This window comes from Bos grunniens, chromosome 4 (genome assembly GCF_055505025.1).
Source record: "Bos grunniens cultivar Pamir isolate PY7600 chromosome 4, Bosgru_T2T1.0, whole genome shotgun sequence".
Taxonomy (NCBI): Eukaryota; Metazoa; Chordata; class Mammalia; order Artiodactyla; family Bovidae; genus Bos; species Bos grunniens.
The window spans coordinates 13,384,723-13,504,958 of NC_141168.1; the positions used below are offsets into that span (position 1 = coordinate 13,384,723).

At 47.7% G+C, this 120,236-nt stretch overlaps 5 protein-coding genes and 2 long non-coding RNA genes across 25 annotated transcripts; 2 read left to right on the top strand and 5 right to left on the bottom strand.

Annotated features, from left to right (window-relative positions):
- The first annotated feature begins 9,926 nt into the window (after positions 1–9,926).
- Positions 9,927–18,273, top strand: FAM131B (family with sequence similarity 131 member B). 2 transcript variants are annotated; one of them, XM_086398316.1, is made up of 7 exons: positions 9,927–10,185; positions 12,623–12,732; positions 13,045–13,080; positions 13,354–13,447; positions 14,323–14,520; positions 16,560–16,703; positions 16,884–18,273. In XM_086398316.1, exons 1-7 carry the CDS (start codon positions 10,158–10,160, stop codon positions 17,354–17,356), a joined length of 1,083 nt encoding a protein of 360 aa, XP_086254442.1. In that variant the 5' UTR covers positions 9,927–10,157; the 3' UTR covers positions 17,357–18,273. The 2 variants fall into 2 exon arrangements, with proteins under 2 accessions (XP_086254442.1, XP_086254441.1); XM_086398315.1 differs by lacking the exon at positions 9,927–10,185 and adding an exon at positions 12,068–12,172.
- A 1,464-nt stretch (positions 18,274–19,737) lies between these two features.
- On the bottom strand, positions 19,738–58,329 carry CLCN1 (chloride voltage-gated channel 1). Of its 2 annotated transcripts, XM_086398313.1 has the most exons (23): positions 58,054–58,329; positions 54,664–54,784; positions 54,141–54,272; positions 53,436–53,564; positions 53,009–53,142; positions 51,289–51,366; positions 50,172–50,250; positions 43,035–43,160; positions 42,514–42,598; positions 42,187–42,288; positions 41,790–41,874; positions 41,363–41,512; positions 34,946–35,015; positions 34,647–34,757; positions 32,368–32,581; positions 31,985–32,118; positions 27,959–28,200; positions 27,558–27,669; positions 27,134–27,213; positions 26,853–26,891; positions 22,849–22,953; positions 22,665–22,751; positions 19,738–22,150 (listed from the first exon to the last, which is right to left on the bottom strand). In XM_086398313.1, exons 1-23 carry the CDS (start codon positions 58,231–58,233, stop codon positions 21,779–21,781), a joined length of 2,967 nt encoding a protein of 988 aa, XP_086254439.1. In that variant the 5' UTR covers positions 58,234–58,329; the 3' UTR covers positions 19,738–21,778. The 2 variants fall into 2 exon arrangements, with proteins under 2 accessions (XP_086254439.1, XP_086254440.1); XM_086398314.1 differs by lacking the exons at positions 31,985–32,118; positions 32,368–32,581 and having other exon boundaries at positions 58,054–58,328.
- A 4,791-nt stretch (positions 58,330–63,120) lies between these two features.
- Positions 63,121–81,443, bottom strand: CASP2 (caspase 2). Of its 5 annotated transcripts, XR_015163108.1 has the most exons (12): positions 81,261–81,443; positions 77,708–77,858; positions 77,246–77,413; positions 77,004–77,085; positions 76,337–76,431; positions 75,878–76,054; positions 69,929–70,057; positions 69,689–69,779; positions 69,545–69,605; positions 65,774–65,923; positions 65,521–65,630; positions 63,121–65,374 (listed from the first exon to the last, which is right to left on the bottom strand). XR_015163108.1 is itself a non-coding variant. In XM_086398317.1 (11 exons), exons 1-11 carry the CDS (start codon positions 81,332–81,334, stop codon positions 65,243–65,245), a joined length of 1,359 nt encoding a protein of 452 aa, XP_086254443.1. In that variant the 5' UTR covers positions 81,335–81,443; the 3' UTR covers positions 63,121–65,242. The 5 variants fall into 5 exon arrangements, 3 of the variants coding, with proteins under 3 accessions (XP_086254443.1, XP_086254444.1, XP_086254445.1); XR_015163109.1 differs by lacking the exon at positions 65,521–65,630; XM_086398317.1 differs by lacking the exon at positions 69,545–69,605.
- A 2,447-nt stretch (positions 81,444–83,890) lies between these two features.
- Positions 83,891–86,263, bottom strand: TMEM139 (transmembrane protein 139). 2 transcript variants are annotated; one of them, XM_086398320.1, is made up of 2 exons: positions 84,978–85,210; positions 83,891–84,764 (listed from the first exon to the last, which is right to left on the bottom strand). In XM_086398320.1, exons 1-2 carry the CDS (start codon positions 85,208–85,210, stop codon positions 84,371–84,373), a joined length of 627 nt encoding a protein of 208 aa, XP_086254446.1. In that variant the 3' UTR covers positions 83,891–84,370. The 2 variants fall into 2 exon arrangements, 1 of the variants encoding a protein (XP_086254446.1); XR_015163111.1 differs by lacking the exon at positions 84,978–85,210 and adding an exon at positions 86,186–86,263 and having other exon boundaries at positions 84,627–84,764.
- Positions 84,012–89,387, top strand: LOC147373589 (uncharacterized). The gene is made up of 4 exons (XR_015163112.1): positions 84,012–84,137; positions 84,850–85,295; positions 87,428–87,538; positions 88,406–89,387. It is a non-coding gene; the product is annotated as an uncharacterized LOC147373589 (long non-coding RNA).
- Positions 89,388–93,690: 4,303 nt separating this feature from the next.
- Positions 93,691–95,620, bottom strand: LOC147373590 (uncharacterized). The gene is made up of 2 exons (XR_015163118.1): positions 94,121–95,620; positions 93,691–94,014 (listed from the first exon to the last, which is right to left on the bottom strand). It is a non-coding gene; the product is annotated as an uncharacterized LOC147373590 (long non-coding RNA).
- Positions 95,621–100,402: 4,782 nt separating this feature from the next.
- GSTK1 (glutathione S-transferase kappa 1) lies at positions 100,403–108,024 on the bottom strand. Of its 12 annotated transcripts, none has more exons than XR_015163116.1 (8): positions 107,923–108,024; positions 107,342–107,423; positions 107,013–107,141; positions 106,588–106,688; positions 106,378–106,413; positions 103,888–104,004; positions 103,480–103,624; positions 100,403–101,219 (listed from the first exon to the last, which is right to left on the bottom strand). XR_015163116.1 is itself a non-coding variant. In XM_086398325.1 (8 exons), the coding sequence occupies exons 1-8, from the start codon at positions 107,992–107,994 to the stop codon at positions 101,206–101,208; spliced, it is 645 nt and encodes a 214-aa protein (XP_086254451.1). In that variant the 5' UTR covers positions 107,995–108,024; the 3' UTR covers positions 100,403–101,205. The 12 variants fall into 12 exon arrangements, 8 of the variants coding, with proteins under 8 accessions (XP_086254451.1, XP_086254454.1, XP_086254448.1 ...); XM_086398325.1 differs by having other exon boundaries at positions 103,480–103,573; XR_015163114.1 differs by lacking the exon at positions 100,403–101,219 and adding an exon at positions 102,904–103,202.
- Between the last annotated feature and the right edge of the window lie 12,212 nt (positions 108,025–120,236).

Sequence of the window (120,236 nt, forward strand, 5' to 3'; positions counted from 1 at the left end):
ATTGAAGTTTTGTACCAGCTTACTTTTAAAGTTCATTTACTCAGTTAAACTTATTTTAAACTTATCACTTAATTAGCCCAATTTTAACTTTCAATTTGTTGAATATCTGGAGAGATTCTAAAATATAATTATTTCTAAAAGTTCACCTAAAGCTCTTATTTGTATTTTCTTTCCTTAAAGCTTCCTTATCTTAAAAAAAATTTATTTCATTTACATTTCTTTATCTAAAAGTTTCTTTACATTGAATTGTGCCACCACCTACTTGGAGTCACTTAGTCTGCTGATGTGTTACAAAGAGCGTATACTGAGGCTCAAGGTCTAGTGGAAGTCGACTAGGCCACCTATTTTGCTTCTAATCAGCCTATGTAATGTCCTTGGGTTATGTCATACTTACAAAGGTTGCCCCGTTTCCTCCTTAAAGGCAAAGAAACTCATATAATCTGTTATCAAAAATGGCATTCCAAGAAAACTTTTCTCTGAACAGAAAGAAAAAACTAAATCTAAGTCTCAGCTTACTCTCAACAAGATTCATTTACCCCTATGGAGAACAGAATGGAGGTTCCTTAAAAAACTAAAAATACAGCTACTATATAACCCTACAATCCCACTCCTGGACATGTATCTGAAGAAAAACATGATCCGAAACGACATGTGCACCCCAGTGTTCATTGCAGCACTGTTTCCAATACCCAAGACATGGAAGCAGCCTAAATGTCTATCAACAGAAGAATGGATAAAGACGGGGCACATATATGCATGTGTGTGTGCTCAGTCCCTCCAGTCATGTCTGACTCTTTGCAACCCTGTGGACTGTAGCCCCCCAGGCTCCTCTGTCTATGGGATTCTCCAGGCAAGAATACTGGAGTGGGTTGCCACACCCTCCTCCAGGGGATCTTCCTGACCCAGGGATTGAACTTGCGCCTCCTGTGGCTCCTGCATTGCAGGCAGATTCTTTACCACTGAGCCACTGGGAAATCCCTATGGTACATATATGGAATGGAATATTGGTTGGCCATGAAAAAGAATGAAATAATGCCATTTGCAGCAACATGGACAGACCTAGAAAATGTCATCAGAGAAAAGAAATATCACATGATATCCTTTATATGTGGAATCTAAAAGAAATGATACGAATGAATACAAATTACTTATAAAACGATAGAGACTCATAGTCTTAGTGAGAACCACAAACTTACAGTTGCCAGGGAGAAGGGATAGTTAGTGGCTTTGGGAAGGTCATGTACACACTGCTATAGGTAAAATGGATAGCCAACAGGATATATTGTATAGCACATGGAACTCTGCGGAATGTTATGTGGCAACCTGGATAGGACAGGGGCGTTGAGAGAGAAAGGATACATGTATATGCATGGCTGAGTCCACTTGCTGTTCACCTGAAAGTTCCACAACATTGTGAATCAGTCATACCCCAATATAAAATCAAAAGCTTAAGGTTTTTAAAAAAATAAAAAAAATCATATCGGGGGAAAAAAGTTCATTTATCCAACTGAATTCAATCCAGTCTCAGGAAATCCTGATATGCATAACTCTTTTCAGTATATATATGTATATTCTTTACCCAGTGTCTCACTGGGTATATATATTCTTCATATCTTCTTTTACTGAAAACACATATCTTAGGTTCCTTAAAGCTTTTTCCACATTGAATTACTTTTTTGTTGACAAATTTGTAACAGAATGAGGTCTTATTTGACCTCTTGTAAACTTATGTACAACAGAAATGTTATACTTAGTATGGATAACTCTAGACATGTCTATATTATCAAACCAACACCCTTAAGCCACCTTCAATAGCAGATATCAATTCAGTACTGAATATTTCCCATATGATGGGTCCTAAAATTTATCTTGGCCAATTTTCTATATATTTAGATTTAATTTGTAAGCATGTACTTTCAAGTCCATTAAATCTCAACCAATTTTCCACCACAGGCAGAGCCTGAGGCAATAAGGAAGCATTCTCTGGTGTCACATGTGAGCTCTGTCCTGTTAGTTACCAAAGACATCTCCACTGTCAGTGTGAGTACCGACACATATACATCAACAAACATTAATACCAAGTGTCAATTTGATACTCAATATTTCCCAGTTCACATGAACCTGAAATCCAAATTTAGCTTAATTTCTCTTGCACTTAGAATTATTTGCTTTTAAGCACCGACTTTTCTTTAAGCCAGTTAAATAGAACTCATTTACGAATTAACCTAAGTAACAATATCCAAAATACAGACACATACTGAGACATGTTGTTCAGTCACCAAGTCGCATCCAACTTTTCAAGACCCCATGGACTGTAGCACACCTGGCTTCTCTGACCCTCACCATCTCCCAGAGTTTGCCCAAGTTCATGTCCAGTGAATTGGTGATGCCATCCAACTATCTCATCCTCTGTTGCCCTCTTCTCCTTCTGCCTTCAAATTTTCCCAGCATCAGGATCTTTTCCAACAAGTCAGCTATTCACATCAGGTGGCCAAAGTATTGAATCTTCAGCTTCAATATCAGTTTTTCCAGTGAATATTCAGAGTTGATTTCCTTTAAGATTGGTTTGATCTCCTTGCTTTCCAAGGGACTCTCAAGAGACTTCTCCAGCATCTCAGTTCAAAAGCATCAGTTCTTTGGCATTCTGCCTTCTTTACTGTCCAGCTCTCTTACATGACTACTGGAAAGACCAGAGTCTCAACTATACAGACGTTTGTTGGCAAAGTGACGTCTTTGCTTTTTAATACACTGTCTAGGTTTGTCATTGTCTTCTAATTTCATGGCTGCAGTCACCATCCACAATGATTTTAGAGCCCAAGGAGAGGAAATGTGTCACTGCTTCCACCTTAATTCCTTCTATTTGTCATGAAGTGATAGGACCAGATACCATGATCTTAGTTTTTTTTAATATTGAGTTTTAAGCTAGCTTTTTCACTCTCCTCCTTCACCCTCATCAAGAGGCTTTTTAGTTCCTCTGCGTTTTCTGCCATTAGAGTGGTATCAAAAGCATATCTGAGGTTGTTGATATTTCTCCCACCATACATATATCCAAACAGAAACAACAAGAGCTCTCATAGCTTTGTTTTCTAAACTTAGCCATGAATTAGATATCACAATACAAAGCTCACTAGTTTACAACAGTTGGAATAAGACAAATTTTTAAAGACTTCTTTTCCTTCTTTTTTCCCCTTCAGATTCAGGAATTAGAGATGGTCTAGATAAGTGTCCCTGAAAGTCAAGGTCTCAAGGCACAGGGAGAGAAAACCATCTTCTCCTAGTAGGACAACATCAAAAAAGTTTTAATCAACTTTCTCTGGAGCCTAAAGAATATTGTGACCACACTGTAAAAATTATCTTTATTTTTCTGTGGTCATAGTTTCATAGCCAAAATTTTAGACCAGATAGTGCTCAATAGGCCTTGATAACAAAGGCAGAGTGGTTCCAGCAGGGATTGTCCCTCTGGGGAGGTGGGAGTGTTAGTTTGATTAGCCCCAGACTTTTGATTACAGGAGAAGAGTCCTGGACATAAGGGAACTTCAGTCTATTTTCCCATACTGTGGCAATAGAGATCTAATATTTTCAAGCTATTTTTCTTTATCATTGGATCATAGCTATAGGTTGACCAGTCATTTAGAATTTTTCCCAAGAGGCTTCCAGGTGGGGTGTAGAATTTTAGAGGAAGCGCTTCCCATTTTTAACTCATATAGTTTGGACCAGATGTCTGTGTGCGCAAACCAATCTGTGTGCTCAAATCAAAGTAACCAAACCAAACCAACCAAGCCAGATCCTTACCAGCTGGAAGTCTCACTCCAAATAAAACAAATGGCAAAGAGATGCCCAGAAATCAAAAGCCAAATGGCAAAAATCCCCCAAACACGACTTCCCAGTAAGTCCTCCTAGACCTGTGACCTGGCAGAGTCAGTGCTAGTGGCCATTTTTAGTTCTGATATATTTTCAAGCAACTTCTTGTTGGTTTCCTGCAAAGAAGTTACTCTATCATTTTCTCCTTTAGGATCTTCTAGATATCAAAGTAAGCATTCCATTCAGTCGATCTTACCACCGGCTTTTTGTAACTGCATGCAAAAATATCCATTTTGGAATATCAAAAGGACCCCAAATTTGGATCCTTTAGGTTGCGATCTCCTTTAGTATAATTTCCTCAATGAAATAGGTACTTGCAAGTACTAATTTTGTACATACATAGCCCTGGCTGGAGTTAGTGGCTGCTTGCTAATGCCTCTTGCTTCTGTGTTTGCGGGCCGAACTGAGGAAAAGCATCCAATCAGCCTCTTACCTAACTACTCAGCACAGCCCACTCAGTCTCCTGCAACTGAGCACCGTGATATCTTTCAACCAAGCCCCACTCAGTATCTAGATCATAAGTAGGTATGCCCCAGTATCTTTCAACTGGAAGGTGGCACGTAACCTGCCCCACTGCCAAGTAAAACTCAGGATCATCAACCAAAACAGGAGATCTGAGAACCGGGAGACACTTATCCAAATTCATCTGGTCTCCCTCCCTGAGCAGGCAGATGGATGCAAGGGGCTGCTGCTCTGGGTCACTTCATCAGTCACCATAACTCTTGACCAAAAAAAGATATACAATGTGAGAGTTCTGAGTTAAGTTTTATCTAGGGCAAAATGGGGACTGCAGTCTGGGAGATAGCACCTCAAATAGTTCTAAGAAACTGTTTCAAAGAGGTACTGGGGGAAGGTCAATATATGTGATTTTGGGGAAGGGGGAGTTGACACAATCAAGCACATATGTTACAAAAGGTTTTCTACTAGTCACAAGAAGCTGATGTCACCATGAATGGATTTAGTGTTTTTCTAGATATAAGGAGATGTGAAGATTGGGATTATGAAATCAGTTCCTAAAATATCTAACTATCCAAAGACCTATTCCACCAGTTTCCCTAGAGCACAGAGTGCTTCTTTCTCCACCCTGAACTCCCTTCAGGGCTGCAGCAGCATAGGACTCAGTCTCCACAGAGGCAGACAGCAAATGTCCTTGGCAAGCACCAATTTGTAGTTGACAATCTCTTCAAGAAAACTGGAGACACCAAGGGAACATTTCATGCAAAGGCGGGCATAATAAAGAGCAGAAATAGCAAGTACGTAACAGAAGTAGAAGAGATTAAGAAGAGGTGGGAAGAATACACAGAAGAACAATACAAAGATGATCTTAATGACCTGGATAACCGTGATGTGTGGTCGCCCACCTACAGCCAGACATCCTGGAGTATGATGTCAAGTGGGCTTTAGGAAGCATTACTACAAACAGAGCTAGTGGAGGTATTGGAATTCCAGCTGAGTTATTTAAAATCCTAAAAGGTGATGCTGTGAAAGTGCTGCACTCAATATGCCAGCAAATTTGGAAAACTCAGCCATAGCCACAGGACTGGAAAAAAATCAGTTTTCATTCCATCTCAAAGAAAGGCAGTGCCAAAAAATGTTCAGATTATGGTACAATTGTGCTCATCTCACATGCTAGCAAAGTAATCCTCAAAATCCTTCAAGCTAGGCTTCTACAGTATATGAACCAAGAACTTCTATATGTGCAAGCTGGATTTAGAAAAGGCAGAGGATCCAGAGATCAAATTGACAACATTCGTTGGATCACAGAAAAAGCAAGGAAATTCCAGAAAAACATATACTTCTGCTTCATTAACTAAGCTAAAGCCTTTGATTGTGTGGATCACAACAAACTATGGAAAATTCTTAAAGAGATGGGAATACTAGACCACCTTGCCTATCTCCTGAGAAACCTGTATGCAGGTTAAGAAGCAACAGTTAAAACCGGAAATGGAACAACAAACTGGTTCAAAATTGGGAAAGGAGTGAGTCAAGGCTGTATACTGTCACCCTGCTTATTTAACTTACATGCAGAGTACATCATGCAAAATGCTGGGCTGGATGAATCACAAGCTGGAATCAAGATTGCCAGGAGAAACATCAACAACCTCAGTTATGCAGATGATACCACTCTAATGGCAGAAAGTGAGGAGAAAGTAAAAAGCCTCTTAATAGAGGTGAAAGAAGAGAGTGAAAAAGCTGGCTTAAAACTCAACATGCAAAAAAACTAAGATCATGGCATCTGGTCCCATCACTTCAAGGCAAATAGATAGGGAAAGAGTAGAAGCAGGGACAAATTTTATTTTCTTGAATGCCAAAATCACTGCAGAAGGTGACTGCAGCCACAGAATTAAAAGATGCTTGCTTCTTGGAAGAAAAACTATGACAAACCTAGATACAGTATTAAAAAGCAGAGGTATCACTTTGCTAACATTTAGTCAAAGGTCTCTAAAGTCAAAGCTATGATTTTTCCAGTAGTCATATATGGATGTGAGAGTTAGACCATAAAGAAGGCTGAGCACTGATGAACTGATGCTTTTAAATTATGGTGGTAGAAAAGACCCTTAAGAGTCCCTTGGACTGCAAGGAGATCAAACCAGTCAATCCTAAAGGAAATCAACCTTGAATATTCATTGGAAGGACTGATGCTGAAGCTGAAGCTCCAATACTTTGGCCACCTTTGGCCAGCTGACTCATTGGAATAGACTCTGATGCTGGGAAAGATTGAAGGCAGGAGGAGAAGGGGGCAACAGAGGATTGAGATGGTTGGATGGCATTACCAATGCCATCCAATGGACATGAGTTTGAGCAAACTCCAGGAGACAGTGAAGGATGGGGAAGGTTGGTGTGCTGCAGTCCATGGGGTCACAAAAAAGTCAGACAGGACTCAGCGACTGTGCCACAACATAGACACATCTGCACTTTTCACGGCTGATACAGACACAGTGCAGCACTTCTAATACTACCACGATTTGCTGCCTACAACCCTAACAAGCACAGAGAATTTCTATGACAAGTTAGTAAACATAACACCTTTTTTTCCCATCCAAGGTTATGGACTGTGGATTCTGCCCATGGATCCTGGGGCGAGAGTCCCCATTTTCAGCAGTACTGTCTCTAAAATTGGTTTGTTCCTTCCGTCCAAGTTCTGTCCACAAGAGATTAGGAGCACAAAGCAGCAACCACAGTGAAGACAGAAACATAACTTCACCTTGGGGTTGTGCCCCAAAGGGAACCAATAAGGATGTGCCAGCGCCTTACTGGGGCATTCTGCCAAAGTCCTATATTTTTAGACTTTGGAAATGGACTGATTAATATTGTAATTTCATTGAGAGTCAAACTGTAACTGATGAGTAGAATCGGACATTTGTAAAACATAGGCTTTCTTCAAGGAATCCCATAAATTATTCGGGATGGAAATCCTGACAAAAGGCAGGAGAAGAATCTGTGTGTGTATGTGTATGTGTGTGTGTGTGTGTGTGATTTTCAAACAAAAATTGATATCCTGTCATTATTATAGCCTGCTTTTTTATAACATCACAATAGATCATGAGGAATTTTCAACAAATACAGTTATAAGATAGTATTAATGGCTGCATAATATTCTATTATAGGCATATAGCATGATTTATTTAATTCATCCCTACATTTCAACATGTGTGCTGTGTACAGTGTTTATAATTATTATGAAATTGTGCTCTGATGGGTGCTGTAAATCTTTGTCCACATTCTATTTTTATTTTCTTAGACTATTTCTATAAATGAAATTGCTGTGTCACAATTTAGTAAGAATAGTAATGCATATTTTAAAGATTTTTTTGATCTGCACTGTCAAATTGTCCTCCAGAAAGGTTGTTCCTGTTCATAACAGAACTAGAGTCTTTGACCTTGGCTCAGAAGATGGCAAAGAGACTGGGAAAATGTCTTTAAATGGTGAGAAGTAAGATGATTCAGTACAAGAAGAAGGAAGGAAGCGTATTAGTGTTGTGCCTCTGATAGATTCCTTTTCTCTGATGCTGGAAACACCTTTAAGACAGAATATAGGATGGGACTAAATCATCAAGACTTAGAGTTGACTTGATTTAAATAATCAACCCTGAATATTCATCGGAAGGACTGATGCTCAAGCTGAAGCTCCAGTACTTTGGCCACCTGCTGCAAAGAGCCAACTCATTGGAAAAGACCTTGATGCTGGGAAACATTGGAGGCAAAAAGAGAAGGGAGTGGCAGAGGACAAGATGGTTAGATAGCATCACCAACTCAATGCGCATGAGTTTGAGCAAACTCCAGGAGATAGTGAAGGACAGGGAAACCTGGCATGCTGCAGTCCATGAGGTTGGGAAGGGTCAAACACGACTTAGTGACTGAACAACAGCAACCTTATGCAACTGTGCTAAGGGCACCCAGGCTTGTATCCATGTTTGGACCAGAGGACTGATGAGAATAGTAGAATCAGAAAGCACTCCAAGGGAAGGACAGCTTCAGGTGAGAAGGCGAAAGCAGAGCTGGCCACCTGGTTCATGACTTCTGACCTGGAGAGTCAGTGCTTTCTTTGCTCAAACAACAGGGGTTTGCGAGCATTACTACAGTAATGGAGGCTGTTTCTTCATCTTTTTTTTTTTTTTAAACCATCTTTCTATTTTCTTTCCTTTGCAGCTAGACATTATACTTCCGGAGAGCAAAATCCACTTTGTCCTTCTTGTGTATAACCAACAAAAGCTGACCGGGGGGAAATACTTTCTAATTCCCTCCACTGTCAAACTAAGATAGCAAATCTTGCCACAAAACACCCAAGGCGATTAAAATCTAAGCCTACTGACCACTGTTCTGTCTTCTCTTTTGTGGTTCTAGAGATGTAGATCTGGTTTATTTCTTCATGCACAGAGACCAAAGATCAGTTCCGTCTCCATCATCCTATCTCCCAGATCTGCAGTTATTAGTATCTTTCCCCCTCTCTCTCATCTGGGATTCCACAGAACATAGTGGTTATCACACTAACGGTTCGCTTCTGATTCACAGTTAAAGCTTAAAAGGTTGTCCCCATGAGCCTTGGTCTCTCTCCCTGTCCCGTGCCCACACCAGAGTCCCCTGGTCCACTGCCCTGCTCCCTGTTCAACCTCAGGAGGCACATGAAAGCCGAGCCTGGGTTAGCATTTGCTTCTGACATTTGTGCTCGTGCTCGCCGAGCTGGGCTTACATAAACGGGTCTCTCCTTCCTTTCTCCTGTGACTTTTCTGGACTCCACTTCTTCCCTGCTGTAACTATAGTGCCCACTGACCCTTGTCACCCAGGAAGCCCTCAGTACCTACTTCACCCGACCCCACCAGCCAGACCTCAATCCTCCGGGCTCTTGACCGCCTCTGACACGGTTGTGCTCATCTGTCAGAGAAGACCATGGCTCAGAAAAGTTACATTGGATATAAAACTGTCTTCTAGCTAGCCTCGAGTCCTGACATTTTTATTTCCCTGGAGATGGGACTGAAGGATCTTCTATTTCCCCCTCCCCAATCAGACCTGGAGTTAGGTCATCTGCACCGTCCCCGCATGCCCGACTTTTCCCGCGAGCGCCGAGCCCTGGGAAGTCTAACACGCGATCCGCTTGCAAAGACTTCGCGATCTGTTCGGGCGCATAAAGCAGCGAACAGGAAGCTCCAACCGCGTCCAACCACGCTCCCATTTGTCCCCGAGGCCACCCCGGGAAGAAAACAAGTGTTTGCGGAATTTGGCGGCCAAGGCCCAATAAATCCAGGCTTTATTCTCATTCCACTTTCTCTCTAGGCATCCCCAAGCTCGACCCTCAAAATCAATCCCCCAGATTCGAAGGGTGGGCCCGGGGCTCTCCACCCGGCTCGTGAGACCCCGGGCGGGTATCCTCCGGGTTTCCACCAGCCTCCCCTCTCCACCCCGCCCCGAGCCCAGCGGGAACCCGGCGAGCAGTCCCTCGCGCGGGGCTGGAGAAGGGCGAGGGAGGGAAGCGGCGGCGAGGCTCCCCCAGGGAGCGCGGCTGGGAGTGCAGCGGCGGGGTCGGGGGAAGGGCCGGGAGGCGCCGGCGCAGCCAATCCCCGGGCCGCCCCCTCCCCGCCGCCGCGAGCCGAGCCGGGGCGGGGGAGCCAGGCGGCGGCGGCGGCGGCGGCGGCGGCGACGGAGGCTGCCGCGGGGAGGGATGGAGAGGGGAGGGGGGAGCGGAGCCGAGCGGAGACGGCCGCGGCGCTGCAGAGCGGCTGGGGCGGCGGCGCGGCTCCCGGTGCTCCCCCCGGCGCCCGCCCCGCGTCGGTGAGGGCCCGGCCTGGAGGCCCGGAGCCATGGGCTGCATCGGCTCCCGGACCGTGGGTGGGTACCGCGGCGGCGCGGGCGCGGGCGGAGGCAGGTCTCGGCCCGGCCCGGTCCTCCGGCCCCCTCCCCCACCGCGCCCCGCGCCCCTCCCCGGGATCCCTCTCTCCGCACCCGCCCGGTCCGGCCTCGCTTCCTCACTTTCCCTCCGAGCCCTCGCGGTCCTTGCCTTCATCTCTCCTCGCTCTCCTCGCGCGCGCCTCCTGGGCTTGCATCCCTCAGGGCTCTTTGCATCCGTCTCCCTCTAGCTTCCTTCCGTCGCCCTCCTCCAGGCGCGGTCCCTCTCCATCATACCCCCACCGGCATCCTCTCCGTGGCTCTCCCCTACTCTCCCGTCCCCGCAACCTCCACCTCCAGGCCCTGCCTTCCCCAGCGCCTCCTCGCCCCACTCCGTGTCCGGAGCAGCCCCCCCTTGGAAGGACCCCCCAGCCTCAGTCTCAGCCCCGAGTCTCCTTCGCACTCGCCCCCCAACCCATCCACCCACCGCACCCCGCCTCCATCCGGCTTGGATGTTTTGCCCCCATCTCTTTCCTTCTCCGTTGCCTTTTTCTGTCGTCCCTGCCTCCCCCGATTTGCTTTGTTCACGTGCATTTTCCCTCCGGGGCGGGGGCGGGATGAGCCTGGTGCCTCCGGGAGGGCGACGGGTTCCACGCCCGGAGGGAATGGGGCCGCGCTGGGCTGGGGTAGAGGGGACGAGCCGGGGACATCGGAGGAGGCGGGGGGCTGTTAGAGGGCCGGAGAAGGGTCGGAAGCCGGCTCCCCGGAGGGTGGGGCCGGCGGCGGAGGGAACCGGGGACCCGACTGCACCTGTCGGCGGGGCTGGCGGGGCGGGGCCGGCTCTTTATTTACCTTTGGCTTGAGGAAGGAAGCGAGGCGCCTCCTAAGACTTCTCCCCTCTGCCTTGCTACCACCCCTTCTCCCCTACCCCGTGCACCCACTCCACTCTCACAGCTCAACAGATTGATCCAACCCTGTCCCCAACCCCCTAATTTTTGCAACTCCCAATTTCTCCCGCCTGCATGCCCCAGTGATCTTAGGCTGAGAGAATAATTCGTATTATTATTGCAAACGAACTCACTCTCCAAAAGCCTGATTTCTCTGAGACCGGATATATTCCCATGGATTACCACCACCCCCCCGCCCCCCGCCCCGCTCTGCTTTCACCTCTGCTCGGGGTTCTTTCCCTCCCCCTCCCTGCCCCCCGCGGCTCTGACTCAGCTCTCCCTCTCTTGCAAAGGCCACCTCCCCTCAACCCCTCTCTCCCACTCTGTCCTCCCCATCTCCCTTCCCCTCAGAGGTGGTTCCCTGCCTGCCCCATTCCCGCTCTGTTCGCCCAGACGTCCGTCTTTCCCGTTCCCTCCCAGCCACCTCCTGTGCTCTGACCCGTGGCACCATTCGCCTGTAGCCCCAGGGAGAAAATGCCCGCTTTGTAGGGGTCCTTCCTCTCTCAGACCTGTCAACCACAGTGCTTCCGCTTGCAGCATCTATGTCATCCTTACACGCCCAGTACCTCCTGCTGCCGCCCAAGATCACATTCAATTCCCCTCTTCTCAAGAGTGGACCCCTAATCCTAAACTCCGAATCAGAAAACTTTATGCTTGAATGCCCAGCATCTACCACCCAAGTGATTCTTCCCCAAGCCTTCCAGGAGGCACACCCTGCCCTCACACCAGCAGCCTCCATGTACTAAGAGTCCTCAAACCCCATCCACTCCCTCCCATTGTCTTTTGTCTTCACTCGGACCTGAATTCCTGTTCCCTTAGTTTCTGTTTTTCAAAGTCCCCTGCTCTCTCTCCTCTTTCATTTAGCCTGTGTCTCCCACAGTCAGGTAGAATGATCCCATCTCTTTGCTTCTCTGCTCTCATTGCTTCTAGGTGAACACACCCAGCTCTCACCTCTATCCCCACCAAATCTCCTTCCTCTCATACAAATCCACCAGCTCCCATTGAGGGTCCACCAGGGAAGATGCAGTCCTTCCACCTCACATGTAATAAAGCCAACACGGAGGGAAGCTTGGCCTCGGAAAAGTTCTGCCATTGTTTGTAGAGACCTAATAGAGGAAAAGTACAGAACCCAGGCACTCCCATAAAGAAACCCTCAGAGATCCCTTGGGACAGAATGGAGGACTGTTTTCCGGCTAAAACCTAGCCACTGGCCCTTCCATTTAAACAAGAGCAACAAATAAGCTCATGGGACACTTTTCCTAAGTGTGCTGTTCTTGACTGAGCTCAGCGTTGTTATCTCTCGTGCCAAAAACTGGGGGTGAGGGGAGGTGTAGAGGGGACTAGGCAATCGGAAGAGAGAGTGGTTGTGGGAGGGGAGGGGGGGCTGGCCCCCCACTTGTGGCATCAGAATTCTGCAGGAAGAGAATAATGAGGGGCCATAGGGGTGGGCACAGGGGGTAAAAGGGACGCAAGTCACCATCTGGCCATCGCAGGAAATGAGGTGATTGCCGTGGATTGGAAGGGCCTGAAGGATGTGGACCAAATCAACATGGACAGCACCAGCTCGCTGCACGGTAGCAGCCTTCACCGGCCATCCACCGAGGTGAGCCTCCCCCAACTCCTGTGCTCAGCTGCCTTCCCGAAAGAGCTCACAAAGACCCCGGAACCACCACGCATAAACCCGGTCCTTCAGCCATCTTCCTGAATTCCAGGATAACATCCCAGACCCACTCCCAGACTGACCCTTTCACAGAATGTTCCTCCTCTGTTCCTCAAGTACAAGCCCAATGCTCCATACTGAGACCCCAAGTTCCCGGTGTGACTCTCAGAAAAGCCCTGCCTACTTCACACACTTCCGGAAGGCCCTCTGAGGAAGTGCCCTGGGTACCCACCCCCTCTCCTCTTCTCCTTGCAGCAAACCCGGACAGACTTCTCCTGGGATGGCATCAATGTGAGTGCAGCTCCCTCCACCCCCGACATCCTCCTCCCCCATAACTCCTCTCCCATAGGCCTGCCATAGAACACAGAGCTCCCTGGTTCCAATGGGCCCTGGAAGCCCTCACGTTCTTTACGAACCCCCAAACTTCCAAGAGCAGTTTGGAGGTGGGCTTCCTGGGTATCAGGGTTTCCTATCACCCGTCCTAGCTCAGATCCTTCCTCCTGAACATACAAGCATCCCATACTTTCTTATCCCTCTGCCCCATCTCCCACGTCCCCCTCCCAGCTCTCCATGGAGGACACCACTTCCATCCTTCCGAAGCTTAAGCGAAACTCGAACGCCTATGGCATTGGGGCCCTGGCCAAGTCATCGTTCTCAGGTGAGACTCCCCACCTGGGGATGCTTTCAGACAGAACACTACCTGTGGGCTCCTGGCCTCAGACTCCCTGCCGCTTCAGGCCTGGAAAACACACCCTTATCCCCATATTCCGGGCCTGTTTGCCTTTTCTGTCAAGCCCCTCCAACCCTCCAGACCCCCCCTCATATACGGTGTCCTAGGGCATAACCTCGGAGAAGGCAATGGCACTCCACTCCAGTACTCTTGCCTGGAAAATCCCATGGATGGAGGAGCCTGATAGGCGGCAGTCCATGGGGTCGCACAGAGTCGGACACGACTGAGCAACTTCACTTTCACTTTTCACTTTCATGCATTGGAGAAGGAAATGGCAACCCACTCCAGTGTTCTTGCCTGGAGACTCCCAGGGACGGGGGAGCCTGGTGGGCTGCTGTCTATGGGGTCGCACAGAGTCAGACACGACTGAAGTGACTTAGCAGTAGCAGGGCATAACCTGAGAAGGCAATGGCAACCCACTCCAATACTCTTGCCTGGAAAATCCCATGGATGGAGGAGCCTGGTAGGCTGCAGTCCATGGGGTCATGAAGAGTCGAACATGACTGAGTGACTTCACTTTCACTTTTCACTTTCATGCATTGGAGAAGGAAATGGCAACCTACTCCAGTGTTCTTGCCTGGAGAATCCCAGGGACGGGGGAGCCTGGTGGGCTGCCGTCTATGGGGTCACACAGAGTCGGACACGACTGAAGTGACTTAGCAGCAGTAGCAGCAGGGCATCACCTGCCCTTTTCATGAGACAGCATCCCATGGGGCTAGGGTGGGGATAACGGGGTTCGGAGGGAACCTGGTATGGCTATTGTGTGATGTTCTGGAGGACGTGGGGAATGTCTGGCCCCTCAGGGATTTCGAGAAGCATGAAGGACCACGTGACAAAGCCCACAGCCATGGGGCAGGGCCGGGTGGCCCACATGATTGAGTGGCAAGGCTGGGGGAAGACACCAGCCATCCAGCCGCAGCACAGCCACGAGGCCGTCCGCAGAGACACAGATGCCTACTCCGACCTCAGTGACGGCGAGAAGGAGGCCCGTTTCCTCGCAGGTACTTATTCTCCAGCCCCTCGAGAGACACATTTTCAGGATGGCCAAGGCCCACTCTTCAACCTGGTCCCCTGTGGTAGGACTGACTCTGTCCATATGATGACCATCAGACTTCATTTCCCAGCTAGCTCGAATTTCAAGGACTCTGACTTGTTCGTTCTGATAAGGGCTCTCAAACTTTTTCTTTAATATTTGTTTATTTATTTGGCTGCACTGGGTCTTAGATTGTGGCATGTGGGATTTTAGTTCCCAGAGATTGAACCCCAGACCCTTGCATTGGGAGTGCGGAGTCTTAGCCACTGGACTACCAGGGAAGTCCCTCAAACTTATTTTTTATTATCATCTCAGAAGTTGAGGAAAATTAACATGAGATTGTGGGTCCACCTGATGCCATCTCTCCCACATGGTAGGACTGTCCAATCTCTGGATTCCCTCTTACAGGGGAAAAATAAAGCAGGGGCCTTAGACTTCAATAGTCTCTGTGTCTACTTATGTTTTATGATGAAAAAGAAAGAAAAGCCTTGGGGTTCTCTTCTAGCCTTTGCCCATCAGCACTTTGCTGTCATGGATTCACTTACAGACAACTTACTTGTTCAACAACCAGAAGATCAAGGGACCTAGGTGAGGAGAGGGTGTGTACAGAAGAGCTTTTATTCAGGAGAGGTAGGAGGCAGGCATATGATGTACTTACAACACTCAGCAGGGGCATCCCTGGTGGCTCAGAGGTAAAGAATCCTGCCTTTGCAGGAGACATGGGTTCGATCGCTAGATGGGGAAGAGCCCCCCTAGAGGAGGAAATGGCAATCCACTCCAGTGTTTTTACCTGGGAAATCCCATGGACAGAGGAGCCTGGTGGGCTATAGTCCATGGGATCGCAAAAGAGTTGGACACAACTTAGCAACTAAATAACATCAATATTGGCCAAGCCTTGGTGGCAGATCTCAATGAGATACTTCAGGAAAAGCTCTGGTGGTGTTCATGGCAGATGAAATACCAGTGGGGAGGGGACATGAACAGGTAGAGGGTAATGCAGGGCAGCTAGCAAAGTAAGCTTCAACTTACTCATGGCTTTGACTAGCATGGGAACCCCAAGTCTATGCACCTTCATTACTCTGTTCCCGCTCCCTTGCCGTCCCAGACCTTAAACTTTCAGCCTGATACCACTGTAGACCTACAATCCCTCCCATTTAGATTCCTCTGGCCTTGACTACCTAGCACTAGCTACCATTCCTAAAAAATTCTGAAGATAAACTTCTGGAAATCCTCAATTTTAATCCCTTATGATACCTCACCAGAAGACCCCCCAACTCTTTCCCCTAGGAATTCTAAGTCTGACCTGGGAAGTCACCCATGATTTTGCCTTGTTTTAGGGCATATACAAAAACTGCTGTCCGATACAGTAGCTGCTGGCCATATGTGGCTGAGAATTGAAATGCGGCTAGTCCAAACGGAGACGTGCCATAAGTGCAGAATATCGACTGGATTTCAAAGACTTTGTGTGAATAAAAGAACGTAAAATATCTCAATAATTTGTATACGGATTATACATTGAAATGACAGTTTTATATAGATTAGGTTAAAGATGTATTATTAAAATTCATTTTACCTGTTTCATTTTAACATGACTACTAGACAGTTTTAAGGGAGAAGGCAATGGCAACCCACTCCAGTACTCTTGCCTGGAAAATCCCTGGACAGAGGAGCCTGGTAGGCTGCAGTCCATGGGGTCACTAAGAGTTGGACACGACTGAGCATCTTTACTTTCACTTTTTACTTTCATGCATTGGAGAAGGAAATGGCAACCCACTCCAGTGTTCTTGCCTGGAGACTCCCAGGGACGGGGGAGCCTGGTGGGCTGCCGTCTATGGGGTCACATAGAGACGGACACAACTGAAGCGACTTAGTAGCAGCAGCAATTTTAAATTGCACAAATGACTCGTGTTATATTCCTGTTGAACAGCACCGCACTGATGCTCCCTCCCCAGGCATGTGTCTAAGCTTCCTGGAGGTGTCTTGTGCCAACTACCTTTCTTCTCCCAGGTGTCATGGAACAGTTTGCTATCTCGGAGGCCACTCTCATGGCCTGGTCTTCCATGGATGGTGAGGACATGAGTGTCAACTCCACCCAGGAAACACTGGGCTGCAACTACAGTGACAACTACCAGGAGCTGATGGAGAGTCAGGGTGAGGACCGGTTCCAGAATCCAACCCCAGAGGCCACCTCCATTCATCTCTAAGGCTTTGTGTTCACATCAGCTTTCCTATTGCCTGCCACATCCCACCCCCATCTCAATTCTCTGTGCTGCTGTCGCTGCCTTTGATGATGTTCTGGGACCCCACCAACCTTCCTGATTCTCTTTCCAGATGCGCTCGCTCAAGCCCCGATGGATGGCTGGCCTCATTCCTATGTGTCCCAGGGCATGTACTGTCTGGGGTCATCGGATGCCTGGGAAGCCAGCGACCAGTCCCTCATTGCCTCTCCGGCCACAGGATCCTATCTCGGGCCTGCATTTGGTGACTCACAGCCTAGCCTGCATGAAATGGGACCTTCCCAACCTGCTTCGGGATACTCTGCTCAGGAGCCGTCCTCTTTGCTGGGGGGAGACACTGACTGGGCTCCAGGGGTGGGCGGGGTGGACCTGGCCAGGGGCCCCGCCGAGGAGGAGAAGAGGCCGCTGGCCCCTGAAGAGGAAGAAGATGCGGGGTGCCGGGACCTGGAGTCCCTCTCCCCACGCGAGGACCCCGAGATGTCCACCGCTCTCAGCCGGAAGGTGTCTGACGTCACATCCTCAGGCGTGCAGTCCTTTGATGAGGAGGAAGGCGAGGCCAACAACTAGCTTCCTCCCACTTCTCACCCAGCCGTCCACTCCCGCCTGAGGGGTCTGGCTGCAACCACACCTTCCTCCTTCCCCCAGCAGCGCGCCTGAAACCTGGGCAAGAAGACGCTGATGAGCCCAGGCGTCCTCGCCAGCAAAACGGAGGGCCGGGGTGGAATTTTATCCGGGCTTATGCTGTAGAGACCACAGGTCCAGGAATTGAGGCCCGGGCAACCGAGATGGCCCGGAACTTCGCTTGCCTGCGGGCTTCTGGGTCTGCGGCAGCGGAGCCCCCGTGTGCATCCCGAGCACAGGAGCGCCGTGCCCTGGATCGCCGTTCTCTGCTCTCTGATCTCGTCTTCCAGAAGCCTCCACTGTGGCTGTCTGAAGGCCTCCTTTCTCCACGTCACTCTCGCTCTTCCCGACTCTTTTCTCTGGCTGTGGCCCAGGCTCAGCCCTCCTATGAGGCACGGACCTGCGGGGCTGTTGGATGTGGTTCGATGGACCCGGGGCGGGGGGGAAGCAATGTACAGACCACGTCTCCTTGGAGAGTGGAGAGTCTACCCTCAGAGGTAACTTGGCTTCAGAGATGAGGGGTCGCAGAGGCGGTGGACATGGCAGCTGGGACGCACAGGGGCCCGGTGGTCATTGGTGAGACCAGGGACAAACACGGGCCACGTGCTTTCAGATCTTGAGTATATCCAGTAGGTGAACAGAGGACCCCACGGACCTGGGAAAGGACCCCCACCAAGGCTGGCTGCTCCAGCTCTTTTTCCCTTTTTCTGCCTTCTTCCATCCCCTGCTCTGGGAGCCCCGGCCCGCCCCCCACCCAAGGGGAGACGCGGAATGCTGGTGTCCTGGCCAGACAGGAAGCATGAAGCTGCCTCCCTCCATCCAGCCCTAATTCTCTGGAGCTGTTTACACTTTTCTCTTTGCCTTTTCTACATTTTTATAACTTCTTGGGGACTCAGGGTTGAGTGCGGGTGGAGGGAGGGGTCTGGTGCTGTCAGGCACCCCCCTGATTGGGGCGGGGGAGGGGGGTTGGTGTTAGCTGAGGAGCAGTGAGGGTGCTTGGCTCCCTTTGCCCCTCCTCACCTCCTCCCAGGAGGACTTCACAGGTGTCCCCCCTCCCTCCCCAGACCTGCGGAGGAAGAGAGGAGGACCAGGTATTCTTCCTTCCAGTATGGTTTACAATGAGGCATAAGCCCCTGAAACTGCTTGCCCTCCCACACTGACTCGCCATTCTGGGGTGGGGGTGGGGGTTGGGGGGGAACCTCTGGGCAGCCGGTGAAGCCCCAGGACTAATGTCACAGAGCCTGATGACAGGGGTTGGGTTGAAGGGTAGAGTGGAGAGTCCACCCCCGCCCCGGCTGCAGAATGAGGCAGCTGAGCGCTGGGGTGGCTCCGTCCATGTATGACCCTGCCTCCCATCAAGCCCCTACTGTCATACACACGTGCCCCTGAAATGCAACCGAGGCCACGTCCCACATCTTCTGGGGGAGGGGAGGATGGCCACCCTCCGAGGGCGTGGTTCCTGGAGGAAACGGGTGAGCAGGGTGAGCCCAGGTAGGTGATCACACCTCATCCAAAGCGGTTACGGGTTGTGTGTGATCATGTGACCGGACATTGCTGGCCCCACCCTGCACCCACTGTTGCAGGTCCTTGGGGTTTTGAGGGTCACGGTTTCCTCCTCTCAAGGGGTCCCTGTTTCCTCACCTTGTGCACCCTGCCCTCTCTCTAAGGCATCATCCTTTTCTCTTTACTCTGACCCGCTTCGTGCCCCATCTTCCACCCCCAGACCGCAGGGGACATCCAGTCCAGGGAGCGGGTTCATTCATCAACAGTTCCTTTTCCGCTCAGGGCCCTGTGGAGTCAGGAAAGGTCATCTAAAGCAGCGTTCTCTCCTTCCTCCTTCCCTGAGGAAGCCCAGCGGTCCCTGCCAGTCCTGCCAAAAGATGGCTAAAACTCTGAAGGACTCTAGTAGAGTTCAGATGTGAGCGTGAGCGGGGGTGGGGCTCAGCCTCTGCGGGGCGTTGGCAACACTGCAGACCAGAGGTCTCGTGGGGCGGGGTCTGCACTTTGCAAGCAGCTCCCCCTCTGCTCTGAAGAGGGAGAAAACCCGAGGAGCCGGCCTGGGACCCTCTTAAGATTCTTCCAAGGGAGGGACTGCCTCTCTGGTGCTGGGGGCCAGGGTGCATGGGGTTTGCTTGTAGCCTATTTTAGGGGGAGGGGAGGGGCATGTGCCGGAAGAGGCTGCTGGGGGTGGGGGAGGGTTGCTTTTTCTTTGGGGTTAAAGGCTGTGCAGCACGTTTTAGGACAGCCCCCAGAATGGGGCTGTCTTTATATCATTGTGAATGAAACTGCTCTTGCTAAATTATTTTCTTCTGGTGGGGAGGGTGCACTTTCATTTTCAATTCACTTTATTAAAGGAAAATCGCAATCTTCCATTCCTCCCCTCCCCCCATCGCCCCCCACCCCACCCCCACACCTTCCTCTTAAGGAGGGAATCTTGGTGAATGAGTTATTACCTCTCCTCGCGCCCCCCACCTGTACATCCCATACTCCGTCTTCCAGGTCTGGGAAATATCCATTTTTATGGCCAGTCTTAGCATGTTTTCTTAATGTGACATTTCCACCCCAGGCCCAAGAGAGATTCTATGACATATATTACAGAGAGAATTATATATAAATATATATATAAATACTATAGATTATACACACAGGAGCAGGGGCTCCAGGGCCCACGGCTAGGCCCCTCCCCAGCTGCAGCCTCTCTCTCTCGGCCCTGGGGAGGCGGAAGGGGTGTCCTGCTGGAGATGGTTCCAGGCTGTGTTCAATGGCACTAAACACTGTGGTGGCACCTTCGGCTATGAGTGTCTTATTTGGGGGGCGGTGGAGGCTGGGCATGGGGCGGGAAGGAGGAGGATGCCAGGGATGGGCACAACTAAAGAATTAAAGGAGGCATAACGGTAGGCTCCGGGAGTTGGTGATGGACAGGGAAGCCTGGCATGCTGCATGCAGTCCATGGGGTCGCAGAGTCTGACGCGACTGAGCAGCTGAACTGAACTGAAAAGAAGGGAGCAACGAAAGCCTTGGGGGTGGATTCAAGAGCACCTGGGACCACTTGCAGAGAAGGCAGGGTAATGGCAGGCTCCCTGTCACTGGCTTGGGGAGGATAAGGGTCTCTGACTTCCCAAGTGCCGGAGGCATCAAAGAGCTGGGCCATTTCAACACTGAACCTCTAGGAGAGGAATACAAAGGACCAGCCCCGAAGAAGCGTGGGGGTGAACCAGTGGCCCAGCTGCCCTGAGCCTTGGGTCTGGGCAGGAGAAGCCCCGGCTAGATCAGCTCAAGAACAGAGCTGACCCTCGGGCAGGACAGATCAAGGAGGACAGTGGGAGAGGGAGTGACCTGGAAACCGGAGGGTGAGGAAGCTGTAATTCGAGATGCCAGAGGGAGTAAAATAAATCCATCAGGGCCGCGTGACTGTTGAGCCATACACAGAGCCTTCCCGTGACCGTCCCTCTTCTAGGCTCTTCCCCCAATAGGCTCTGTATGCATGTCTCACTGCCTAAATGGAGGACGGAGAGGGAAGTAGGAATGGCCTTTTCCCGCCCGAGAAATTGAGGCCAGACCCTGGGAGCTCAGATGGTAAAGCATCTGCCTGCAGTGTGGGAGACCCAGGTTCGATCCCTGGGTTGGGAAGATCCCCTGGAGAAGGAAATGGCAACCCACTCCAGTACTCTCACCTGGAAAATTCCATGGACAGAGGAGCCTGGTAGGGCTACAGTCCATGGGGTTACAAAGAGTCAGACACAACTGAGCAACGTCACTTTCTAGTAGGAGCCAGAATAGAGTCTGGAGGCAAATTTCAGGGAGTGGCTTCGGGCAAGTGGAGGACAGGGTGGAGGGCTCTGAGAGAAGGCGCTGTGGATGGTTTGCCAGTACATTCAAGGGCCATCAGTCCACGAGGCCATGAGGTGGTCCCATCTCCTCCTCCAGCATGCCACAGGCAGGACCACAGTCATCCTGGGTCTCCCTTAACCCACCCCCTGGGGAACTGATGGGAGGATGGGCAAGGCCGGGAAGGCACTGGGACAAGAACACTGGGGGCGGGGGAGGGTGGGTTGTGGGGGATGCACGGGAGAGGCAGGTATTCCCCACCCACACACGGGCAAACTCAGGAAGCCCATGGAATATCAGGGGCCCTTCACACAGATCCACTGCCTATCTGGGGTTGGGAGGGCAAGGCCCAAATGACTGACCAAGGCTACCCCCTGCCCAAATTCCAGTTCTTCCTCCAAGGATCACATTTTTAAAAACTCCCAGGAGAGGCCATGTATTGATGTGATGCCCACCAGCTTTAGGAAGCACACTTTCCCACACGTGCACCCTGTGTGCACTGTCCTGGGTTCCTGGACAGTCTTCGTGAGGAAGTGCAGGTCAAAGAATCAGTTCGTCCCCATCCTCCTCGTCCGTGGAGCGCAGACTGGGGCCCTGCAGGATGTCGGCCAGCTCCTCCTCGGGCCCTGGCCCCTCCACCAGCTCCAGCTCCTCCAGCTCGCTCTCTGCCTTGGCCGGAGCCCCGGAGAGGGGGCGCTCCGGGAAGGGGGATGGCACGGGGGTCTCTGGGGAGGCAGGGGTCACGTCCCCTGCCCCAGTGGCCCCAGCTCCATCCTCAGGCAGGCTCCAGCCCTCTGCAGGAGGGAGCGGGACCCCAGTGTTCTTCCGAGTGGAAGTTGTACTCCGGAAGCTGGCAAGAGGGGGGCGGAGCTGCACCCCAGACTTGGTGTGTCCCTCAATGGCCTTCTGCAGCTGGGGAGCACAGGGAAGGGGAGAGAGGGTAGGACACGGGGAAGGAAAGAAGACAAGACAGGAGCAGTGGAGAAATGGACAATCAAAGGAAAAGCAATGGGAAAGGTATAGCGAGGCAGGGGTGAATCGAAGGGAGAAGACAGAAAAAGGAAAACGGGGGCATAATGGACAAAAAGCCTCACCTGCAGAGCAGTGAAATCTCAAGAGCCCTGACCCAGGATCTCTTTCGCCCGGTCCCCAACCCCCAGGCCGCCTTCAGCCACGTCCCATCTGCCCGCTCTTTCACACCCCTCCACCACGGCACACCCATGAGACCGTGACTCAGGCCCTGTGCCCCCATTCCAAGCCCATGCCATCCTGAGAATATAGGGGGGCTGCCACCCCCTACCCCCTCCAGTATCTGCGTGAGAAACAGGTGGGAAATCCGGACCACCTCCTGGATGTTAGAACCAGCCCCTCCCCACCTCACCCTTCCTCCCACTGCTACTCCAACGGGGAGACACGTCGCTCTTACCTCCTCCAGGGCCAGCACACCCCTCAGCTTCCCCATGCTGGTCACGTAAGCAAGGTGGAGGCCCAGGAGGGAGAAGAGGGTGTGGGTCTACGAGGACAGAGTGCTAGGTAAGGTCAGCATGGTGGCCCCACCCCTTCCCGTCCTCCCGGAAGCCCTGCTGGGTGGGCGTTGGGCAAGGACTTGCCTTGTGCAGAGTTGTCTGCTCCACCAGCTGGAAGGGGGACTGGTCAATACAGCAAGAGTCAAAACAGACAGGCTGGCCCAGCTGCTCCTGCTCCCAGGCCTCAATCTGCCAGAGAGGAGAGCCGTCACCCAATATTGGAGCCCCCTTAAACCCCAGATCCTTGATCCCAAACTGCCCTCCAATCCCTGGCCCAGAATCCTGAAATAGGCTGTGAAACTATCAATCACAGCTCCTCCAGGTCGCTGGCCCACCTCCCTTTGCCCCAATAAATTCTCCTCCCTCCTCCAGCCCCAAATCAACCTTCAGCTTCAGGTGCTCAAAACACGCCCCCTTCTTCCTGGTGCCCCAAACGCTTGTTATTCCCCATCCATCTTTCCAGTTTTGTTTTCTACTACTCCTATAATTTTCTTGGGCTCCAAAATCACTGAGGACGGTGGCTGCAGCCATGACATTAAAAGACACTTACTCCTTACAAGAAAAAGTATGACAAACCTAAACAGCGTATCAAAAAGCAGAGACATCCCTTTGTCAACAAAGTCCATCTAGTCAAAGCTATGGTTTTTCCAGTAGTCACCTACAGCTGTGAGAGCTAGACCATAGAGAAGGCTGAGCACCAAATAACTGATGCTTTTGAACTGTGGTGCTGGAGAAGGCTCTTGAGAGTCCACTGCACTACAAGGAGATCAAACCAGTCAGTCTTAAAGGAAATCAACCCTGAATATTCACTGAAAGGACTGATGCTGAAGCTCCAATGTTTTGGCTACCTGATGCAAAGAGCCAGCTCCTTGGAAAAGACTCTGATGCTGGGAAAGATAGAAGGCAGGAGGAGAAGGGGGCGACAGAGGATGAGATGGTTGGATGGCATCACTGACTCAATGGACATGAGCCTGAGCAAACTCTGAGAGAACCAGCGAGGGTCTTGCTCCATCTTAGACTTGCCTTAGCTCTGGACTGAACTCCTCCGGAGTGCTGTGAAGCATCCATCGTTGTGTGTCATTAATAAACCTGCAGGCTGACCTTTTACAAATCAGATCTTGGCAAAACTTTATTGGATTTAAAGAGCTGTTCTGGGTCACATGGCACTTTGTTGACTCAAACAAGCTGCTTTTGTGTGTGTGTTTGGTTGGTTTGTTCTACATTGTATTGCTTTGTCTGTGACCAAAGCAATAAGGCAAAAGTCCAACTGAGCTTTGGATTTTAGATTTGCATGCCCAAATCCCCAAGGTTCCAAATAATCCAGTATCACTGTGGGTCTCATAAACAAATTTTAAATTTTCTGTAACCTCTCTCAGTCCCCTCCTAATGTGCTAGAGAAAACTTTCAGGAGTCCCTTGGACAAAAAAGAGATCAAACCAGTCAATCCTAAAAGAAATCAACCCTGAATATTCCCTGGAAGGACTGATGCTGAAGCTGAAGCTCCAATACTTTCGCCACTGGATGCAAAGAACTGACTCATTGGAAAAGACCCTTAGCAGGTATGTTGCAGACAAGGTTTACTTATATGACAGGGAGCGAGACCCTTGCCAATACTGGTTTGGTTGGTGCTGCCATCCTGCAGTGTGCTCTGATCTTTCCTGGCCTCCCTGGTTCCATTTTCCCTGTCCTCAGGGAACAACAGTAGCAGAACCATTTCCTGTGCACACGCACCAAGCACTTCTCTGCGCCAAGCATTATGCTAATTGCTTCACTCCTTGAGTCCTCTGCCCTATGGTTATCTCTATTTTACAGATGAGGAAAAACAGAGGAACAGAGTGCCTAAGTGTTTGTCCTTAAATGCTTAAGATTACACAGAGGTGGGCATCTGACCTTGACTGCCCATCATGTCCCAGGAACCCCAGTTTTCATCTGCTCTAGGTTTGATGTGATTCCACGACTTTAAAAAGCTCAGCATCAGTTACAAACCGGGGCTCTAATGGGTGTGTATTCCTAACAGAGCGGCGGAATTAGACAAGTCATAGCAAAGACTTCTGGTGACCTAGAATTGAATTCTTTGACTATTCCCAAAGGTGTCATCTTGATATTGTCAAGGGTGTCATCTGTATCCAGCCTGAAAATACATTCAAAATATCCTGAAGTTTGACTCCTATTGTATCTTATCCTTCAAAAGAGTCATGGTGGGTCTCATGGGAGTTGAGAGCTGCTTAAAGTCTTCCCTGAGACAGATATCAGCTAAAAATGTATCATCTATCTTCTTTTTATCCCTAGTTACACTTTATTTCCTGTGGTTATTAAATAACCTCACTGATCGACTAGGTGGCTTTCTTTGGTGCATTAAAAAAAAAAAAAGTATTATTGGTTTCAGCAGCCTAGTAAAGCACTCCTTCATTGTAGTTAAGACCCATCTGATTCCTGCTTGTGGGTAGAAGGAATAGTTCAATTTTTTTCATCTGTGATTATCCATTTGATTTTTCAGGTCATTTATCCAGATATGTTGTGTGTCTTGAGGGGTACAAAGGGGAGAAGGGGAAGACCTGCCTTTCTTTCCTGTCACTAACCACCCTCTCCTCCAATCTTGAGTACTTTTAATTTTTAGCACATATATATTCTGGATGGGATTTTCCAGGTGGTTCAGTGGTAAAGAATGCAGGAGATTCAGGAGAGTCAGGTTGATCCCTGGGTCGGGAAGATCCCCTGGAGGAAGAAATGGCAATCCACTCCGGCATTCTTCCCTTGAAAATCCCATGGAGAGAGGAGCCTGGTGGGCTACAGTCCATAGAGTTCCAAAGAGTTAGACACACGCATGGATGCATATATTCTGGACATCCAGTAGATATTTCTTTGAAGATAATATACATTATGGTATTTTATCAGCTACATACTTTTTGTTGTTTGCTCATTTTGCATATCTAATTTTATATTTTAATATTGAGATAAATTTCCCATGAAAATTACCATTTGAACCATTTTAAGTGTACAATTAAGTGGCTTTTAGTACATTTGAAATGTTCAACCATTGGCAACGTCAAATTTCAGAGAGAGAGAGGGGTGGATGGTTGAATAGGAATTAGGGAACTGGCTTATATAGTTGTGAAGGCTAAAAACTCTGATATTTCAGCCACATACTTTTAAAGCTCTACCTTTCAGCCTTTGCAGCAAGCTTGCCTTCTCTTTTACTAAATGGAATGGTTGCTAATGGATTTTATTGGTGTCTCTCCACACCCCAGGGTAGTTCTGATCTGTACAGCTCAGCCATGTGTTCCCAATCTGTTCCGTGTGCCATGTTCTGGTCACTCAGCACAACCTGCTCCACCCAAGTGCTTGATTTTCTCTCTCATGGACTCAACAGCCACCTCTTTGCGGAAATAGGCATTTGTCCCAAGGAGGCACCACTGTCGGAATTTGCCCTCAGTCTGTGGTTCTTCCCAGTCTCGCTTCCTGGAATCTTCCCATTGTCCACTGTCTCAGGGCCCAGATCAAGCTAGCATAGTAACTTCACCAGGCACTGATTTCCCCATTTTAGTTTGGATGCTGTTCTTCCACCTCCATTTGTATAAGAGTTGGCTGCCCCGTGCCATTTTCCTGCAGGTAAGTGTCATCCTTCCCACATAGCGTCTGCCTGGTCCAGAGCACCCCTAACGTCTCAAAGCTCTAGGGCTCATCCTATCACCATTGGCCCATCTAAACACAGAGGTCAAAACTTCCTTCTCCTGAAATGACACTGGTCCCCATGAGGACACTGCCATGTTTCCCCACCTCCAAGCAATGTGCCCAGCACCACTCCATAGTCAGACCTCACTAACAACCTCTCAAAGTGTTCTTCTGCCTAGCTTCACATCTTATTCTTACAACAACACAATGAAAAAAAAAAAGAGCAATATCTTCACTTAACAAGACAAGGAATTCCCTGGTGATCCAGTGGTTAAGACCCCACGCTTCCAATGCAGGTGGCATGAGTTCTATCCCTGGTCAAGGAACTAAGATTTCTGCATGACACACAGCATAGCCAGCAAAACCAAACAAAACAGAAAAATGATTCACCCCAGCTTCCTGTTTCCTTTACTTACCTCTTCAGGAGACATGTTATCCACTAAATCCGTTGAATCCTAGAGAAGAAAGACATAAGTCCAAGTTCCTTCCCTTTCCTTCCTCGTAGAACCATAACCGCCTCTCCCTGGCCAAGCCACAGATGCCTCTTTCAATCCCATCACCCCTTCCATATGATGAAGCTTCTCCTCTCTGGCGGGACCTCTTCCCTCCCACCTAAGGATCATGGGTTTCTCACTCCTCAAAGACAAGTTCCCTTTCCCAAACTCCCCCTTGCTGACTCCAACACATCTTCTCTCACCTGGGTCATTTTCTTCTTTTTGGGGCGAGCTCTGCCTAGCAAGCAGCGAAGCAGGGACTGAAAGATGGAGGGTCTTGGACCTGAGAGGAGTGGTGGTGAGTGGATGGAAATGGAGACCAAGCAATATCATCCTGGGAGGAAAGGCTTAGGGGCCCCAAGCGGTCCTGATACTTTGTCACAACAGGTCTGCATTTCTAGGTGCCTCACCTCCATAGGACCTCCCCTTTCCCACTCTCCTAATCCAGCCCTTGGCCCCCCCCCCCCACTTTGGGACAGTAACATTGGACTCAAAGAACAGAAATCCCCTCCCACCATCCCCTGGCCTAATCCCTCCTCATAATAGCAGCCCTTAGGTTGAGGAGCACGCAGAGACAACCCACAAGGTGTGAGGCAAGGGTGAGGTGCATGATGGGAGAATCTTTACCTGTAGACTCCAGTGCTTCTAGCTGCTGTTTGTGGCTGGGCAGGGGCCCATTGGGCTCTTCGGGGGGCAGTGGATCAGTAGGAAGGGGGTGAGAAGGATGAAGAGGAGGCATCTGGAGAGAAAAGTAAAAATTCTCAGTCCTAGAGAAGAGGCTACCTCGTCCTGTCTGTACCAGCTGGTGTCCTGGGAAACCTATCTAACACCCTTGTTCTTTCCAGTTCAGAAGTCCTCAAAGCTCTCTGGGTTCTCGTGGCTCCAAAATTTGCAACCTCATCTTCAGTCCCTGGACACAGGGGCACTGATGTCTTAGACTTTGTCAATGATCATCATCAATCCTCTCTCTTCCTGTTTTCCCTTTGCCCCATCTGTCCTGCTCCCCTGACCCTTCCCAGCCTTCTTACCTCGGGCTTCCCATAGAGATCCTCATCTGCATCTTCATCCACAAAGGCAAAGGACTCGGGTCGACCCTGGGGCCAGACACCAGAGCGCCCCCTAGCCGGCCGCACCTTCCCATCGAAGGGCAGCTCGGACAGCTTCCTCGCCATGTCCTGGGCCAACCGCAGCCTTCGCTCGGGACACAGGTGACGCTGCAGGAGGGACTGAAGTTCTGACCGCTCCACGGAGCCCAGCAGGATCATTGAATCTAGGGGAGACCCAGGCTTGGCCTGAGGGTAGCTCGATCACCCCCTTGGCCCCTCTCTCCGCAGGATGGAGTCAGGGACTCAGTCCAGCTCCCGACTCTTTTCAGCTCTTACCCTCTCTTCCTAAAAACTCATTTTCAAAGTCTTTCAGGATTGACCTCACTCAGTCCTTTTTATTTCACCCAGTTAGCACTTAGGGACCCAATTGAGAGTACATTATTACTGTTTAGTCACTTAGTCGTGTCCGACTCTTTGGGACCCCATGGACTATAGCCCACCAGGCTCCCCTGTCCGTGGGATTTCCCAGGCAAGAATAATGGAGTGGGTTGCTATTTCCTTCTCCATGAGAGTATATTAACTGGTGCTAATTTGTACTTATTTTGATGCAGCCCTTACATAGACAGTTTGCAAACAGGTGAACTAGGTATTAAAATAGGCTCATCAACCCTGTCTCCAAAAGAAGACATGTTAAAAGCCATTCACACTGAGATGGGACTATATTGGGCTGGTTAAAAAGTTTGTTTGGGTTTTCTGTATCATCTTATGTGCTGTGTGCTATGCTTAGTCGCTCAGTTGTGTCCGACTCTTTGTGACCTCATGGACTGTAGCCTGCCAGGCTCCTCTGTCCATGGGAGTCTCCAGGCAAGAATACTGGAGTGGGATGCCAGGCCCTCCTCCAGGAGATCTTCTCAATCTAGGGACTGAACCCAGGCCTCCAGAATTGCAGGCAGATTCTTACCATCTGCGTCACTAGGGAAGCCCGTATCATCTTATGGAAAAACCCAAATGAACTTTTTGGCCAACCCAATACTTTGAAAAAAGGCCACCAGGATATCTGATGTTTAATCACTAAAATACTCTGGGTCCTTCTAGGCATAGACATAATGCCTCCTTTTCCAGGAAAAGTTCTTTTATATTTATTAGAATTCCATTACTATCATTAACATTTTCATTGCATTCTAAGGCCATAAGATTGTATGCATGCTAAGTCACTTCAGACTCTTTGCAACCCTGTGAACTATAGCCTGCCAAGATCCTCTGTCCATGGGATTTCCGGGGCAAGAATACTGGAGTGGGTTGCCATGCGCTCTCCTCCAGGGCATCTTCCTGACCCAGGGATCAAACCCACATCTTTTGGATAGACCCCCATGTCTCTTACATCTCCTGAATTGGCAGGCAGGTTCTTTACCACGAGCACTGCCTGAGAAGCCCAAGATTAAGGCAGTGTTATTGAGATAAATCTTTCTGTTAGTCTCATGCTGTGTGCTGTGCTGAGTCGCTTCAGTCCTGTCTGACTGTAAGATCCTAAGGACTGTAGCCCGCCAGGCTCTTCTGTCCATGGAATTCTCCAGACAAGAATAATAGAGTGGGTTGCTGTGCCCTCCTCCAGGGGTTCTTCCTGACCCAGGGATAGAACCTGCATCTCTTATGTCTTCTGCATTGGCAGGCAGGTTCTTTACCACTGTTAAGAATTAGTCATTACTATTAAAACCCTGCAACCCACCAGCCGTATCCCTGTTCCAATGAGGAGCCACTGCTTTAGAGGCCACTGAAAGGCATTTGGGGTTTGGGAAAATATTAAAACTAAGGTAATTTGGATATTCTAATCATCTAAAATTAGAACTGACAATTTAAATGGCTTCAAATGGCCCTATGATTCCATTACACTAATTCAAACATTAGACAACTATTTATTTAATATCTGGTAAATACCTATAAGGAAGAAGTCTGAGGGAGACAGATGTTATAGTCTCAGCCCTCAAAGGATACTGAATCTAGTGAAGAAGATAAGACATGGATATAGAAACCACAGTAAGAAGTAATACGAAGCAAGATTAAGTGTCAGAGGTGGGCAGAAAGGATGGTGAAGGAGGTGAAATCACTACTTATCAAAGATGTTTACTCCTTCGCATGGAACAGTCTCATCTGCTCCTTAAATTGGGTATTAAAGAACAGCTGTCATTTAGCTATGGGGCAAAGACAGCCACCTCAGGGGGTGTAAGATTTACAGCTGAGCCTCATTATTCACAGATTCCCTATTTGTGAAGGCTTCCCTGATGGCTCAGTCAGTAAAGCATCCACCTACAATGCAGGAGACCCAGGTTCAATCCCTGGGTCAGGAAGATTCCCTGGAGAAGGAAATGGCAACCCATTCCAGTATTCTTGCCTGGAGAATCCCAGGGACAGAGGAGTCTGGTGAGCTACAGCCTATGAGGTTGCAAGAGCCAGACACGATTTAGAAACTAAACCACTACCATTACCTATTTGTGAATTCACCCACTGGCTCAAGTATATTTGTAACCCAAAATCAATACATGCTGTGCTTTCCCCATCATTCACAGCACATGTAAAGCAGCAAAAGATCTGAGCTGCCCCACACACATGTTCCCAGTTGAGTCTGAACAGAGTGAAACGCTGCCTTTTTTTTTTTCTCTAGCTTCACAAGTGTTCCTTTCATGATCCATTGAATGCCATGATTTTTATATTCTTGTGTTTCATGATGGTGATTTTGTTGTTTACAATTGACCCCAAGCAAGAAGGCTTTGATGTGCCTTATGGAGAAAATACATGTGTTAGATAAGCTTTATTTAGCCATGAGCTATCGTGCTGTTGGTCGTGCTGAGTTCCAAGTTAATGAATTAACAACAGACATGAAATAAGTTGTCTTTAAGGAGAAACACAGGGCTTCCCAGGTGGCACTAGTAAAGAACTCGCCTGCCAATGAAGGAGACGTAAGAGACATGGGTTCAATCCCTGGGTCAGGAAGATCCCCTGGAGGAGGGCATGGCAACCCACTCCAGTATTCTTGCCTGGAGAATCCCATGGACAGAGGAGCCTGGCAGGCTACAGTCCACAGGGTCACAAAGAGTCAGACATGACTGAAGCAACTTAGCACACACGCAAGGAGAAACCCATTTAAGACAAGTGTATGCTGCTTTGGCTGCTGCTGCTGCTAAGTCGCTTCAGTCGTATCTGACTCTGTGTGACCTCATAGACGGCAGCCCACCAGGCTCCCCCATCCTGGGATTCCCCAGGCAAGAACACTGGAGTGGGTTGCCATTTCCTTCTCCAATGCATGAAAGTGAAAAGTGAAAGTGAGGTCGCTCAGTCGTGTCCGACTCTTCTCGACTCCATGAACTGCAGCCCACCAGGCTCCTCCGTCCATGGGATTTTCCAGGCAAGAGTACTGAAGTGGGGTGCCATTGTCTTCGCCAGCTGCTTTGACTACTTGAAGAAAATGTGACCAGAGGCTTGCAGGAACTTCACCTTGAATTTCCTTTGGGAGCAATGGTTCAGTGAAGTGAAAGTCGCTCAGTTGTGTCCGACTGTTTACGACCCCATGGATTACACAGTCCATGGAATTCTCCAGGCCAGAGTACTGGAGTGGGTAGCCTTTCCCTTCTCCAGGGGATCTTCCCAAGCCAGGGATCGAACGCAGGTCTCCCGCATTGAGGGCAGATTCTTTGCCAGCTGAACTACAAGGTTCGTAAGCACAGTATCCCTAATTCAGTGTTCATGGCAAGTTTTTAGAACATAACTACAAGGAATAATGAGAATCAACTGTATTTCTTTCACTGGATTTTTAACTGTCTTCCTGCATTGTGGTCTGTGCTTTTCCTTCCTTGAAGATGATGGATCATGTTCGCTAAGGAGCAGGGGCCAGGTGGCCTGTAGCAGACTGGGTGGCCCCTACAGACAAGCGCTCACCCCAGTACTGCCTGCACTTCTGTGGCGCCTTTGTTCAGGTCACTAGCCCAGGAATCTGCTTCCTTCCCTCCCACTGACCTTTCGATTCAACCAGTGGTAAAGTCTTGACTGTGGTGGTCTGGAGCAGGTTTCGCAACTCCCCGTATGTGCAGGAAGCTGAAACAAACTTCACATCCCGTACCATGATGTCCTCAACAAAGATTGTAAATTTGCTATGGAGGGAGAAAGCACCGGGGAGGTTAGCCCCACCATATGTGCCTGTCCTTGGTTGTCCCTTCCACTCCTCCCATGAGGTTTTCACCATGCATTTGATCACTCTTAAAATTATTAAGTACACGGGAATATAAAAATAAGTAAAAAAAGCAGTGCATCCAGACATCAACCCTAACCTCATTCTCAATCTCAGAACCTCCCACCCCCACCCCATCAGATCTGAACTAATTCCAGCTGGTGCCCCTGACCTGAGCTGGTTCCAACCAAGGTCAGGCAAGTAGGGTAGCTTCTTGACCTGGATGATGCTGTCGTAAAGGGAGGGCTGCAGGCTCTGAGCCACCATGTTGGCCAAGATAACAGCCACCATCATGGGTAGGATGTGCGCAATCTGACCCGTTAGTTCGAAGCAAATCACGGCTGTGGAGACTGTGTGGGACACCGCGCCAGTCAGTGCTGCTGCTCCTGGAATCAGACACAGATGTGCACCCTGCGTTAGGGCTGCCTTTCCTGGCATGGTGGCTACGTAGAGGGGGCGGTGATGGGTGTGACACAGGGTGAGGGGATGTGACCCTGGGCAGTGCCAGCACTCCTGAGATGACCCTGTGTCAAGTAGGGGCTAGAATGCTGAGCTGTTAGAAAATCATTTTGATCTCATTCTACGACCTTTGGCAACTTAAAAAATTTTGTGTGTCCAAATTTTCATTTATAAAATATAGTGATGTGTTATCTGTTCCTTGCTTTTAAACAATTGGATCACTCTTAACTGAGCATTTTTAAAAACCCATTTACAGCATTTATTTTGGGCCTCAGGTTCTGATGCCAACAATTTATGAGCAGATTCAAAACCCAAGAATCGTGCTGTGGGCTTGGAGCAATGAGATCCTGATTCTATCTCTCAATGGTATGAGAAGAACTTAATCCATCTGGAACCCCATTCTCTCATCTCTAAGGCGAAAGGGGTCATTAGATAAGTTCTAAGGCCCTTGCAGATCTAAAACATTATGATTCCATAAGCTCTTTGAAGATAGAATCTGTCTTACTTGTTTTTGGTTATGATTTCCCATCAGCCAAAGAGTCCCTAGTACATGAACTTTATTTCTTATTTAAACTTGGGAAGATATGCTATGAGAAAAGATGCTGGGGAAGCCATACATGAAAATAGAGTAAGAAAAAGTCACAAAAGATAAAGATCAGGAGGAATGGTTTTACTGGATAGTGCATGCAATATACTATAGAACATTAACACAGCCAGAGGATGACATGGCTGGATGGCATCACTGACTCGATGGACTTGAGTCTGAGTGAACTCCGGGAGTTTGTGATGGACAGGGAGGCCTGGCATGCTGCGATTCATGGGGTCGCAAAGAGTCGGACACGATTGAGCAACTGAACTGAACTGAACTGATGTATATATCCAATATAGAAGCCTACATATATATATATATATATATATATATATATATATATATATATATATATATATATATGGGCTTCCCAGGTAGCTCAGTGGTAAAGAATTCACCTGCCAATGCAGGAACCACAGAATACATAGGTTTGATCCCTGGGTCAGAAAGACCCCCTAGAGGAGAGCATGGCAACCCACTCCAGTATTCTTGCCTGGTGAATCCTATGGACACAGGAGCCTGGTGGGCTACTCATAGGATCACAAAGAGTCGGACGTGGCTGAAGTGACATAGCATGCATGCATGCTAAGGGAAATGTCTACCAGAGAGGTTGAAGGGATATAAGAGGCGTGAAGATAGGGAATAATAGCAGATGCAAGAAGTTTTTGTACAAAACTGTGATGGGGGACTAAGGTCACCGGATGTTCTATAAAGCTGATTAATTCTTCTACATCAAAGGGAAGTGTGGCCTTAGATGCCATGGGAGTTTAATAAAGAGGAGAGTGAAGGAGGAAGCATAATCATTCTAGGGAATATCCTAGTCATTTTGTTAGACATGGTTTTTGGGTGGAAGGGACCATACATGTAATGGAAAAAGATAATCTCAGACTCTCAAAATGTTAGACATCTCAGAAGTCATTTTAGAATAAAGAAACTAAAGTGCAGAAAGGCAGGTAATCTGCCCCATGGTCATCTAGTGACAAGACGTGGGGATGAGACCACAGCCCACATTTCTTAGCTCTTAGTCATAGGCTCCTAAGTCTCGTCAATGTGAGCACACCAGCAGGTAGGAGTATTCGAGCCAGTCACAAACACTGTTCTTTCCACGATTCTTTGGAGAAAAAGAAAAAGCCCTTACCAAACACTCAGAGGCAATCCTGGGTGTTCTCATCCTTATTATCTCATTTAATCCCTGAAATCCCTATTCTGTGTGAAGAAATACGGAGGCTCAGAGATGTTTAATGAGAGCTAATTAGAGTCAGAGCCAAGGGCTGATTATTTAAATAAAAGTTGAATTAAATAGCATTAAATGAAGACTGTTATTGTATAGCCTGGAATGCAGATGTCATGGGAGAGTCTGAGTGTGGGTGTCCAGGATTACAGGAGGGTGGAATGTGGCTTACCAATAACTGCGTAGCCCCCAGGTAGGATCTTGTAGATGATGTCATCAAATAAGATACCATCTGGGAAGAGCATGGCCATGATCTCTCCTACTAGCCTTCCGAATGCAGCTCCTAGGGAGAGACCAAAGGAAGGAAGGTGTTGAGAGATCCAAGTTCTTTATCCTCCATTTTTTAAGAGCCAATGCCTCCTTGGGTGCTAATACTGAACACAAGCCCCCAGCATTCCAGGCCTTTCCTTATTTTCACAGTACCCTAGCTTGAACCACCAGTAAGGTCCCAGGCTTCTCATCAGAACTTACCGAGCACGAACACAGGCATGAAACCTCCGCAGGGTATGGGCATGGTGGTGGCCACGATGGACATCCAGAACTGGGGTAAAAAGAGGCGTCAGCGCACCCTCCAGACTGTGCCCAACACACACACACACTCACAACCCCCTTCTTTCCTGCTTCTTGTTCCAAGAGGTACAGAAATCCTGGGAGAGCTAATCCTTCTGGAAGTCATCTTGTCTGTCACCTTCCCCCAGAACCAAAAAAAGCATGGAGCACTCAGGCTAAGATATCACCAAAGACAACATTATAAGAAGGTTCCTCCAGGCAGTTAACCCAAATCGCTCCTACCTGGAGTGAGAATATTTGCCTTTAGATAATCAAAACAAGGATTGGGGCCCCAGGGGACTCCTCTGTCACTGCCCCCAAAGGGTCCTAGCCCACTGTATCCTCTTAACCCCAAAAGGTCACCTCAGCAGAGCAGCCTGAAGCTCTTGAACCTGCAGGATATCTTTTCCTGGCCAGACTATGTTTCCGAAAAAGAGCCTCATTTCCAAGCGACAGACACCTTCAAGTCATAGTGATTTACTGTGTGACTGACTTAGCTTCAGGAGGGTCATTTACAAAGCCATCTACATTGTAAACCTCACAAGGGAGCCTGGAGTGAAGATGGCCCTGCCTGAGCCATTTGCTTTAACATTTTCCTTTAACATCAAATCACCTTCAACAAAGATGAGAAAATCAGATCTGTCCGGACCAACCTGCAAGAGTACATTGCGAGAGCCAGCTAAGCCAGCCAGTGTCATAAAAAAGAACTCCAAGGCCAAGGTATTATTCCAAAAGGAATTGGGATGATTTTAGCGGAAGTAATATGTGTAATTGCTTTACGACGTTGTGTTGGTTTCTGCCGTACATTTGTTATTGTCTTTTGAGGTCAGCCCTGGCTCAAGGGAATCTCTCTAAGGTTCAGAAAATGAGACACTTTATTTCTCATTAGTTTACAATAAAGTTGGTGCAGTTTTCAGTTGTACATATTTTTATCCTGGTAATTTGTTTTGACCCTTAGCTGCTGTCATCTTTTACCAAATTCATTTCAGACCTTTTTCTAAGATTGGTTTACTTATTTTGGAAGTCATATGTAAACCTGTTGCTTAATTTTTATATTATGTCACATATTTTTGTTTCTTTTACAGATATTTCAAAAGTTCAATCACTGGTCTTTTCCCCATTCTATTTCTCAGTTCTTTTGCCTATTCTGCCGCGAATATGGGCTTCCCTTGTGGCTCAGCTGGTAAAGAATCCGCCTGCAATGTGGGAGACCTGGGTTCGATCCCTGAGTTGGGAAGATCCCCTGGAGAAGGAAAAGGCCACCCACTCCAGTATTCTGGCCTAGAGAATTTCATGGACTGTATAGCCCATGGGATCACAACAATGAAAAACTGCACCAACTTTATTGTAAACTAATGAGAAATAAATTTTCTCAGTTTCTGAACCTTAGAGAGATTCCCTTGAGCCAGGGCTGACCTCAGAAGACAATGATAAATGTACAGCAGAAATCAACACAACATCGTAAAGCAATTTGCCCATAATTAAAAATAAATTTAAAAAAAGACAATGATAAAGGCTCTGAGAAGCCTTTGTCCCAGAAGCTCTGAGATCAGGCAAAATACATATTTGTCAGAATGCACGTGTGCATGCTAAGTCGCTTCAGTCGTGTCCGACTCTTTGCCACCCTATAGACTATTGCCCTCTGCCCATGGGGTTCTCCAGGCAGGAATACCTGAATGAGTTGTCATTTCCTTCTACAATTGTCAGAACAGAACTGTTTAAAATAGCAAAGTTGAGAACAGCAGAGTTAGATGTACAAATGAAGAGGGTTGCAGATTGCAAATTCCTTGAGTGTGTAACAAGAGTTCGCCTGTCTCTGCCTTCTCTCAGTCCCAGCACAGTGCTCAGTACATGCAGGTAGGATGTAGGTAGGTGGGTAGGTAGGTAGGAGGTAGAAAGGTAAGTTAAGTAGACAGGAAGGAAGGAAAGAAAGAAGAGTTAGGTCAAACAGCATTCATACAAAGCAGAAAAGCTTCTCAGAGCTAATATTTGCTTAAAACACCCAACAGTAATGCTTGCAGGGGAACTTGTTTGAACCGTGATGAGCAGACATCACCAAAGACTACCCCACTGGACTGTCTGGAGATGGAGTTCTAGCTGCCGATAGTTTAAGCTTCTTAAGGGATCCTGACTCATAACATTTGGAGACCTCTTGAACTATTCTGTACTATCTCTTTGGAATAAGTACATGAAAGCCATAAGGGATTTTGCAGGCTCAGGTTAATCTGAAAGCTCCAGTAATACAGATAATAGGCGGCCAATGGGTCTGATTTCAGAGGATGAACTTTAGATTATCCTCCAAGATACACCTAAGAAGAGGCTCAGCATCACAGGACGCTGAAAGTTATCAACTCCTGCAGCACAGAGGTGGACGCTTGAGACTAGCAAACTTTTTGAGTTGTTAGCACACAAAAGGGAAAATCCAAAAGCAGGGCAAATGATCTGGAACACAAATTACTCCCAAGATTTTAAGCCCCCAGTTCTAGAGAAGTGGGAAACTAGAGACCCCTTCTCACAGATTGTGTTTTCTTTAGATGCTTCACAAGGAGGAAGCACAGGAAGATTAGGCAAGAATTCTCCAGAGCCTCGGGCTGTACTGAGAACTCAATGATACTAGCTAATAACGTTAGACTCATTAAAAAGGAAATGGAGATGTTGTAATCATATTCACGTTCATTAGAGACACACCAGACTCACAACAAGACGATAACTTTCCATGTCTTAAAATTGGGAAGATGGAAGTTCCCTTCATCAGTGTTACGAAAGAGCTGAACTGAGAATCCTATCTGTGAACACGGATACTGCCAGAAGACCGCATGGGCTAAATTTCAAATTAGACTGGAAAAATAGTTCTAGTCAATTTTATGTTTTAATGTAGCTAGGTACCTTTACTGTCCACATTTTGGAAATAAAAAGGGTATGGTTATATGTCCAGTGATAGGAGAGTAAAGATACTGGAAGCAGTGATAACTAGGTAATATAGATTTATAGCAGCGGGTGGTTTTATATTTAAAATATTATAGAATAGTACAGGCCTGCTGAAAACTATTGGGCTTGAAATATAGCCCAAGAAATGTGAGTTTCTTTTCTTTAAAAAAAATTATTTATTTATTGGCTGTGCTGGGTCTTCGTTGCTACTCGGGTTTTTCACTAGTGTGGCAAGCGAGGGCTTCTCTCTAGTTGTGGTGTATGCGCTTCTCATCTCTCACTGTGGAGTACAGGTTCCTGGGCACTTGGACTTCAGTAGTTATAGCTCCTGGGCTCTAGAGCACAGGCTCAATAGTTGTAGTACACAGGCCTATTTGCTCCGTGGCATGTGGGATCTTTCCAGAGCAGGAATCAAACTTGTGTCTCCAGCATTGGCAGGCAGATTCTTTATCACCGAGTTGCCAGGGAAGCCCCAAGTTTCTTTTCTTGATTCTCTTATATGTAGACATTAATGAGGATGTAATTAAGTAAGAAATTAGTGAGTGACATACAGCTTAGTCCTTCTATATAATCCAAGTAGGTTTCTCAGAATAAACCTCAGTCTGCAAAGTGGGATCCAGAGATATGCTTGGGAATCTGGGGAAATGAGGCGAGGCGTGAAGGAGATGTTGAAAATATATACAGAATTTTGTTTCTCCCAAAATTTTCAAACGCTTAATGTTTCAAAAATATATATGATCCCAAAGAAGCAGTTCAGTCTAGAGGAGTATCACAAAAACAGAATTATTATCATCAAACAAAAAATTCTGAGATGCCATCAAAATTTGGACTTGGTTACTGCAGATGGGTGTGTACGCTCAACAGCTAATTACAAGGAGCTGGGGTTTATAAATGAGAGAAGATAAACTCTATAATGAAAAATCATATCCCTAGCAAGACACTGAGAACTTTTATGATTAAAAAAAAAAATCAAATCTATTGAAGGAAGAAATGAAAATGATCTAATTAATAAAGTGGGTGTGCAAAATATGGATGGCATAGGCCCAATTAGCCCATGTGGAATGGAATAAGAAACAGAATACATAAATACAGCTCCCAGAAGCCCACAGCAAATCCTGAAAATAAGTGACAGAGTTGGAACCTGGTATGTCAAGCGCTTGGTATCTCTAATCATAAGACCATTGACAAGCACATTAAATGAACAGCAAAAAACCAAGAAGAAAATTTTAAATAACTTTTCCCAACCCCAAGCATTGGATACGCCAAAGATCAATAATCAAGTATCACATATTTGGCCCACAGTAGGTGCATTAGAACACTTATTGAATAAATGGATGAAAGAGCCCTCTATGGCTATTACCATGTAACTTAGTGACGCATATCCTATGGAAATAGAGTTTCACAGTAAGTATCGAGAATAAGTTGCATACCGCAATCAGACAGTAGCCTCCACTCGCTGCAACTAGAGAAACCCCACGTGCAGCAACAAAGACCCAGCGCAGTCAAAAATAGCTAATTTTTAAAAAAAGGTTCTCTTTAAAAAAGAATAACTTAATAAACATGAAAGTTCAATGTGGACAGAACTCTCTATAATTTGGCAAATTACATGGGAATGAAGAACCGAAGAACTGCCTTTTGCGGGTGAATTCTTAATAGGCAAGGTATTCAGTGATAACACCAACCAGAACACTCCTTATGCACAATTCTGAACATCTAGATGCCTCTTGCTTTATTGTGTATATTCTATTTTAAACATATCAACTTTTGTGGATTCATCTAAAGTCTGCCCCAAAGTACTGTCAAACCTACTAAAATGTATGTAAAAAATTGTGCTATAGACTAAAATAGAATTGTTACTTGGATTTGTTAAAAAAAAAAATCAAATGAAAACCCTAATATATAGAGGAAAATCATGGGCTACTCAGACAAGGTTTAGTCGCTAAGTCGTGTCTGACTCTTGTGATCCCATGGGCTGGAACCCACCAGGCTCCTCTGTCCATGGGACTCTCCAGGTGAGAATACTGGAGTGGATTGCCATTTTCTCCTCCAAATATATACAGGAAAATCATGGGCTATTCAGACAAGACATACTATTAATAATGAGGCAATCATCAAAAAGACAGAAAAAGACAAACAGCAATTATAACAGATGTCACAACCAGGGGTGGGAATAAAAATAACCTTGTACAAGGCAGTAACTGAAAATTCTATAACCATGTGATCCTTGACGGGAAGATATGAGAAAGAACCAATGTAAGTAAAAGAGATCAGCTTTTGTTTCCTGGCTGAAGTTAGAAGAAAATGGTTTAAGAATGGCAAAATCTTCACAGTCTCGCTACCTCAATGCTAATGCTACTGCTAAGTCACTTCAGTCGTGTCCGACTCTGTGTGACCCCATAGACGGCAGCCCACCAGGCTCCCCCGTCCCTGGGATTCTCCAGGCAAAAACACTGGAGTGGGTTGCCATTTCCTTCTCCAATGCATGAAAATGAAAAGTGAAAGCGAAGTCGCTCAGTCGTGTCTGACTCTTCTCGACCCCATGGACTGCAGCCTACCAGGCTCCTCCATCCATGGGATTTTCCAGGCAAGAGTACTGAAGTGGGGTGCCATTGCCTTCTCTGTGCTACCTCAATAGAGAATAATAATATTGTAAAAATTATTTATAGTCACTAATAAAATGGATTTAAATATTTTATCTCTTTTGTAATCCTAGAGAAGAGATTATCTACCAGACTGGGAGAAAAATGGATATGCAAATCATCTGAAAATGGATAATCAGATGCTGGAGATGAAGTACCTAATTATCTAATATGTGGAGAGATTTGGTTAATTTTTCTGAGGTCTTCACACAGTTATTGTATTGCTTAAGCTCTGTCTTGTCCCTATTTACTCAGCGGCTGCAATGTCTCAGTAATTTAGCAAGTGAAACCTTTAGAAGGATTATAATAATTATGACATCATGAAGTTGACATAAATGGAACATTAACCCAGATATTGGTTCAGTTTTCTAGATGAGCAACTTATTAATACTTAGGCTCTGATTTCCAAGTTGTTTCTTTTTAGGCTGGACAAAGACCAGGCCAAGTTGTACCCTTCCCTACCTTATGCAAAGGGGCTTCCCTAGTGGCTCAGATGGTAAAGGGCTTCCCAGGTGGCACTAGTGGTAAAGAATCTGCCTACCAATGCAGGAGACTACAGATGCGGAGAAGGAAGTGGCAACCCACTTCAGTGCTCTTGCCTGGAAAATCCCATGGACAGAGGAGCCTGGTGGGCTACAGTCCTTGGGGTCGCAGAGTCAGATACGAAGGAGTACACACACACACACACACACACACACACACCCGTTATGCAAACCCTGGTTTGTAGGTTGAAAACAGAAGCTCAGGGAGTCAGGGGTGTAGGGAGAGGTACCTTCATGATGAAGAAGAGGAGGAGGACAATAACAACACTGGCTTTGGGGTGGATCCACACAGCTGACCGGCCCAGGCTCTCAGGGTCCCCGATATGTTTTACCCACGTATTGTTGTCAAACAGGGTACTGATGGCTTCCCGAGGCATCAGCTATGAGAGGAGGAAGCAAAAGGGAGCAGTTCTGCAGGGATGTTCGGTGCTTCCATTTTTTTCAAAGAGAACCGATTCCCCGGTCTCATTTTTCATGGGTCCCTTTCCTCTTTTTTCTCAGGGAGAGATGGCATCCGTGGGCAAAAGCACGTATGCTCGAAGCCTGAGGGTCACCTCCGCTGTTTCCTCTTTTCCACGTGGCCCCATCCTGGTTTAGTCTCAGTCATGTGCTCAGTGATCTGACCCCCCACCCTCAAAGGTCACCCTTGGAGCTGACCTCTCCGGCCATGAACTGCCCTATTCCTGGTGGAAAGGTGAAGGAAGCGATGACAAAGGTGACGATTCCAGGATAGAGCAGGCGGCTGGAAAAGAAACAGGATTAATTACTTAGAATTAATCCTCATCCTAATTGGGCCAACCCACAGTGGTTGCCACACCCTGGAAATCTGAAGTTTCCTGGCTGTTCCCCTGTGGTCTCAGGCCATTAGACGGAGCACTCTCTCCACCAATAAGCAATCTTTAAAGGGGAAACCACACCACTCATCCCTAGTAGGGTATCCGGGCTTCTATATTTTATCACAAGCCACTGAAAGGCATTTAACGCCTTCCGCCAAGATTAAAAGGGAGGAACTCTTGGAGAAACCAGAGAGTAAACGGGTAGGGCGGTGACTCACTGCTTAGCCAGAAACTGGCTGAGGACCTTGTGCTTTCGGACACCGAGCATGACTTGGCGATGCAGATACACAAACACAGCTCCCAGGAACCCACAGCAAATCCTGAGGGTGTAAGCCATACAGAAATGAAACCCTCATCCCTCGGCCCTGGCCACTGCAGGGAAGCAAATACCAGGCCTCCACCTGCCCTTTCTACCCACCTCCCCCCCAACAGTTTCCACCTTACCCATGCCCACGCCACCTTCCCAGCTTGGGTCCTTTCCAATCCAAAGCTTTGCCCCAGCCCTGCCCCACCCCCCCAACCCCACTCCCAGAGCAGCCACTGACCCGATAATCGCAAAGGCTGGGAGTTCCTGCAGGTCAAAGGGGAAGTCCATTCGGAAGTTGGTTCTGAAGAGGGCTGTGATGGTGACTACAGGATGGAAAGGCCAAGGTCATGGTGGGAGTGTCACAGAAGCCATCGAGGAGGACCCAAGGTCATCAGCCTTAAGGATTAAAGTTTCCTCCAAACCTACTGTCCCCTCTTCTATTTCTTTTTTCTAACACTACTGGCAGAAACGGGCTTCCTTGGCGGCTCAGCAGTAAAGAATCTGCCTGCCAAGGCAGGAGATGCAGATTTGATGCCTAGATCAGGAAGATCCCCTGGAGAAGGAAATGGCAGCCCACTCCAGTATTCTTGCCTGGAAAATTCCACGGACAGAAGAGCCTGGTGGGCTACAGTCCATGGGGTCGCAGAAGAGTCAGACACGACTTGGCAACTAAACAACAACCCTACTCCACGACCTGTACCTTTGCCCTCTATACCCTTGGGCCTTGTCCCACTTCCCAGATGATGCTTCCCATGTTACCAGCATCCTTGTTCCACACGGCCAGCACTCGGAAAACAAAGGCGCTGAACGTGGCTGCAAAGAATCCTCGCCAGTAGTTCCTCACAGCGAAGTAGGTAGAGGTGACCTCGATGCTAAACAGCACTCCTATGGGGCAAGGAAGTCAGGTCAGGTGCAGGCCAGGGGTGAGGCTCTCTCCCATACCCCCACCCCGGGGACCCCAGGAGCTTTGGCTCCTTGAGCCACGAGGGGGGAGCAGTAGTGGGAACGGATGGTCTCTTGGAGTCTGCCATGATCTAAACCATATACCTGCCCATGCTAGCAGTTTTTGCAGACTAGAGAGATGGTTCAACAAGACACAGAGAAATGGGCAACCGGGGGGGTGTAACCCACAACACATGATGGTTGTGCCTGCTCCACCCCTTTGAAATCAGGGCTGAGTAGAATTCATGGTTGTCTGATATCCACAGGGATCTGAAAATTTTCTGCAGAAAAGTTACAAGAGGGAAAGCTTCCAGAATGAGTGCTCATCAGAGTACCAAGCAGAGCTCAAGATTTACCCCATAACGCCCCCACCCCTGCAATCTCTCCTCCCTTCTCCCATGCGTCATGTACCCTGCAACTTTTAGGGAAGAAATAAGAAAAACAAAAAGGAAGGGACTTTGTAAGCGCTGACAGTACTCAGTATTCCAAGAGAGGGTTCATTAATATTTTTTTCTAATTAAAATGTAAAAAACCTGACTTAAAAGGACCAGATCCAGGGGGGAGGATACCAAGAAGCTCAAAGAAGTTACAAACCATTATGCTCAAGAAAGGAGGGTGAGGTAGAAGGCAAGCTAATTCAGAGTCCTAAGTTGTCCTGTTTCTGAGAGTAGATGCTGGAGCAGAAATGAGAAGGTAAATAAACAGAAAAATAGCAAGAGCTGGTGGAAACAAAGGAAGGAAGCTAACAAGGGCATAAAGGACTCAAGAGATGCAAAGAAAATAATCTTTACACATACCATGAATCGGGGAGAAGACTGATTAGATACAAACTGGAAACTGACAACAGAATTACCTAACACCTGGCTAAGCCTCATCTTTATCAGAGCTGAAGACGGAAAACAAGAAATGCAGCCTATAACTGCCTGAGTGGAAAGAGCCCTGGCCCCAGGAAAGACTGTGAACTAGGTCAGGTTCCTGTCCCTTGCTCTCTGTGGCTACTGGTCGGCCAAGAACGCCCCCTCCACCCCCTGCAACCATGCCACCTGCTTCCCATTTCTGGTGGCCTCTCATATCCGAGCCATTTCCTTCCCCCTGTTCTAGGTTCCAAAAGTCACGTCTCTTGATTTCTCAGGATTCCAGCCCTTTCTGCTGCAGGTGACAGTCAGTGGCGATAGGAAGTCATTTAGGCCACAGCGAGGGTGGCCTAGTGGTTGCTGCCAGGTGCAACAGCTGCTGTACTTGGGCGGAGGATACTTCGTGGTTCCCCTTCTCTGGGAACCAGTCCCCCTTCTCTGGGATCCCCAGTCCCCCTCTGCAGGTAAAAACAGTCCCTCCCTTTTCTTGTTTTCTGGGAATTTGGGCCATCACAGCACGTGTTAGCACTTTCAGAGGTAGTTCTCTATTTACATCTCTGCAGTCCCCCTGGGACTGAAGGTTCTTTGGATTCCCAACACCTAACACCTATGTGCCTGGTACATCATCAGGGTTCAAAGCCTTGTCCTATGGATGAGAGGAGAGGAGAGAGGAGGGGAGGGGAAGGAGGGGAGATGGGGGACAGGGGAAGGAAGAAAAAGAGCAAGGGATCATTGATGGGTGGAATTTCAGAAAACGGGGAATCTGAGGGACAGCCCTTTGCCAACCACCCCTGGCCCCCACCCTGCTCCCCAAATCTCATCAGGTTTGGCAGCTGCTCTCTTGGCCTAGAAGGAGGATTTGGGGAGTCGGGGGTCGGGGGCATCAGGCAGAACAAACTGCTCCTTTTCTTCACCAGTAACAAAGAGTCAGAGACAACTGAGCAACTGAACTGAACAAAACCAAAGTTGGCTCGAAATGTAAACTATCCAACTTACGAATATTTGACGACCAGCTTTTGAAATCCTAGGCTAGATTTCCCTTCCCGAGTTCTGGGACACGTTCTGTAACAGTCTGTCACTGTGTACTTCGGAGCGAGAGTGAATTTTCATATTTGCCTGAGCCAAACAGAAAATGTGCCGCTAAAAGGAAACAAAGCATTAAAAAACACAAACAGCATTTGGAAACTCTCTGGTCTCCTAGGTTCCGTAACGTCGCTCTCTTTCCCACCCTGGAGGCTCCTCTCTGTCTCCTCCTCTGGCACCACGGGCCTTGGTCTCTGACTCTTGCGACTCGTAGATCCACTTTTTCAACTTCATTTATGCCAACAGCTTTAACTACCATCCCCATGCTAACCCACGGGTTGACAAAGCCATGCTTTCAGCTCAGCATGAAGCTGAGCTTTCCTGGACTCCAGACTCAGCAAGCCAGCTGCCTATTTAACGTCACTTGGAGATGTTGCAGGAACTTCAAACTCAATGTATTCAAAGCGAAATTTATCAACTCTCTTAGACCTGTTTCACTTCCTATATTCCCTATCTTGCTTGCAATACCACTCTCCACCGCATGTTCCTCCTTATAAAACTGAGAGTTAGCCTAGATTCCTCCTCCTTTCTTATCTTTCATAACCTCACATAAATCAGCCACCAGGTCCCATTCATTTTCTTTTCTCTCACCCTTATATGTCATCCTGTTCTCTATCCCCTCTGCCTCTGCCCAGTTCAGTCTCTCACCATCTAGCATCATCAGGACTATGACAATAGTCTTCTTGTTAATCCTGGATAAATCCTGTTAATCCACAGGCCAGTTCTGTCTGGCCAAAGCTGGCCGTGTCACTATCTTGTTTGAAACTCTTCCCCGACTCCCCTTCACCCACGACAGCATTTCCCAAAGTCGGGTCCATGAGATGCTACGAGTTCCCTAAAGAGGGTTCTTGCAAAAAGGATTCTGCGGGAAATACTGTCTTTGAGCCACACATGGGATATTCACAGGGCATGTCAGCGTATTGAACGTTCTGAGAACTCTTCCTGTTTAAAAAACTATCTATTCAACACAGTACTTTCCAACGTATCTGATCTTGGAACACTGTTTATAAGTTATGTCTACTAACACCATGAACTGTGTTCTGTACAACATATTCAGGCAAACTCTAGCCTAGAGAATGAATGAAACTGACATTATTGAGCATTTCCTATGATGACCTTCATGAATCACCCCCCAGGTACCTGTCCAGACTCATTTCCTGTCATTTCTTCCCCTGTGTCCTCTAGCAATGCTCATGTATTGACATTCTATTCCTGAATGTCTTGACTGTGCAATGCTGTTTCTTCTCTCCAGAATATTCTTTGCACTTTGCCCAGGCTGCCACTTGGATGCTTCTCTGAGTGGGCTGTGATGGTCTGCTGGCCTTCCTGTCTACCCTTTCTGCTGTGGGTACCTGCAAGCATAGTAACCAGCATAGCACCCAGAGGTGCTGCCTCTGCTCACGGCAGAGGGCATATATGGAGTCGTTTCAGCCAAATGTTGAAGTAGATTTCATCAGTGTAAGGCATTAAGAGTTGACTACAGAGTGAATAAATTACTCTAATACTAATTTTTTTTTCTTTTAGAATTAATCCATATTTGTAAAATATAGCTATCAAATAAGGTTATCTGCAAGTTCATTTAATATTTGCCACTTACTACTAATATCCTAAAAACAAAACATTTTAACTTTTCAATGCTTAACATTTTCTTATGTCAAGAGCCATGCTTTATATGTAAGTTAACTATTTGCCTCTCCCAGTGTCTAGACAGGATCATGAAGAACCTTCCTCATTCATCCCAGAAGTTCTAGTACTATGCAAAAAAAAAAAAAAAAAAAATCATATTTTCTTCACTTTAAAAGAATCTGGATTAAAAACAAAACAACAAAAAATGCTACCTTCTAAAAGTGTTCTTCAGACCTTCTGGATTTATAAGGCAAAAGACTCAATAAAGGTGAGAGTGGGTATAAATGTAGTGTGAACACGTGAACTTGTGCAGAAATTCCAACAGGCTAGCCTTCACTGCCGGGGACACTGACTTTAATGACAAGAGCTGACCACAGTAGTGCAAGCAGGATGCCAGCTAGCTCGTTTGCCAGCCATGTCCCTGATGCTGTGTGCGTTGCTTTAGCATCAGTTCAAGTGAGCATGGTACGTTTTCATTAACTGTTAATGTTTATACATGTATCATTCCTGAGCCAAGTCATCTTGGTTTCCCGAAGACTCTTCTATGAAAGGACTGACTACATTTTCATAATTGAAAGATACCTCTAACAGCTGGTGCATTTATGAAGCAGATGCTTTTCCTGCAATTCTGCTTCTCCAATTGTTAACATGGTATCTTTTTTTATCACCAATGAATCCAACCAGTGATCTATATAATCCTTGCTCTGTTAATCTGGTTACAACTGTTACCAATGAGTAAATAAACAGATACAGCAGCTGTCTCTGACCATGCACACTTGTTAGTCATCCAGGACAAGGAAAAGTCTGAAAAGTTGCCCTTTGTTTAACGGTAGGAAAGTGCTAAACTCAACTTACATTGCAGTCAAGGAAAAATGAGCCTTTAATTCTCATCTGTAGTCCTCATCTAAAGCTGACCATTGGCACTTGCTTGGTGGTTCAGTGGTTCAGATTCTGCACTGCCAATGAGGGGGCCGGGTTCAATCCCTGATCGGAGAACTAAGATCCTGCATGCTGTGCAGCATGCCCAAAATAAAAATAAAGCTGACTATTCATCTAAATGTCTTTCCAGGTGGTGCTAGTGGTAAAGAAACTGCCTGCCAATGCAAGAAATGCAGGAGATGTAGGTTCCATCCCTGGGTCAGGAAGATCCCCTGGAGGAGGAAATGGCAACCCATTCTAGTATTCTTGCTGGAAAATCCTGTGGACAAAGGAGCCTGGCAGGCCACAGTCCATGAGGTTGCACAGAGCTGGACACAACTGAGCACACACATACATTAACCTAAATAAGGTCCACTTAAACTCCCAAGAAAGGCAATGCCAAAGAATGCTCAAACTTCAAAGAAAGGCAATGCCAAAGAATGCTCAAACTGCCGCACAATTGCACTCATTTCACATGCTAGCAAAGTGATGCTCAAAATTCTCCAAGCCAGACTTCAACAGGTCGTGAACTTCCAGATGTTCAGGCTGGATTTAGGAAAGGCAGAGGAACCAGAGATCAAACTGCCAACATCCATTAGATCATAGAAAAAGCAAGAGAGTTCCAGAAAAACATTTACTTCTGCTTTATTGACTACGCCAAAGCCTTTGACTGTGTGGATCACAACAAACTGTGGAAAATTCTTCAAGAGATGGGGATACCAGACCACCTGACCTGCCTCCTGAGAAATCTGTATGCAGGTCAAGACACAACAGTTAGAACTGGACATGGAACAACAGACTGGTTCCAAATCAGGAAAGGAGTATGTCAACTCAAGGCTGTATATTGTTACCCTGCTTATTTAACTTATATTCAGAGTACATCATAAGAAATGCTGGACAGGATGAAGCACAAGCTGGAATCAAGATTGCCGGGAGAAATATCAATAACCTCAGATATGCAGATAATGCCACCCTTATGGCAGAAAGCGAAGAAGAACTAAAGAATCTCTTGATGAAACTGAAAGAGGAAAGTGAAAAAGTTGTTTTAAAACTCAACATTCAGAAAACTAAGATCATGGCATCTGGTCCCACCACTTCATGGCAAATAGATGGGGAAACAGTGGCAGACTTTATTTTTTTGTGTTCCAAAATCACTGCAGATAGTGACTGCAGCCATGAAATGAAAACACACTTGCTCCTTGGAAGAAAAGCTATGACCAACCTAGACAGCATATTAAAAAGCAGAGACATTACTTTGCCAACAAAGCTCCGTCTACTCAAAGCTATAGTTTTTCCAGTAGTCATGTATGAATGTAAGAGTTGGACTATAAAGAAAGCTGAGCGCCAAAGAATTAATGCTTTTGAATTGTGGTGTTGGAGAAGACTTTTGAGAGTCCCTTGGACAGCAAGGAGATCCAACCAGTCTATCCTAAAGGAAACCAGTCCTGAATATTCATTGGAAAGACTGATGCTGAAGCTGAAATTCCAATACTTTGGCCAACTGATGTGAAGAACTGACTCACTTGAAAAGACACTGATGCTGGTAAAGATTGAAGGTGGGAGGAGAAGGGGATGACAGAGGATGAGATGGTTGGATGGCATCACCAACTCTACGGACATGAGTTTGAGTAAGCTCTAGGAATTGGTGATGGACAGGGAGGCCTGGAGTGCTGCCGTCCATGGGGTGACAAAGAGTCAGACACAACTGAGCGACTGAATTGAACTGAAACTCCCATGCCCTTAACAAGATACAAGCAAAGGTAAGTCTTCTTTTGGAGAAGAAAATACATACAGATGTCAACTAGATAGAGATGTCAATTACACTTCAATTTAAAAAATGACAACCAAAAAAATGAATGATTAAAGAGCAAAAAAGAAAAAAAATGTACACAGAAGTCCCCTGTTAGAAGTGTAATAAGTGAAGGGCAAAAATATCCAACAATACAAAAGGCTGTCTAGCTTCCCGGGTGGCACAGTGGTAAAGAATCCGCCTGCCCATGCTGGAGACACAGAGACGTGAGTGGATTCAGTCCCTGGGTCCAGAAGAGCCCCTGGAGGAGGAAATGGCAATGGAAACCCATGCCAGTTTTCCTGCCTGGGAAATCCCATGGACAGAAGAGCCTGGAGGGCTACAGTCCATGGGGTCGCAAAGAGTCGGACACAACTGAGCACTCACAAACACAATGTAAGTAGGGGTCCCACAGAGGCCACCTCGGTTTTCCTTCCTTGTTCTCCCACTTACTAACAGCAAGTCACTTACTCTCTCTCTTTAATATCAACCTCATACAGCTCTGGGCAGGAAGGGATGTAAAGTCTTTAGAACACTGCCGGCACATAGTAAATGCTCACTAAAAGCTATCTGGCTTTACCCTTGTTTAAACTGGTAATACTCAAACTTGGGGATGCTGGCAGTAACCATTTTGGGAGCAAGAACAGGCAAGTGCACTGATGCAGGAGCGGGTACATCACTTGCCTCCAAGAGGTGTCCCAAAACAGCAGCCGACTCCCACGGCACAGCCCACCGTCAGCATGTCAGTGTAATAGTACGGCTGCTACTAGGGGACAGATAGAGGGGGAGAGACAGACAGAGGGCGAGAGGCAGGGAGAGGAAGGCGGGCCGGAGAGGAAGGAGAACAGACAAGGAGGGGGGACAGAGAAGGAGAGACTTGAGTCCCAGGGAACCCATCACAGGGACCTCATCTCCCCAGTGCCATCCCAGGCCAAGAGAAACTCAGTTAGTTTGGCAAACAGGAATTGATCTCATAGCGCAAAGCCAGACATAAAAAATGAACCGGTTAGGTAAATTTACAGAAGGCAGGTAAGCCTAAATGGTCACCAGAGAGGGGGGCTGGGGACAATCGGGGCCAGAAGTATTAACAGGAAAGGGCTTTGGCAAATGGCAAGAGCGAGCCAGCTGCTTCTAAAAGAACACACAGCTCTCTGGTTTAAGAAAGTGAGTGATTCGGGATGTGATTCAGGGTCACTCCCTGAAAGGCCCACCTCCATCCCCCTTCCGAGAGCAGTCCCTCACCCCCACCCCACCCCAAGGCTTATGAGAGCAACCCCCTCCACAACCCCTCAGGCCAACTGGGATAGGGAGGAAGTGAAACTTGCCTCCGACAGGGGCTGCGAAGCAGCAGCCCACGCCCACAGCGCAGGCCGACACCAGGAGGTCAAGCTGCCCAGGCACGGTCTGCAACAGAGGAGCGCGGGGACGAGGCAGTGGAGGGCTAGGGCGCGGCTGGAGCGCACGAGACGCGGGGTGGAGGACCAGGAACTACAAAGGGACGGGGCGGCCCCCGAGGGAATCGCGAAGGGTAACTGACATGGTGGCCAGCGGCGGAGCGGACCATGTGCGACCTCCCCCAACCCTGAGGCAGGGGCCGGATAGGGGAGGGAGGGTGTCAAGGGACCAGCAAGGGCTTAAACAGCGGCATCCTGTGGCTGGAAGAGGCGGGCCGGGGGCACGTGGATGCAGGCTGCGGGAGCGGGGATTAGCGCAGTGCCCGGCTCAGCATCGCGGCCAAGGCAGCCCAGCCCCGGGCCGCCAGCGCGCACAGCCCCACCTCCTTTGCCCTTCTCAGCCTTACCTCATACACCCCACAGAACACCGACATGAATTTGCTGAGGATGGCCGCGCAGATGCTGGCAATGTGAACAAAAGGGCCCTGGGAGAGAGGAGGGGGACGAGGGGTCAGGGCCAGGGGTCGGGTGGGGGGGCTTGGTGGCATTCTTGGACAGACATCGGTTGCTCCGGACACCACCAGGGGCTAGAAATACAGCTAAGATAGAAGCTGTGCCTTCGCAGAGGATCAACCCAGGGAGGAAGGGAGGTGATGCCCAGCACATTATCATTTCAGAAAATTCTAGAGGCTGTGAAGAAGCTGACTAGTCAAAACTATGGTTTTTCCTGTGGTCATGTATGGATGTGAGAGTTGGGCATAAAGAAGGCTGAGTGCTGAAGAACTGATGCTTTTGAACTGGTGTTGGAGAAGACTCTTGAGAGTCCTCTGCACTACAAGGAGATCCAACCAGTCCATCCTAAGGGAAATCAGTCCTGAATATTCACTGGAAGGACTGAGGCTGAAGCTGAAGCTCCAATATGTTGGCCACCTGATGCGAAGAACTGACTCATTGGAAAAGACCCTGATGCTGGGAAAGATTGAAGGCAGGAGGAGAAGGGGACGACAGAGGATGAGGTAGTTGGACTCAATGGACATGAGTTTGAGCAAACTCTGGGAGATAGGGAAGGACAGGAAAGCCTGGTGTGCTGCAGTCCATGGGGTCTCAAAGAGTCAGACACGACTGAGTGGCTGAACACCAAAAGAGAGAGAGGAAAGACAAGGGTGGGGTGGGGAAGGTCACAGCTGAGTAGGGCCTTGATGGACGTGAAGGCAGAAGCCAGGGGGTTCTCAGTAGAAGAATGCTCTAGGCTGAGGGCACAGCAAGTACAAGAACCTGGAGGGGGGCAGACTTGGTGGCTGAGCGGCAGAAACTGCCTTGTCATTCCAGCACCGGAAGGAGGAGTAGCCTCGGAGGACAGAGAGGAGCCTAATCACCACAGGCTCTGGGAAATAAGTTTGGACTTCATTTTGAAAGGAATGGAGGGACTTCTCGGGGTGGTCCAGTGGTTAAGACCCTGTACTTCCACCACAGGGGGTGTAGGATTGATCGGTGGTCGGGGAACTAAGATCCCATATGTTGAATGGCCAAAAGAAAAAAAAAAAGAAGTGAAAAGTTATTTGAAGTTCCTAACCAGAGGGCAGTTATTTCTGATACCATTTCTAAAAGATTACTCTGGTTGCAGCAGGGCAAGAAGTTACATGTAACTTCTTACAAGGTTACAAGTAACCTTGAAAAAAAAGCACAGCCTCTTTTAGGTCTCAGTTTTCACAGGGTTTGTCTGGATTGTCTCTAAGGCAGTGGTTCTCAGCTGGGGGAGATTCTGCCCCCAGGGGACATCTGGCGATGTCTGGAGACTTTCCGATTGTCATAACGCGTGGCTGCAGCTGGCTTGTAGGAGGGACAGGCTGGGGAGGTTGCTAATCATCCTACAGATGCACAGGACGGCCCCCTAGAACCAAGAATTACTCAGATGCCAGTAGTGATTGCCCCAAAGGTGACTCTGCTCTAAGCTACTCCCAGCTCTGATGTTTTTTTTGTCGTTGTGCCCCAGGGTGAGGACCTTCCCTGATACCCTAGGAATCCCTATGGTCCCAACCTCCCCACCCCCACCAGCTCCCTCTAGACTCTGTGGCGCCCTCTGCTGGAGGGCCTGCCCAGTTCACCCCGCAGAAACCGGAGTCTTACCTCTTTCCCTACAGGAATGCCACTGCCCAGTCCTGCGGTCAGGGCCACTACCTTGGCCACGAAGGCCTTAAGGGTGAGATACTCCTTCAGGACCACCCCGCGAAGAATTGTCTTCATTTCAGGGATTCCAGAGCCTAAAAGCGTGTTGTTGTTTTGTTGTTGTTGTTGTTTTAAGTGATTATGTGCAAGTTTAAGCTGGAGGTTAAAGGTAGATGGACATCCAGACAGTGGACATGGGGATGGAGCGAGAGGTCTTGTGGTGGCGGGGGTGGGAGTTGGGGGTTGGTGAGCGGGGAGAGCGGGACAGTGGCAAAGCGGAAAACAGGCTTGGGAGGGAGGGGAGGAGGGGCGTGCGAGGTCTACAGACCCCTGAGATGCTGTGGGTTATGGTGATAGCGTGCCGAGGTGGGATCTGGGAAATTCTCACCGACAGCCTGGGGAGAGATGATCTGGCAGAAGAGGGCGCTGAAGAGGATGAGGATTAGGGGGAAGCCGACCCAGACCAGGAACTGCAGAGGCAAGCTGGGCTGCATCTGGTAGTAGGACCACTTGTAGGCTGCGGAAACAGGCGTCCGGGCTCAGTATTACGAGGATGGACCGCGTGTCGGAGCGCCCCGACGCCCTCAGCGGGGAGAGCCGTGCTAACACCATGCTCGAGTGGCCAGTGTCCCCACTGGACCTCAGAAGTGGCTCTCTTCTCACTGGACTCGTGGGGGGATCTGAGCCGGGGGAGGTGACATGACCCATTCGAGTTCCCACCACCTGTGGGCAGTCGAGTGGACCACAGTGCAGCAAACCACAGTGAGGGCACCTCCTTAGAGACTGTGGGCACCCAGCCACTTGTTACCCTGGCACGAGGGGCTCCTGGGACTCCACATGTTTCCAGTTGCCCGAACTGCAAAGCCCTCGGAAAACTAGCACAAGCTGGTCACCCTACGAGAGAGGTGCCCACAGCCTGGCTGATAGAAAGGGACAGGGAAAATGGATCTGGGTCTGGTGTCCCTGGACTAGCGTCACACCTGTTCTTCTCTGAGCACCATCCCGAAGCTCCCCCAGCTTACCCTAGGTGGAAACTCTAGAACAACCGCAGTGTGGGGAGGGCTAGGGGGGCAAAGGGCCACGTTACACCTACCCTGAAGCGTTTTGGCACTGACATAATCCATGCACCAGCTAACCAGAGCCATTAGGAGCCCCAGAAGCACCAGAAAGATCCAGTCTTCCCCTAACTTTCTTCTCACCACAAGTCCCAGGCGGTGCATACAATCTAGGAAAAGAAAGAACAGAGGAGCAGGTAACCAGTCGCTGCTCTGGGTGTGTGGCTTAGGGCTGGGAGCTGAGGGCCTCTAGGGCTCTGGTCTGTACATCTCATTCCCTGAGTTCCTTCTCACCTCTCTGCCCTTCAGAAGGCACCAGAGTCCAATTCCTCTCTGGCTACTTGATTCCCTTCTAAACTCTGGTTTCTTGGGGCTGTGTGGGAAGGATGGTGGGAAGGTAGTGTGAGAAGGACATGGGAGCCGTGTCTTTTCCTTGGAGGAGGGCTTTGGTATGCAGATGGGGACCGTGAGTCAGAAATACACAACAAGTCTTCAGAGTTACTACCCTAGTCCCTGTACCTCTTTCCTCTCCAGACACCTCCATTCCCCTGTCCCCGTCACCTTGACATTTAGAATAGTGATCCTCGTCCTTGCTGTCCATGGAAGCGCTGGAGCCCATCGTCTTGGGCATCTCGTTGTCCTGCTCCTTGCCTGAGAACTGCCCTTTGTGATGGCCATAGATCTGGATAGAGGGAGATGGGAAAGGTCTGTCTCGTTGAAAAGTCAAAAGAAATAGGAGGAAGTATATAGAAGGAAATGGCAACCTACTCCAGTACTCTTGCCTGGAAAATCCCATGAACGGAGGAGCCTGGTAGGCTACAGTCCATGGGGTCGCAAAGAGTCGGACACGACTGAGCGACTTCACTTCACTTCATATAGACCCACAGATAAATCGAACAAACAGCTTTTTAAAATCCTGGGTGTTTGGTGCCCTGTGACAACCTAGAGGGGTGGGATGGGGTGGGAAGTGGAAGGGAGGTTCAAGACAGAGGGGACCTATGTACACCTATGGCTGATTCATGTTGATGTACAGTAGAAGCCAGCACAACATTGTAAAGCAGTGATCCTCCAATCAAAAATATATAGATTTTTAAAAATCCTGGGTGTTGATGGCCTCATGCAGGGTCACTTGGGTCATCAATGCCCTCTACTCCCCACCATCCATCCACACAGTTCCCACTCCTCACCCTTGTCCACCCATCCACACTCCTGCCCAACTGTACTCATCTCTTTCAACAGCAGCCTTCAGCAAGGGAACCAATTCCTACTCTGAAGCAGGGATATGAGAACTGTGCTAAGACTGGCCATCTGCGTCAATGACATGTTTTGTGTGTCACTGCTTCCTGCTTCTTGGCCCCTCTGTCGCTTCCCTGGACCCCCCTCACACTGACATGGACGGGGTGAGGACAGGCTAGCAGGTAACTCCTGGTGGCTCTTGGCCTTGGGTATCTAGCTTTAATGAGGCTCCTCGGACGCCCTACCAGGCTTAGAGAAGACCCATCCACGTCCCCTCCCCGTGCTTGTAGGCACAAACTGGACCCAGCCCCCAAAAGGCAGGTCAGTCTACTTCTTCCCGAAGTAGAGCGTGTGTGTTTGGGGTGTTGTATGTGTGCAAGGTATCCTAACTCCTTTTAGCCTGCCCCACCTCCACTACACTAACTCTGTCCTCTGGGGCCAGGGTCAGGCCAGGCCACGTTGCTGGTTCTCAGAGAGCCTGAGTGGAGGAGATCTGATTTCACAATACGAGCAGTAGAGTTTATGCCTGAATCCTGAGCAGGAGGCATTAATACCCTGCGCTGGGATGAGGTTAGTGACTGAAGGGAGCCGTGTTTTCCTCTATGCCCTCCCCAGACCCAAGAGAAGACACTTCCTTTGAGGGCCAGCACATGGACTACCTCAACCCACCTCAGGTCCCAGGCTGGAGGAGATGAGAAGCGGGTGCTACACACCAAACCTGGGCTGGGAAACACTAAAAGAGTCCAATCTGGGGACTTCCCTGGTGGTCCAGTGGTGAAGAAGCCACCTTGCAATGCAGGGGACTCGGGTTCAACCCCTGGTCAGGGAACCAAGATCCCACAAGCTAAGCCACAGCTACTGAGCCTGAAGGCGATCTGGAGCCCAAGCCACAGCTAGAGAGTCCATGTGCCACAACGGAAGATCCGTGTGCCGTAGCTAAGACCCAAAGAGGTCAAATAAATAAATAAATTTATAAAATAAAAATAAAAGAGCCAAATCTGTGCTGGGTGGACTAGGACTCACCATCTGAGTAGGGCTGGGAGGGGGAAGAGAAGTCAAGGCTGAAAGGGACATATTGTCTGGATTCATGAGTGTAGGGCCGGGGATGGGAGGTTGGATGCAAAGATGCTGACAATTGATAATTAATCACTGGGCAAGGGGTACTTGGGGATTCATTACACCACTCTTTCTATTTTTGTATAAGTGTGAAATTTGCATAATAAGATTTAAGCAGAGAAAACGGAAGTCCGAGCTCCCCTCTTTGCACCTGCCCAGCCTGACTTCCCGAGTCCCTTCAGCTTCGTGCTGGTGTGCTCACTTTGCTCGCCATCACCAGAAGGCGCCGTAGCTGCATCTTTACTAAGTTGACATCCCACTCAGACCGCGTACCTGGGGACAGAGAGCCCAGGACCATAAGTGGGGGGTCTTCCTGTCCAACCCCGCACTGTGTTCCGGGCTACCTTCTCCAGGAAGCCTGCTCTGACTCACCGCTGGAGCCTCCCCTGGCTTTTGTGCCCTCGCCCCCCAGCTGATTCTCCAGGAACTGCCCCCACCCACCATCCTCAGGCCAGGTCAGGATTGAGATGTGGATTCTCTGGACCCCCAGCACGGAGATCCCCAGCCTAGCCCTCAGCTCCCCTGCCCTGCCCACAGTCTACCCCTCATCAGCTAAAACATTTTTAAATCCTCATTTCCTGGTCTCCGCCCCTGACAGGTTCCATCCTGTCCCTCTACAGGCACGTTCATGCTGAACTTAACCTGGGTATTTATCTGCAACAAGTTCCCAATCTGTCCTTCAGGGATGCCCCCACCATCACTGCCCTTTCCTCAATGTCTACACCTGAAGGATATTTACCCTGGACTCATTGGAAAAGACCCTGATGCTGGGAAAGATTGAAGGCAGCAAGAGAAAAGAGCAACAGAGGATGAGATGGTTGGATGGCATCATCGACTCAATGAACACGAGTCTGAGCAAACTCCAGGAGGCAGCGAAGGACCAGGAAGCCTGGCGGGCTGCCGTCCATGGGGTCACACAGAGTCGGACACGACTGAGAGACTGAACAACAACAAACCCCTAGTTAGTTCACCAGCACCCCACCCCCACCCCCACCTCACCGAGATCAGAGCTCTGTATCTCTCCAGGTGCTACCACCTCATGGGACCTCACTTGATGAATCCTCCCACCTGCAAGTTTGATTACATTTCCTCTGCTCATTTGACACTGGTCTGTCTTGGATCACTGACCACGCTCTTCTGTCCATTTTCTCCCCTTATCCCCACCTCTCTGCCTCTGCAGAAGTGTGCATGTGTGTGTTCTGCCGAGGGTGGGAAGGGAGAATCTGGTGGTGCCTGTGTGCAGGGTGAGGGTGTGAGGATGGCTCGGGCACACAGAGGCGTGGGCTCCTCTGCCAGTCCCCTCGTGTAGCTTATGTAAGCACGGGCTCGGCACCCACGTGTGGCTCTGCCTTCTCCCCCACCCCAGATTTGGGGGGTTCAGTTAGTAAAGCTTGTGTTCAGGTGCACGTGTATCTCTATAGAAGGTGCCCACTGGGCTGAACCCAGACCTTTAAAGAATGTTCATATTTGGAACACATGACCATGTACTTTAAGTTAGAAAGATCACGCTGCCCCCTCTCGCCACCTGCCTCTCCATTTCCCCAATCCGTGGCTCCTCTGGCTCCTGGACCCCACCGCCCCCTCCTCTGAGGACTTTACCTGTGTGGGGTGGGCGCTGGCACGGGGGCCCGCGTCCCTCCGGAGCCTGCGCTGCAGACCCCCGTCCTCGGAGGGCAGTCCGTAGCTGGTGCAGTGCTCAAAGGGCATGTACTGGTATTGGGGGGCGCTGCCCCACCAGCTGGGCTCGCCCCCACGCTGCTGGGCCCCCGACGGCTCCATGCCCCCGCCCCCGGCCAGGCCTCAGCCTGCTGGCCCCCACACTCCCCCCAGAACAGCTCCTTAAGCCTCTCCTCCTGCCTGTCCCCAAGGCGTCTGGGGCAGAGTGCCCACCCCCGGCTATTTATAGCCATCTCTCCGTCACATGACCCCCCCACTGCCACATCTGATCTGCTTGGGGTCGAAGCAGGTGTGAGAGCCGTGCGGGGGAGGGGTGAGGACAAGAACCTGGGGAGCAGCCCCACAGGGAATTCCCCCAGCAGGACAGGCACCGGGCCCCTCCTGAGTCAGGAAGAGGATTCCAGCCCCAGGCCACTGGTCTGGCTATAAATACCGTCCAGATCAGGGTGGAAGACTGCTTTGAGGCTTTCGGACCTGCGTGCTCCCCGAGTCTGCACCCTCTAAGCAGTCTCCCTCTTTTCTTCCGTCAGTCCATCCTTCCATGGGGAGGTAGCGGTTGGGAGCTGGGTGGAGTGATTCTAGGGTCCAGAAACACTGGGGAGTGGCTCACCTGGGCGATTAAGCGGTGCCTCTCTGCCATCTTCCCCTGTGGGCTTGTCTCCAGCTCTGGGTGCCCCCCAGGTTTAGTCCTCATCTGTCGGACCAGCTCTCCCAACCCAACTGATGTTCAGCTTTCTCCTCCAGCTCTGCCTTTTCTTGTCTGCCAGAGGCCACTAGTGATGCTTTGGGGTCATACCCTTGACCCCACCTTTATCACCACTGGGTGTGGGGCACAGGGGTAATAGCCTTGGGTTCTGGCATTTCTCCTACTTCCCAGACTGACACATGACAGCCACACCAGCAGCCTGGATGTTCAGGGAGGGACTGAGCTTCCATTTAGAGCACAGAGCATCCCTGGGAGGGCTGTCAGGGCAGGTGAGATAACAGCGGGAGAAGCGGAAGTGGGGCAAGGGATAGGGGGAGCCCAAGGAGAGACGGGAGTGGGCGTTTCTCATGATGAGCCCGACAGACATAAGAGATGACAGGGAAGTACCCTGCTATTCTTCCCTTTTCAGGTCAATAAATAATTTTTGGCCAAGGCCAAACTACTCTGTCTGGCATTACGCTTTTTTTTTTAGACCAATTTTCCTAGTACAGTTCTTCCCTTGTGAACTATTCGCTATTGAAGGAAAGCTATAAACATGAGCCAATGTGTGGTTTGGGATCCATCACCAAGCAAGGTCTGTCCCAGGGACTGCAGGGTAGGGACACTGAACGTCTGGTCTACAATTGAAATTTGTCCCAGGCTAAATGGGACTATCCAAAGCAGGTGGAAAGATGAATACCATTAAGAGCACCTTTTCTAACATAAATCTGAAGACCTGTAATCTACCCACAAAGATGATAAATGTGTGATTTGAGGCCCTGAACGTTCTGTAACATCTCCCTTCTCCCCAGGCAGAAAATGAAAGAGATCTAATGGGTTGGTGTGAGATGAAAGAAACACTTTTTTTTAAAGCTTTTTTAAAAAATATTTGTCTGTTTATTTATTTGGCAGTGTCAAATGTTGGTTCCAGCATGTGGGATCTTCATGGAGACATGCAGGATCTTCCGTTGTGGCACACAGCTTCTCCAGTTTTGAGGCACACAGGCTCAGTTGTGGTGAATGGGCTCGACTGCCCTGTGGCATGTGGAATCTTAGTTCCCTGACCAGGGATCAAACCCATGTCCCCAGCATTGAAAGGCGATTCTTAATCACTGGACCATTAGGACAGTCCCCAAAGAAAAACTTTAATAGGAAAATAGATCGCTAAGAAGAAAGAAAATAGATTGCCAAAGTGAAATTATTTTCTTGCAGGGAGGGGACTTCAGAAACAAGAGATTTCCACCCCTTTGTGGAGGTGGCTCCCCTGAAAGTAGTCAGTTTTTGCAGGAACTTGATAATTCCAAGAAACAGGTATCTAACACAATTGTTTATTTCTCCAGTGTTCCTGAGAAAATCAGGTCCTGGGTGTGGATCCCAGAATTTGAAGGCAAGATCATGGGCATTAAGAAAACCCTCCCAGTCCCCAGGCCGCCTGGAAGCACCAGCTTCAATTCTAAAAACCAGACTCTGAAATCAGGAGGGTCAAGGAGCTCTCCAGCTGCTAGCTCTGAAGGGTAAGCATTTGAGAGTAAGGATCTTCAGTCTTAGCTCAAAGATTAAAATCTCCTGAGTTATCATCCTGCAAGAGAACAATAAAATATAAACTGTGCCCATCCCACCCCCAACACCCCATGGGCTCAGTGCTTTTATTTGGAAGGCCAGTGATGGGTTTCTGGTGAGTCCTTTGAAAAGCTCCTAAATTTGGAAACAAATTCACAACCATGCATTTACCTATGATATGTATACTGAATAAGATATGTATTCTTTGGGGTTTTAATAGATTTTCTTGAGGTCCAAGCTTAAAACCTATAAACCTATAGGCTTATGGAATTGCTATTTGAAGGAAGGTTGCTGAAATGACCGTCCGGGACACAGGTGTGTGGGAGTGTGTTGAGGTATAGAAGGTTGTGAACGACCCAGCTCCTTGGGATCCCCGAATCAATTTAAGCAGGAACTTTCTCCCTGGGTGACACCCTTGTTTTCAGATTCCCACCTCTTGAAGTCTGGGCTTTCCAACTGCTGGACAATACACCATGATATTCTTCTTAAGAGGCTTTTAGTCATGGCTTGCCCATTCCACATCAAGCCTAGCATGGGACCCATGACCACCAACTTTCTGAAATTTCCCCCAGGCAACTGTAACTTCCTCTGAACACCCTTCTTTGTAGTTGTCCTCACTGGTAGTCATTTCCTCTATGCTCACTGAACCTTGCCTCCCAGATCTTTCAAAGGCCTGGTCCCTTCCCTCCCCTGCATATGACGCCTTTCCAACACTGGACAGGACTCTTTCTCCCTCTTCTGGATTTTTGAACATGGTACACTTTCCCCCCTGTTCTCTACCCAACAAGGGCTAAGATGGAATAGTCTTTCTTTTGGTCTCAGGCTCCTCACAACTCAGTGGGGAAAATCTATAGTCCCAAAAAGTAAGGAGGGAGGAAAAAAAAAACAAACCTTTTGCTAAGAAAAAAAGTCACAGAAGCAAAATTGTTGAACTCAAGCTGACAGATTGTTACCCATCCTGGCCTCTGTTTCCTTAGACGTTAAAAGTCAGTGTCTGCCCCAAAGTGAGCAGGCAATGGCACCCCACTCCAGTACTCTTGCCTGGAAAATCCCATGGATGGAGGAGCCTGGTAGGCTGCAGTCCATGGGGTCGCTAAGAGTCGGACATGACTGAGCGACTTCACTTTCACTTTTCACTTTCATGCATTGGAGAAGGAAATGGCAACCCACTCCATTGTTCTTGCCTGGAGAATCCTAGGGATGGGGGAGCCTGGTGGGCTGCCATCTATGGGGTCGCACAGAGTCGGACAGGACTGAAGCGACTTAGCAGCAGCAGCCCCAAAGTGAGCGCCAAATGTTAACTTGTGTCATTAAACTGAAGTTCACGCTCAGAGATGGTAACAGCATCTGTAATGAGTTAACCCTAAGTGATCCACCACGCATCCTCCCGCTTCATCCTCAGAAGGTAGCATCCTTCCTTCTTTTAAGGCAGCAACGATTTACCCATGTTTAAATAAGGCTGAGGTTAGGCACCTTAGCCAAGGTCTCTGATACCTTAAAAGGACAAGCCAGTATTCAAAATCTATTTAATTCTGGAGTCTGTGTCCTTAAAGCTACAGCTTTTTCTTCTGTATAAATTGAAGTTTCTGAGCCTCATTTTCCTCTTCTGAAGAACCGGGGTGATTACACCCTCCTGACTTGTGGGAGGATGGTGTAAAGCTGCAAGCATAGGGCCTGGGAGACGCACTGTGTTCAGGCAGCTGGAGCTGTTATTAACATCTTTGCCTCAGACCACTTTCTCCTTCTACCGGAATATCCCACTTGCTCCATTTCTTCCTGTTATTCTCTTCGTTATCACGGGAGATGGGATGGGGGGAGGGCAGCAAAGAACCGCCCCCAGTTCTAGAACGGGGATAATTTTAGAAGAGAATCCCCTGGCAGAGGACACGGAGCTGTGAAATTCAACCTGACGCCCTTATCCAAGGGTGGGGCGGGGAGGACAGGGAGCCCAGCTCAGCAGATGCTGCTCTGTAAGCCCTGAACACACCCAGCTCCCACAGGCTGTCCTCCCACTCACTGCTCCAGGGCCCTTCCCTCCAGAGGTACCCGGGGCCAGCCTGCTCCTACAGCCTTTGCCCTCAGTTCTTCAGCCAGTTCCTCTTTCCACCCGCTGATGCTTCAGCTCAACTTCATCCCTCTTTGCTCTTCCTCCTCTAGGTTCATAGACAAGCTTCCCTCCCCCAGGGTCCTCATCAGCTATCCCACCACAAAGCTCCTACAGAACTTCCCCTCTCTAACCCTCTGTAGCCCACTTGCACATGTACACCTGCCTCTCCAGGTGCAGACATATCGCACCCGAGGATTCCCCAGGTTACACAGTCCACTGCCCGAGGATTCTCTTACCATCTACACCCAGCCAGGAAAACCTTCAATCCAAATTGGACCATGCGAGATGGGGAACTCTACGATCCTTGGCATCTCCTCCCATTCCAACTCAATGTGTTTCTCTAGCCTCCCTCTTGTCATCTAAATAATCCAGGACCGACGCTACTTGACTCTTCCATCCCTTGTGACCATGAGGAACCCCAGTGCAGGTAGCTGTGTTTGGGGCCGCCGCCTGTGGCCACAATGGAGGTGGGCCCGTCCCAAATGCGGACCTGGTGGCATTAAAAAGACCTTGCAGCCAAACAAGATGTGTCCCGCTCTGGGGGTGCCCTGTGAGGCGGTGGGAAAAAGCAGCTCTAAGAAGTCAAGGAAATAAGTGGGCTTCCCAACACGATTTCTCTACAGACATCAGGCACACATCGGTAATAAATATGAGCATTTATTTGGCACCAGATGGCAATACAAAATCCTGGCAGTGGGAACTGAAAGGTTCTATCACCTAAGTACTTCCAGATGACACTGAGCCAAGGGCAGGACTTGGCAACAAGTCTCCGAGCCCCCGGCTCACAGAACGAGTGTTTACTGAGCACCTGAACTACCAGAGCCTGGGCACTGCGCCCGGCACCACGGGAGACGCAGAGGAAGTCGCCCTGCACGTGACTTCCGCCCTCAGGAGCTAATAATACCAGTGGATGAAACAAAACACGTGTGAGGACACAGAGTACACACACTAAACTGGGCATTTTTACCAAAAGGGAGATTTCGTCAAAGGGTAGGATTCTGGCTAGGGTTGCTTCCTTTCTTCAGCAAACATTTACTGAAGACCTATGACGTGCCAGGCACTGGGTCCGTATTAGTGAACGAGAGAGACAGGGTTTCCACCCTCATGGAGTTTAAAGGGGAGATGCGAATGAACACGTGAAGCACGCACGCATATAATGAATGATTATACAGTGTGATAAGTGCAATGAGGAGATTAAACAGAAGACAGAAATAAAGTTAAAAACAACACTCTATTTTTAATAGAATGGCTTGGGAAGGCCTCCACAAAAAGGTGGCCTTTGAGCTCTGACTTGAAGGATAAAGAAGCCACCAGGGCCAAGAGTGGCGAGGGGTAGGAATCAGCGGACCCAGGAACAGTACCTGATGGTCTAGGCCAGGAAAGACCTCAGAATGTTTGAGAAACCCAGGACACCATTGAGCTGTCGCTCACAGGGAAATCAGCACTTATGAGACCCTACAGGCCAATGGAAGGAGTCTGGATTTGATTAGAGGTGTGACAGGAAACCAAAGGGTTCCAAGCAGGGGAGCGAGAGGATCAGATTTATACTTAAAAACAAATCTGTCATACAGAGATTAGATTGTCGTACGGCAAAAAAGGCCTTTAAGAATAGAAGGCTTCATGTAAGTGCATATAAAGGTGGCTTCTATGGTAAATAAGTAACATATATAGAGCACTGACCTCCCTGAAATGGACAGTCACAATGGGAAGGGGAAATAACACATAAAATCCAGAAAGGATTTAATACGGAAGAAGAAAGCCGGAACAAAGTACTATACTACATCCTCAAGCAGCCAAACGATCCAATTAAGCTGTATTTTAGACGATTTCGTGGCTGCCGTAAACAGAATGAGACAAAGGTAAAGAGGGGAGAAACAGGAAGCAGAAAGATAAAGCCAGGAAGCTTTTCTAGGAGGGGCACTTCACGGGAAGGAACACGAGGATGAGGTGGCAGACTGCCAAGCATGGGCAAGCACAGCACCCTTATCTCCTCCGCTGACACTCCCTGCAAGGCTCACTTCAGGAACAAAGCTCAGGGCACCCACAACCCATGAAAAGATCTTGGAAGCTTCCATGGGCAAAGATCAACAAGTTAACAGACACAAGGCATCCAAATTCTGACCTCTGCTGAAAGGCGGAATTCCCAGAGCCCCAAGGAGCCAAGAGCTGAGCTGAGAAGACAGTCCTTCCCGGGGGAGACCCTCTGGAATCGAAGGGGACAAACGCACAGGTCCGGGCCCGCCCACAGTAGCAGAGGGTGCTTGGCCTTTTGAAATCAAATGAAAACTGTCTGCATTGAACTGAAACTCCCACTTTGGGACAAATGGGGCCGGGACATGAAAGGAGAGACGGGAGGTGTGACCTCTGGGACATCTCAGCTCCTGGAACAAAAGCAATTACTAGGGTGCTTCCTCCAAGAGTGCTGGGGGCAGGAGCTGAACACAATCATCGAGGAAACCCACAAGATACTGCGTGCACAGTGTTATTCGCCAGGTCCCTCAACGGAGGCCACACGCTCCTGGCAACGAGTCCAGCCAGAGCCGGCTCTCCAGGAGAGGTGTGCACAGGAGGAGCTGGTGGTCCCAGGTCACCAGTGGAGACAGTGGGCGTGAGAAAGGAGCCTGGGGGAGTCCCAATCCCTGAGGGGAGGCACAGAAGCTGCGCATCCTGGAGAGAGAGGCTCTACCTCGCCTCCTGAGGCCCAGCGGCCTCCACGTGGCCTGGTGACGAGGTGGGATGCAGGGGGTGGGGGGCTGGCATCACGTGGGGGGGTGGCCCGGGAAGAGGTAGAGGTGGCGGCACAGGGTGCTACAGTACTCGGACATCTCCTTGCAGCGGTGGAACTCCGTGCCTGGGGCGTAGCCTTCTCGCTCCTTGATGAGCGCGTTCACCTGCCAAGGCAGAAACCCAGGGGCCAGGGTCTGAGAATTGGGTGTTTTCAGAATCCCAGCACAAGTGGAAGGGTGGTGGAAGACTGAAAACCAGTGCAAGGGGGCAGGAGGGTGGAACACTGCACGGCCGGGCAGAGCCCGCTCACCTTCACCAGCATGTCGGCCACGTGCATGTCACAGGCCCTCTCGGAGAACACCTGGGTGAGGGCCTCCACGTACCAGGAGCCCCGCTTGGTGTTGCGCATGGCAGCGGTCCCTGCAACCAGAGCAGCAGCGGGCGCCGACTGAAGGCCATGGGCACCCTCCCCAGCGGACGGACCTCCCCAACACCCGCCCTGGTCAGAGCCCTGAGTGACAGAGCCTGCCACCTCTGGAATCACTCCTCGGGACACACAATACCTCTGAGGCAGGCGTAGCCACAAATCATGTCTGAGCGGGTGGGCAGCCGCATCTTCAGCAGCTCCTCTCTGCTGGCATCGCTCTCCTCGCACTTGGGGGATCGGTCATGGTTCTTCCCGTCTTGCAGGTCAACCCCACGATCTGTTTCATCTGTAGAAAAGCAAATAAGAGTGGACAAAGATGTTATTTCCTCCCACCTCTCTTGGGCTTGTCACAGGTAAGCCCAAGTTCCCTGCAACTGGGACGGGAAGAGCCATTTCCAGCTGTTACCTCCAACCTGTGGCTGATGAATTAATTAAAAAAAAAGGAAAACAAACACCATTACTCCTGCTCCTCTGCCAGTGTGCACTGATCAGGCAGAGATACGTGCCCACGCACACGCACGTATATGTGGTCTGAGCTTTGTCCACTCTGTGTAAGACAGGCAAAGTGCTCAATCAAACACTCCTTGTAAACAGAACGAAAAGCCATCTGCATCCACGATTCACTCGTCCGATTATCAGTATACCTGGAAGTCAAAGTGCTCCTTACTGCAATACATGATAAAATACTGATACAGTTATACTACATAAAAAAGAGAAACCAGTTAATAAACCAAAAATATAATTACTACAAGTATGCTGTATGAAAACCACAACCACAATGTCTATGTTTTTGATAAACACATTATAAAACTAAGCATGATCAGCTGTTTCCATGGTGTTTTTGATATTTTTAAACCACTTATTATTTATTAATTTCATAAGCCAAATTGTAGCTGGCACGCAAAATTTAAGAGACACTTAAAATTTGGATAATCAACTGTTTTCTCTTAACAATGTAAAAAGGACACTATTATCTTATTCAATTATTAGCAGTAGATCCTCAACATCCCCTGAGCACACGCCCAGCCTTCTGACCCGGGCCTTATCTAGCCCCAGACATGTTCCTTCTGATGCTGTTGCTTGGGAGTGGTAGGACAGCTTGTCAAGCCAGAGGTAACACAGTGTGTACACTTTCTTTTTCTTCACATCTCCTGCTCCAAGTAACACCTGAGAGAGCCTTAAAGGGGAGCGAAACTTGAAGGTCTGTGCAGAAAATGACCAAGATTCACTGATCTGACAAAAATTTACTGTGCAACTGCCATGTGCACTGTTTTTGTTTTAAGCCCAAGGGATACAGTGAAGAGAAAGTCCCCATCCTCATGGAGCTTACACTCCAGTTTAGGAGCCAGTCAACCAGGGCAGGGTCCTTTTTCGAGGCATCAGTTATGTTAACTGAGTACAGCAGAAGACAGGTGAGCTCAGACTTTTAAAGGAACAGCTGGCTTACTGGTCATCCCTTGGAGGATTTGATTTTAGAGAAAAGATTCAGCTTAGCCCAGGAGGGCGCTATTTCCCTACCCAGGTCTGGTATTTGTATATAATCTCTGAATTCAGGAGAAAATGATTGTGAACATGTTACTTCACTTTGCCAGTGATGCCTCCTACAGGAAACAGGCCAAGCTGCATGCGTCCCTCAAGAGAAAGGAGACGCCTCTCCCGCCTTTGTGTCTCAGATCTATTGATCAACAAATGGCTCTTTTCTCACATCCCTGTATCTGTTTTCTGTATTATTGCTCCACTTTTTAGACAGGCTAATTTCCATCCTAGACAGCATATTACAAAGCAGAGACGTTACTTTGCCAACAAAGGTCCATCTACTCAAGGCTATGGTTTTTCCAGTGGTCATGTATGGATGTGAGAGTTGGACTATAAAGAAAGCTGAGTGCTGAAGAATTGATGCTTTTGAACTGTGGTGTTGAAGAAGATTCTTGAGAGTCCCTTGGACTACAAGAAGATCCAACCAGTCCATCCTAAAGGAGATCAGTCCTGGATGTTCACTGGAAGGACTGATGCTGAAGTTGAAACTCCAATACTTTGGCCACCTAGTGCAAAGAGCTGACTCATCTGAAAAGACCCTGATGCTGGGAGAGATTGAGGGCAGGAAGAGAAGGGGATAACAGAGGATGAGATGGTTCGATGGCATCACCAACTTGATGGACTTGAGTCTGAGCAAGCTCTAGGAGTTGGTGATGGACAGGGAGGCCTGGCGTGCTGCAGTCCATGGGGCCGCAGAGAGTCAGACACGACTGAGTAACTGAACTGAACTGAATTTCTATCTATTGAAGCCAATATTTATGATGTGCTACTAAGTGTCAGGCAGTGCCCTGGGCCTGTGGATACAGCAGGGACATAAAAGGAGGAAGTTCCTGCTCACACATACTCTTTTTCTCAGCACTGCTCCCTGTAATTATCCTAAAAAAAAAAATTATCCAATTGTTTCTTATTTGTGCTCCCAATAGCTCTGTACTATTATCTTCTGTGAAAGCCCAAAATCTCAGCTGTGACTACAGGTTTATGATCACTAGGATCTGTCTCACGTGGTCAGCCACATCTCACTACACGTGACTGACGCAGATGGAGAACCAGGCATACCTGTGGCTCAGCCCACTGTGGGGCAGGGGAAGGGGTGTCCTTTTGATCTTGGTGTGCTTGTCACACTGCACTCCTCCTCTTTCCCTGAAAGGCCCTAACTGCTGTTCCACTGCTGCTCTCTGCTATGCGTGCGTGCTAGGTCACTTCAGTTGTGTCTGATTCTTTGTGATCCTATGGTCTGTACCCACCAGGCTCCTCTGTCCATGGGATTCTCCTGGCAAGAATACTGGAGTGAGTTGCTATGCCCTCCTCCAGGGGATCTTCCCCACCCAGGGACCGAACTCGTGTCTCCTGTGGCTCCTGCATTGCAGATGGATTATTTACCTCTCTCTACTATGTGTTAGTTGCTGAGTCATGTCCGACTCTTTGCAACCCCATGGACTGTAGCCTTCCAGGCTCCTCTGTCCATGGGATTCTCCAGGCAAGGATACTGGAGTGGGTTGCCATTTCCTTCTCCATGATTCTCTGCTATACCCATATAAAAAAATATATTATTTGAATCTTTGGACAAAAGGACCTTTAAATCAAACTGTAAGTCTCTTAAGGGAACAGACCATGTTATAACAGTCAGAGCTGGTATTCTGTGGATTTACCATGAGCCAGGCACTGACCTAATACGAACCACTTTCATGTGAACCACTTCACTTAACCATCACAACAACACGACCTTAGGACGTGTGATTACCTACATTTTATACGGAGGAAACTAAGGTGAAGGGACATGGAGTAACCGCTCTATAACTTCACATGACTAGTCAGTAGCAGAGGCAGAATCTGACTCCACATTTAGAGCTTTCAATCACCACTCTTTTCCTCTGAAATGAGACGCACACCCGCATGTCTTCTGAGCATAATCAGGGAGTCCTGGCTTGTCAAGGGATGAAAAGAGAGTGCATGCAAGAGGGATGGAGGAGCTCGCGAAGAGCAGGAGCCAAAGGTGACGTGGGGCCTCCACACTGCTCTCCCGAACGACACAGGAGGGGCCCGGAGAGGAGAGGAGGCGAGAATGGGGTGTGGGGGAGAAGAGGAGGAGGAGAAAGGGGGAGGAGAGGTGGAGAAAGAAAAAGAGGAAGAGGACCAAGTGAGAGGGTGAGGAAGCAGAGGCAGCTGGCAGACCCTGAACCAGAAAGAGCGATGAGAAAAGTGCACCAGGGTTAATAAGCACAGGAAAAAAGGAAGCGTCCTCAGCAAAGAAGGCGAAGGCACTGGCCGAGAGCGTCCTGGGGGCGGACGCGGTGGCGCGCAGAGAGCTGACCACCTGAGAGCCAGGGGCGGCCCGAGTCCCAGCACACCCCATGCGTCGGGAGACACTTACAGAGCAAGAGAGGCGGTGGCAGCAGTGAACAGAAGGAGGTGCCCAAGGGATCCGCTAGCACCTGAGAGGAGCAAACAGGAAAGTGAGAGCGGGTGGAGGCTGCCCGGGGGCCACACCCAGGGGCCGGTCCGCCGGGGCACTCACCTCCACGGCAGGCCTGGATGAAGAACATTTTCGGTTTGTTCTGTAGGCTTGGGCAGTTGGCATTGTCAAAGAGCCGAAAAACCTCTTGTAGCTGTTGGAGAGAAATAAGGGAGAAGAGGAGGTTGGTGGTCAGTGGGACCCGAGTCCTGTAGACATAAACAGCGGCCGTCCCTGGAGAGACGGGCAGCGGGAGGTGGCGTGGCCCAGGCTCAGCAGCCGCAGCCACAGACCGGCACGCACCTGGAGCAGTTTGCCGTCCACGCCGTAGACGCCGCCCTCCACGCCGTGGGAGAGGAGCGCCACTATGCAGGAATCAGTGACTCGGTGAACCGGGAGCTGGGCAAAATTCTGCAGTTTCTCTTGCATTTCCTAGGAGAAAGATGCCTTTCAGGGTTGCTCACTAGAGTCAGCACCTATACAAGCTTCCTTTTGGTGTCTGAAGCCCTAGGCTATTAGAAAATCAAACGCGTTCTCTACCAAGTCAGAAGCTAAGTAAACACAAGAAAACTACATGACTTTAGCTCAGTTGGTAAAGAATCTGCAGTGCAGGAGACCCGGGTTCAATCCCTGGGTCGGGAAGATCCGCTGGAAAAGGAAATGGCAACCCACTCCCGTATCCAGAGTAGCCTTGTAGGCTGCAGTCATGGCTGCAGTCCATTGGGTTGCAAAGAGTTGGGCACGACTGAGCAACTAACACTCACTTACTTAGACAAAACACTGAATATAATGATTCACAGGCTCATTATAAGCTCATGTGAAGAACTCCTGGAGTGAAGCCAAGTTATTAATGAAGCTAATCATGCAGATGCTAGTTAACTTTACCCACTCTTCAGGCATCAACCAGCTCTTGCTTCAGCGCATGTGCCCTTGTATGTTAATGGCACAAAGGGGACTGCCAGGTAAACTGTGAATGAGTAAGTAACACACTTACAAGAAAGTAACAGCCGTTAAGAACTGTTCTGTGATCACGGGCTCACAGGATCATGACAGCAGAGAACAGCAGTACTTCCATGCTGTTTTCTGTCTCAGAAATGAAGTTCCCAGAGATGATGATGATGTCTGTACAAAAATGCTTTTGCTCACAGAAGAACACACTCTATGGAGGACTCTGGACAGGGTCCAGACTACCTACATGAGCCAGTGGATCAGAGAGACCTAGGTTTAACCCCTGGGTTCATAAATTAGAACAGGTTCTAATATCTACTTTGTAAGAAGACAATTAAGAGTAAATTTTCTCCGAGTTTGTAAAGATTCAATGAAACACTGCATTGCTGCTGTTGTTTAGTGGCTAAGTCACGTCCAACTCTTCTGTGATCCCAAGGACTGTAACCCACCACGCTCCTCAGTCCATGGCATTTCTCAGGCAAGAACACTAGAATGGGTTGGCATTTCCTTCTCCAGGGGATCCTCCCAACCTAGGGATGGAACCCACGTTTCCTGCATTGGCAGGTGAGTTCTTTACCACTGAGCCACCAGGGAAGCCCTGAAATATTGCATAGAAAGGGCTTATCACTACGCCTGGCACATACTGCAAAGATCTGCCTTCATACTGTGCCATATTATTTTTCCAAAGAAACGCTGTAGTCCAGCTTAAGAATCTTTTTGATCTTGCACTAGACTGCCATATATGAGTAACACTCCACCTTAAGCATTTGCTCTATACAATGTAAAGTTATAATACATCTAATAGCATAATTATACCAATGTGATACAAATCGTTAAAATTATGTCTCCTTCTACAACTCAAAATGTCTAGATTGTCTCTGAGGTGAGCAGGGAGAAAATGAGTTCATTTTGCCATGAATTTGACCAAAATATAATGAAGAATGCGCTATAAAGCAGAGCAGTTTCAGAACACGTGTATCGAACAGCACCATACCCAGGTCCTACTTGTATTAACAGACTGCAGGGGCTCTCCAAGTGTGACCTCTCAAAGAGCAGCATCAGCCTCACCCGGGAATCTGCAGGAAATACAGTCTTTGCTCCCGGCAAGCTGAGCCTCCACAAGCCCTCCATGTGAGTCTGATGTACTAACGTGAGAACTTATCTGCTGTTTGGAACATATCTGTTTGCAGATAACTGAGATTTCATAAAAGACTTGAAAGTCTACAGTTTCACTGGAAATGGAGAAACTGGCTGTGTTGAAAGAGCATGTATACTTTCTGAGCAAACAGAACCCAACCATAATTCTGGAGATCTTAAGGTAATAAAAGATATCCAAAATTCATTCAATAATATATAATCTCCAGAGAACACATATAAGTTATGACTGCTCCTCTGGAGTTGACTATAACAGAATTTAACACCTAACAGTGGAAGCTAATTTTGCTCCAAGGGAATAGAAGTATAGGTTTGGCACTCAGGAGCATTTCGAACTTAACTGAGGTTATTTTATCAGTAAACAGAAGACAACAAAGTCCAAAGTAAGAATAGACAGGCTCTGTAACTGAATTTAAAAAGACTAAACCACTGAATAAATGGGGGTTAGTCATTTGGGGGAATTTTTCTGAAAGCAGCATAGCTTAAAATAGGATCTTGAGATCTATTTTTGATAAAATTACAGTGCTTCTATAAATAGCAGGGCTCTTCACACTTGTATGTGTTTTTGGCTGGGGGACACAGAAGAAGGGAATAAATAACCTGTGAACTCCCTGAAACTACACACAAAATTCTATGGGCAGCTGCATTTTCCAGAGATGACCCATAGCGCTTGTCACTACACTCTCAAAGCCATCTGTGACCAAATGCAAGCTATAAACCAATACCTGGCGAAAAGAAATCTGCCACTTTAAAGGGTATCTCATTGCCTAACATACAATAAACTATAATTCTAGAACTAGTAACCTCATGAGGTGGAAGCAACGAGAACAGACTCTGATGAAGAACGGAAGCACTGAACACCTCCATGGGCAGGGAAGATACCAGCATGCTTGTCAGCACCATCAGCATAAGACAATTTAAGATTACACCATCTCAGATTTTTAAGTGACATTATCTCTAAAGCAAAAAAAAGGATAATATGGGGAGAAAAAGAGGATCTAAATTTTCTTGGTTCTGTCTCTGGCCTGCTGAGGACATTCGATCAGGAAGAGGTCACACCCACTGCCGTCATCTGGTTTCAATTGTGCCTGCAAGCCTGCCTGGCCACTGTCAGAAACTGGCCCTGCAACTGTCCCGTTCTGCACCTCCAGAGCTGCTGAGGCCCAGATACGTGGGGAGGGCGATACCCTCAAGGTTCAATCCTAGCCCTTTGGCTCCTTCTCGAAGATCATAGGCTCTCATTACTTAAGTCTTTTTCCTACACAAGTAGCTCCCAAATTCACGTCTTTGGTCCTGACGTCCTCAGAGGCTCTCAATTCCTTACGTTTTCCCCCTCCTTCAGTCACAAAGCACTGACGGTACAATCATGCCATTATACTATTTTTCACATGTGTTCTTCTCCTTTTGGTCCGCTATCCTGTTCAGAACCCCTGCCATCTCATCACAGCATGTGGGGTCTCAGCTCCCCAGCCAGGGATGGAACCGGCACCCCGTGCGTTGAAGCATGAAGTCTTAACCACTGGACTGCCAGGGAAGCCCTCTACCTCATTCTTTACAATGGTGTCATATTAATCTTTCTGAATCATCACTGTGAATGCATCACCTTTCTATTCAAAAACTACTAATGACGTTGGAGTGTCAGCACAAGGAAGTCCAGTTCCTTTGGGAAGACGTTCAAGGCCCTGGGCATTCTGGTCCCTTGATCTCCAATCTTGTTTTTGGCACTCCTGGGCCCCAGACACTTGGTTCACCACCAGGTCCTGAACATCACACACAGCTCTAACCAGTATGCTGTGCCCCCTGTGTAGGACCCCTTCACCCCTCCTCTCTCCTCAGCAGCTTCCACCCTCCAAGGACAGCTGAAATCTCACAACCTCCTGACCACATCTACCCAGGTGGTAGTTTCTTCCTCTTCACTACTGCAGAAGACACTGTCTCTAATCTTTTCTTGTTTCAGGAACATTAGGGGACGTGCTTTTTTTTAACTGAAATCAAGACTCTCATCTAACTGAGGTGCCTTGAATTCAAGGTTCACATTTTAAAAAATCTCTGAGAGCTCACATAGTTCCCCATTATAAGGGTCTCAAAATTTAGGGTGAAAGTCGCTCAGTCGTGTCCAGCTCTTTGGACCCCATGGGCTATATATATACAGTCCATGGAATTCTCCAGGCCAGAACACTGGAGTGGGTAGCCTTTCCCTTCTCCAGGGGATCTTTCTAACCCAGGGATCAAACCCAGGTCACCCGCATTGCAGGCGGATTCTTTACCAGCTAAGCCACAGGGAAGCCCGAGAATACTGGAGTGGGTAGCCTATCCCTTCTCCAGGGGATCTTCCTGACCCAGGAATTGAACCAAGGTCCTACACTAAAGGCAGATTCTTCACCTACTGAGCTATCAGGGAATCTCTGGCAGTTCACATAGTTCCCCATTATAAGGGGCTCAAAATTGAACTCTGCTGCAATTCAAGTCATGGAACAATGTAATCAGAGAATCAGAACCCAACAGGTCCTTGAATCTGTATCAGGGAATGAGATCTGTGAAGTGGGCTCATAGGCCCATCATGTCACCAAGAAGCAGGAGCCCACAGCTGACATGGTGATTAGGGATGTATCTTTTAACTATCAGGCACATAAAATCCTTTATCAGCTGCATAAAATTTGGAAAACAAAGAGTAAATCCCTAGTAAAAGGAATGATTAGACCAAAGCCACTGAAGAAATGTAAACAGCATTCATTTTGTTAAATGACCTTCTGATAGGACTCCCTCTGAAAGAATTCCTGTTGTCCCACCCTTACTCCAAGCCCAGGAGACTCTCAGGAAAGTACCTGATGATCAAAGAACCTGTTCTAGCCATGGCTTTGAAGCAAGGGTGAGTTTACTCCTTTGCAGGAGCTGCTATCACTGAGAAGCTGGCAACAGCATGTAAAGGACAACATTCAGCTATAAACCACTGAAATTGGCCTTACCCGAAGTTCAGCAGATACATAATCTATTTCATAGAAGTAAGACAACTGAGAAACAGAAATGAAATCCACAGACAACGCTGAAGACAGACAGGGACTACCCTACCTCAACAGATCAAAGACAATCTCCTAGAAACCTTAATTTTACCATGGATATTCCCAAGTTTAGGAGAGTACTGTTTTCCTGGAATCAAATGGAAGAATTAGTATCGATTTACCAATGGACTATTTTCAGTTTCAAAACAGAACTCCCTAAAGGTAAAAAAGTCAGTGGTACAGCCAATAATTGAGGCTAACGGAGACTAACTGATCACAAAAATGCTGATGACCTGCAGGAATCTAGTTCAAAAGTTATCTACCCGAAGATCTGTCTTGTGGTCACACAACTTATAACAGGTCATGTTAATTCATGAAAGAGCAACAAAACAGTATTTTACAAGCACAATTCTAGCAAACTTTTACCGGCCAACGTCATCGTGAGAACAATAGCTGGAACCCTAAGCAGCAGTATCAATCAAGAAGTCACTGTCCTGTGTACTCCTGACTTATATGTACCTTTCCTTGGTTGGCTGGGTGCATATTGGTGTCTCCTCACCTCCTGAGTGCTTGGGAAACAAGTTGCTTAGCTGGGAGAACCCGATCCTGGACCATTCTTACTCAGGGAGCACAGCCACCCTGGGAGGTCAACACTGCAGCAGCCGGCTGGCCCCAGATCTTTCTCTCTCTCCTTTTAAAACTTCAGGTATTTATTTTGGCTGTGCTGGGTCTTCCTGGGAGGGCTTTTCTCTAATTTAGGAGAGCGGGGGGCTACTCTCTTGTTGTGAAACACAGGCTCCAGGGCCCTCGGGCTCAGTGGCTGTGGCTCCCAGGCTCTAGAGCACAGGCTCTGAAGTTGTGGTGCTTAGTTGCTCTGAGACACATGGGATCTTCCCAGATGAGGGATCGGACTCATGTCTCCTGCATTGGCAGGCGGACTCTTTACCACTGGGCCACCAGGGAAGTCCCTGTTTTCTTTTTTTAAAAACTAGACTGCAAGGTAGGAGACACAATACAATAAGTAAAAAGTAGGGAGAGAGAATAACTCTAGTAAAGCCCAGCCCGCCTGGCATAGGAGCACGGACATGTCTGGCCCCCACGTGTCACCAGCTCTCTGATGCACAGCATGCCCTACACCTCAGGTACCTACCTGAGCCGTCTGGTCAAGAAGAACGTGAACTTTGTAGCCCAAGAGCTTGAAGAGGGTGACGAGAGTGCTGTGGTCCACATCCCCTCCAGAGCGGAACTCCAGGTCTTTCTCTCCAGTGAAGTGTACGTTGCTCAGCACCAGTGCCAGGCCGCGGGGCCGAGACTGCAACCGGTAGGCCTGGGGAGGGGCACCCGATGAGACCGTCAGCCTCGTGAGGACAGAAACTATGCCTCCCCTTCCAAAATGAGACATTTCAAGAAAATTAAGACGTCACATTCTTCTTCATAGTCCCACCAGGTCAAAATATAGAAATGCCCACAAAAGACAGTCAACAGGCAATGCTTTTAGGACTAACAAGGCAAGAAGGAAATGATGTACACACAAGCTAGCTACGTTCAGATGCCCAGGAAGGGGATCTCATTTCCCAGTGCCTTTCCTCTTGCCATTTCCAAGACTCACCAGGTGGTGGTGTGTTTGATAAAACTCAGGCGTGCAGGGCTTCACCTGAAGGCAGGGAGGACCATCTCCGTGGTCTAGGGAGTGCTCCACTGCATCTGTGGCACACAAACCAGAAAAACTAGCTTATAGTCTACTCGGCAATCTTAGTATCTTCATATAACTTCAGGTACCCTTTGGTCTCGCTCACTCCCCTGGTTCGTAAGCACTACAGAGACAGAGATCCTGTTTGCTTTTGCTCATTACAGGATCCTCTGCACTTGACCTGCCTATAGTAGTAGGTGCTCAACCCAAAGAATGACTGAATGGGGTATGGGGTATCTGATAAAAGTCTTATTCTAATCAGTATGCTATCACTGTGAAGTAACTCAGCTGTATACAAACACACACCAATCACGTGAAGGAATCTTTGGCCCTTGTTGCTCCAAGGGCCAATCACCATTAAAAAAATCATCTGTGATGGAAGGAAAACAGGTCCAACCTACACCCCACCTAAACTGTCCTGCTGGTTCCTAACAAATGCACTGAGGAAAGTGTGCCAGTTATAAACAAAAATAGGTATCACACTGGGCAAAGTCAGATACCAGTCAAGGAAACGGAAGTCAATCTGCAACAGGGGACTGGTTGGGGCGGAGATGGGGTTGTGCTATTTTACATCATCAGTTCTTACCTGGAGACAGGTGGAGCCGCTTGTGGCGGGTACAGGACTCACACACCGGGAAAGGGAGACTCAGGTCATAGTCACAGCTCAACTGTAAGAAAGCAGGACCCACCAAGCCAGGCTCAGGGGAGCTGGTTCAGATCAAGTAACACAGAACCCTAGTCCCCCACCCCAACCCATCCCCACTGTCTGAAAGATGCCCTTCCCACCAAACTAGCCTTTCTCAACACACACAGCCTAGGGCTCCATACCGGCGGGACTACAGGCTGAAGACCAGACAGGGTTCTGAGCAGCAGCTCCTCCAGGTGACTCTGCTTGGTCTCCCTCAGGGCCACACAGAAGGCATCAAAGGCCTGGGGGCCTCTCTTGGGCAGCAAGTTGAGGAGTTCCACGTTCTGGCCGAAACTGCCAGTCTTGGCCTACAAGGATAAAACATGACGTCACCTTTACTCACCCAACTGTAATCCTATTTCTCCAGGCGAGCTTCCCACTAACATCATCATCCGTCTCAAGAACTCCTTTTCACAGAAAGAAATGGATGTGTAAACTCCTTTCCGTTACTCGTGGATTCTGTCTGTTCTGTCAAATGCTTGAGGGCAGAAATGCACTTTCGCTGCCTTAGGGAAGCATGACATGCTTCCATGCTGTGCCATGCTCTGTTCTTGCTCTGACCACCCATGTATTTCCTTGGCTTTTCTCTTTTCCCTCAATACCTGAATGTGCTCTCTCATTTCCAAGGTGATAATGTCCTTCTCTAGGAGGTGTTCCAACAGTTCGCTCAGCAGCAGCTCTTTGGCCAACACCACTCGGTTCTTTTTGAGAGCTTCCTGATGGTCAGGATGCATGCCACACCCTCTCAACATCCTGCAGATAAAAGGCGGACAGAAAAGCCGTCAATACAAGACCTGGCACAGAGGAGTGGGGTGCAAGAGGCGTTGGTAGGAAAAACATAAAGAACAGGGCTTCCAATAACTAAGACATACTTTACTCAATCTGCTTAAGATCACAGAAGTATTGTTATTAGGCAGTAACACATTGATTATAAGCAAATGATATACAATCCTTTACAGAGGACGTTCAGCTGAGATCACCTTCTGTGTTCTAACTAGAATAACAAATGTCTATCGTGACAAAAATCACACACACACAAGTACACATCTTCACAATAAGGAATACTCCTGACAGACCAGTTTTAATTAAGGAGTACTTCAGAAAACATTTCACATTATTTATCTAAGTTGCTGACAGTGACTGACTTTAAAATAATGCTCTGTGAGAAATAAAATAATTTAATACAATGGCAAAAACTCAACGGACAACTTTAACAGCAAATAAATCACACACACACACCCCTTCTCAAGCCTGTATTGCGCTGTGTGCTGTGCTTATCTGCTTCAGTCGTGTCCGACTCTTTGTAACCCTAAGGACTGTACCCCGCCAAGCTCCTCTGTCCACGGAGTCTCTACGCAATAACACTGCAGTGGGTTGCCGTGCCCTCCTCCAGGGGATCTTCCCGACCCAGGGATTGAACCCATGTCTCTTACATCTCCTGCATTGGCAGGCAGGTTCTTTACCACGAGGGCCACCTAGGAAGCCCACTTCTATCAACTAAAACTATGGTTTTTTAAAACTGTTAGCTCCTGTGACAAAATGACACCAGAAATGACCAGAATCCTGTAAGAATCGCATTAAGTAGAAAGTCTGACAGTGACAGCAGATAAATGTCAACGACAGCAACAATCAACGTAACCTGAAATCACTTATAGGGTTAATCCCTGTAAAGGCTAAATTATTTTGGTAATTTAGTTGATGAGGGATGCCTTCACTTAAAGGACTCCTTCATTTTGCTATGCATTTGGAAAGAGATCTGCTTCTGTTGATGAACTAAAAGAATCATATTTCCAATATATACCATCTATATGCCTGCTGCTGCTAAGTCACTTCAGTCGTGTCCAACTCTGTGTGACCCCATAGACGGCAGCCCACCAGGCTCCCGCATCCCTGGGATTCTCCAGGGAAGAACGCTGGAGTGGGATGCCATTTCCCTCTCCAATGCATGTGAAAGTGAAAAGTGAAAGTGAAGTCACTCAGTAGTGTCTGACTCTTAGCGAACCCATGCACTTGCAGGCCTGCTCAGTTTCCAAATACTTAACACTGAGGATCTGATGGCAGTAAGAAAGGTAACAGCTTCAGTTTGCAACATAAAAATCTATTTTAAAATGCATCCTGATTTCAAAGATGTTAAAATGTGTTTGTATGGGGGTTGAGGGTGAGTGAAGTGAACTCTCTCAGTCGTGTCCAACTCTTTGGGACCCATGGACTGTAGCCTACCAGGCTCCTCCATCCATCCATGGGATTTTCCAGGCAAGAGTACTGGAGTGAGGGGGACATACATTTCAGAATCAGTGAAATACCATGCATTTGTAGAATGTCCATGGTTTAATTCTAGAATGGAGGAGGGAAAAGCAGCTTTGGAACAGCTTCTGAGGCACAAGAAATCCAAAGGCAGAGGAACCAGCCAGTAAAACACTCCCAGAGTTGTGTTGTTTAGTCATTGTGTCCAACTCTTTTGTGACCCATCGACTGTAGCTGCTGGGCTCCTCTGTCCATGGGATTTCCCAGGCAAGAATACTGGAGTGGGCTGCCATTTCCTTCTCCAGGGCCCAGGGTTACAGGTAGCCAACTTTCATTGATTTTGGGGTTTGAGGCAGTGATGTTTGAAACTCCGCTTTAACTTCTTGTTTCTATCGTAATACTCCTATTACCCCATATGTTCATTAAAAACCTGCTACAACAATACAATCTAGAGAGAAATCAGAATCATTAAGAATCACCTCGGCACCTGCCAATGCAGGAAACACGGTTCGATTCCTGGTCCTGGTAGATTCCACGTGCAGCAGAGCTACTAAGCCTGTATACCAAAACTACTTCGCATGTGCTTTAGAGCCCAGGAGCCACAACTACTGAAGTCAGTGCACCCTAAAGCCCGTGCTCCTCAACAAGAGAGAGTACTACAATGACAAGTCCAGCAACTAGAGAAAGCCCCAAGGCAGCAAGGAATCAGCATGGCCGTAAGTATATAAATAGTTAAAAAAAAAAAAAATCACCTTGGAACACACACCAAAGCAGACATGCATGAACTCTGATAAAAATAAATGTTAATAGGTCAGTCGCAAGATAACATCGCAGCTGGATCCTGGGTATTTCCTCAGGATACATACCAATGGTGGGGCAGTTTACTCAACTTTTTTCTCTTAATTTACTAGTATTTTCTCCTTGAAACTTTATCCTCCCTCGGTTTCCATGCCACCATTCTCTCCAGTTTCCCTCTCTCCCTACTAGGTCCCTATTTTCCTTCACAGGATGTTTGGTCTGCCCTTAAACGTTGACAATCCCTCTCAAAGTCTCTCCCCATTCCCTCTCATTCACACAATTCACTAATCGACACTCGGTTCTTAACTCCAAAGTTCTGGACTTTAATTTTCCATCAGTAACTCATTAGGGTTTAATTTGAAGCACCATCCATTCTCCACACACCTGCTCCTTCCAGTCTTTCCATATCTTGGGCAGTTTCAAACATGGACTTTTCAGAAGTAACCACAACCACTTAGAACTTTAAGACACATCTGGAAAGAGAGGAGGCAGTGGAGAAAACGGACGCAAAGACGAGTCTTAAAAGTCCTGATTCTGTGTCCTTCTGCAGGTCTGGTTCGAAAGCCCTCAGTTAATCTTCTGGGTCTGCCATGAAAGGATTTACCTAGGGCAGAGACCGAGGCACACTCACCTCCTTGTCTCAAAGTACTCAAATCCCAACACCTCTGTGGAATGCTTTGAAAATCTGGTCATTACACCCAATGCAATACAGATCATGATTTATTTGACCTAAAACAAATGCACACCAGGCAGAGGTCTGCAGGTCTCACAGGTTTTTAAGAGAGCAGTTTAGTTCCTAAAAAGGGAGCCAAGAAACAGAAAAGATAAAGAATCATTTAAGAGAAGCCGAGATTTGGCGAGGCTGAAAAGAGCTCCTCTGGTTCAGAGCCCCGTGCGTTGGAAGTAATGGAGGCTGGGGAGTCTGTGCACGAGGCGGACAAGGCCCAGAAGATTCACCCGCCTGCGCTCCCCTCGGTCATTGCTTCCCTGGCTGGAAGCGCGGATATAGCTGCTTCCAGGGGCTCCGAGGTGACGAGGCGCCAGGACCACACGCCAGAAATCTGCGTTCCTCCCCTCGGACCCACTAAGGACCCCCGGACTCTCCCCACTCACCTGCGCCCCCTATCAGCAGCCATCTGCTCCTTTGGCTGGAGGGGGTACTGGAAGCCCGCGCTCGGCGCCGCCATTTCCCACTTTTCCCGGGCTGTGCGCGCACCCCCAACAGCCCAAACAAACCCCGAGCCGGGTCCCCAGCATCCCTCCCCCGTCCTTCTGCGCGCAACGCGCCTGCGCACTGCCTCCTCTAGCTCCGCTCCCCGCCCCCCCACGCGAGGCCAGCCCCGCAGGAGCGGCCGCCGCAGCGCGCGCAGGCGCAGAACCCGCACGGTGGGCGCGCTGACCAATAGGGCGAGCGAGCGCGCTAGGCGGAAGGGGAAGCGAGGGGGCCGCCCCACCCTATATGGCCATCCGATTGGTCGACGGTTCCCGCGGAAATCACAGCTCCCTCCCCCGCACCGCCCACTTCTCCTCACCCGCCTATTGCGAGAACTCTGTGGAGATGGGTGTGGACGGACGTTTCAATTTATTGAACTGTCGGGACCAGGGTAGGGAGGACAAGGAAAGCACTACAAGGTGCTGGACAGATTCCCTGCGCAAAGACTGAGAAGAGTGGGTCAGCGATGGTGGAGCAGCTCCCTCGGGCTCAAACCTGTGTTACATGCTTAGACCGTGATTACGGAGAAGCTGGCGTTCTGTTTGGATCTGAGGAAGCCGGTCAGGGAGCCTGGGGTAAAACCCAGCGTCACAGCGCAGGGGTGAGGCTGACGCAATCGGAGACAGCGTTCAAGTGGCTCCAGTGCCTCATTTAATAGATGATTTATGGACGATCCTTAGATAATCGAATTCCTTGGTGGCCCAGACGGTAAAAGCGTCTGCCTACAATGCGGGAGACCTGGGTTCAATCCCTGGGTCAGGAAGATCCTCTGGAGAAGGAAATGGCAACCCACTCCAGTACTCTTGCCTGGAAAATCCCATGGGCGGAGAAGCCTGGTAGGCTACACTCCATGGGGTCACAAAGAGTCGGACACGATTGAGTGACGTAACTTTCACTTTCTTTCTTAGATATTCCACCAACTCTCTCCAAGAACGTGGGGTGGATCATCATATCCAGACATCCTGAAAATCACAAGTGCCACCCCCTGGGGCAGTTTAACTCGCTGCTTCCCCATCAGATGGGGACTCTGCATTGGGAACTGCTCTCCAGCCGCCCCCCTACCCCACCCCCCGCCACAGCTCAGTTGTTAAAGAATCCGCCTGCAATGCAGGAGACCAGGGTTTGATTCCTGGGTCAGGAAGATCCACTGGAGAAGGGATAGGATACCCACTCCAGTATTCTTGGGCTTCTCTTGTGGCTCAGCTGGTAAACAATCTGCTACAGTGTGGAAGACCTGGGTTCAGTCCCTTGGTTGGGAAGATCCCCTGGAGAAGGGAAAGGCTACCCACTCCAGTATTCTGGCCTGGAGAATTCCATGGACTGTATGGTCCATGGGGTCGCAGACTCACACGACAGCGACTTTAACTTTCACTCCAGCCCCCGAGTCCCACCGCGCAGGAACTGCTCCCTTTCTAGAACAGGGACCGTCCCAGTTGCAATTCCCTCTGCTCCTCTACTACTGGTACACTCAGCCGGCCCTGTCTGCAGACACAAGTGGTCCCCCGTTCTGTATACAGGAAGTCCTCCACCCCCTCACCATCCATTGACCAAGCCGGGAACAGAGATGCTTGGGTGAACTGGCTTCTGTTGCCTTGTACTGAAAATACAAACTGAGGTAGATGAACCTAGAGCCTGTTACACAGAGTGAAGTAAATCAGAGAGAGAAAAACAAATACTGTATATTAATGCACGTTTGTGCACGTAAGTAGTTTCAGTTGTGTCTGACTCTGCAACTCTGTGGACTGTAGCCTGCCAGGATCCCATCCATGGGATTCTCCAGGCAAGAATACCGCAGTGGCTTGCTATGCCTTCCTCCAGGGGAATCTTCCCGACCCAGAGATTGAGCCTGCATCTCTTGTGTCTTCCTTCATTGGCAGGCAGGTTCTTTATCACTAGTGCCACCTGGGAAGCCCATACTAATGTACGTATATACACATAATCTAGAAAAATGGTACTAATGAACGTATTTGTAGGGCAGGAACAGAGACAGATGTAGAGAATGAATTTGTGAGCAGCACAGCAGGGGAGGGAGAGGATGGGATGAACTGAGAAAGTAGCACTGAAATACATACATTATCTTGTGTAAAGTAAACAGCTAGTGGGAAGTTGCTATGTGGTGCTCTGTGACAACCTAGAGGGGTGGGATGGAGGCTCAAGACAGAAGGGATATATCTATGCTTGAATGGCAGCCCACTCCAGTGTTCTTGCCTGGAGAATCCCAGGGACGGGGGAGCCTGGTGGGCTGCCGTCTCTGGGGTCACACAGAGTCGGACACGACTGAAGTGACGCAGCAGCAGCAGAACTAATTCACGTTGTATGGCAGAAACCAACACAACATTGTTAAGCAATTATCTTCAAACTTTTTTTTTTTTAATCATATATATACTGACCTTTTCCCCCTACCTCTTTGGAGCAGTTTCTCAGAACTATTTGAAATGCTATCTCCGGGGCTATACGCCTCATTTTGTCTCAAATAAAACAACTCAAAAAAGAGAAAGAAAAAAGAGGCAATGAAATCTGAAGAGCAAAGTTCAAGACTTTGTGTCATTTACTAGCAGAGTGCTCCTGTGCAAATTACCAATATTTTTTCTTCTGACCATTAGGGTCCTCATTTCACAAATGAGGGCAATAACACCTCATTTTTGTGATCTAATAGAGCCAAAGCACCTGGAATGTCAGAGCATCAGAATGTTACTCAGATATTGTTTCTTTTCTTTTTTCCCTAGATTCTCTGGATCACCTCCTCATGTCGCTCTCAGTCTAACTCTGGATATAGGGTAGGTTGCTAAATATTGCCTCAAGACTCAAATTTTACCGCCTGCATCTTTGGGATGGGCCACCTCAAAACCGGGCAGGGCTCACCACAGCCCGACTCCACTCTAGGTCAAAGTTTGCATTTGTGATGTCCAGGTGGGGACACAGTTCCTGACACATGACAGGCACTGGGAAGCGATGGTCCAACGAATGAGTGGGTCTGGTGCCGAAAGATAATATATCCTTGGAAAGTCCTTTAGGGGGGTGTCCAGTTGTTTCCATAGAAAACATCATCATCAGAGTGATCACAGCTGACTTCATAGGCAGGGGGTGGAGTCAGAGGTTCCAATCTGGGGGGCGTCCACAAGGTCTGCAAATCAGGAACAGTGGACGCAGCCCGTGACCACCGAAGCCGAAGGCTGACTGGAGGTCTTCTAAGACTTCCTGAGGTCACAGACCCCTCTGAGCCCACTCGCCTGTCCAGTCTGGCTCTCCTGGGCTCCTCTGGATGGTTAGGCTGTCCCTCCTCAAGTCCTGAGGGGATTACAATGCTGCTGTAAGAGGGTGGTTGGTCCAGCTCTTGGGGGTGGGGCTGCGGGTCCATCACTGTGGCTTCGACATAGGTTGGCACCTCAAAGGCTTCATTGTCCCTGAGTGGGGTGGGGTGGGGGAGGAAATAAGGAAATTAGTGGCTTCCTAAAAGGAGCCTTTTTCCCCTTTTCTGTCTTCTACCAGCAAAAGACCCCTCCACTCCCTGCTACCAGTGACCAGGGAAAGCAGAATCTGTATGCCTGGAGGCCAGAAGTACAAAGGAAGAATGGGTCCACGTGTACTCTTGCAGTCCTGCCCACCCCTCAACTCACCGTGCATTGCTGGAGGCCTCTGGGCTCTCGGTCTGCACTGATCGAGACCCCCATTCCAAAAAACAGGCCAGGAGGCAGCCCAACAAAAAGAAGCCACCCAAGCTGAGAAAGAAATAAGCCACAGGGGTGATGTCCGGCCGTATCCCCAGCAAAGCCAGCCCCAGGAGGAAGGAGGTGCAGCACAGGAAGAGAAGCGGCTTCTCCAGTTTCCCCCACAGCTGGCCTGGCACCATGGCCCCTCCCCAGGCTCCTGCAAAAAGACACACAGCTGTTGTGTCCAAACTAGCAGTTGGCATCACGGCTGGGTCAGATTTCAAAGTAAGCCTATCAGACACCTCTGTCTGGCTTTGTTCTTTCCATCTCAAATCAAAATAAATGGCCCAAAGAAATGGTCTGCAGGGTCCCCCCACCCCCAGCTCTGGAGTTTTCTCTAGGATCACCTAGGAGTATGATCCTGGGGTATCAATATATGTGGAACAGCCAGGAATCCAGCCCAGGAGTTCTGACTCCCAGCCCCTGTGTAAGTGTATTTGCTGTGCCATGACCTCTAGTTCCTTCCTTTTTCTTTCCTCCCTGTGACCTCTCTTCCAGCTCCACATTTCTATGCCTTCCAGGTCCCAGTAGTGGACAGGCCCTGCCTGGGGCCTCTCCATGCTCCGGCATCTCAGGAATCCAGGTGATGGGCAGGCCACACCCCTTACTTTTGCTGGCTCTAAATCTCCCCCGCTCCCCACCTCCCCAGTCCCAAGCCCTCCGTCTGACCTCAGCCTTAGCTTATTTGACACCCCCCCCACACACATCTTCCCATTTCCTCCAGTCAGCCCATGTTCCAGTCGGAGGGAGAAAAGTGTACACAGACACAGGACACAACTGCCTGAGAGTCTTACAGACCAGGGTCTTGAGCAAGGGACTTCGGCCCGCTAATTCTTGACCTCTCCCTGTCCCACGTCTGTCAGGGTCCACCACCCTCTATGGGCCCTAACTCGGTAAACTCAGACTTCAAGTGTCCTGCCTGAAGTTATTACCGAAGGGGCTCCGAGGCTGGTGAGAAGAAGCCTTTTCTTTGCTCTGCAACACAGCAGCAACCCCCAGGCAGCCTGTCAGGAGTCCCCTGAACTCTGCACAGGAAGGAGTCACAGGTTCTAGAAAGGAGCCAGACGCCCTCCTTACACCCCAGCCCCAAAGGCACGACCCTCCCACCCTCTTACCTGCGCTAGGACCTCCACACCTGTCTCAGCGCACTTGGCCGTAAGTAGGTTGGGACAGGGGGAGGAGGAGGGAGGAGGAGACAGGGCGGAGCCCACTGGTTCCACCCACTTTTGTGCCCAGATCCCTACATTCCTGCGAAGGCTTCCTCCTTCCTTTCTGCTCAAGGCTGAACTCCTACTTTTGCCCCACCTGGAATTTTTCTGACTCTTAGTTACTCTATCCCCAACCCCCACAGAGCCCTAGAGAGAGTACTCCCCAACCTCACCCCCAGTGATCTTTGTACTTTGGATCAGAGTTAAATTCATCTTTCTTTCTCCCTTCTTCTCAAGGCACTTGGTATTCCCAGCAGTTTGCATTATATTTAGCTAATGTTTTGTGCCTGGGAGCAAGATGTTAAGCTGGGCCCTGCGGGGCTCCTGGGCACAGAGGTCTTTTTGTCCCTTATTTCTTAGAGTCAAAACTCCAGCCTCCATGACCTTCTCTGAGTTCCAAAGAGCAGAACAGTTGCTAATCGAGGAAGGAACAGTCAGGAAACCACCTGAGGCAATATTAAAGGGACCAGAGAGGCTCAAGGTTAGGAGCCCCAACCACCTAAGACCCTGAATACAACCTCACCCTTTTGAAACTTTGCAGAAGAAAGAATGCAAGACTTACTGCCTAGACCCTTATCACACACCCTTGCCCAACTATATAACCTCTCCCTACTTACCCCTGAGTGGGGCACATTTCCTGAGACCCCACTGTTGCTTTGTGGCCAGCCATTCTTTCTTTCTTCTCCATAACTGTCTCCGTATTTATGTTTGGCATTGGTGCACAGAGAGCCAAGATTTTGGCAACAAGCAGAGCAGAGACCATGGTTTATTTAATCTCTGTGTATCACATAGTGCTTTGCACACTGATGTGTCCTGCTTCCCCTACCAAAGTATCATTTCTATAAATTTCTTGTTTTCTGCAGACCTGTAAGATGTGTTCATATGTATGCTGCTTTGCTCAGTTAACTTGTTTTTTGTTTTAAATTTTAATACTATAAATTTTATTAAAGATGATGGGATAGTACTTTATGTGCTGTGTAAGTATGTGCATGCTCAGTCGTGTCTGACTCTGCGGCCCCATGGACTGTAGCCCCCCAAGTTCCTCCGTCCATGGGTATTCTCCAGGCAAGAATACTAGAGTGGATTGCCACTTCCTCCCCCAGGGATTTTCCCAACCCAGGGGGCTGACTGGTGTGTCCTTCATTGCAGGCAGATTCTTTACCCCTGAGCTGTTGAGGAAGCCCCTACTTTGTTACCAAGTCCAAGCTCACTCTGTGCATTGCACAACAGACCAATGAATCCGGAAGACAAGATGTTGAGGTAAGGAATATGACTTTATTTGGAAAGCTGGCTTACCGAGACAATGGCAGACTACCTTCCCTAAGTTTCAAAGGGCAGTTTCAAAGAGTTTCTAATTAGGGAAGTAAAGGAATATAGAAACAAAGGAAGAGCAGTCAAGAAACAATAGTTCCATGATTAAGCAGAGTCCTGGTTCCTCCTCAAGGGATGTAGTAACAATATATCTGAGACTTTTTATTGAAACTAAGGCCCCCACCTAGGTGGAGGATGGTTACTTTAGACCAAGCACAAGTTTGGCCACCTAATGCGAAGAGTCAACTCATTGGAAAAGACCCTGATGCTGGGAAAGATTGAGGGCAGGAGGAAAAGGGGATCGCAGAGGATGAGGTGGTTGGGTGGCATCACTGACTCAATGAACATGAGTTTGAGCAAGCTCTGGGAGACAGTGAAGGATAGGGAAGCCTGGCGTGCTGCAGTCCATGGGGTCGCAAAGAGTTCGACACTACTGAGCGACTGAACAACAACAAAGATTGAAGACAAAAGGTGAAGGGGGCTGAAGAGGATGAGACAGTTAGATGAGCATCACTGACTCAGTGGACATGAATTTAAGGAAACTCAGGGAGATAGTGCAGAAGACCCTGGCTTGCTGCAGTCTGAGAGGGTAACAGATAGAAAGGCCAGACATCCCCAAGCAGCAGGAGGAAATAAACTGAAAGTGGCAGACGTTTTTTTTCCTTCTCTACACAAAATTAGAAGAGGCTTCTTTTAATTGTGTTGCTAACAACTGGTTCTGCCTTGAGCTAACCAATGTGTTTTTCTTATGGAAATGTTTTTCTTAAGCTATGGTAATGAAATTATGTATTTGCTTTGGAATCTACTTTTCTTCAGAATGGTTCCGCCTAAGACTAACCTTCACTTCGTGGGAAATAGATGGGGAAACGGGAAACAGTGTCAGACTTTATTTTTTTGGGCTCCAAAATCACTGCAGGTGGTGATTGCAGCCACGAAATTAAAAGATGCTTACTCCTTGGAAGAAAAGTTATGACCAACCTAGATAGCATATTCAAAAGCAGAGACATTACTTTGCCAACAAAGGTCCGTATAGTCAAGGCTATGGTTTTTCCAGTGGTCATGTATGGATGTGAGAGTTGGACTGTGAAGACAGCTGAGCGCCGAAGAATTGATGCTTTTGAACTGTGGTGTTGGAGAAGACTCTGGAGAGTCCCTTGGACTGCAAGGAGATCCAACCAGTCCATTCTAAAGGAGATCAGCTCTGGCTGTTCTTTGGAAGGAATGATGCTAAAGCTGAAACTCCAGTACTTTGGCCACCTCAAGCGAAGAACTGACTCATTTGAAAAGACCCTGATGCTGGGAAAGGTTGAAGGCGGGAGGAGACGGGGACGACAGAGGATGAGATGGTTGGATGACATCACTGACTCGAAAAACATGAGTTTGAGTGAACTTCAAGAGTTTGTGATGGACAGGGAAGCGTGGCGTGCTGCAGTCATGGGGTCGCCAAGAGTTGGACACGACTGAGCAGCTGAACTGAACTGAAGACTAACCTTGTTTTCTTTTCTCAAACCGTGGGCTGATAATGACTCAACAAACCAGTATTCATGTCAATCGTTTTATGGCCAGGATGACACACCTTGTGCCATTCTATCTCAAAAATGCATATTGTAGGAGACAGGACTGGTGAAACTCCTGCAGCCTTGAAGTATCTCTCTTATCTGATTAAGAGCTTGCTAACAGACAGAAAACACCTTGCTAAAAACTAGCAAGGGGGCATTCTTTCTGCTCCCTTCTGATGTCTATGTTAGAAATTTTCTCTATCCCTCTTATACTTTAATAAAATTCTGTTACACAAAAAGCTCCCGTGGTCAAGCCTGGTCTTTGGCCCTGGACAAATCCTCTCCTCTGGAGGTCACAAATCCCAGCATAGCACATGGCTCGCAGCAGCAACCTTAAAGTCCATGGGGTTGCAAAGAGTCGAACATGACTTAGGGACTGAACAACAAAAATGAAATCAAAAGATTAGACAATTGTAATTGTAGGTTTGCAGAACAGAAATAGCTAAAAGATTGGTAAATAGCTCTAGGGTTTTTCTGGTGGCTCAGTGGTAAAGAATCTGCGTATCAATGCAGGAGACACGGGTTCGATCCCTGAAAGGAGAAGATATCCTGGAGAGGGAAGTGGCAACCCACTCCAGTATTCTTGCCTGGAAAATCTCGTGGACAGAGGAGCCTGGAATGCTACAGTCCATGGGGTCTCAGAGAGTCTGAAACATGTACAGTACAGACTTGTGTACTGATCAACGACAACAAAATTCCTGGAGCACCGCCCTGTTACCTCACCACCAACCAATTAGAAGGAAGTCACACACCCTACAAAATTCACCGCTTATTTTGCCTTCAAAAACTCTTTCCCCAAACCATCAAAAGACCATTGGGTCTTTTGACTATGGGCCGCCCACTCTCTTTGCATGGCCCTTGTAATAAACCTTTCTCTGTCCCAGTTTCCCACGTTGCAGTTTGTCTGGCCTCACTGTGGGTCAGGCAAATGAACCAGTGTTGGGCAACACTTCCACCGCGAGTGTCTCAAGGTGAGTGATCAGTTTCAACCATCTCTGAATCTCTGAATCTAACACAGTTCCTGACACACGGTAGGTGCTCACTGAGCACAGTTGAACATTCTTGTTAGAAGGCTACCGATCTAGCTGGCCTTGCCACAGCCTGGAGATCTGGGATCCATTCTTTTCTGTTTGGGATCTGGTGGTAAGTCTGGGTGGGGCAGATACTGGGAGGCGCAGAGTGGCTGGAGGACTACTTTGCTCTGGAGGCAAGGTTGGACTCTGAGCCTTCAGAGTATTGATTGTGGACCAACCAGAGGAGTAGCAGTCCTGGGGCACGGCCAGGGCTACCACAGCAGAGGATGTGTGGAGTGTGTGGGCGGGAGGCGGGGAGAAAAGGAGAACAAGAATGAGATTATGGATAAAGAGTGAGTGTGTCTGGGGTTGTGTGTGTATGTGTGTGTAGTGGTGGGGTGTCAGTGTTGGTTCTCTGTTCCTGGTTGAAAGAGAAGAGACGATATAACAGGAAGGCTGTGGTAGTCTAAATGAGCTGTCTCTCTAGGAAGTGGGAATATAGGGTGGGAAGAGACCTGCTTGTTAAAATTGGCTCTCTGTGTCCTTAGGTTCTGTGTTCACTCAGATCCATCCCAACTAAAGTAGAAAGTATTCAGAAAAGAAATGTAGAAGGTTCCAACAAGCGAAACTTGAATTTGTTGAGTACTGGCAACTATTTATATAGCATTTATTGGGCATTATAAGTAATATAGAGATGATTTAAAGTATATAGGAGGATTACCAAGTTATATGCACATTACTATATCATTTTATATAAGAGACTTGAGCATCCTTCGACTCAGTGTTTATAGGGTTTCACACCAGTGTGTACTCTATGATATCTAATGAGATGTAAGCTTTCTTTTTTTTTTTTTTAAATCTTTTAAAGATTTTATTTATTTATTACTTTTGGCTGTGCCGAGTCTTTGCTGCCGCATGGGCTTTTCTCTAGTTGTGCTGAGCAACTACTCTTTAGTTGCAGTTCATGGACTTCTCTTGTTGCAGACCATGGGCCCTAGGGAGTTTCAGTATGTGTGGCTCCCGGGCTCTAGAGCAAAGGCTCAGTAGTTGTGGCTCAAGGGCTTAGTTGCTCTGTGGCATGTAGGATCTTCCCAGATCAGGGATCAAACCTGTGTCTCCTGCATTGGCAGCCAGATTCTTTACCACTGAGTTTCCAGGAAGGTCCCGAGATACGTTTGAAATGAAGGCTTTTCCACAGTCATAGCATCTGGGGGTGATTAACCAATCCCCTACCAATACTGTTGTTGCTGTTGTTGTCCAGTCACTAAGTTGGGTCTGACTCTTTGCAGCTTCATGGACTGCAGCACTCCAGGCCTCCCTGTCCTTCACCATCTCCCAGAGTTTGCTGAGAGATGACTATTTTGTTTCTGCTGATTTTCTTACTGTTCAGCTCCTAAGGAGAATGTACAGTGGTTGGGATCAGAAGGACTTGGATCCACAGAAAATATGTTAATAGCAAGAAATTGGCCGAGTCATTGGGATGTGTGATAAGTAAGAGGACTGAGTTAAGGACTGAGTTCTGGATTGGAGGGTACAGGAAGGGTTGGCTGACAGGCATAAGGGCCAAAGGGTGAAGGCCTGAATATCTGCAGTGTGAAAGGTCAGACAGTCCCGGTGAGGTGGGACTTCTGTGGCCTAGGGCTCTTAGTTGCTAGTGAGGACGTATGCTAGCAAGATTTGTTAGGTAAGAACTGGATCCAGTTCATGGGGCTGGCCTGCTGTCCGGCTGTACCCTACAGTATGTTATCAATTCCAATTGTTTTAAATAGATTTTCTAAAAATTCCATTTGTTAAAAAATATAAAATGTCAGAGAATATTTAAAGACTGAAGAAAAAGTATCCACAATCTAAGTATCCTAACATGGTCACTTAAATTTATGCACATTTCTACCAATCTGTTCACACACAAACCAGAATATACTCTAGTTGAGATCAGAGAATGTTCACCATTTTGTTATCTTTAAAAAAAATTTTTTTTAAATGTTGTAAAAGAGAGTTTGCCTTTTGATATAATCTTTATTGTAATGATTTCTAATAGCTATATAATATTTTACTGAATGGATATATCATAATTTAACATACCTTTATATTATTCAATAACATCAAGTATATTTTATTCAATTTTTCTTTTGGCCATCAAAAATAATGCTTTAAGAGACAAAAAAAAGTAGATTAATGGTTGCTAGGGTCTGGAGAGAGGGAGGATTTATTTTGGGGAGTTAATTAAAATGTCTTCAAATTAGGTAGTAGTGACGCTTGTACAACTCTGTGAATATATATATTAAAAAAAACCCACTAAATTATACGCTTTAAAAAGGTGACTTATATGTCTATAAAGCTGTTTAAAAAAATAATGCTATCTTCTTAGGTATAGTTTTTATTTCTTTTTGGATTATTTCCTCCAGTTGAATTAAAGGAACAACATTATTGAGACGAGCCAGGTGAAAGTTTTTATTGCCCTGAACGCATGAAGCCAAACTCCTTTCCAGAGGTTTTACTTTCCTTTTTTCTTTATCAACTTAGTTTATCAGCTGAGTTTATCACTTAATTCAGTTGTCTTTCCACTTTCTACTTGCCTACTTTCCGCAAACCACCTTGCTGGAGGTTGGAGCACCCTTCTTGGTTGGCCCACTTTGTGGCCTTGTTTTGGAGGGTGTGGGTGCAGGAAGTGGGCGATCAGGGGAAAAGGGAGAAGGGGAGAAAATGCACAGACTCCTGGGAAGGGTCATGGGTGTCTGCCGCTGTGTGCTTCTGCGTCCCCAGGTTTCTGTGGTCTTGTATTTCTGAACCTGGGTCTGCTTGGTGCTTATGGCCAACCCATGTGGAGTGCTTTGTACCTACTGCTCTCTGTACTTTTGCACATATGCTGTCTTTTGTACATACAAAATTAGGTAATTTAAAATATAATGGAATAAGGGGGAGTTGCTATCATTATATCATTTTGTAGGTGAGGTGGGAGCAAGATTTGAACCCGCCATCCCAGTCCAGAACCCTGGCTCTTAACTGCTATGTCATCCAACTCTAAACACTTTTTTTTTCTGGCTGCTTGATAATGATAATTTAACAAAACTCCTATGACTTTCTAAGGTCATTACCCTGGTCCTCCCTGGAGGAGTAGGTAGAGGCTGTTTTCCCCATTGTTTGATGTCTTGGGAAAAGACTGATTTTTCAGATACCAAAGGCAGCAAAAGAGAATATCAGGAGATAAATAAGGTTATCGAGCTGTAAAGCAAGATTGGGAAGTTAAGATTGTAGGCACTATCGGGATGCTCATCTTTTATGAGCTAATTAAGCCCGATTATAAAAAGTAACACTTTAACTGAAGAGCTGTTAGAAGCCTCATGTGCAGGTGACTTCTTAAAAGGTGTTGATGGTAGAAACCACAAATATTGTGGAAACAAATTGCAATGTCATTTGATCCTTAGTAACAATTGTGGAGTAGATCTGATTATCATTTTCATGTTACAGAGGAGGAAACCAGCTCAGAGAAAGTCCATGATTTCTTTAGTTAGAATCAAACTCAGAATCCTTTTTTAAAAAAATAATTGTATTTATTTATTTACGGCTGAGCTGGGTCTTCGTTGCTGTGAGGACTTTTCTCTAGCTGCGGCGAGCAGGGGCTCGTCTCATTGCGGAGCACAGGCTGTAGGGCACACGGGCTTCAGTAGTGGTGGCAGGTGGGCTTGGTAGTTTCGGCTCCTGGGCTTTAGAGCACAGGCTCAACAGTTTTGGCACGTGGGCTTAGTTGCTCTGCGGTATGTGGGATTCCCCCCAGATCAGGAATCAAACCCATGAATCCTGAGCCTCCTGCATTGTCAGGTGGATTCTTTACTACTGAGCCACCATGGAAGCCCTGGTTAAATGATATAACAGGAAGTAAATCAGAAACGTTGATATTTGGGGGGGCGGAAATGCTTTCAAAGAAGCCTCAAGTATGTCAGGATAAATATTATGCTCACCAGCTAATTGTCACGTAGTACCAAACTCGCTGGCAATGAACTGAGCGAACAGTGGGATTCAGTGCTGTCGCGTGTTCAGACCGAGCCACAAAAAGTGATACTGGCATTTGAGAAACTGAGTGTGGTGGTTGCCGAGTGACACAAGAAAGCACTGTGTTGATTAGAAGTGTCTACAGGTAGTGGCAACAGTGTCCCATGTGATATGTCTCCACACATGAGAAAACAGGGACAGCTGCTGCTGCTAAGTCGCCTCAGTCGTGTCCAGTTCTTTGCAACCCTGTGGGCCGTAGCCCACTAGGCTCCTCTGTCCATGGGATCCTGCAAGGCAAGTATATTGGAGTGGGACACATTGTAGTTGATCATGTGTTTTTTGGAGATAGCCAAACCAGCTTCCAGATCTCAGTTCTGCCATTTACTGTGTGATCTTGGGTAAGTACTTTACCTTTCGGGGCTTCAGTTTCTAATTTGTAAAGGTGAAAATAAGCCCAAGCTTATCACTCCTTTCCCATCCTGCTCCTCCAGCCTGGCTTTGACCCAGGGACCCACCTCAAGGCCACCATCCTGTCGCAGGGCCTGGATTTCTTTCACTGTGGAGCATCTGTTTGTAACTTAGATTGTACATCACCCTCTGCTAATCTCTAAAGTTATCTAAAGTAATATCTAAAGTAATCTCTAAAGTTATTACCCAGGAAATGTAACACTTAAAACATTTATTTGTTATCTTTGGTTGCACTGGATCTTTGTTGCTGCTCACGTGCTTTCTCCAGTTGCAGCAAACAGGGCTCCTCTTTGTTGTGGTATATGGGCTTCTCATCACGGTGGCCTCTCTTGTAGGCCTCTCTTGTGTTCTAGGGCACATGGGCTTCAGTAATTTCAGTTCTCGGGCTCAGCAGTTGCGATTCCCAGGCTCTGGAGCGCAGGCTCAGTAGTTGTGGCACAAGGGCTTCGTTGCTCTGAGGCATGTGGGATCTTCCCAAATCGAGGATTGAACTCATGTCCCCTGTATTGGCAGGTGGATTGTTATCCACTGTGCCACCAGAGAAGTCCTGATATATCTTATTTTTTTATTCATTTCAAAGTAGGCTGCAGAGCCATCAGCACATTTCCACCTAGCTACTTCAGCATGCATAAAAGTACCTAGAGTCAAATATTACTTTACAGTTAACCATTTTTTTAAAGTAAAATTTGCATGCAATGAATTGCACAGATTTTAAGTGGACCATTCCACAAGTCTGGCTAAAACTTATATTGGTATAACCCACCTCCAATCAAAATAAGAAACATTATTAACACCCAGAAAGTTCCATCATTCCCCTTCCTGGTCAACCCTGCAAGCAAAAAGATACTTCACATTATTAGCCCTTGTGTGTGTGTGTGTGTGTGTGTGTGTGTTAATCGCTCAGTTGTGTCCAACTCTTTGCTACCCGGTGGACCAAAGCCCACCAGGATCCTCTGTCCATGGGATTTTCCAGGCAAGAACACTGGAGTGGGTGCCATTCGCTCCCCTAGGGGAATCTTCCTGACCCAGGTTTAGAACCTGGGTCTCCTGCATTGCAGGCAGATTCTTTACCATCTGAGTTACTAGGGAAGCCCCTATTAGTTCTTAGAGAAATGCAAGTTAGAATCACAATGACTTACCACTACACACCAATCAGAAAAGGTAAAATAAGAAATTGTAGTAACACCAAATGCCGGTGAAGATGTGGAGAAACTGTACTGCTCATGAATTGCTGGTGTGAAGGTAAAATGGTAAGGCCACTCTGGAAAAATATAGCAGTTTCTTTCCAGAACTAAACATTCACGTATCACATCACTCAGCGATTGTACTCCTGGGCATTTACCCTGGAGAAATGAAAACGTGCACATAAAAACCTGTATGTACATATTCATAGCAACTTTACTTGTAGTAACCCCTGTGATATTGTGATTGATAATATATATATAGGGCTTCCCAGGTGTCTCAGTGGTAAAGAATCTGCCTACCAGTGCAGGAGACACAGGAAATGTGGGTTTGATCCCTGGGTTGTGAAGATTCCCTGGAGGAGGAAATGCTGACCCACTCCATTATTCTTGCCTGGAAAATTCCATGGACAGAGGAGCTTGGGAGGCTACAGTCTCTGGGGTCTCAAAATGTCAGATAGGACTGAGCCCAGTACATATATATATATATATGGACATTCAAATGACCAAAATATGTTTCTCATATATATGTGGCTTTCGTCCATAGTCCCTGGGTCACAGCTTCCAAAAGCCTTGAAACTGTGTAATCATTGCTAGTGATAAACATGTCTTTTGTGAATGAAGTGACTTTTAGAAGCACCTGAAGGTGGGGGTTTTCAACCTCAGGCTCCTCTCTCCTCCCCAGAAATCAGGGGGTAGAACTGAGAATTACAACTCACTGATCACTCGGTTGGTTCTTCTGGCAACCAGACCCACCACCTTTAGGTGCTTATAAAAGTCACTTCATTCACAAAAAGACACCTTTATCATTCTCAATGCTTAGACAAAGTAATGTCTCTGCTTAGACAGCATATTAAAAAACAGAGATATTACTTTGCTGACAAAGGTCCATATAGTCAAAGCTATGATTTTTCCAGTTGTCATATACGGATGTGAGAGTTGGGCCATATAGCAGTCTGAACATCGAAGAATTGATGCTTTCGAATTGCGGTAGTATAGAAGACTCTTGAGAGTCCCTTGGACAGTAAGGAGATCAAACCAGTGAATCCTAAAGGAAATCAACCCTGAATATTCATTGGAAGGACTGATGCTGAAGCTAAAGCTCAAATACTTTGGCCACCTGATGAGAAGATCTGACTCATTGGAAAAGACCTTGATGCTGGGAAAGACTGAGGGCAGGATGAGAAGGGGACACCAGAGGATGAGATGGTTGGATGGCATCACCGACTCAATGGACATGAGTTTGAGGAATCTCCAGGAGCTGGTGAAGGACTGGGAAGCCTGGTGTGCTGCAGTTCATGGGATGACAAAAAGTCGGACATGATTGAGTGCCTGACCAACAGAGATTTGGTCGATCATGACTATGTAATGAAGTCTCCATAAAAACCCCATTTTCCGAGAGCTTCTACATTGGGCTTCCTTGATAGCTCAGTTGGTAAAGAATCTGCCTCCAATGCAAGAGACCCTGGTTTGATTCCTGGGTCAGGAAGATCTACTGGAGAATGGATAGGCTACCCCCTTCCAGTTTTCTTGGGCTTCCCTTATGGCTCAGCTGGTAAAGAATCTGCCTGCAATGTGGGAGACCTAGGTTTGATCCCTGGGTTGGGAAGATCCCCTGGAGAAAGGAAAGGCTACCCCCTCCAGTATTCTGGCCTGGAGAATTCCATGGACTTTATAGTTCATGGGGTTGCAAAGAGTTGGACACAACTGAGGGACTTGCACTTCATTCTACATCGGGAAGCTGGGAGGCTTCCACCTGCCTCTGGGCTGGTTCCCAAGCTCTATGAGGACAAAAGCTTGTTCAGGACTTTGTCCTATGTATCTCTTCATCTGGTTTTTGAATCATATCCTCTAATATACTTTTATAACAAATTGGCAATCTAGTAAGTAAACAGGTTTTATTGAGTTCTGTGAGCTGTTCTAGCAAATTAATCAAACCCAAAGAGGGGGTCATGGGTTATATAACCAGTCTGTCAGAAGAACCAGTGACAACCTGGACTTGCAGCTAGTGTCTGAAGTGGAGGGTGGTCTTACATATGGAATGTGATGCTATTTCTGGGTAGTGTTAGAATTGAGTTGAATTCTTGGACACCTTGCTGGCATCTGAAAATTGCCGGTTGGTGTAGGAAGCTTACACACACACACACACACACAGTGGAATTTGGTCCATAAACTGATTTTCAGCCCCAAACTACAAACAACCAAAATGTCCTTCAATGGGTTAAACAAACTGGCACATCCATACCAAGGAACATGATGACTTGGCAGTAAAAAGAACAAACTACAAACTACAGATACATAAAATGCCATGGGTGGATCTCAGGGAGTTAGGCTAAGTGAAAACAAGCCATTCTGATTCCATTCATACAGCTGTTGTAAAATAAGAACTATATGAGATTAGTGGTTGCCAGGGGTTAGGGAAGTGGGGAGAAAAAGAGAGAGGTAGCTGTAGCTATGAAAAGCGCATTGAGGGATCCTTAAATTTGGAAGCATTCAGTATCTAGACTAGACTGTGGCTGTGGTCACATACATCTGCGTGCGTGCTAAGTCGCTTCAGTCGTATATGACTCTGCGACCCCATGGACTGTAGCCCACCAGGCTGCTCTGTCCATAGGATTCTCCAGGCAAGAATACTGGAGAGGGTTGCCATGTTCTTCTCCAGCACACGTGCCTACAGGTGATAAAATTATATGGAACTAAACACAGACACAGAAATGAGTGCATGCAAAACTGGTGGAATCTGAATGAGGTTGATGGACGCTAACAATGCTAGTGTTCTGGTTGTATTATTGTACCGGATATGCCAGATGTTGCCATTGGGGAAACTGGATGAAGGGTATATGGAATCTCTGTATTATGCCTGACATTTGGCTTAAAAGACATGGGCATTTTTTACAAAAACTTTTTATTTTGTATTGGAGTATAGCTGATTAACAAACAATATTGTGATAGCATCAGCTGAACAGGGAAGGGACTCTGCCATACATGTACCTGTATCCATTCTCCCCCAACTCCCCTCCCAGACATAGGCATTTCTGGAAGCATATACAGAAAAGTGGAAAGTAGGATAGGGATGACTTCACTTTTCACAGTCAATAGTTTTCTGAGTGTTTTTGTTTTACCACATGCATGCCATGCTTTGTTGTTTTTAATTACCACTTGTATTTTGGTTCTATAAACAAAGTATCCCTTTTAAGAACTTTACCTAAAAACATTGCATTCTGGAAGCATACCACTATTTAGTAAGCTTGGAATTTGAATTACAACACAAGGAAATGGTTCAGTATTTAACTCTGAGCACTGACCTAATTGCAAATTTTGTATGTCAGCCGTTGCTCAGAAGATGTGGAAAGGAAGTAACTAGGTATGAAAGTACTTCACTTAGAAGTGCTCCTTTATAGGGAAAAATAGGTGCATTTGGAGGCTTTTCCTTCTCTCCCTGTGACAGTTATTTCACTTGTTAACCGTGGTAACAGATTGCCGTGAGTTGACTCATTGGAAAAGACCCTGATGCTGGGAGGGATTGGGGGCAGGAGAAGGGGACGACAGAGGATGAGATGGCTGGATGGCATCATCGACTCAATGCACATGAGTTTGGGTGAACTCTGGGAGTTGGTGATGGATGGGGAGGCGTGGTGTGCTGCGATTCATGGGGTCGCAGAGTTGGACACGACTGAGCGACTGAACTGAACTGAACAGATCGCCAACTCAATGGACATGACTTTGAGGAAACTCTGAGTGACAGTGAAGGGCAGGGAAGCCTGGCGTGCTGTAGTCCACTGGGTGGCAAAGATTCAGACACAATTTAGCGACTGAACAACAACAGATGCCAGAGAGCTGATAAAACATAATTTCTGGGTGTGCCTGTGAGAGTGTTTCCAGAAGAGATTAGTTCGATCAATGCTGGCTCACATGATTATGGGAGCTGAGAAATCCCGTAGTCTGCCATCCGCAAACTGGAGGCCCAGGAAAGGTGGTGGGGTCAGTTCCAGTCTAAGTTCAAAGGCCTGAGAGTCCAAGTTCAATATCCTATTGATCCTGTTTTTATTCGCTGACAACCTTCACTAATACAATCAATTTTTATTCTATTTGCTATAAATTCAGACATTGTAATCTAGATCACATGTGAAAGGATTAGTCTAGAAATTGTCTCATTCCTTCAGAGAAGATTAAATTCAGCTATTGGATTAGAAAAATAGGATTCTAGACCCTTTGAAGGAGGAGTGGCCAGGTCTGCAAAATCTGCCTCTAAAGTAAGAGATTATCCTACATAACACTGAGATAAGATTTAGGATTAAGTTAAGCAATTGATGCTTCCCAGGTGGCTCAGTGGGAAAGAATCTGCTTGCAATACAGAAGCTACGAGAGATGTGGGTTTGATCCCTGGGTCAGGAAGATCCCCTGGAGGAGGATATGGCAATCCACTCCAGTATTTTTACCAGAGTAGTCAATGGACATAATCCCATGGACAGAGGAGCCTGATGGGCTACAGTCCATGGGGTCACAGTCGGACTCGACTGAGCATTCAGCATTAAACAACTGATACAAATTTAGAAAACAATGAGAAGGGTACACAATTGTATACAAATGTGAATCTATAAATTCTTGAAGTTTTTTTTTTTTTACTGGAATAAACAATCTTTTAAAAAACTACAAATGAGGGGGCTTCCCTGATGGTTTCAGTTCAGTTCAGTCGCTCAGTCCTGTCTGACTCTTGGCAACCCCATGGACTGCAGCATGCCAGGCCTCCCTGTCCATCACCAATTCCCAGAGCTTACTCAAACTCATGTCCATTGAGTTGGTGATGCCATCCAACCATCTCATCCTCTGTCATCCCCTTCTCTGCCTTCAATCTTCCCCAGCATCAGGGTCTTTTCAAATGAGTTAGTCCTTCGCATCAGGTGGCCAAAGTATTGGAGTTTCAGCTTCAGCATCAGTCCTTCCAATGAATACTCAGGACTGAGCTCCTTTAGGATGGACTGGTTGGATCTCCTTGCGGTCCAAGGGACTCCCAAGAGTCTTCTCCAACACCACAGTTCAAAAGCATCAATTCTTCAGTGCTCAGCTTTCTTTATAGTCCAACTCTCACATCCATACAGGACTACTGGAAAAACCATAGCCTTGACTAGACGGACCTTTGTTGGCAAAGTGATGTCTCTGCTTTTTAATATGCTGTCTAGGTTGGTCATAACTTTCCTTCCAAGGAGTAAGGGTCTTAATTTCATGGCTGCTGTCACCATCCCTGGTGGTTTAGTGGTTAGGAGTCTACCTGCCGATGCAGGGGACACGAGTTCAATCCCTGGCCGGGGAAGATCACAAATGCTGTGGAGCAACTGAGCCTGTGTGCCACAGCTGCTAGCCAGAGCTCTAGAGCCTGTGAGCCCCAGCTGCTGAATCCCACGCATCTAGAGCCCATACTCTGCAATAAGAGAAGCCATGGCAATGAGAATCCTGCACATCCCTACAAAGAGTGGCCTCCTATTGCATCAACGAAGGCCCAGCTCAGGCAAAAATAAATAAATAAATCTTCTAAAAATGTATACAAATAAAATGGAAACATTTTTATATATTTTATTGCAGACTAATAGTTCAGACTTATTCCAGATTAATGTCCTCTGTAATATATCTTTATGCAAGACATAATTGACATACTATGCAGTTTCATCATTTTCTCCAATCAATATTATAAACTAAGAATTTCCAAAGTTCTGGTAAGTTGCTAAAATTCTTCACAAATATAATTTTTGATGGCTATGAAACATTACATCCTGGATGTACCATAATTTGTTCAAAAATCCTCCTGGTGGACATTTATTTGATACCACAAGCAATGGTGAGACAAGCATCTTTATTCACAAAGCTTTGTCTCTACTCACCCTCAACATGTATGAGAACTTCAATATAGTTGATTATATTCAACTTCAATATATGGAAAGTTCCATTTAAAAAAAATTTTAAGTTTTACTCTTTGGCCACGCCATTTGGCATGTTGCATTTTAGTTCCCCAACCAGGGACTGAACCTGCGCCTCCTGCATTGGAAGTTCAGAGTCTTAACCACTGGACTTCCAGGGAAGCCCCTCTTTTTTGTTTTAATTTGCCCTTATGGCTCTCATATTTTTATTTTGCATTAGTTGCACATTGTCACAGGTCTCCTTTGGACAACCAGAGTGCTTATTTGGGGATATACTTGTGACATTACATTACAGGTATGCATGGTCAGGATGAGATGAAGTCCTGGAGTGTGCTGGAATAATGGAAAAAACGGAGAGAGGAGGAAGACTGAAAGTGATGGGAGAAAAGAGGGGAACATGGGATACGAGATGAGGAAACCAGAAATACGAGATGAGAAGACAGCAAAGGGAAGAGGCATCTAAACTCCGAAAGCCCTCTGAGCCATCGAAGTCACCACACAGTCATCCAAGTGTGGTTTCAGCATCTGAAGAGAGTCTTCTCAAAGAAGTCCAGACCCTACTGAAACACAAGGCATTCTGATGATCTCACAGTGTGCATAGAAAGAGTAGGGGCTCTCAGTGATTAACTGGGGGGAGTGGGAAAACTATAGGTTTGTTGGGGAGGGAACAGGGGTCATAGTGGGCCAGGGAGAGAGGCCTGGCCTTTCCTTGGGATCTGGTTTGTGGGCGAGGGGAAGGCACCCCGAGGGGATGAGCAACTTCTTCAGGCCCTGGCAGCTCTGGCCAGTCTCCCGGCACGGCCTCTCCCAGCCCCTGCTGGTCAGAGTAGCCGGACCCCATTTAAACATCTGGATGCAAGCTCAGCCATGCTGGGGTTCTCTCCAGCCTCCACTTCCCCTGGGCTTCTGGCCCCAGCCTGTGTCTCAGGCACCATGGCTGGTCAGAAGACAGTGCCCAACCGGTTAGTTGCAGAATCCATCTGGCTTAGCTTTCTGTCTCTGACAGACTTAAGAAGCTTCTGTAGAAGAGAAAGAGGGACTATTTCCTGCTCCCTTCACATAAGCTGCCCCAAAGTGAGGCAGAGGGCTGCGGGCACACAAAGAACTGTTCTTCTCAAACACCTAGAGTGGCCAGGATGTGACTGTAGGAACAAGAACAGATAAACACCAGAGAGGACACAGACCGAGAAATATGGCGCCTAATGGCATTAGGTTTATTCTGTGGAAAGCAGAGTTGGAGATTCTCAGAGGCACTTGGTGACACTAACGGCAGATGGTGTATTATCCTGCCCGCCGCCCCCCGCCCCCAGCACACCCCAGAGCCAGACAAGAACCTCTATCAGATAGGAAACCAGAATCCCAGGGCCCCACAGTGGAGGAGAGCTAAGCAGATGGTCTGCTTTTTAATACCAATCGTCTTGCTTCCTCTGGGCTTTGGGCTTAAAGTTTGGCGTTTACAGCTGGAGGCACAGGGCCCATCCACTTTTCTCCTGAATAGAAAAGATTACGAGTCAGAGGGTCCACAAGCCCTCAGGGATTCTCTCCAGGAAGAGCTCCTGGGTGCTGGGTCTGGAAGGCTTCCTTCTCTCCTGCAGAAGAAGGTGGCCCCTCCCCACTCCACCTCAAGCACACCTACCTCTGTATGAGGTTCCATTATCGGAAGTGCCTAGAAGATTTTTTTTTTTTATTCTTGAATCCATCCTTCTGGGCAACTGATATAATGCAGGGGTGGGCTCAAGGGCAGGTCAGTAGGAACGTGTAACTTACCCAGCAGGTGTGCCAGCAACTCCAGCCGGTCGGAGCCAAAGAGCATGTGGGTTTCATCTTGCAGGTGGGCCACAGTGACGGGCAGCCCAAAAGCCTGGAGAAGTAACAGGGCAGGAGGGCGATGGAGCAGGTGGTGGTTTCAGGGCTGCGGTTGAAGGCTGCAAGTTAGTACTGGTCTGAGAGGTATTCGATGAGAGGTTGCAGGGTTCTAAGGAGAGTTTTCTGTCTCCTCTCTCACTATCAGCACTCTCCCTCCTTTCTTTGGGCCCAGGGAAAGGAAGGAAGAGGGTGAGGGTGATCTTGGAGATTTCGGAGGACTCACAGTTGGGGAGTAACTTTTGCTCAGGAGCTTGGGGACCTGGTCAAGATTCTCTGTCTCAGCACAGGGGTGGGGACAGAATTGCTCACCCCATATTTGCAGGCTGCCTCAGTGGTCTCCTTGAGCTGGTTCTTCACTTGTGGTGTTGAGACCCTTTCTAGAAGTTCCTGGGCTTGTTCCATGGACATGCCAGCCTTCTCTGCAGCCTGAAGGGATGTGGAGGGGAAAACAAGTGTGTCTGCGTTAGTGCAGGTGGGAATCTCAGGAGAAAACTGTGGTCATTTTATTTTCTGCCCCCACATCATCCACAGCACTTTTACCTACCCACGAGTGGAGGTCTATCTTTGCCAAGAGGGGCTATGTTTTTTGCCTTCAAAATCATGAGATTGGTAGAAAGAGCGGGTGGCAAAGAGGCATAAATGTAGAAATTTAACGCCAGAGGAATTGATGCTTTTGAACTGTGGTGTTGGAGAAGACTCTTGAGAGTCCCTTGGAGTGCAAGGAGATCCAACCAGTCCATTCTAAAGATCAGCCCTGGGTGTTCTTTGGAAGGAATGATGCTAAAGCTGAAACTTCAGTACTTTGGCCACCTCATGCGAAGAGTTGACTCAGTGGAAAAGACTCTGATGCTGGGAGGGATTGGGGGTGGGAGGAGAAGGGGACGACAGAGGATGAGATGGCTGGATGGCATCACTGACTCGATGGACATGAGTCTGAGTGAACTCTGGGAGTTGGTGATGGACAGGGAGGCCTGGCGTGCTGCGATTCATGGGGTCGCAAAGAGTTGGACACAACTGAGTGACTGAACTGAACTGAACTGAGCGCCAGAGGGCATCTTGAGAGGCCAGCTTCCAAACCACTTCATTAACAGGTCAGGAAAGACTCCCTGGTGGTCCAGTGGTTGAAGACTCTGTGCTCCCAGTGCAGGGGGCCTGGGTTCAATCTCTGGTCAGGGAACCAGAACCCATATGCTGCAACTAAGAGTTCACGTGTCACAACTAAGACCTGCTGCAGCCAAATAAATAAACATTTAAAAAAGCCAAAACAAAACAGGCAAGGAGCCTCCAGTCCGGAAACGGTACATATTTTGGTCAGTGTTGAAGAGCTTGTTAGTAGCAGAGCCAATGCTAGAATCCAAGTCCCTTGACATTAAGCTGGGGGTTCATGCCTTCCTACTTGTCAGAATTCCTGAATCCAAGGGCTGGGCTCTAATTCGCATAGAATTTCCTGAGGACTCTGGACAGGGCACATGGCTGCAGCCACCAGTGTCTGGCTTCAAGAGAATGTTAAAGGTTTCACTTTGGGGTTTGCTGGGATCAGTGATTCTCAACTTTGGCTGCACATAATAGAATATCCTGGGGGAGCTTTTTTGAAAATCTCAGTTTGGATGTCATCCTCGAAAACAAATTACATGGAATTTCTGGGTGGTAGTGTCCAGGTGCTGCAAGTGATTTTAATACACATCTGGGGTTGACAAGTGTTGCAACCTGACCCCCTTGACCTGGAGTGGGAAATACGGAGTCAGGCATGACTTCTTGGCTTTGACCCAGTTACATCAGAGAAGTGTATTTTGGCCAAGTGCTTAACAACAGGGAACTGGTTCAGTAAACAAGTACACCCACTGAATGGAATGCTATGTGGAACCTAACAATTATTCTCTCCAACAGTTTTAAATGACATGGGAAATGATGATTAAATATTAAGTGAAAAAGCAAGCCAATGCATAGACTTTGCAGGAATGAAAACTGAGGAGGATATACTGGCCATGCTTTACACATTTAACTTTTTTTGTGACTTGTCATTTTATATACTACATTTGAATATGCCTCAGCTATCTTTTGTAAACTTAAAGTGAAAGCGAAAGTCACTCCATCGTGTCCGGGTCCGACACTTTGTGACTCCATGGACTAGTCTATGGAATTCTCTCGGCCAGAATACTGGAGTGGGTAGCCTTTCCCTTCTCCAGGAGATCTTCCCAACCCAGGAATTGAACCCAGGTCTCCTGCATTGCAGGCGGTTTCTTTACCAGCTGAGCCACAAGGGAAACCCTTGTGGCTTAAGGGGGGAAAAAACTTAAGGGGAAAAAATGTGGTGTTGAATTTTCTGATTTAATCCTGCAGAAAAACTTTTTTGTATCTAAATATGGCTGGCACACGTTTTGACATTTGGAGCTATTTCCACTTTTCTCACTCGGACTTTCTGAATATTTCTGGCTTGAGTCAGTTATCTCTCTTTGTCTTTTCAAAGCCTGTTTTTTATGTCTCTTAGATGTGACAGTGAGGTTTGTGTTGCAGTTTTTAGGGCCAAGACTTGCCACTACTTCAAGGCTCCCCATCTGCAGGTACCCACATGTACCACCTCTCTCCTACTGACTTCTTTCATCAAATACATGTTTCCTTTTTCACCCATGATACATTCTTTCGACAATCTTAGTTCCAACCGTTTAGTAATTTGGCCTCTCAAACATCCTTTCTCCCCTGGTAACTATGACCTTTTCCACCCAATAATAAACAATGTCCTCTCTGCCCCCAGAGGTCAACTGTCCTCAGATTCCCCAGGAGAGGAGTGGGAACACTCACAGCCAGGATGCTCGGGGGCTCCGTGATGTCTTCATCCTGGGAAGAGGACAGTCAGTACGAGAGGTTGGCATGGTGAGGGGTGAGATGGAGGCCAGTGAACCAGGTCAGTGAACAAGGAGGAGGGCAGGACCTGGGACTCTAGGCCTAGGGGAGGGTCACCAAGTCATCCTGGGTCTCCCTGAAAGTTGGTGCCCAGAGCCCAACCCTCACCCGTGACCAGACACGCATCCACAGTTCTCTGGACACTTTCTCCAGCAGCTCCGGGTGCTCCATCTTCACCGCAGTGAGGAAGCGCATGGCTGTCAAACTTCCTGTGGGGCAGAGGCACTCAGAGGGGGGCCTCCTCTAGCTTGTTTCCCATGAAGACCAGGTTTTTCCTCCTTCTCATCTCCCCCAGCCCCCCACCCGCCAGTGCTCCATCGCCCTCAGCCTTCCATTTGCATTTCTGATCACTGATCCATCCTGCTCTCCCTCCCCTTCTGTCTCTACAACCTTCTGCATGATCAGCTCTGATGCTGAGCTTTCCCAAAGTTTCCTTCACTTAACAAAATCAACGGAACCCCTCCTTTCTGGCCCTGCAATCTCCAAATCCACTGCTGAAACCTTATGCTCCATCCATATCCCACTCTCTTCACCTTTCTTAAGGATCACAGAGAAGAAATCCTTGGGGAAGTGGATGGGAACCTGGTGATGCTGGCTCAGGAGCCTAAGGTCACTTCTCAAGTATACGGCTTTGTGGGGAAGCATAGCTGGCGGCTGGTTTCCTGCAAGGGGAAAGTTGGGCTTACTGATGAGAGATCACTTGAGGGTCCCAGACCGCGGATGCACCTACCTGGGTTTCAGGCAGCAGGCGTATTACTAGCTGCTGCCGCCAATAAGGAGACCCAGTGGAAGGGCCGCTCCCCTGGACGTTTGAAATGAGCCTTCCCTCAAATCCCCGACAAAAACGCCACTGCCTTCCTACCGCTCTCTCTTAAGATCCCTCCAATTAACGTCGGCTGCAGCTGCAGGCTGATGTTCCAGATATTCTTATATCGGCACAGGACCTGTAGGGAGGGGCGGAGACGGAGAGTGAAGAGGGCTGAGGGAGAGAAGGGTGTTTCATGGCACTGATCAGCCAGGCTATAGGCTCGGAGAAAGGGTTAGGAGGACACCCTAAATCTGGTTTGAAAGGGCAAAACTCTCTCAATTCCTAGTTATCGATTCCAGGATCTCTGCTCCTGTGGACAGTTTTTATCTGTTCTGCACCCCATCCCCCAAAACTGACATCGGAGGGCTTATATTCTGGATTCTTTGGAGCTGCTCATCTTCCAAGCCAGTATGGGAAACCCCAGCCTTAAGACATAAAGGTTCCACCTGGAGCCAGCGATCATACCCCGTTCATCAACAAAGTGACCTTCAGTCCTGGCTCTCTACCTGCTTGCCCGAAACCGCGTAGGGCACTGACAGGAAATTCACGAGACCGAGGTCCCCGCGCTCTTTCCTGACCCCTCCCTCTGCTTCTGTCTCCCCAAGCCCCGGGCGAAGCTGCTTCCCCGGCGTCACCTCGAAGGCCAGCCACGAGTAGGGGGACAGGACATCGTAGAACAGCTCGAGCGTTCGGGGAACGGGCCCCATGCTGCAGACGCGCGATCGCGAAGCGAACTCAGCCCCCGGAAGCCCGCGGCGCCAGCGTCCTTCCTGCAGCGCGCAGCGGCCCCGCCCCCGCTCTCGGCCTCCGGGGAGGACCGCCCGCGACCCACCCGGGCGGCGCCTCCTCCCGGGGGAACCCGCCCCCGGGACAGAGTCCGGTGGGCCGTTGGTGTGTGCGTGGGTTCCCTGAGGGCACCCGCGGGGGGCGAGGGTGAGGGGGGGTCCCCTGGGGAGCTCGCAGGTGTGTTCACCCGCTCTGCTCCGGGGGATGGGGGGCGTGGCTACCCTGCCCTGGGGAGGAGTGTGGGGCAAAGGGGCGAGGTTTGAAATGCTTGCCTCTACTCTTAGCTGTGCAGCTCTGGCAAGCCTGTTGACTTCTCTGAACCAGAGAAGGCTTGTTACTGACCGGAGTTCTTGGCCTCCTTCGAACTTCTGCGTGGGAGCGTGCTATTCTTTGTGACCCCATGGACTGTTAGCCTATCAGGCTTCAATGTCCGCGGGATTTCGCAGGCAGGAATACTGGAGTGGGTTGCCATTTCCTACTCCAGGGGATCTTCCCCGCCCAGGGATGGAGCCGCCTCTTTGGTCTCCTGCAGTGGCAGGCGGTTCTTGACCACTGGTGCTTCTTATGCAATAGAAATAAATCGGAGGCCTGATAAAAAATTCAGGGAAGGCGTTATTGGGTCTCCTGCTGGCGGGGTGGGGGGAGGGGGTGTTCCAGAACAAAACATGGGTTCCCTTGCTCACTTCCCAAGTGTGCCCCCCCCCCCCGCCCCACAACACACACACACCAAGCTGGCTCCTTATATGGGGTGAAGTAGGGATGTGAAGAAAGCTGAGCGCCGAAGAATTGATGCTTTTGAACTGTGGTGTTGGAGAAGACTCTTGAGAGTCCCTTGGACTGCAAGGAGATCCAACCAGTCCATTCTGAAGATCAGCCCTGGGATTTCTTTGGAAGGAATGATGCTGAAGCTGAAACTCCAGTACGTTGGCCACCTCATGCGAAGAGTTGACTCATTGGAAAAGACTCTGATGCTGGGAGGGATTGGGGGCAGGAGAAGGGGATGAGAAGGCTGGATGGCATCAGTGACTCGATGGACGTGAGTCTGAGTGAACTCCAGGAGTTGGTGATGGACAGGGAGGCCTGGCATGCTGCGATTCATGGCGTCGCAAAGAGTCGGACACAACTGACCGACTGAACTGAACTGAGGGATGTATCCAGGGATCAGGGCGGAGGGGTAGCATAGGTGGTTTGTCCACCCTTTAGGTGGTGTTGTGTGCAGGGGGCATGCTCAGACTCAGCTCTTGGTTCCAAACTCCAGCTTTTGCTCCAGGCCCTTTAGAAGTGGCAGTTGGGTTTTTTTGGTCTCTTTGTATCTTTTGTCCAGAATTTGACCTGTGCATACATGCAGTTATGTTTAGTCCCATATAGTTTCTTTGTATTTTTTGCTCCAGGAGAGGTGTGTCTAAGTGCAAGCATTGCAGCACTTCAGTAAACGATTCCAGGTCCCAGCCTGTCTCATCCTCGTCTCTGGTAAAAACAAAACACTTAATACAATTACATAAAATTAAAAAAAAATCTGGCAAAATCCAGCCAGTCAAAAAAATGACTGGGAAAAATATTTGGGTTCGTTTTGCAGTCAAAAAGCTAGTTATCCTAGTGTATAAAGAGTTGAAAAAAATCAACAAAGTAAAAGAAGTTCATGGGAAAGCAGGCAAATCATATGAACAGAGCTTTCACAGAAATGGACAAATAGATGGCTCTCAAACACAAACCTGCATGTCTACATGAAAATTGCAAGTTAAAATTACACTATGCTATGTTTTCATCTATCAAGTTGGCAGTGATCAAAAAGGTTTATGACTCAGGGTGTTGGCAGGGATCTGTGGAAAACCATTGTCTTATGTAAGTGGTGGGAGTGTAAGTCAGTTTAGCAGTACCTTTCTGTTTTAAACATGCACACACCCTTTGACCTAGTAATTCCCTTTTTAAGAATTTATACTATAAACATGTTTACTTACATGCAATGTAATGAGCTGTGAGGTTATTTATTACAGCATTGTTTATAGTAACAAAGATTGGAAAACTACCTAAATGTTCATCCATATGGGGCTAATTCATTAAACCGATATTTATAATATTTTCAACTATAAAAGAATTTGGAAATTCTTTGCATGTTAATATTGGAAGATATACTATATATTAAAAAGGGAAAAACTAGGTGTAAAACAAGCAAATAATTTATCTTTTTTTGAAGGGTTTAAATAATCTCTAGGTCTGTGAATATACCATACACACAGATATGTTCATTGATACTGACAAAAAACCCCGATAAAATCAGTTGCTTTTGAGGAGGGAAGCTAGGTGCCTGGGAGCAGGGCAAGGGGAGAGTTTTTGTTGTATCTGATGTAGTTTTTGTTGTAGCTAGTGTTTAACACTTTTTGATTTTTGATCCATGTGAGTATATTATCTACCCACAAAGGAAGACAATCAGAAAAGAAGGACAGAGCGATGGAGTCAGGAAGAAAAATTTTAAAAAGGAAGGAATTTGCCTTTAGGAACTTGTACTGGCAGAAGAGGGGAGATTTATTTATATGATTTGTGAGCATTTGTATATTTTATTTTGATTTAAGGAAAATGTCAATTATGAAGGCCATTGTATTTGCCAAGATACAACAGAGTATTTACATCACTGGTTCTCAGTGCCCGACATTTTCCTAAAGATTTGCCAAGGATGATGTGAAATTCTGTGTGCTACCTTCCACACATAAGAAACCACATCCAAATGCAAGAGACTCAAGTTGACATTATTGTGGTTCTAATCTTGGCTATGCTGTACTATATTAAAAGAAGTAGATCTTGGCAAACTGGGTATTTTCAACATGATTTAATAACAAATTTAGTTGGAACATCTTGCAGGTCATCAGGACAAACCAGTGTGACAACATTGTAGCTGAGAACAGCTAATATATACTGTCATTATCACTTTTAAGTAAAATCCCTGGAGGAGGAAATGGCAACCCACTCCAGTATTCTTGCCTGGAGAATCCCATGGACAGAGGAGCCTGCTGCTGCTGCTGCTAAGTCACTTCAGTCTTGTCCGACTCTGTGCGACCCCATAGATGGCAGCCCACCAGGCTCTGCTGTCCCTGGGATTCTCCAGGCAAGAACACTGGAGTGGGTTGCCATTGCCTTCTCCATTGTGTGAAAGTGAAAAGTGAAAGTGAAGTCTCTCAGTCGCATCTGACTTGTAGCGGCCCCATGGACTGCAGCCTACCAGGCTCCTCCATCCATGGAATTTTCTAGGCAAGAGTACTGGAGTGGCTTGCCGTTGCCTTCTCCGACAGAGGAACCGAGTGGGCTACAATGCATAAGGTGGCAAAGAGCTAGACACGCCTGAAGCAACTTAACCTGCACATACCTTCATAAAATACATACATTTTGGACATGGATAAAAGCAAAAACCAGTGGAAAAACTGAAAATATCTGTAGTAGATATTATACATACTTTTCTTAATTTTTCAGAGTCCCTCTCAGGCTCTGATCATTTTTTTCTTCCCCCCTTCTTTCTAAAACAGCTTTATATTGAGGTATAACTGACATATGATAAATTGCACATGTGTGTGTACATGCTAAGTTGCTTCAGTTGTGTCTGACTCTTTGAGACCCTATGGGCTATAGCCCGCCAGCCTCCTCTGTCCATGGGGTTCTCCAGGCAAGAATACTGGAGTGGGTTACCAGGCCCTCCTCCAGGGGATCTTCCTGACCCAGGGATCGAACCCCAGTCTCTTATATCTCCTGTATTGGCAGGTGGGTTCTTTACCACTAGTGCCACCTGGGAAGCCCCAAACTGCACATATTTCAAGTATAATCTTTGATGAGCTTTGACATATGCATGTACCTGTGAAACCATCACCATTGAGAGTGAATACACCTGTCACCCCCAGAATGCCTCGTGTCTCTTGGCAATTCCCTGCCCCTCCCCCCACCTCTATCCTGAAATAGCCAGTGATGGCTTTCTGTCACTAGAGGTTAGTATGCAGGAATTTTTCTGTCACTGTTGGATTAGATTTTTTTTATATATATTAAATTTTCTTCATGTTTCAAAATAAATTTTAGAAGCCAGAGTCATTGTTTCTGGGTGTCACAGTTGGAAAGTTGACTCTTGGAGATTAGAAAGGAGGAACTTCATTGGGGATAGACTTTATGATTGTCCCCTTTGGAAAGGAAGGGACGAGAGGGGGAGGAGAGAAAGACCCTGTGCTGTGATGCTGTCTGAACAAAGGCCCAGCCAACCTCCAAGGAATTCTGAAGCTAGGATGGTCCTTCAGAGTTGCTCTTTACTTGCCATCTCCTGCCCGCTGCCCCCCAACCCTGCAATAAAGCTGTCATAGGATGTGAGCTGCCCTCAGAAGAGGGCTTGACCTTGACTGTCTGCTGGCAACACCCCATGAGCTGGGGGTTGGTCATGTCTGAAAGGGAATCTGTGCAGAGCATCACAGGGTCTCTGATGTAATAATTGTGATATTTCTCCCATCCCGGGGACTTCTTTAAAAATATCATTGCTGGAGAGACCAATTTCAAATTGTGCAGGTGTGGAAATACTTTTAGAGATTTTTCTCAGAATTTGAAAGGACAATCCTTAAATTCAAGTCTAGAGAACGATTCGTTGGTTCATCGATTCACACTTCCCAGTAGTGCAGAATTTCTCAACCTCAGCACTACTGACATTTTGGACCAGACGATTCTTACTGTGTGTGTGTGTGTCGGGGGGATGTGGGGGGTTGAGGGGTGGGGGCTGGGGGGCTGGGGGGGCGGGCTTCTCATACGCTGTAGGCTGTTTAGTAACATCCCTGACTTTTACCCACTAGATGCCAGAGGCATGTTCCAACTCCACAAAAGATAGGCCCAGTGAAAGAAAACACATGCAAAGGACTCCATATCCTGTGATTTCATTTATGTGAAGTTGTCAGAGAAGGCAGAAAACAGAGCAGTGGTTTCTCCTGGAGGCTGGGAGCAGAAGTGGGAACTGTCTGAAAACTGGGGTACTTTCTGAGGTCACACAACCACTAGATGTCTCCTGAGGGCATTGAATCACCCCATTGCATGGATATACCACATGCTGTTTATCCATTCACCATTTTATGGCCATTTGGAATACTTGCGGTTGTTGGCCTTTGCAAACAATGCTGCCAGGAATATTTACATGTTTTAGTATAAGAAAGCTTTTATTTCTCATGGGTAGATACGTGGCAGTGAAATAATTGGGTCTAACAATCAGTTTATGTTCAACTCTTTGAGAAACTGACAAAACTGTCCTCTAAAATGGCTGTTCAGGTAGGTACTATTACCACCATGGTCCCTGTTTTATTGATGGGGAAACTGAGGCATGGAGAGATTCAGAAACTTGCTTAAGGTCATGAAGCTTATAAGTGGTGGAGGTGGGAATTGAACCTGTGGAAATTGGAGCTATGATTTCTAAACCCTTCAATGGTTGAATGCCTTTCTTGGATCCAGGACCAGCTCCTTAGGACAAAATAACATTCTAGCTCCTGACTTCTGTGAACTTGACGCTAAACTGTGGTGGCTGCATCCTGGGTTGGAAATTATTCTCAAAGAGGGCACCTGATCACCTTTCCCTGACCAGATTTCAGTTTCAACACTGCTAGAGAACTTGTTATTCAGCTCTGTCCGTGGGAACTGTGCCTGAAAGAATGTCTGTGATGTCCTTTTCCTTCTTTACTTCCAAGGTCATTCCCTAAGCACATTTCAGGCCACTCAAGTATTTTTATCTTTGTGTTCCTTCTGTGAGAAAAATGAACAAACCTAGTGAGTATTTTGCAACTGGGATTTCTAAACTCTCCAGTGGTTGAGTCCCTTTCTTGGACCCAGAACCACCTCCTTAAAACAAAATAACATTCTAGCTTCTGGTTCAACATGTGTGCCTGGTGGATTTTTTATTTTTATTTTTAATGCAGCCTATGGTAGCCTGCAGTGCACAAGTCGATGGTGGCATATGTTTGCCGACTAGCAGCCACTCAGGGCTTCCCTGATAGCTCAGTTTGTAAAGAATCCGCCTGCAATGCAAGAGACCCTGGTTCAACTTCTGGGTCGGGAAGATCTGCTGGAGAACATATAGGCTACCCATTCCAGTTTTCTTGGGCTTCCCTTGTGGCTCAGCTGGTAAAGAATCTGCCTGCAATGTGGGTGACCTGGGTTCGATCCCCGGGTTGGGAAGATCCCCTGGAGAAGGGAAGGGCTACCCACTCCAGTATTCTGGCCTGGAGAATTCCATGGACTGTATGTCCATGAGGTCACAAAGAGTAGGATATGACTGAGCGACTTTCACTGCCCAATTGCTCAAAAGACCGTTTGCATCTACCTGGTTATTCCTCCTGATTTTAAAGGCCTGCACAGTCTTCACTCCCTTCTGGTTTAATACCCTTGTCTATTCTGTTCCTTTGCTAAGAATTGCAAAAGAGCACTACATGCTCTAAACAAACCAGTGAGGAAATGTATTTTCAGACTTTTAGGTTAATGTGCACATACTTGACAATACACAATTTGGGGAATTGTTTTTAAAGAGACCTTTTTTCTCCCTAGAAGTTAGAGCTTGAGGGATCTTAGTTCCCCCAACCAGGGACTGAAACCACACCCCCAACAGTGAAAACTCAGAGTCCTACCTCCAGAAACCATGCCGTGACGAACATCCTCATCTCTGTCCCCCTGAATCTGTGCTACAGTTTCTCTTGGGAACATCCCCAGGAGTGCAACTCTGAGCCAAAGCATATGTGAATCTTTTATTTCACCAAGTTCTGATAGATTGCTCTCCAGGATGATGGTACAGCTTCACACTCCAGCTGGTGACACCAAGCTTTCCTTCCTCCACTTCCTCGCCAACATTTGGTGATTTGGGGCCATTCTGATGAATGCAGAATAGTATATTATTGTTGGACCTTTCTGGTTGTAAATGAGAGTGAGGGCCTCTCCTGATATCCACTGAGTCTCCTCTGCCTCTCTGTGTGTGTGCCCTGGTTTCCCTTGTATAGTCTAGCCAGTGGTCTGTTATATTGTGAACGTCTTCTTGACAATCATCTGTGCTTTTCATTGACTGGAACTCCAACCAATTTTTGAGCTTTTGGCCCACCCATTCGTCACAAAATTCTTCTATATTTTCTTCTATGATTTTGTAATTTTACCTTCCATATTTAGGTCTTTTATCCATTTGGATACCTTTGTATAAAGTAAGAGGAAGGAAGCCAACTTTACTTTCTTTATTTTCTGTGAGCCTCATCCGCAGTATCATTTAATGAATAATCTATCCTTTGCCCACTTACAGGTGGTTCACATTTTATCATATCTTATGTTCCATTGGATAAATGAGTCCATTTTCACGCTTTATTAGTCCGCCTATAACTTAGCAGTATGTCTTCATATCTGGGAGAGGTAAGCATGCCTTACTGTCTAGTGCTCAGACACTTGGTCGTGTCTGACTCTTTGTGACCCCATAGATTGTAGCCCACTAAGCTCCTCTGTCCATGGGATTCTTCAGGCAAGAATACTGGAGTGGGTTGCCATTTCCTCCCCCAGGAACCCAGAGACTGAAACCGTGTCTCTTATGTCTCCTACTCTGGCAGGTGGATTCTTTACCACCAGTGCCACCATAGATGCTTTTATTCTTCTATGGAAGTTTTTAAAGTAAGTTGTTGGGTTCATTAAAAATTAATATTTTATTTCTACAAATATTTAGTAAGTTTGTGATAGGTAGATTCCTTTCTATATGGTTCTTATTCACCTTATATCGTTACTGCTTGCCATAGTATCTCACACATACAGTAGCTCAGGAAATATTTATAGACCTGAACTGTTGTTCAAGTGATTTAGGTCAGTCTCCTTTCTGGGAGAGCGTTTCAGGGAATCGAGTGATGTGATAAGTGGAGTCACATTTGAAGCCATCTTGTCTTCTTTTGAGCGAGAGGAGAGAGGCGAGGAAAGCAAGTATCTGGGGCTGACCCTTCTCGAACAGGAACTACTGTAACTTTAGTTTTATTTCTTATAAGATTGAAAATAACTTCTGCCTGGAGTTTTACAGATGGCTGCACTCAAGGATCACTAACTGGGTTCCTAATGGATTTTCAAAGTAAAATATGAAGCTTAAACTGGGAGATGAAAGAGGGGAAACGTCAGTTCTCTCCTATGATTGAATTAAAGACTTCTTGCGTATTGAGTAGCAAATAACTCTGCAGAAAGGCTTTGTGCTGAGGAAATGAGGAGGTTGCCACCTAGTGGCCGTAAGCCTATATAACACCATTTGATTTTCGGTCGCGAATGTAACATGCTAAGGTATGCAAGGCACTATTCTAAGAATTTTGCTTGTTACAACAGTAGCCCCATGAGACAGAGATGTTTATTACCTCTAGTTTAAAGATGAGGACATCGAGCCTCCCGGGAGTTAGGCAACTTGCCCAAGGTCACAGAGCTAGTATTGTGTTGAAATATGCGTTGTGTAGCTCTGGAATCATTAAGTTCAATCTTTCTTCTGTTTTGCCCGAGAAGACAGAGTATGCAGGTGTAGTTGATTCCTACAGCAAGAGGGGGTGGATGGCATGCATCTCTTCCCCCAACTTCCGGTCCAGTGACATCTTCTTAGTTCAAATTCCATCATGGTGGGTGAATTTACACAATGGAAATAAAAAAAATTCTACACATAGGGACTTCTTTTCTTTGTCTCCTTCTTCCTTCCCTCCTCCCTTCCTCCTAATATGCCTTCCTTCCTTCCTCCCTTTATTTTCCAGAGAACGACTTTGCCAATATACCCTGGGTGAGAATGTCTAATAATTCAGAGATACAGTCCTAAGCTTTCTTTAGGAAGGCTGAAGGAGAGATTTGGAAAGTAATTAAAACCTAGTTTTGAGAGAAAAAAAATGGACAAAGGGATCTTAAGATTTTCCTTCTTGATATTTTTATATGAGAACAGAAACAGGTAGGTTAGGACTAATGTAGAACTCCTTAAAATAAAGAATAATGTGAAATTACCCAACTGCTTTATGAGAAAACAGAACAGTTCAGGGTCTGTGTTGCTGAGCACTCATTACAAACGGCCAAAGAGACAGAGGAATCAGGAAAAATAAGCAGAACCATTTTTAGAGGGAGTTAAGGCTGGGCTTCCCAGGTGGCTCAGTGGGTAAAGACTACGCCTGCAATGCCGGAGACGTAGGTTTGATCCCTGGATAGGGAAGATCCCCTGGAGCAGGGCATGGCAATCCACTTCAGTGTTCTTGCCTGGAGAATCCCATGGACAGAGGAGCCTGGCGAGCAACAGTCCATAAAGTCAAAAAGAATCGAACATGACCAAAGCAACTGAGCGGAGAAGGCAATGGCAACCCACTCCAGTGTTCTTGCCTGGAGAATCCCAGGGATGGGGGAGCCTGGTGGGCTGCCGTCTATGGGGTCGCACAGAGTCAGACACGACTGAAGCGACTTAGCAGCAGCAGCAGCAGCAGCAGAAGCAACTGAGCAAGTTAAGTGCAGCAGAGCCTACATAACCATTGTTGACATTGGCAAAGTAGAACTGGAAGACCCCAAATTCATAGGACAAACACACAAATGGCAATTTGAAGGCAATCAAAACACAGACTGAGAATGGCCCTGGCATTTAGGGGAAACGGCACAAAGTTGCTACAGTTGCCTACTTTAGAACCCACAGAATCTTTTGGGTTAAGGCTACTGGAAATATTTGAGTCATAGAATAACCCTACTCTAATACTTTCAATAGACAGTACTGGTAAAATGTTGGTAGTGTTTGAGGTTGTGAAACACAGAGGATCTTTGTACTGTTTCTCCTCTTTTCTGTATGTTGGAAATTTTCTGTAATTGAAGTTTAACAAGAGAACCAAGCTTTTAGGCCCTGTAGATGATTATACTCTGTAGACTGAAAAAAAAAAAAAATAAAGCAGCAAGACCTGTCAGAAAAGGTAGGCCTGAGATGCAGTGTTCAGGGCTTTGTATGCCAGTCTGAAGATCTATAGTAAGAGGAGACTTTTCGGCAGGTGCATGTGTGAAGTTCAAGTGTGTGTATATCTGCATGTAAAAGAAGGAAGCAGAAGAGAATATCATGACTGCAATTGAAACCTGAATTTAGCCTCAGTCATTTGGGTGGCTATGGTTTTTCCAGTGGTCATGTATGGGTATGAGAGTTGGACTGTGAAGAAGGCTGAGCGCCGAAGAATTGATGCTTTTGAACTGTGGTATTTTAGAAGACTCTTGAGAGTCCCTTGGACTGTAAGGAGATCCAACCAGTCCATTCTGAAGGAGATCAGCCCTGGGATTTCTTTGGAAGGAATGATGCTAAAGCTGAAACTCCAGTACTTTGGCCACCTCATGCAAAGAGTTGACTCATTGGAAAAGACTCTGATGCTGGGAGGGATTGGGGGCAGAAGGAGAAGAGGGTGACAGAGGATGAGATGGCTGGATGGCATCACTGACTCGATGGACGTGGGTCTGAGTGAACTCCGGGAGATGGTGATGGACAGGGAGACCTGCATGCTGCGATTCATGGGGTCGCAGAGAGTCGGACACGACTGAGCAACTGAACTGAACTGAACTGAGGGTGACCAACTGCTCTGGTTTGCCCAGACACCAAGGTTTTTCTGAGATATGGGAATTTCAGCTTTGAAACCTGCCTGGTTGGTCACGTTAGTGATGATGGCAGATGAAGTGTACAAATGGTGACGAGTTCTGTGTTTGAAGGGTGCTTGATGGATAAGGAAACATGAAAAAAACCAGGCAGCTGAACAGATTTGAAGTAGAAGATGGAGAATTTTAAAAGAGGGGGTGGTCACAAAGCCCTGTGCCATGGGGGACCCAAGAGGAAGGAGGCTCAGGCGTAGGGTTTGACTTTGTGGAATGACCTCTTCAGATCAGGAATTGCCAGACACTTTCTTCAACTACTACTTAGCCTTTGAAATAAAAAAAAAAACCAAAAATTTCTGCCATCAGGTACAATGAATATAATCAGTGCCAAAATATTAAGCTGTATTAGTAGTTTTCGATATTAAGATACAGATACAGAAATTAGTTAAATAATTCATGATGAGATAAACTGCAGAGGCAAAGGCGTTTTAGTTACTAACAATTTGATTAGTTCACCCAAAGGTTAAAACCATAGCTTGCAGTATTTGGAGATATTCGATTTTTGTTCATTAACCTAAATCTCACGTAAAGTTGAACAAATCTTAGTCAAAAATAAACATTATAAAACATAAACACACAGCTAACTGAACACAGTCCAGAGCAAATCATTTTAGCCTCCTTGCTCATCTTCCTCACCATAATTAACTGATGGATGGAGTCCACTTAGCCTTCATTCTGCTGTGATGTGATAGAGGTCCTGGCCCAAGGTTTTGGAGAAGAGATAGATGAGTTAGTCTTTCAATATGACTGTGGCTAGTTTTCCTTCGTTAGCAGGCTGCCTCAGGCAGTGTGGAGAGTAGATCCGACTGTCTGTTTGCAGCTTGAACTTTGAGCTTCATCCACCAAGCTGTCTGAGTAGATTCCCTGGAGCATTGTTCCATCATCTGCTCAACCAGAGACCCACCGGGTCACATGGCTTTTCCTTTCCTGTACCTCAGTCCCTCTGTGGCCAGAGCTTGCCTGTGACTTTAACTCCTTTCTGTTGCTGTCTCCACACCCTCCATGAGCACAGAGGACTTCACCCAGTCCTACTTCCTGATGCTGCTGCCTATAAGGACCATCTCAGGTAGGGTGAGGGCTTCCATGGTGGCTCAGATGGGGAAGAATCTGTGCAATGCAGGAAAACCAAGTTCGATTCTTAGGTTGGGAAGATCCCCTGGAGAAGGGAATGGCAACCCACTCCAGTATTCTTGCCTGGAGAATTCCACAGAGAGGAGCCTGGCAGATGATAGTCCAAGGGGTCCCAAAGAATAGGACATGACTGAGTGACTAACACAGGTGGGGTGGGGAGCCTGGGATAGGTCCCCTGCTCGGGCAGGTGATCAGAGGTGGCAGGCGAGGAGTGAGTGGTGAGGATAGGAGTTAAACCATGGCTCCTTCTGTCTGCAACCTCAGCAAAGGATCCAGAGTCCTGCTTCTCTCGCCCACACCCCCACGCCAGTCTCCTGACAGATCCTCTGTTCTCCCTTGGGAAGCCACACTGACTGGGAGGAAGTGCTGGAGGGTGGCTGCAGGTCCCTTAGAGGTGAGCACT

Coding starts and splice junctions, on each gene's coding strand:
- CLCN1 (XM_086398313.1), bottom strand. CDS start 58,233: ATGGAGCCGTCGGGGGCCCAGCAGCGTGGGGGCGAGCCCAGCTGGTGG. Junction 54,785..58,053: donor CCAGCGCCCACCCCACACAG/GTAAAGTCCTCA, acceptor CCCTCTATCCAG/ATCTATGGCCATCACAAAGG. Junction 50,251..51,288: donor TGTTCTGTGGGGTGTATGAG/GTAAGGCTGAGA, acceptor GTCCCCTAGTAG/CAGCCGTACTATTACACTGA.
- GSTK1 (XM_086398321.1), bottom strand. CDS start 107,994: ATGGGGCCCGTTCCCCGAACGCTCGAGCTGTTCTACGATGTCCTGTCC. Junction 107,142..107,341: donor AGGGATCTTAAGAGAGAGCG/GTAGGAAGGCAG, acceptor TTCCCCTTGCAG/GAAACCAGCCGCCAGCTATG. Junction 106,414..106,587: donor GGATGCGTGTCTGGTCACGG/GTGAGGGTTGGG, acceptor TCCTCTTCCCAG/GATGAAGACATCACGGAGCC.
- FAM131B (XM_086398316.1), top strand. CDS start 10,158: ATGGGCTGCATCGGCTCCCGGACCGTGG. Junction 10,186..12,622: donor CATCGGCTCCCGGACCGTGG/GTGGGTACCGCG, acceptor TGGCCATCGCAG/GAAATGAGGTGATTGCCGTG. Junction 12,733..13,044: donor TTCACCGGCCATCCACCGAG/GTGAGCCTCCCC, acceptor TTCTCCTTGCAG/CAAACCCGGACAGACTTCTC.
- CASP2 (XM_086398317.1), bottom strand. CDS start 81,334: ATGGCGGCGCCGAGCGCGGGCTTCCAGTACCCCCTCCAGCCAAAGGAG. Junction 77,859..81,260: donor GCTGCTGATAGGGGGCGCAG/GTGAGTGGGGAG, acceptor TTTTATCTGCAG/GATGTTGAGAGGGTGTGGCA. Junction 76,432..77,003: donor GCGGCTCCACCTGTCTCCAG/GTAAGAACTGAT, acceptor TGTGTGCCACAG/ATGCAGTGGAGCACTCCCTA.
- TMEM139 (XM_086398320.1), bottom strand. CDS start 85,210: ATGGTGCCAGGCCAGCTGTGGGGGAAACTGGAGAAGCCGCTTCTCTTC. Junction 84,765..84,977: donor GAGGCCTCCAGCAATGCACG/GTGAGTTGAGGG, acceptor CACCCCACTCAG/GGACAATGAAGCCTTTGAGG.